The sequence below is a fragment of the Equus asinus genome, chromosome 13, assembly GCF_041296235.1.
Source record: "Equus asinus isolate D_3611 breed Donkey chromosome 13, EquAss-T2T_v2, whole genome shotgun sequence".
In the NCBI taxonomy this organism is placed as follows: Eukaryota; Metazoa; Chordata; class Mammalia; order Perissodactyla; family Equidae; genus Equus; species Equus asinus.
The window spans coordinates 60,727,822-60,849,717 of record NC_091802.1 but is presented as its reverse complement, the minus strand read 5'-3'; the positions used below and the strand labels follow the sequence as shown (position 1 = coordinate 60,849,717).

The following is a 121,896-nucleotide window of genomic DNA, read 5'->3' as shown; positions in this document are numbered from 1 at the left end:
CATATGTCACTAGCACAGTCATCTTTCCAAGCGCTTCTTTCTCGAGAGGCCGGGGGCGGGGCAGGGGGAGGGGGAGGGAGAGGGGGCGTGCGGGGCCACGAGCGAGGCGGGGAGGGGCGCGGAGGCCGGGCTTGGGGCCGCCCTGCGCATGCGCGGGCCGTTGGTGGGGCCGGAACCGGGTTTCGGGGCTGCGCAGCCGGCGGAGCGCGTTTTGCGAGGCACCGGACGTCGCGGCGGTGGCGGCCGGGCGGCGAAGCTGGAGCGGCGGTGGCGGCGGCGGCGGGAGGCCGGGGCTGAGGCCGGGGCCGGGGCTGCGAGGCCCGTGGGGCGGCAGGCGGCGGCGGCCCGGGGCTCGAGCCCGGAGGCGGGAGCGGCCGCCATGGCCGAGAGCATCGTGAGTGGGGCGGCGGGCGGGCGCGAGCGCGGCGCCGGCATGAGGCAGCAGATTTGCCGGCGCGGCCTGCGGGAGGCCGGGCTCCCTCCCTCCGCCGGGCTCGCCCGCGCGCCCTCCCCGGCCCGGGCCTCGCGCGCCCCGCCGGCGTCCGCGGACGGCTGGGCTCCCGGAGCGGGGCCCGGGGCCGGCGGGCGCGGAGGTGCGCGGGGCCGGGAGCCTCGCTCGGCCGGGGCGCCCGCAGGGCTGAGTTAGGGGCGGGCGCGCCCCCTTCCCGTCCGGTGGGAAGTCGCTGCGATCGGAGGGAGCCCCCCCGAGGCGCACGGCTTTCGGTTGCCGCGGAGGATGCTTGGGGTCTTCCGGGGCGCCGAGCTTTCGCCCGGGCGCGGCCGCTGCGGCGTCGGCGGGAAGCCCGGCCCCGCGTCGGGGGCTGTGCTCGGACGGCTCCTGCGCGCCCGGCTCCGCGCACGGGCCCCGGCGGCTCCTCCGCGTTCCCAGCCTGGAGACGAGCGGCGGCAGCGAGTGCCCGAGAGGACCTCGCTCCTCTTAAAATAGGATTTACCTGTCGTTGGTGGCTTCTAGTAATAGGTTCTGATCTGCTTCCAAACTTTGTGTTTACCGGGGTGCCTCTGGCTGAACCGGAGTGGCCACGGGCGAGTGAGTGTTAGGGACAAGGCCATTGCTCCACGGGCGTGCATAAGGCCCCCCTCGACGCCAGGGGTCTCTTGTCGCATTTCTCAGATTGTGAGGGCTTAAAACAGAGCCGCCTTCTGAAGTGGATTCCAAGGTGTTTTTTTGAATTTAGAAAGAGGTCTAAAAATTTCTGTGAGTTAAACTGATTTTTATCTCACCAGTTCTTTGACTTTGCCAGGAAGTAGTCTGGGCTCACCTTCTTTCTTTTTTATTTTTGGTGAGGAAGATTGGCCCTGAGTTAATATGTGTGCCCATCTTCCTCTATTTTGTGTGTGGGACCCCCCGCCACAGCATGGCTTGATGAGCTGTGGGTATGTCCATGCCCGGGATCCGAACCTGCAAACCCCGGGCCACTGAAGCAGAGTGAACATGTAACCACTGTGCCAACTGGGCGGCCCCTGAGCTCATTTCCTTATAAATAGTGAGACCTAAGTTAGGAGAGGCGGTGTGTCCATGTTGCAGGTCTGTCTCTCCTTAGGGACTTAATTCTGTAGCCTGTGTCAGAGGCCGAGCCAGAGCTTCCCTCAGTACGAATTCTGTTTGTCTCTTGGGGTTAATGCTGGGCTTGGCTGGGAGACCTGGACTGCCGTGCCCTGTTGTGGAGGATCAGGTAGAGCGACTTCCTAAGCTTGGAACTCTCCAGAAGCCTGTAAGCCTGACCTTTAGTCCCTCCAGGAGTGCAGTGTCATGCTCTGGTCCTGGGTGAGCAGTGGGAGGAATGGCCAGAATCTTCGACCGGGAAACTGCTCTTCCCGTGTTGACGTGCCCAAGGGTGGAGGCAGACTCGATGCCCATGCCACAGGCTGCGGAGCACGTCTCTGGGTGTAGAATCCGCCATGAAGTGTCCTAGAAATCAGCGGGTGAAAGACTTTGTGCGTGCGCTCCACACGTTAAGCAAGTATAGTTGAGGAGCAAAAACAAGATATTTTATGCTCTTAACAATTGGGACTTCCTAAGGATTATTTGAAACAAAATCTTAAAAATTGAGAACAATGTGGGGGCAAAGCCTGTTCAGTCAACTCAAAGTTACTAGAAAACGAGAAAGACGGAGTCCAGCTATTTTAGGAAAATCTAGATTATCCTTAATTTGTTTGATAAAAGCAGACAGTAGATTGAAAGCCATTGTGGCGTTTTATCTCATATCTATCGGTGAAAACCTCTTTTCAGAAACAACGGCCTGTTACGTTTTCCACTGTGCAGTGCTGTTTTAAATACAGTGCACAGTGCAGTGACTGCTGAGAGGAGAACCTGCAGCCTGGTGCCTCCACCCCTTGCGTGGCCTGTGTGCGGCAGGGCGTGTGGTGTCCTGCCCCTGACTGAAGCGTGGCCCGAGGTCGCCTCTGTGATAGCGCACCTCGGAAGGGCTTTGGTCAGTGTAGAGACCCAGTCTTGGAAAGTGGCGCTCTTTGTCCAGGAGCCTTCCAGGCCTGCCCGTCGTTTCAGGCTCGCCGCAAAAATAGTTTTTTTAAAATTTTGCTGACTTTTATGATGGTGTTAAACACTTTTACTTCTTTTATTTTAATCTTTCTATTAAAAGTAAATAACGGGCCAGCCCCATGGCTGAGTGGTTAAGTTTGTGCGCTCTCCTTTGGCGGCCCAGGGTTTTGCTGGTTCAGATCCCGGGCGTGGGCATGGCACTGCTCATCAGGCCAGGCTGAGGTGGCGTCCCACAGAGCACAACCAGACGCACTCACAACTAGAATGTACAACTGTGTACTGGGGGGCTTTGGGGAGAAGAAGGAGAAGAAGAAGGAAGATTGGCAACAGATGTCAGTCAGGGCCAATCTTTAAAAAAAAGTAAATAAATTAGAAGGTTTCTTACGACTCTTTTAAGTCAGTCTAATGTCTGTGTGTACATCCTGGAACAATGTGAGACGTTTTTTGTGAGGAAGATTAGCCCGGAGCTAACATCTGTGCCCATCGTCCTCTATTTTATGTGGGACGCTGTCACAGCATGGCTTGATGAGTGGTGTGTAGGTCTGCACCCGGGACCTGAACCTGTGAACCCTGGGCTGCCGAACTGGAGCGAGTGAACTTAACCACTATGCCACTGGCCGGCCCCCAGACCTTTTTTAAAGAACCTGGTCATTCATGATGCATGGTGGGGTTTTCTTCTGTTTTTGTTTGTTTGTTTGTTTTTTGTAAATCTGAAGAGAAAAATATTAGTGTTGCAGAGATATTCTTCATAAGTAATGGTTAGGAATTGGGGTTGTGTCTTTCTGAATGAAATAAGCGTGGAGAATCAGGGCAGTCCTCTCAGGAAGTCCTCCCATATGTTGATGAATTTCGTACCTCGGCTTCATCTTGTAGAAACTTTGGTATCGCAAGGGGAAGGGTGGGGTTTGGCTTTAAGTTTCGGTCACCCATATGATGTTGAAAGACTGCAGATGTTAGTGTTAATAATAGATCAGGACCTTACTGGTCTGTGCAGTAACCATCTCGTTTCATTTCAACAGATCATTCGTGTTCAGTCTCCAGATGGGGTGAAGCGGATCACAGCAACCAAGAGAGAAACGGCTGCAACATTTTTGAAAAAGGTACCTGTGGCTCGGGTGTTTGCCTGTCAGGATCTTCTTCGTCCTCCACTGTATTCCCTTCCCATTCTCTACCTTTCCTCTTTTCCTCATTCCGCCCACTCCCAAGTTGAGTCTATTGCATTGCTTTTCTCTATCGAGCTTGGTTGGATTGATACAGCATCACATTGTGTCACGACTGACCACTGCGTACAAGTGTAGGACCAAGGGCCCAGATGTAGGTGTAAAACCATGTCACAGGAGTAGTGTTTATGACAGTGAAAAAGAGGAGAGTGAAAAACTTGAATTGTCTGTCAAAGGGGAATTGTTAAAAACATGTATAGAATGATCCCCTTTGTTCTTAAAAACTAATGCCACATAACACACATCTGTTGTGTGAGCACAGAATGTGACGTGAAAGAGCACCAGCTGACTTGAAGAGGTAGCCTTGGGAGGAGAGGCCTGAAGTCAGGAGAGTGGCTCTCACTTTATACTTCATGCCAGAGGACAGCAAACTATGGCTCCAGGGCTGGCCGCCTGTGTTTTTTTTTGAGGAAGATTAGCCCTGAGCTAATTACTGCCAATCTTCCTCTTTTTGCTGAGGAAGACTGGCCCTGAGCTAGCATCCTTGCCCGTCTTCCTCTACTTTATACGTGGGACGCCTGCCACAGCATGGTTTTTGCCAAGTGGTGCCATGTCCACACCCGGGATCCGAACCGGCAAACCTTGGGCCGCGGAGAAGCAGAACATGCGAACCGGGCTCGCCCTGGCCGCCTGTTTTTGTAAGTAGAGTTTTACTGGAATACAGCCACAGTCATTGATTTGTGTATTGTCTGACTGCTTTGGAGCTCTAACGGCAGGGAGGTGAGCTGGGGCAGAGACTGTGTGGCCTGCAAAGCCAGAAATATTTACTGCCTGGCCCTTTACGGAAAAGTTTGCCAGCCTCTGCTTTATACATTCTGTGTTATTTGAATTTGTTGCAAGCAGGTGTTACCTTTGGTAATGATGAAAAATATCGTTTTTCATTTTTCATAAGCAAAAAATACTGTAGTGTCATGGACTGTTAGAGCCAGAGGGAATCTTAGGTGTCTTATAGTCTGACTTTTTTATTTTCACAAAGGTGGAAACTGAAGGCCAGGGGAGTAAAGAGACTTACTGAGGCTCACACTGGGCCTGTGATCTGTTGGTGAGGCCACAACTCTTACTTGGGAAATTTGGTTTCTAAAACGTAGTTGCTATCATGGTTCCAATAGCACTGCTTACAGGACCATATTTCTAGGAATAAAAGGAAGAAGAATTAGGTGCAATAGGTAACAGAATCTCTGAGTCTTCAGGAAATTTTTAGTATCCTACTCTTGCAGTAGCATCTGACCATTGTCAGCTTGTTCTTAGGGATGGTGCTAGGATATGGTAAGTGCTAGAATTCTTGAGAGGTCATCTGCACAAAGATTAAGCATTAAGTGGCTATTGCTTAGATAATTGTGCGGATAAACACCAGACGTAAGAGAACTACCTATAGTTCTTTACTTTTCTGAGGCTTTGTGATAGGGACATTTTTTAACTTAGGCTATAGTAACCACGGGTAGATAGGATTTTGTGGGGGTTTTTTTGTGGCTTTTTTTGGGAAGATTAGCCCTGAGCTAATTGCTGCCACTCCTCCTCTTTTTGCTGAGGAAGACTGGCCCTGAGCTAACATCCGTGCCCATCTTCCTCTACTTTATATGTGAGACACCTACCACAGCATGGCTTGACAAGTGGTGCCATGTCTGCACCCAGGATTGGAACCGGTGAACCCTGGGCCGCCGAAGCGTAACGTGCGCACATAACCGCTGCACCACCAGGCTGGCCCTGATTTTGTTTTTAACTTGAGGTTTTTGTGCTTGGTATCAAATGTAGAGTGGTCACACAGGTTAAATTCAGAAGATTTCAGAGAAACCTAAAAATATAACATTGTAGTTCTGACTTCTGTTTGCTTCAGAAGTATTCCTGAAATCCTGGTATTTCCCTCTGGGTGGTTCATTGTTGCCTCGCATAGAGAAACACAGACACGACAGCTTGTCATTGGAAGTGGTTGGAGTTGGGGAGATATAGTTTGATTTTGACTGTTTGATCGCTGAAGCCATCATCAACACAGTAGTCATTGCTTGGAAGAAATTTTCTTGGGAATACTAAAAAACAAACACATTTATTACTCTGAAGTATGTTTCCCTCAAATGAAAATCCTTTCCTTTGATTATAAAAATAGTATGGATTAATTATAACAGATTCAGGCAACACAGAAAAGCATAAAGAAACAAGCAAGAATCACTTGCAATTCTGCTGCCCAGAAATAACTGTTAACATAGCACGTCTGTGCGTGCACACGTGAGTGCATGCAGTCACACACCCTACACATACGTGCACAAACTGTTGCCGAAGTGGGATCATACTGTACTGTTGCTGTGCTTGTCAGATCTAGTGTATTGAGTTTAAGGAGAAACATTTATGTATCACTAAGAAAGAAGAAAGTGCTATCACACCTGCTGTCCCTTGTCACTTAGAATTTTATATTTAAATAAAGTGGTATTTTAGACTTATTTGGAAATAATTTATTTTAACCATGTATTATTTTTACCTATACATAAGAATGAAAATCTTGGGGAAATTAATTGGGTAGGATCTCCCTACAACATCACATTCAGAGGGTAGTCCTTCTAAACCATTTTTTGACTCAGCTGTTAGTGTCCATGTCTTACCGCGGAGAGTCATTGTCTGCACTGTCGGCAGGGTCAGTGTGCCACCTGCTGACACCTGTTCTGCGGGTGCTGGTGCTGAAGTTCTCTCCATCCTACCAGGAGGGCTTGACAAACAGGATTCCTCTTCCTTCCTTGACTGATGGTTAAATGGCTTGTTTGATAGAAATGTTGAGGGTGACAGTTGTCCAGCCATGCCACCTGGGTGACAAGTTTACACACGCCCAGGCAGTGTCCTTTGTGTCAGTCCTGCTGCCCTGCAGGCAAAAACTGTAAGACGCTGTTGCTCTTAAGATGTATCCGTTTCAAAGATGTTAAATTCTTATCATATGATCATTTGTAACCTTTTTTTCACTTGACAGTAGGTTATGGACATGGTTCTATGTCAATAAATGTAGATTTACATCCTTTTTTTTTATTGTGATAAAAAAATAACCCGCAACATAAAATTTGCCATCTAAACCATTTTTTTTTAAGATTGGCACCTGAGCTGACAACTGTTGCCAATCTCCTTTTTTTTTTTCTTTTTCTCCCCAAATCCCCCCAGTACATAGTTGTATATTTTAGTTGTGGGTCCTTCTAGTTGTGGCATGTGGGATGCCGCCTTGGCATGGCCTGACAAGCGGTGCCATGTCCGCGCCCAGGATCCATACCGGCGAAACCCTGGGCTGCCGAATCCGAGCGTGTGAACTTAACCTGTCCACCATGGGGCCGGCCCCTAAACCATTTTTACGTGTACGATTCAATAGTGTTAAGTACATTCACATTGTTTTGCAACCATCACTACCATCCATCTCCAGAACTTTTTCATCTTGCAAATCTGAAACTCTGTCCCATTAAACAGCAGCTCCCTTCTCCTCCTGCCCCAGCCCTTGGCAACGACCATCCTACTTTCCGTCTTTGTGTATGTGACTTCTCCAGGTGTCTCATGTAAGTGGGATCATACTGACCTTTAGTAATTAATAGTTTGGCTGTGTACATGTACCCTATAAATGGGCTTTGAAATGGCCTTCCTGTCTAATCACAAAGTTGCCTGAAAAGTGTAGGTTGTCTTCTGTGAACGTTGTTGGCTCTAGCTTGCTGTCCCCACACTTGATAGCCTTGATCCTGATGTAATTTGTGGTATTTATGCCCTCTAAGGAAATTGATGTTTTCAAGTGTGGTGAGATGGTTTATGCGGAAAATCTCTCACAGAATCTTGAGCCTTGGCTTCCTGTGAGACCGTCTAATGCTTCTCACTCAAGAATTCCTTTTCCGTGAATCATCAGCCGTAAACCCCTCTAGGATGAGTCCTTCTGGCTGTCTCACTCACCGGTGCCCCTCCTCACCCTAGTGCTCTTCAGCCTGTTCTGTCAGGCTGCTGTTGTGCTTGCTTCCCTGAAACGACTCTTAGAGAGTCACCTCACGTCCTACCTGCTTGGGCTAGTGGGTGGTTCTCAGTCTTTTCTTAATTGATCTCTCAGCAGCATGTGACATGGTCCCGTCTCCTTATAATACTTCAACTTTTTTTTTTTAAAGATTGGCACCTGAGCTAACATCTGTTACCAGTCTTTTTTCTTCTTCTTATTCTCTCCCAAACCCCCCAGTACATAGTTGCATATTCTAGTTGTAGGTCCTTCTGGTTGTGCCATGTGGGACGCCACCCCAGCATTGCCTAGTGGGCAGTGCCGTGTCCGCGCCCAGGATTCGAACCAACGACACACTGGGCCGCCTGCAGGGGAGCGCAAGAACTTAACCGCTCAGCCATGGGGCTGGCCCCACTTAATTTTAGTAATGCCACTTTTAGCTTGGAGGAAAAAATCAAGTGGTATCACATACTTATTATAGTATATCTGATATAAAATCTTAGCTTTGTCTTAAAGACCATTTCTTATTATTGCTTTCAGAATGACAAGGTGCTTTGAAATTACTTTTAATCCATTTTTTTAAATCAGTAGAATATAAGGTTAATACATAAAGTTAAGTATTAACTCTTTTTTCTTACAGTGAATAAATACTAGCTGTTATCCGTAATTCCATATCAAAGGATAAATCAACCATAGGTAAAAAGCAGCAGGTAGAACAAGGCATCAGCTGTCGGTGAGCCTTCAGTTGACTTAGGGAAATGTCCAGCTCCTCCCTGCTCTCATTCCTGACCCATGCTGTCTCTTTGTAAGGAGTCTCATGGCAGTTCTATTTTTTTTTAACAATCACAAAACATTTAATGTGATAGTTTCATGTTGCATAATTTAGAGTTATTATCTTCATAATTCCTGCCTTCTTTACTTTTCCAGTGTTTTTTCTAGGTCTGAGTTTTTGTCTAGTATTGCTTTTCTTCAGCCTGAAGAACGTCCGGAGGCATTTTCTGTAGTGGAGGCCTGCTGGTAACAGGCTCTGGCGGGTTTTGTTGACCTGAAAATATGTTCCTTTTACCCTGGTATTTGAAGGGTATTTTTGCCGGATACCGAATTCTGAGCTGACAAGTTTTTAGTCCCCCTCAGCACTTTAAAGATGTTGTCCCATTGTTTTGGTCTCAGTTGATCTCTGGTTTTCAGCGGTTTGATGATCATGTGCCTACGGGTAGTTTTCTTTTTATTTATCCTCCTTTGGGTTTGCTGAACTTCCAGATTTGTTACTCTGTGTTTTTCATCAAATTTGAGGGTTTTGCCCATTCTTTCTTCAATTTTTCAGTTGTATCCTCATTGTCTTCTCTTGAGGGTCATTTGATATTGTTCTAGGGGTTGCTAAGGCTCTGTTCATTTTTCTTTTAAATCTCTGTCTTCAGATTATATAGTTTCAGGTTAATTGACTCTTTCTTCTGTCATCTCCCTTCTGCTGATAAACCCATCTTGTGAATTTTCCATTTCAGTTATTTATTATATTTTTCATTTGTAGAATTTCCATTTGATTCTGTTTTATTATTTCTGCTCCTTTGCCGCGAGACCCTGTCTTTTCATTGGTTTAACTCTTCTCTGATGACCCTTTTAAATGTTGAGCACCAGCTTGGATCCCTCTCCTGGCCTCAAACTCAAGTACTAACTGCCAGCCTGATGCCTTCACCAGGGTGTCTGGAAGTCAATTCAAATCTCAGCGTTAAATAGAAGGCTTGATGGGGCCGGCCCAGTGGCGCAGCGGTTAAGTGCACATGTTCGGCTTTGGCAGCCTGGGGTCTGCTGGTTCGGATGCTGGGTGCGGATATAACACAGATCATCAAGCCATGCTGTGGTAGGCGTCCCACATATAAAGTGGAGGAAGATGGGCATGGATGTTAGCTCAGGGCCAGTCTTCCTCAGCAAAAAGAGGATTGGCAGATGTTAGCTCAGGGCTGATCTTCCTCAAAAAAAAAAGAAGGTTTGATTTTCCTTTCAGTCTTCCTCCTTCAGCCTCTTATATGGCTCCCTTACAGGTGTCACCTTCCAACAGTTCTCAACCCGGAATTCTGAACACCACTGTGATGTCCGTCCTCTCCCTCACTCCATTCTGCCCTCTCATCCTGCCCCTTACTGGGGGCTGTTGATTATGATGACTGGAAGGTGTGCTCCTCCCTCCCTCTCCACTGTCCTGGCCTCATCTGAGCCTGTCTCCTCTTGTCCAGACGATTGGCTATCCCATTTCCTCTTCCCACCTGCAGCAGAGTGGCAATAAGAAATAGGATCAGTAGGTCGGCAGCCTCCTGTCCTCAGCCCCTGTGGCTTCCCATGGCTCCTGACCTGGCCTGCAGACTCTTCACGGCCCACATGGTCCTGTGTGTCAGCTCCTGTCTACCTCGCCAGTCTCATCACGTCCTGCTTCCTTCCTGCCCGCTGGACTCTGACCTCACTCTTTCCAACTCCTTCCTGCCTGTTGGCCTTTGTATGTGCTCCTCCTGCCTGCCTTGTTCCTTCCCAGCTTTGTGCGTAGCAGTCTCACTCTCCTCCTCCAGGCCTCTGCTCACATGTGCTCCTCAGAGAGAACTTCTCTGTCCTCCCTTCTGGGACGGCCTCTTCCCTGCTTTGCTCTCTCTCCCTTCCTGCCTTGGTGCTTATCTCAACCTGTGGTGCTCATCTTTGTTGAGTTTGTCTCCCCCACTTGATGGTGAGATCCTCAATGGCAGGAGCATGGTCTGTTTTTACTCCGTCTTGTGTTCTGAGCACCCAGAATGGAACAGCACACAGGACTGCTTACTGTTTGTTGAGTGAATAAATGAATATTCCCAGCACCTGGCATGGTGGACATTTGTTACTGATTTAGTGGCATCTTCTATACTTCATTTTTCTTCTGTTAGGTTTCAAAATTGGAAGTGAATTTTTAGAATTGATTTCAAAAGCAGAAATTAAACTTTCCAGATATGGCCATGACTCCAGCTTGCTTCAAACTCTTAAATGTGTCATAGTCTTATCATTTACAAAAGCTTTGCTTCTTTTTGGCCACTTTTCTCGTTTTACTTGACATCTGCATAAACAGTACAAATTTCCTCACAAGAGAGCAAAATAACCAGAGAAATTTGGCTAACGAGGAGCAGTTTCTAAATTTAGTGAGTGTTCTCCTATTGTCTGATGTATATGTGATCAGAGTAATGATGCTTAAATATTTTATTAACTGTCTGTTGTTTGGGGCTTGTTTTAGGTCGCAAAGGAGTTTGGCTTCCAAAATAATGGCTTCTCAGTTTACATCAATAGAAACAAGACTGGAGAGATAACGGCGTCCTCCAACAAGTCCCTCAACCTGCTGAAGATCAAGTATGTGCCCGGCGGGGAGGGTGGGATGACGGCACCGGTTACCCACCACGCTTGCTCCATTCTGTCCTGTTTCCTCCTCACATCGCCCTGATACTGTAATTATGGTCCCAGTCACTGGCTGAAACACAGGCGACCATATTTCTTGCCAGGTATTCAGCAATCACACTGAATCTGCAGTTACTGTTGAGCCGCTTTGGCTGACTTGCAGAATTCTGAGATGTGTGTCACTGAGGAGAGAGAGTTGCGGTCTAGGGCGGGGGTGCGGTGGGTGAGCTGCACAGTCGGCTGCTTCTCTGCAGAGGAGGACCTTGAACGGAGCTTTGTGCGGGCTTCTGCCTCGGGACCTGCTTGTCGGGCAGAGGGGCCGGCAGTGCAGTGGCTCAGTGCCCAGACCATATTTCTTGCTGGCGAGACCCCATAGAGTTCCCTAGAGTTGACGAGTGATGTCAGTAGGGGTTTATGGGGTACAGAGACCTCTTCCCATAGCTCACTGCTTATTTTTGTAGTTTCAGTGGAGCACAGCCTCAGGCATTCATTTACGGGTTTTCACCCTACAAGGGTGGAGCTGAGTGATTGTGACAGAGATGGCATGGCCTCCAAAGCCACAGATTTTTACTGTTTTGGGCCTTTGCAGAAAAAGTTTGCCAACTTCTGTCTAAACTGTCTGGGCACACCTGCTAACATATCAGTGAGCCGAACGCTTAACATCATTCAGGCCTCAGCTGGTGGGTGGGGAGCTCTCCCACGGGGGCTGCAGGCAGCGTGAGTGGGTGGGCTGGACTTTGCTGGTGGTTGGCTGTGTGTTTACCTGTCAGAATAATAGGCTATTTTGGCAGTTTGTGTGCTCGTTTTTAGGTTCACAAGTTAGTATATCTAGAAGATGAAAAAGCACTTACAGCATTCGTTTATTTGTTCTTCAACAAATATTTATTGGACATCTGCTGTTTGCCTACCCCTGTAATTAGATAAAGCCTGTCGTTGATGTCCATTTCCAGTGCAGATGAGGCTCATCTTTCCTCCCAGCTTGTAAATGGTTTTTGCACCTTAAGAATCACTTCTCATGAGTGTTAGGTGGGTTTGGATTCACACTGCGCCCTCACTGGCTGTGTGCCTGGGGAAGTTACTTAACCTCACTGGGCCTCACCGTCCCTGTCTGCAAGGGGATAGCAGTGCCTCCTTCACACGGCTGCACGGCGCCTGTACATGGTGAGCCCTCAAAAGATAGTGGCTAAGTTTTGAAAAACTCTTCTGAAAGCTGGATCCAAGGAAAGGAGGCTACAGAATGAAATGCCTTTGAGACAAAGCTATCAAACTGGACTGTGGTCGCACCAGGACTGTACCCAAGGTACTGTACCCGAGGCACCAGTACTGTACCCGAGGTACTGTACCCAAGGCACCAGGACTGTACCCGAGGCACCAGTACTGTACCCAAGGCACCAGTACTGTACCTGAGGTACTGTACCCGAGGCACCAGTACTGTACCCGAGGCACCAGTGCTGTACCCGAGGCACCACTACTGTACCCGAGGTACTGTACCCGGGGCACCAGTACTGTACCCGGGGCACCAGTACTGTACCCGAGGCACCAGTACTGTACCCGAGGCATCGGACAGCTCAGCCACCCCGAGGGGCGCTTAGAGTGGATTTCTGTCTGAATTATCCTAGAGTCTGTCTTTCCGAGGATAGTCGTGGTACTTACCAGCGTGGGCCTACACTTGAGAACTACGTTCTGTCACTGCTCTTCTGTCATGCTTGAAGCATGCCTTCATTTCACCCATGTGTTTACGAGTGGTGGTTACTCTCTTTGTGCTCTAATTTGATCTGATTCCACCGCCCCCTGGCTTACCTTGTCACAGCTCAGCAGTCCATTATAATTCTTTTGTTCAGTTGTGGGTGATCTTTTTCCCCCTCTGTCTGCTCTTTTTTTTTGAGGAAGATTAGCCCTGAGCTAACTGCTGCCAGTCCTCCTCTTTTCACTGAGGAAGCCTGGCCCTGAGCTAACATCAGTGCCCATCTTCCTCTACTTTATATGTGGGACGCCTACCACAGCATGGCGTGCCAGGCAGTGCCATGTCCGCACCCGGGATTCGAACCAGTGAACCCCTTTTCAAACCCAGCCATTGGCCTCACTCACTGGCAGGGACCGTGTGGCTCAGGCTCCTTCCGGGTTTCCCTCTGTTCTTGCACTGGCCTGCTAAGCTTCTGGTGAAGACTGCTGGCTTCTGTGGGGGCTCTGTCTTGCCAGGCACACGCATGATGCTTTCCTCTCAGGTCTTGTAGCATCGGGGGTGTCTCCCCCGCCTGTTTTGGGGTTCACAAGGATACCTGTCGCACTGTTGTCAGTGAGTTTGACATGTTGTCTGGTCTCTGTATCAGGGGATTTGTGAAGAGCCACTTCATCTGTGGCCCCAGCTGCCCTGCCTCCCAGAATCCCACCTGGTCGTTTTAGGTAGCTTCTTGTTACTTGGACTCTTTCCATTCCATTTTTGTGCAACATTCCATCTAATCTTATGTTTTGCATCTTGTAATTTCAAATCTGTAGTCCTTGACTGCCTAAATTTGATTATTGTTGTCTTTGCCCACTCTTGCTCATGATGGCTTGTTTCTCTTGTCCATTTGGTGAACTTTTTTTGAGAGCTTATATTTGACCAAACTTGGTCTTGGGGAGTCCTGAAGGACCCCTGGTTAGTGGCTTTTCTACGGAGAAGCCTTGCATTTACTTCTCTTGGCACAAGGGGGCGCTGTGGATCCAGCACTCCTGTGAGTTAATTTCTGTCTTTGGGCTTCCAGAACCAAGTAGCATAGCTAATTCCACCCTGGGCACATGGCAGAGCAGGCTTTTGGTTACAGACTCTCAGAGGTGACTTTTTTCCCTACTATGTAGTGGGTGGAAGCAGACAGGATTCCTCTTCGGTTCCTATTTTCACCTGATGGATTTTTCCCGGCTCTCGAGACATGTGACTTTGTGTGGTGTTTCAGGCTCAGCAGTCTGCCTTGGGCAGAGAATGACTGTGTAAGCCAAGCTCGGGGCTCCTGTAGTGGGGCTGGCCAGAGGGCAGCTATGAGCTCTGTTCCCCCGTTCTTGTTTGAGCTATTGTTGGTTTTTTGGCCCCTGGGGAGTTCCTTACTTTCTTTAGAGCTCGACAGTGCATGAGTATATTTTTTAAAACTGATGTGGCAGCTGAGCCAAGTGTTCTGTAGCTGGAGAATGTTTAGGAATATCTAACCCGCTGCTAGAAACAGAGGTCTTTGATTACAGTTTGGCAATTTCTTTTTTTGTGAGGAAGACTGGCCCTGGGCTAACATCTGTTGCCAATCTTCCTTTTTTTTTTGCTTGAGGAAGGTGGTCCCGGAGCTAACATCTGTGCCAGTCTTCCTCTACTTTGTGTATGGGACGCTGCCACAACATGGCTTGGTGAGTGGTGTGTAGGTCTGTACCCAGGATCCAAACCTGTGAACCCTGGGCCACCAAAGTGGAGTGCACAAACTTAACCACCATGCCACTGGGCCGGCTCCCTGTTTGGCAATTTTATCACCATTGAATTATGAAGGAAAAAGGGGAGAGAACAAGTCTACTGAAGAGCTATGACCAAGCCTCTTCATGTCCTGTGTCCTCACCGTTTTTAATCTGTGGCCTGTGCCCCTCTCCGTTCAGGTTGTTGGTTTAGTGCTGTGGCAGGCTGCTCTTTCAGTCTCATTTTCCTGTGTGTGTGTCTTGTTGACAGCAGTTAAATATTTACCAAATGGTAGTGCTGCAGCTTTTCCTCCAAGATGGTGTTGGTTTTTGGTGTTGCGAACCGTCTGTGGTCCTGCGGGAGCCCACAGTGCTGCTGAGAACCGCTCCCGAGTGGGAATGCTTGTTTAGCTTTGGGTCGCAGTCGTCTGGCTGTGTTAATCGGGTCCTGCAGTAAGTCAGCAGCGTGGTTCTGGTTAAGGAAGAAAATAATTTAAATTTACAGTGAAAATGATAGAAAACCAAGTATTGTCAATGGAAATTGTGGCAGCCTTTTTGGAAAGCAGTGTGTCAGCAGCTTTAAACACAAAAACTCTTCAGTCTAACAGGGCCACTCCCGGAAATCCACTCTGTAGAAGCAAAACCATACGCTGCTGTCTTTGAGCATTTCCTCAAGTGGTGTTCATGGTGGCAGAAGCCCACGGATAGCGCAGGTGCCCTTTGGCATGGGAGTGGCAGAGTAAATTACGAGGCAGCTTCACTGGGGAACGTTATGCAGCCAGTAAAACTAACGACGTGACGCGGACTATATTTGGAGTATTTGAGGGGATTTTGTGAGGTATTGTTGAATGAGAAAAGCAAATGCAAAAAGTATGTCTTTGATAATCTCATTGTTTTCAAGCAGTGATACATATGTCTATGTAGACGTGTGGGTGTGTGAACGTAGAGAAAAAAATGGAAGTATGTACCAGGTAGATAACGTGGGGAAGCCGAATAGAGGCTAAAGGACAGTGGGAGCCAAGTGAAGAGTGAGTATGAGGGAGAAAACTGCCTGCAGAGTCGGTGTGTATATTTTGACGTCTGTCCATCTGTGTGAGAGCATATACAGGCAGGTGGGTGTGTGGCATGAATTTTAGAACACACTTGTAAAAGAAATGAAGTTACAGTTCCAGAGAACCTGCTGCTGGCGTTTAGAATGTTAAGAAGCATGGGAAACATGAAAAGAAAATTCTGGTCTCTTAACATTGGAAAGCCTGTCATTTAGGCCTTTGGGAAGGTTGGTATGTGCTTTCTGCAGATGTCAGAGAGTTTCAGATCCAGGGTGATCTGTGCAGCTCAGGTTGTAGAAGGAAGGAAGGAAGGCCTTGACTTAGGTTTGTCGTTTGAACAGGCATGGCGATTTGTTGTTCCTGTTTCCCTCGAGCCTTGCTGGACCCTCATCTGAAATGGAGACATCCACCCCACCGGGGTTCAAGGCCTTTGGTGCTCCTAATGTGGTGGAAGATGAGATTGACCAGTACCTCAGCAAACAGGACGGGAAGATTTACAGAAGCCGCGACCCACAGCTGTAAGTGCTCCTGGGGTTCAGTCCCGCCTTTGGTGATCCTGATGGATCAGTAAAGTGAAACACTGACAGCGTGTCCTGTTTCAATACATATCTGATGAAGAAATGTAAGTTTTGAGTTTGACTACCTCTTTTCAGATTGTTTCACTTCAAATTATTTTGTAAGCTGTTTCTCGTTGTTTGAATCTCAAAGTATGTTCCATATATGATTTAAGAGTCTCCAAGTATTTGGAACTAAGAGATTTGAAAGAAGGGAAAGGCCTTAAACTGAGTCTTTACCATGATGTACCCCTGGGGATACTTGATTGCCATGGGCAGAGTGGGACTTTAGCAGGTGTGACAGGGCAGGAGGAAGGAGCAGAAGGGGTGGTACTTGGGTACCTGCTAGTGCATGGTCCTCGTTCAGGTCTCTCGTTACATTAGAGTAGTGCAGTTTCAACGTTATCTATGCCGTATACTCTTCATTCATTCACATGAACATTTCATTTGCTAAAGGTGCTGCTGCTGCCTTGAGTATTAGCTTTTCACTTAGGATTATATAAAATGCAACATGCCACAACTAGAAGGACCCACAACTAAAGAAATACACAACTATGTACCGGGGCCTTTGGGGAGAAAAGGGAAAAAATAAAATCTTTAAAAAAAAAAAAAAGCTTATGTTTGTGTACATTTGTTTATTTTAGATTTTTTGCAGTTCTTTTTAAAGCAATCATTTAGAGACCTCTGAGTTTACACTCGGTGATGTGAAGTTATCTGAGCGAAGGTGGTTTGTCTCTGCAGTGGAGTCTTTTGTAACTGCGTCAGTCCATAAACGTGATGGGGTGCTGACATCGAGATACTGGGATTCCAAATGCTGCATTAGCAACTCGTACATCTTAGATTAAAGAGCCCCAAATGGTGCTCAGCTGCAGTTGGCATGGAGCCACTTCATGGCCATAGCCATTAGCCTGCACGCCTCTTCCATTTGCGTTTCCTCCCAGGGACCCAGTGCTAGCTCTCTGCACGATCAGTGTCTTTGAAGCTTCATTAGGAATCTTTTAGAGGGTGCTTGTGTGTGTGTGCACACGTGTGTGCATTCTTTTCTTTTTAAGATTTTATTTTTTTTCTTTTTCTCCCCAAAGCCCCCTGGTACATAGTTGTATATTCTTAGTTGTGGGTCCTTCTAGTTGTGGCATGTGGAACGCTGCCTCAGCGTGGTTTGATGAGCAGTGCAATGTCCGCGCCCAGGATTCGAACTGACGAAACACTGGGCCGCCTGCAGCGGAGTGCACGAACTTAACCACTCAGCCACGGGACCAGCCCCGCGTGTGCATTCATCTATAAGAGCCTGCCTGTTAGGAGACACAGGCCGTCTCTACCCTGACATGTAGAACTCACATGCATCAGAGTTCTGACCCCATTTAGAAAGTGATCTGGTTGAGCCCTGAGGGACCACTGCTTGGCTTTCCCACCAGCCCATCACCACCCTCTTCACCTGAGCTCATCTCCACGGTCATGTTTTACATGTGGAGCTTCTAAGGGTTCTCTGACTGAAATGTCTGAAACCTACAGAGCCAAGTATCCTTTGTGCTTTTTTCCAAAGCGTGCACGACGTGGGTGTTTTCCAGACCTGAGTTATTTATGTACCACTCTGAGGATTTTTGCCATATCCACGTACCAACTTTCTTAGTATCTATTTAACATTTGTATTTAAATTGACTTTAAATCCATTCACTTTTATTTTTAGCTTGTGTCATTTTAAGCAGTTACTATCCATGAAATCACAGGTTTGATGTGCTGGTCAGTTTTTTCCAATACACATCAAAATAAATGCTAAACAATTAAAAAAAACACTCACCACGTACCATCTAAAGTAATTTCACGTAGGTAGGGAAATGCTTTATTAAGTATGATGTACATTTTTAATATCAAAAACGCTGAGGGGCAGCAGCAGAAAAACAGGCATGCTGATGGCTGTGTGTTTCTTTTGCTCTCAGATGCCGACACGGCCCTCTGGGGAAATGTGTGCACTGCGTTCCTCTAGAGGTGAGAGTCCTTGCAGAGTAAGTTCTGGGCTCGAGTGGTGGGCCGCTTCCTGGAGCCGTCTAAATACTTCTCTTAAGTCCCTGCACTTGGTCGTAGTGGCTAAAAGAACTTATCTGTTTATTGCCCTGGGCCTCATATTCCCACTAGTGCAAACTGCACAAAGAGGACGAGCCTTTATTTATGGGACTGACCTTCTGGGTGGATTAGGAATGGCTAAAGCATTTGTATTGCTGTGATAAAGGGGCAGCACTTACAGTAGGCTCCCTGGACAATCCTTTTAAAACCTGACACAAAGCTAGACCTGGCGGTTTTCGTGCTTGACGTTGTTTTGATTTACTTTGCCCTGAATCTCGTGTCTCCTCTGCTGATTTGTCCTGGCGAGATTGAGAGTTACCATAATAATGCTGACTGGTAACTGGGTAACACTGAATTTATGGCGGCAAGGCCAACCTGATTTTCTTCATGAGGCTCCTCTTGCTCCATCCTGTGGCTTTTTTTTTGTTTTTTGCAAAATTTTCCTGATATTTACTTGACTTAGAGCGTTTTATATTTAATGTAGATTCATTTTAATCTTGAAAGAATAACTGGTACACAAAGAAAAATTTGATTCTGACCTAGAATGAATGATAAGTGAGAACCAAGCACCTGTTCTCCCTCATTGCTCTTCACGGGGCCTGGCTTGTAGAGGCCATGGCTGCCTGGGTCTCTCCCTGCACGCAGCCGAAGCTCGGCTGCCTACCTCTCTGTGCCTTGCAACCCCAGCAGGTGCTTGACCATACTGACTGTGTGTGTCTTGGCAGCCGTTCGATGAGGACTACCTAAACCATCTTGAGCCTCCCGTGAAGCACATGTCCTTCCACGCCTACATCCGAAAGTTGACTGGAGGGGCCGACAAGTAAGCAGCTTGAACGCGGTTAGGCTGCACCAGTGTGGCTTTGGTGCGCAGAAGTTCATTTTGTGTATCTGGGAGGTGTTACTTAGAGCCACTGTGTATATGAATGAGAAAAGTAATGATCAGAGGGTGGTCACGAAGCATTTGAATTCATGAATTTTGCCCTGATTCTAGAAAAGAAACAGTTGAGTGGAGACTCTGTGATGTCCTGCTGTAATGCACAGTGCCTACAGTGTTGGACAGATGCCAGGCTGGCAGTGGCCACTGTGGAGGCCCCTGGGCGACCTCACCAACCTTCCCCTGGGTATTCAGTGCCCTGGTGACTTAGTTGTATGTGAAGGTGAGGCCATCTCTTGGCTCCTTGAGAGCAGGTTGTGACAGTGCCCGGAGAGGGGTGAACCTGAGGTATTTCACTTTCTTTTAAACTACGTCAAGTACTTGTCTGTGCATTCCCTTCTGTTGACGGTGTGCTCCCCTTACCAGAGTAACGGACTTCATACCGTGATTTTATTATTCCTGTTCGTGCAGCAGGAGGAGGTGGTGGCTGGATCTGTCAGCAACATTTTGTGAAGAATGTCATGTTGGCCTGATTGTAGCTTTTATCTTTGACAACCCACTGACATCCTGAAATGACTTTTTAAAAAAGTTATACCAGGAGAAAAAAATCCCACCAGAAACTCATTCTTGCCTGTCAGTGGGGTAAGCTATGGAACTTTCTGGACTAGGGAATGAGTAGAGATTCGTTGTGGTGAAATCTGTAAGCCTTTTGTCAGTCTAGGTCAAGTACCATAGTCTCCCGTGGGGGCACATCTGCGGCTGTCATTAACATGCAGACTTAGTGGCAGTCGTTGCTTTCCAGATGCTGTCATACCATCATGCCCTGTTGGCTTGTGAAGACCACTCTGAATTAGTGGGGCCGTCTTTTGAATGGGGAAACTGGCAGAGGGTGAAGTCACTTGTGCAGATTCGCCCCAAGTTCAGAGAGGGGCCCAGGATTTCCTTGATGGTGGTCTTCTAACAGTAGTTTTTATTTTAGCCAAAGCGGAGGGAGCATATCTTTGTTATATGTCCTAGTCAGGTTACAATCAAAATCTTTATGAACAAGAATTTTTTTACAAATGTCTGAATACTAGACTCTTAATGTAAACGTTGCTGATAAATTAATGAAATTTGAAAAGACTTCATTTCCTCTCAGTGGCATAGGTTAGATCAGTAGATTCAACAGTGTTCTTGAAAATCTTCATGGATGTTAGTGATAGTGCAAAGTAAAACGCTTTTTATAGGAAATAGTTATGTATTGCTGTGTAGTCTAAGTCTACAGAACAGAAGCTAGAATTCCATTAGAATCATCTTTAGCACATTTTCTCTGCTGCCGCCTACCACATGCTTAGCTCCTTAGAACTCTGTTCAGGAGGTGTAAGATATTTGACATATTATTTCCAGTCTCCTGCTAAACCTTTCACCATTATAACGTTTAATTAATTAAGTTGCCTCTTCTTATTCAGGGGGAAATTTGTTGCCCTGGAGAACATCAGTTGCAAGATTAAATCAGGGTGTGAGGGACACCTTCCATGGCCTAACGGCATCTGTACTAAGTGCCAGCCAAGCGCCATCACGCTGAACAGACAGGTGAGATGTTCGCCGTGTCCGTCTAGACAGTGGAAAGCAGTAGATTTGTTTTTATGGCTGAGAAATGAAAATTGCTGGAAGAGCCCCTCCCTGGAGAGGAGCTGCCTCTAGCAGAGTGTGTTACGTGTGGCACATTCCCAGGTATTTATTGACAGATCGATTGACCTTTTGTGGAAGTGATACACTGAAGACAATGTTTGTAAGATCTCCAGCTCTTGCAAGTACAGAGGGGAGCCTTCAGTTTTTTGTGCTTGCACGGAGGCAGAATTTCCTTGGTGACTATTTAAAATGCTCAGTGGTTGTGACTCTGTCTTTTAAGAAACCGTGGCTCTGAAAGTTGGTAACAGAACTGGGACCAGCTCAGGATGCCTGTCCAGGCCAGGCTAAGAAGGGGACTGGGCTTAGGAGGGAGGGAGAGAACCAGGGAAAATTGCGTAGGGTTATTGTGGCCTTTTCCGCTCTTATTGTCGTGCCCTCTAAGAGCGGCGCACCTCATCTTTCCCCACCACTGCTGGCCCACGTTTTGCTTCTTAGCGAGAATTCCATGGCCTTCTTGACTGTTTGGAAACTTCTTTTTTCCTTTTCTTTCTCTCCTTCCCTCCATTTCTCTCTTTTTCTTTTTGAAAATTATTCTTTGCACTAGAGATTGTGAAAACCTGCATTTTAGGTGAAATCTCAGTAAGATTAATTTGAATTAGTTTATTGAGGAGCCCGACCCGCCCACCAGAACCGGAAATGGTTTCAGGGACAGAGCACATTCTTTTTTTTTTTTTTTTTAAAGATTTTATTTTTTTCCTTTTTCTCCCCAAAGCCCCCCGGTACATAGTGGCATATTCTTAGTTGTGGGTCCTTCTAGTTGTGGCATGTGGGACGCTGCCTCAGCGTGGTCTGATGAGCAGTGCCATGTCCGCGCCCAGGATTCGAACCAACGAAACACTGGGCCGCCTGCAGCGGAGCGCGCGAACTTAACCACTCGGCCTCGGGGCCAGCCCCTCGGGACAGAGCACATTCTTAAAATTCGTGAGCCTTTGTGTGTGTGTTTAAAGAGCTAGGTAGGAGATATTTGTGAATGGTTTGTACTAGAAAAATTATTTCTTTTTGATGGAGTGTCTTCATTTAGCCCATTGTTGTTAACTCTACAGAAATACAGACATGTGGACAATATCATGTTTGAGAATCACACAGTTGCTGATCGCTTTCTTGACTTCTGGAGGAAGACAGGGAACCAGCATTTCGGGTACTTGTATGGCCGGTATACGGAGCACAAAGACATTCCTCTTGGCATCAGGGCTGAAGTAGCTGCCATTTATGAACCTCCTCAGGTAGACGTGCAGGATTTGTGGGTCTCTGCCTTCTGTGTTTTGAAGGCTGTGTGGGATGCCCTTTCAGATTGCATTTTGCTGCTTTTGCTTTATCATTTGCCCAGTCTGTCTCTGTCTCTCTCCACACCCTCCCCCAACCCCGGTGTTTATTTTTTGAATTATTGGAGAGTAAGATCACTGCCACTAGATATTTCAGTAAGTATTTCCAAAGAATAAGGATAGTCTCTTACATAGCAAGTACGTTTATAAACTTAAGTAAATTGAACATTGATACAGTATTTTTATCTAAGCTGCCATCTGTATTCCACTTTTGTCACTTGCCCCAGAAGTGTCTCACCATCGCTTCATCTCTTGTCTTATATAGGTCTTCCTCAACTTACAGTGGGTTACGTCCTGATAAGCCCATTGTAAATCAGAAGCACATTTAATACACTAGCCTACTGAACAGAACGGCTTAGCCCAGCCTCTTCAAACGTGCTCAGAACACTTAAATTAGCCTATAGTTGGGCAGAATCACCTAAAACAAAGCCTATTGGATCATAAAGTGTTGAATATCTCATGTAATTTGTTGAATACTGTACTGAAAGTGAAAAAAAGAATGATTATATGGTTGTTTACCCTTGTGGTCATGCGGCTGACTGGGAGCTGTGGCTCGCTGCCGCTACCCAGCTTCACAAGAGAGGATAGCAGTGAATATTGCTAGCCTGGGAAAAGATCAAAGATCACAGTATAAGTACAGTTTTTACTGAATGCATATGGCTTTTGCACCTTCATAAAGTCGAAAAATCATGAGTCAAACCATCGTCAGTTGGGTACCAGCTGTAATTCTGTGTCTCCCCCACATATAGTCAGCCCCAGGGATGATGGAGGTAGAGAATCACAGAATTACTCATATTCTTTACCCCGTGCCACACACATTGTCCCAGAATAACAGTACCCAAACCACCACCGGTATAGGACTGAAAACAGTTTCAGAATTCTTTGGTGGGAGGGGGTCTTTAGGGTGTACCCACTGGGACGGGCGCTGGGCCACTGTATTTTAAGTCACTTGGAATGTCCTCTCTGTGTGATTTTGCCACCAACTAATTACATATTTAGTTATACATTTATGTTCATTTGTTTTATTTTCAATCTTTAGGGGTTGGTTTTATACATATATATTTTTAATTTGTTGCATAACTATATAAAATGCATAGTGCTTTTTGTTGTATGTAAATTTACTACAAGAGTGAAAACTGTATCTATGTTGCATTCTCGTTAGTGAAGTGCATGCCGCAGTAGTGAGGGGAGGTAGACTTGTGTCTGTAGTTTACCGTGAAGTGCGACAAAAATAAGATGGACTGAGGGATGGCTAGAGGAATGGATAGAGTGTAGTAAATATTAATGACTGAGTCTAGGTGGTGGGTATACGGGTGTTCACCCTAACATTCTTTAAAGTTTGTTCTATGTTTGACACTTTTTATTTAAAAAAATGTTGGAAAAGAAAAATTTGTACATTTCCAACATCAAATCTACAAACAAGGCATTCCCTTTCATCCTGTTTCCTTCCTTCCCCCACAAGTGGCCCCCACTTTAAAAAATTTTTGGTTCAGACTTCTAAAGTTTGATTTTTTACTATAAGGAGATACGCACACATCCTCTGTTTCTTTGGATGTTTACCATACCGTTCACACCTTTGTCCCCTTGCGCTGTGTTCTGGAGATTGCTCCGGGACCGGCCTGCTTTTTAAATAAACCAGAACCTGAAACTGCAGGCCTTGTGGCCACTGTCTGTTGTGCAGGTTTGTGGCTCCTGCACAAATGCCCTTGTCTTCCATGGCTGTATGTATACAGATTGTGTGTGTAGTCTACTCCCCTCCCTCTCCCCCCTGACATTTTCAGTATTTCCTGAGAGCTGCAGATGAAGAGTTGGACAGGGCCTTTGTGATGGTTCATTTAGAAGGAGACACTAGATGGCAACAGAGACCCTACGAGAGACCCTGATTACCTAACCCTTAGGGCACGAAGTGTGCTCTGCAATCAGGAGGCTGCTTTTTGAAGCACACGACGTCCAAAGTCAGTTTTGTAGAGGGTCTCTTTCATGAAGCGTTTCAACTGTTCTGTTAAGAGTATGACTGAACAAAAAATTGGAACTGAAGCTTCTGGCGACCGGATTACTAACAGCATCGTTGGCGCTCCCAATTTGGGGATCCTGGAGGTTGAAACGGTTGACCTCTAATAACCTCTAGCTCATTAGAAGTTGAACCTCATGCTGCCACATGTTGAAACAAAATCCTCAGATTTGTTCTGAGTTTGTGACTTGACCTATGCTCTGGAGGTATTAATGATCTCCATATGGGTAATACCCAGCAACATAAAGTTCTTTTGTTCTTTTGCCAGAATTTGACTAATTTACAAGGATATACCCAATTAGTATAACTCAATTTGGGATTATCTTCACTTTCCTATTCCTATGGCTGGGGTTTCTGCTCTGTACAATACTTACTATTAATGACCCACGAGCTGCATTTCAATGCAGATTAAAGGTTTCGGCAGGTTTTGCCAACTGCAGGAAGTTGGGGTCCTGTGGCCAGTTTAGGTTGCGTGTGAGTTGGCTGGATCACGAGCCCACCTGCTGTCCCGAGCCTAGCAGTCTGCCCACCAGCCAGCAGGTAACCGGTCACAGAAGCCTTTTCATTTGCTTAGGGTTTGCCTGTCGGTCACTCTCTCAGTGTCTTACCAGGGAAGCTAAGCATTGTCCCTGTAGGACAATGTCTCTGTAGGAGCTGCACACGAATTTTCCAAGGCTGTTTTCTGGGAATGAATGTTACCTTACAGCTCTCATCTTGCCTAAGCTAGCCACAACCTATTTGGAGTGTGACTATCCAACGGGGTTTTGAAACTAACTTCTTTCCCCAATGGAGGAACCTTAGGAAACCGTGTAGAGAGCCTGCCTTAGTCCTGGATAGTCACACACTCGATATGGAGCTGTCTGCCATAAACCGGCCTGAACAGTGCGTCTTCATGTTCTGAGTCTTGATTAAAAGCTCAACGCCACCTGAGAAGGGAAAAACCTGGAGGGGTTTCGGTTGTGTTTTATCTGATGGCCTTAAGCTTTGCTGCTGCTGTCACTCTCTTTTTGGTAAGGGGGAGAGCAGTGCTCCTCTGTGACCCGGAGCCAGAAGGGAATGGAGCAGCTGTGCTGCTTTCCTGAGCCCACTGCTCTGAACCCGTGTTCTCCTTTGATGCCCTGACAGATTGGCACACAGAACAGCTTGGAGCTTCTTGAAGACCCAAAGGCTGACGTGGTTGATGAAATTGCTGCCAAACTCGGCCTGAGGAAGGTACTGAGGCCTTTGAGAGGGGACTTGGGCTCTGTGTTGGGGACATCCAGGTGGGTGGCGTGGCAAGGCCTCATCTGGGACTGAACTCCCAGCTGTACAAGGTCAGGTGCAGGCCCGGCTTGTTTTAAAGCCTCATTTGTGTTTATTGGGTGCCAATAGCTTTTATGTTTCTCTGATTTAAAGTAAAATGAGAACATTTCCCTGAGCATGAAAAATAAATCAATCCCGATGCAGGAGCTGTTATATTTAAGTCTGCCAGCTGCACCTCTGGGGGACTGTTTCAAAGCAGGGAGGGAAGGAGCAGCGGGAGCAAGACCCTTTCTTCCTGCCTGAGAGGGCACCTTGACACCAGGCTGTGTGTCCTGCCCACCCGCTGTGGCACGTCCCCTTAGCTGTAAGCTCTCCCTTCATGTGTCTTTGCTGCCTATGGCAAAGGCCTCGTTCACAGCGTCAGTTTTCTGTCCCGTGCACTGGGAGGTCCTGGTGTTCCTTCGTCACCATCATTGAACTTCCTGTGTATAGTTGTAGGCATCTGCACATTAAGCCTTGCTAGTTTTACTGGGTGGGTTAGAAGACAAGGGAGCCTCTTTGAGGCTGCTGATTTAGTTACCTCACATACTTGATAACATTCCCAGGAACTTTAAAGATGAGTTTTTATAGCTACGTGTTGAACTGTGAATATGAACAAATCTTAGAAAGTAACTATTAATAGCTCTGTAAGTTTTATCTTTTATTTCCTAATCAATTTAGGCAGTGAAAAATAAAGTCCCTGCAGATAAACGGGGGAAAACTGGAAATGTGCTTTATAACCTAGGAATTTTATAGAGCAAAGTGACTATACCATTTTAAGAAAAAAGTTTTATGAGAAAAATGTCCTTTTATTTCTAACAAGGAGTCTATATCTTGATTTAGGTTCATATTTAGGGTTAAATTCTGGAAGTTTCTCATTCAAAAGAGAAATCGGTACAGTTTTTTGACTTCTGTTTGTTATAGACTCATAATTCATTATAATCATAACTATAATAGAAGATCTTGAAGTTACTTAAATACCTTTCTTCTAAACACTAGTTCCTTACCCTTATTTATCTCAGCTCGATCTTGGTTCTGCTGTATTTACTGCTTAATTACATTTATCCTTTAAGTCTTGTTTTCTTCATGTCCATCCTTCTTGGGTTGTTTGTTCATTAGGAATTTTTAGAGAAAATGGAAATCTCTGAATTTCCTGGTCATGTCTGCAGGAGATAGATTTGAAGAGTTCAGTATCAGGGTTGTGCTGGAGTGGGTCATGGGCACCAGATTAGTTCTCCAGAAGACTGAAATGGGGTGTCTGGAGTCTAGCCCCACTCGTAAACCTCCCAGCCAGGCTCTAGTTCAGGATGGGGAACCAGCTGTGAAGTTCGTGGGCAAAGAGCCGAGGGATCACAGAGCATACAGACGGGCAGTGTAGCTGTGACAGGACGCACTAGGGGATGCTGACCCTGCCCTGAGGTCTGGGACTGCTGTTAGGGTGCCCCAGTGATGGGGATTTCAGATCCTTGTACCCTCAGAAGCTTCCTTTGGTCCTACAGTGGGGCTCAAAGGAGCAGCTGGGCGAAGTCTCCATTGTATCATTCCTTCTTATTTTTAGTGCCTTTTCTAGGGAGTCTGTTTTTTTATCTTGCAGAGAAAGTCCTAGCATCTTGATTTGCCAGCTCATTGTCTGTCTTCCTCTTTGGAGTATAAGTTCCCTTTTCCGTCGCATTCTGTTAATCTTGTTCACCCCAGAGTCCACTGCGCCTAGCACAGTGCTAGGCACAGAGTTGGTGCCATGGAAGACTTTGTTTAATGAGTAAATGAGCTCTGGTTGTTTACCCTCATCTCCAAGCCAGCAGTACCAGAAGGAGGGTGGCCAGTTTCAACTGAGTAGAGTTTGAAAGCCCTGGTGTGGCCTAATAGCTTACTTGAGGAACTGAGTCATCTACGAAGAAAGAACGGGCTCACAGGAGTCTCTTGCTGAGAACATTATTGTTAAGCTCTCTGGGCAGAAGCCAGGAAACATTTGTCATCTATTTTAGGGAGAGACTCAGAAGATATTTTCCTCTTTTATGCAGGTTGGTTGGATATTTACAGACCTTGTCTCGGAAGACACCCGAAAGGGTACAGTTCGTTACAGTCGAAATAAGGTGAGGTGGGACAGGAATACTCACTGACTTAGCCTGCAGCTTGGTTACAAACTAGCTCTGGCTCACACTCTCACGGGGGTCTCTGTACAGCTCATCCTGGCTTTTAGACCAAATTATGATGATTATTCTTTTTTGGTGAGGAAGATTGTCCCTGAGCTAACGTCTGTTGCCAGTCTTCCTCTTTTTTTTGCTTGAGGAGGATTGTCCTTGAGCTAACATCTGTGCCAGTCTTCCTCTTTTTTTTTGCTTGAGGAGGATCGTCCCTGAGCTAACATCTGTGCCAGTCTTCCGGGGCCAGCCCGTTGGCACAGCGGTTAAGTTCGCACGTTCCGCTTTGGTGGCCAGGGTTTGCTGGTTTGGATCCTGGTGCGGACCTATGCATCGCTTGTCAGGCCATGCTGTGGCAGGCTTCCCACATACAAAGTAGAAGAAGATGGGAATGGATACAGATGTTAGCTCAGGGCCAATCTTTCTCAAAAGAAAAATAGTATTGTGCCAATCTTCCTCTATTTTGTATGTGGGACACCGCCGCAACATGGCTTGGTGAGCAATGTGTAGGTCCATGCCTGGGATCTGAACCCATGAACCCTGGGCTGCTGAGATGGAATGTGCGAACTTAACCACCACACCACTGCACTGGCCGCTAGACTAAATGATTTTCCAGCACAGTCTTCTTGATAAATTAAGGCTGGGCCTCTTGATTCTGTTTTGTAGAGCAAAACTCACCTGACCCTTACAAACCAGTGCTTTTTGGAAGTCAGCCTGTGGGGGAGGATTGCCCAGTGCTTCTGGCCTTAACTAGTTATGCATGGCTTTATGTGAGGAGTCTATAATGGCTAAGAGTTGTAGGTATTTGTTTCAGTGTCATTTTTGACATGTTATAGTTCTTAATATTTTCTAAAGAAGAAATAGAAGAATATTTGACATGATGCTGTAAAACTTGATATACTGGTTCTCTTATCTTAGGACACATATTTCCTGAGTTCAGAAGAATGTATCACTGCAGGAGACTTCCAAAATAAGCATCCCAACATATGTCGACTCTCTCCAGACGGACATTTTGGCTCCAAGTTTGTTACTGCAGTGGCTACAGGTATAAGCAGGGACAGAGGCATGTTGTAAATATTACTACCTTGTTAATATATTTTGTTCCTCTTTCATCCTTAACTCAGTTACAATGGATTTTCTTAATGGGGCTGTGAGATACAGATTCCTCTCTTCGGTTTGTGGTAACCAGAACTTAGGCTGAGCTGACAGCATCACCCACAAAATTACTAGAATTAGAATGGGGGCCTCGATGCAGCTCTGCTCTAGTTCACTCTTTCATCCCAAGTCCACGTGAACTTGGTTCTGGACCTGAGCTTGGGGCTGTCTTTGCCGCTTTCCAGTAACCAAAGATGACTCTTTGTCTGGCTATGCAGGAGAAAAGGGATTTGCTGTTTCTGTTACTTGTTTATTTTTGACATCATGAGTGGGAGTATTATTTTAAGAAACCATTTCCATAAAGCTGTGTTGGGAGTGACATGCATATTGTGATGTTACATGTATTATATTATGTGTTGGTGTTCATCATAAATACATAATAGTAAAAGATTGCAGCCTATAAAAAAGTGCCACCAAATCTTTTTTTTTTTTTGAGGAAGATTAGCCCTAAGGTAACATCTGCTGCTAATCCTCCTCTTTTTTTTTTTTTTTTCTTGCTGAGGAAGACTGGCCCTGAGCTAACATCCATGCCCATCTTCCTCCACTTTATATGTGGGACGCCTACCACAGCATAGCTTGCCAAGCGGTGCCATATCTGCACCCAGGATCTGAACCCGCGAACCCCTGGCTGCTGAAGCGAAACATGCAACTTACCAATCCGCTGCACCACCAATCTGGCCCCAAACCAAATCTTTTATAATATACTTGAGATCCTATCCTAAAAAATAGCCAGACATAGGACCATACAATTTAAAAGGAATAGGATGGGCCAGCCTCAGTGGCCTAGTGGTTAAGTTTGGCACACTATGCTTCCACGGTCTGGGTTCAGTTCCCAGATGTGGACTTACACCACTTGTCAGTGGCCATGCTGTGGCAGCGGCTCACATATGAAAAGAGGACGATTGGCAGTGGATAGCTCAGGGCGAATCTTCCTCAGCAAAAAAATAAAAAATTAAAAAGAATAGGAATTTGAAACTTGGAGAACCAACTCATGAAAACAATCTATTTGATCAGGTTTTTGTTTGTTTGTTTGTCTTTCTGGGAAAGATTTGTCCTGAGCTAACATCTGTTGCCAGTCTTCCTCTCGTTTTTATCCCCCTCTTGAAAGCCCTGGTACGTAGTTGTATCTTCTAGTTGTAAGTCCCTCTAGTTCTTCTCTGTGAGCTGCCGCCACAGCATGGCTACTGACAGATGAGTGGTGTGGTTCCATGCCCAGGACCTGAACCCAGGCTGCCAAAACAGAGCATGCCAGACTTTAGCCACTAGGCCATCAGGGCTGGCTCTGGTCAGTTGCTTTTTTTGTTGTTGTTTTTTTTGAGGAAGATTAGCCCTGAGCTAACTACTGCCAGTCCTCCTCTTTTTGCTGAGGAAGCCTGGCCCTGAGGTAACACTGGTGCCCATCTTCCTCTACTTTATATGTGGGATGCCTGCCGCAGCATGGCATGCCAAGCGGTGCCATGTCCACACCCAGGATCCGAACCGGTGAAACCCGGGCCGCCGAGAAGCTGAACGTGCCAACTTAACCACGGTGCCACTGGGCCGGCCCCTGGTCAGTTTTGTTTTTTTTTTTTAAAGATTTTATTTTTTTCCTTTTTCTCCCCAAAGCCCCACGGTACGTAGTTGTATGTTCTTAGTTGTGGGTCCTTCTCGTTGTGGCATGTGGGACGCTGCCTCACCGTGGCTCGATGAGCGGTGCCATGTCTGTGCCCAGGATTCGAACTGATGAAACACTGGGCCGCCTGCAGCGGAGCGGGCGAACTTAATCACTCGGCCACCGTGCCAGCCCTGGTCAGTTTTTAAAAGTCAACAATAACCTTAATCCTGTGAAGACCTGGTTTCTACCCTCGCAGAGGTGATAATCCACTTCTTAACCGTTCTTCTCCTAGTTCTATAGAAAGAAACACCCCTCAGTTTAACAAACACCAGTTTACAAACAGCCCAAGCATGTGAGTAAGTGGAGCCTCTATTAATCCCAATTGAGCTTGTTACCACTGCTGTGGGAACCACGAAGAAAAGTGTCTTTCACACTGAATTTTTAAGATCCATTGCTTTAAGATCCACTTAGTTTCAGAGACACCTTTTTGAAGTGAATGCACTTTGAGTGAGGGGCGATGGCAGTGTCTTGCACGTGTGAGTGTGAGTGAGGGGCGATGGCAGTATCTTGCACATGTGAGTGTGGGTTAGTTAAGTCAGATTTACTTTCCTAGATTGTCGTTGGGTCAGGTGCTGAGGAGAGTGGCTGGGAGTCTTGACTGGGATTGAAGGATTCAGCAGCTCTGCAGCATGGAGACTTCTGCGTGGGGCTTGGCCAGGGCCCTGCTGTGAGGGAGCACTTAGGGCAGCAGCAGCAGAGCAGAGACTGGGTGCCAGGGAGGGGAGCGGGGGGCAGACAGCCTCTACAGAATCTGGGGTTTTGCCAGGCCAGCTCTGTATTTGACGAAGGGGACAAAAGGATTATGTTTCTACTCCTTGCATCACGTAACCCCTTTGTCTTCGTTTAGGCTCATATTCTGGGTACAGTAATTCAGACTGGTAGTTTTCAAACCTATCAGACTGGACACCCCCTTTTTAGAACATCTTGTGTTGCCCCTTTACTATGTAGAAAACAAAATTCATGGATAACATACCTGCCTACACATATAATTCTGAAAAAGAAAGCAGAGTAGTAGCCTAACCATAACGTAAAGGGGAAATAGTAACGAAATGTGTAATAAAGCAGTGTGTTTCAGCATGTCACTGCTTGGGGACTGACGCTTGTGTGGGGTGGGCCCTGCACTGGCTGGATGGCAGGTCCCGTCCACTGGCCTCGCCATCGGTGACCTGGTTTCCTGAGACATTCAGCAACTGTCTGTGAAGCTGTGGGCTGAAGTGTCCCTTCCCTCAGCTTACACAGTATCGCACTCCTGGAGAGTTCACCACGTTAAAACGGCCTGTTTTTTTGTGTGGTTATATATAAAATATAAATGATTCTAATCTCAGATCATCATAAATAGGGGTTTTTGCCTACATTGAGTGTGCAGGGAACTTTCAAGGTCCTGTGGGATGTGGAACACCACTTTGTTGTGTGGGACTCCCCAGAACACAGCAAGACATCTGACATCTTTGGCTCCAGCCCACTAAAGCTGGCAGTCCCCCCGCCATCGTTGAGATGACCAAAAATCACCTTCACAGATTTCCAGAACTGCTCCTCATGAGGACTACTGTTTTAGGCTTCCATGGGCTCACATGGTAACCTAACCCTTTTAATTACTGTTTCTATGGGGAATTATTTGATGGGCCAAAAGAACTGGCACATTTTTAGAATTATAAATAGTTTCTAACTTGGGGCTGCCTGTACCTTCAATTATTGAGTCATACCTCTTGTTGGGAGTTTGGAAATTATGGATCGTCCATGGAATTTTTGCTTCTGAAATCGGCATTTTACTGAAAGGTTTTAGAGCTGTGAGACAGTAACTAATTTATGATAAGGTCTGCAGTTAGAGTCCTTTTCATGTGTCTGCCGAGTCCTCCCTCTTGGTAACGTTGTGAGGTGCTCAGACTTAAAATTCTCTCCATTTTTCAGGGGGGTAGCGAACAGAAGGGTGGTTATCCAAAGCATCATAGATCTTCTAACTCCAAATAAAGTGTGCTCTTCCCTGCATCAGTGATTCTTGACCAGGGACATGTCGGTACTCTGGGGACCTGTTTGAAATGCACTTGCCGCAGTCCCATCCCTGAGATCCTGATGGGACGCGAAGAAGCAGGTGTGCGTGTGCGTGTGTGTGTGGCTGTCTCCCAGGAGACTGACCATTGCACCACTGGGTTCATGGTGCTTCTGCAGGCACAGTGCCCTCTGTTCTGCCCAAAGCTGCTGCCGAAGCTGCAAGGCCAGGTGCTGGCCTGGATGCGGAGACCTCACCCCCTTGTCTCGTGTCTGTCTACCCCTTCCCTCAAGAGCTTCTCTAGTGTGACACTTTCAGAGAGAAAGAGTACTGATTATGTGTGATGTTTGCTCACGTGAACCTCAAGGATCTGGTGGGGGCAGATGCATCACAGAGCCCGTTCACACTCCCTGCCACAACACTATGTCTGTGTCTTGGTCATTTGGCGCATCCATTTCTCTGGGTTGTGAAAGTTACTTTCTGAGGCTGCATCTCAGACTCAGTCGCAGCTGAATTCTTCCTGTCACGGCCCCTTTCCGTCCCACGTGTGAGTTTCCTGACACGCTGATTTGGGAGGGGAATGGTACTTAACTTATCTGGCCTCCTTTGTATCTCGGCAAGTATTAGGTTTCTGGCAAGGGTGAGTAAACCCGTCAGGACCGGATTTCTTGCTCCTCCACATGGAAAAGTAGAGCTTGTGCTTCTCAGTGAATCTGTCTTTGGAGGCTATCCATGTGGACTAATTTTGCTTTTTTTTTTTTTTTAGCAGCTTTCAGTTTTACGTGTACTGCTTTCCACTTTTCTCTGGTTCTCAAAGGCCAGGTTTCCTCTTTCTCTAATGACCTATCACACTTCAATGATCAATCTAAAAACCAGTGCAGGTTTACAGTGCCCAAAGTAGAACAGTGGCCAGACACACATCCCGTGGGCAGCTCCTCCCCGCTCCTCCATGACCTTCACCTCTGCTCCTTCTAAACCAGTGCTCACTTGAGGTCGACGTTCATATCCCCGAACTCGCCAGAGGCTGAAGCGCCCTGTGTTTGGCTCCTCAATGTTAATCAGTGGTCGTTGCCCAGGCTTGGCCACCTCTCTCGAGTTTGGGAGTGAGGGCCGGGGAGAAGATACTAGACTTGGTTGCCGAGTGGGCCTTTGGAGCCCAGTTTGACTCAGCATTTGGAAGCCAGCTGCTTTTGGCCTCTGGTGTGCAGAGTGGAGCAGACAGCAGGCCCCTGGCTGGTCCCCACTGGAGGCTGGCTCTGCCCCCGTCCTTCACATTTTCTGATTGCTTGGCCATCAGGTCTGGTTTCTAGTAAATGTTTGAAAGCCAGACAGTCAAAATTTCTGTTGCCTCGTCAATAACTTAATTCTATTTTTGTCAAAGAAACTAAAGCAGAGATCTTGGGCGGCGAGGGGTTTAGGTCTCCAAAGCCTGGATTCTGGAAACACATTTGTCTGCGGTCGGAGTTGGCCGTCTGCACGGTCTGGTCTTGTCTCTTGCAAGGACTGAGGACCTGCCTTTCACAGCATGGCCCATCCTTCTCACTTCAGGTTCTTGTCTCACGCAGCTTCCTGCTCGGCTTAACTTGATCAGCTCGCTCCCTCTCAGCAGCTTTTTGCACTGCCCTTGCCCCTGATTTGAGTCACATTGGAGATTTTTATGGAGTGGGTCCGAGAGAGGTAAAGAGTGAAAGGTGTGGAAGGTGATGCATGGTGCAGCGAAAGCGGCGCATGTGGGATTGTCAGGAGACTGGGGCGGGGGGGTCCCTGTGCTGCCTATGACCCTGTGGTGGCATCTCTACCCGCTACACGTGGTGACTAAATGATGCTGTGGCTCTGCAGGTCTCCATGAGGTGGAGACCGCTGCGCGTGCAGTACAAGTACTGGCGTTGTTTGTGCTGAAAATGGTTTCGGCCTTGTTCTTCCGCCCTCCGCTTCTGTGCCTCCACATCCCTCCGTCACTCAAGAATGGGAGTTTGCTGGAATGTGGGGCTCTGTTTGTTGTTCATGCCGCTGGTGTAATTAAAAACCAAAAGCCCAATTACTTGATGACGCGAAGCTTAGTTCTGCACAGATATTGGAGAATGTTTAACAGTCTTGTTTCTCAGTTCTGAGAGAACATGTCATTGTTGGAACCTGTTTGAGGAGCTGCAGTGGCATCTCTGTGCCCTGCATTCAAGGCCGTATGCTCAAGCTACTCATAAAATTGCCATCAAACATTTTTGAATTCTTACCCAAGCCAAACTTGGGAATTTGTTTGTTCTGTTGGACTGAAGTGAAGAGTAACAGATATGGACTTGTGTTGAATATCTGTTGATATCCTTTGAATATCTCATCGAAGGTCTCTCTCTTGCAGGTGGTCCCGACAACCAGGTCCATTTTGAAGGGTACCAGGTGTCCAATCAGTGCATGGCGCTGGTCCGTGATGAGTGCCTGCTGCCGTGCAAGGACGCCCCTGAGCTCGGCTATGCCAAGGAGTCCAGCAGCGAGCAGTATGTGCCTGATGTGTTCTATAAGGTAACACTGTGATGGTACGAAAAGAATTAAGTGGATGGAGAGCAGTGTGAACACTGACCGGGCTTGGGCTTTACTAATTTTGGTACATTGTGCCATATTAGCTGTTTGTCAGCTGTGGTTGGTTAAAGCCCAGCTTGTGAGTAAAGGCATTCCATCACATTCCTGGGGCTTGTTATTAGCTACTGAGGCTTTTATGATGTTAGGGCTTATAGCCGGAAGTGGAAAGAACATGTGCTGGGTTTGGGATATGTAACACAGTTCAAACCATTCCGACGTGGAATTACAGGTTCTAGAAGTGAGAAGATGGTGTGTGTCGGGGCCTCCCAGGAGTGAGACAGGGCTGTGTGGCTGCAGTCAGGCTGAGCTACAACATAGATAATTGTCCGTTTCTTTTTTTTTTTTTTAAAGATTTAAAATTTTTTTCCTAAGCCCCCCCAGTACATAGTTGTGTATTTTTAGTTGTGGGTCCTTCTATTTGTGGCATGTGGGATGCCGCCTCAGTGTGGCCTGATGAGTGGTGCCATGTCCGCGCCCAGGAGTTGAACTGGTGAAACCCTGGGCCGCTGCAGCAGAGTGCTCGAACTTAACCACTTGGTCCGGGGGCCAGCCCTGGTACTTGTCCATTTCTCAATCTTTGTTTCTTGTGAAAGCTATGAAACTATTTTTATTGAAAAATGTTGTCTAGTTTGAACATGTAGGAGTTAGGTGCTTCCCTGTAGGACTGGAGACACGCTTCTCATCCTCAGCTCGGGAGTTGGTCCTGGTCGTGATCAAGGCTCCTTCTGGTTCCCAATCCAGGCAGACCTGGGTTTCCATCTGGCAGTGCTCTGCTGCCTGGAGAACTCCAATATTTCTTACAGTGCAGGGCAGCTTTTGTATGTCTGAGTGTTTTCTCTTCATTTTGAAGGATATTTTCGCCATGTAAAGAATTCTAGATTGACGGTTTTGCTCCACTGTTTCCTCACTCACAGTGTTTCCAACAGGAAGTCGGCTGTCCTCATATGTTCCTCTGTCCGTAGTGTGACTTTTCCTGCTGGCTGCTGTTTAGATTCTTTCTTTATCCCTGGTTTTTAGCAATTTGATGATGATGTGCCTGCGTGGCTCTCCTCCTGTGTCCTCTGTCTGGGGTTTGTTGAGCATCTGGGGTCTCTGAGCTGGTAGTGTTCTTTTTGGCTGTAGTGCTTGTTTTCTGTTGCTGCCTTGACCAGTTGCTGTAGACTTGGTGGCTGTCAGCAGCACCCGTTTGTCCCTCGCGGCTCTGTGGCCAGGAGTAGGGGCACAGCTCAGCTGCCTGCTCTGCTCAGGGCTGTCCAGGTCACAGCGCGTCAGCGGGGGCTTTGGTTTGATCTGAGGTCCAATGTGCTGTCAGCTCTTGGTCACGTGGTGCCTGGCCCTGGGCAGTTCAGGATGGCCGTTTGCTGCTTCTCTCTTAAGGCCCAGGAGCGCCTGTCTCTGACTTCTGCCACCAACACGAGCTGTGCGGGCCCCTGTCCTTTGATTGGGCCCATCTGGGTGATCAAGGTCCTCTCCAGATCCCGAGGTCAGTTGATCAGTAACCTTTATTACACCTGCTGAATCCCTTTGCCACGCAAGGGACCTCATTCACGGGCATGATTTCTCATCATGTTCACAGCCCTCGGGAGGAGGGTGGGAAACATTTCAGGACCGTTTTTAGAATTCTGCCTTTGACAGCCATTCAGGTTTTTTTGATTGTTTCCTCTCCTCTGGGGACTTTAATCACCTGTGTGCATTTGGCTGCTTGAAGTTGTCCCACAGCTCATTGACGCTCCATTCGTTTTATTTCGTCTGGGTTTTTTCTGTTTCATGTTGGATAGTTTCTATTCCTACGTCTTTCAGTTTATTCATCATTACTCCTGTGATGTCTATCTGCTGTTAATCCCATCTAGTGTATTGTTCATCTCAGATGTTCAGATGTTGTAGTTTTCATTGGTAGAAGTTTAATTTGACCTTTTTTTTTTTTTTTTTTTTGGTGAGGAAGATTGTCCCTGAACTAACATCTGTGCTAATCTTCCTCTATTTTGTGTGGGATGCTGCCACAGTGTGGCTTGATGAGTGGTGCTAGGTCTGCACCCGGGATCTGAACCTGTGAATCCTGGGCTGCTGAAGCGGAGTGCACAGACTTAATCATTAGGCCACTGTGCCAACTCCTAATTTGACATTTTTATGTTTCAACTTAACTTTTTGAACATGTGGGATACATTTATAATGACTCTTTTGGTGTATTTTTAAATTTGGTTTGTCATTTCTGGATCAGATTTGATTGGTTGATTTTTTTTTTTTTCTCCTAATTATGAGTTGTAATCATGTTATTTTAAGGTCCTTGTGTCGAACATTTTTATCATCTGTGGGTTTGCAGCTATTGTCTGTTTCTTCTTTGGATTGTCTGTCTTTCCTCTTCATGTGTTTAGTAAGTTTTTGTTGTGTGCTGGTCATGGTGTATTAAAAAACTCATAGATGCCAGGGCCAGCTCGGTGATGTAGTGGTTAAGTTTCCATTCTCTGCTTTGGTGTCCCGGGGTTCATGGGTTTGGATCCTGGGCACGGACTTACACACCACTTGTCAAACCATGCTGTGGCTGCATCCCACATACAAAATAGAAGACTGGCACAGATGTTAGCTCAGGGCAATCTTCCTTAAACAGAAAAAGAGGAAGATCGGCACAGATGTTAGCCCAGGGCCAATCTTCCTCACCAAAAAAACCCAAAAAACCCCACTGTGGATCTCAGAGGGTCCTTCCACCAGAGAGGGCTTTCCTGTCCTCCAGTGGGGGAACGGGTGGTGGGCTGTCTGCCTACATTGAAGTAGTACTTAGCTGGGTCAGATCTGACTTGTGTTTGGGTAAGACTGAGTCTACTGCTGATTCTTGCCTTTTCATATGGTGTCGTCCTCCAGAGTTTCCACATGAGAGCCCTTTGTAAGAGGACGGTGGGACTGAGATCTTTGTCTCTTCAGCCCTGAAAGACTGGGAGATTTAGTCCCATTCATGTTTCCAGCTTGGCTGCTGCCTCATGCGGTTTAAACATGTGGACCCCCCACCCCGTATACCTCACAAGTTGTGCATTGTCTTGAGGCAGGGAGTGGCACTGTGTGTGAAGCCGCAGTCTCTGCTGGGCACGTTTCCCTGAACTCAGGCTCTTAGCACCCAGGAGTGGTGAGAGTCTCAGTGTCACTGATCGCTTTCTCAAGTCTTCATTGCTGGCCTGTTTGGTTTCCAGGCCCCTTCTGTCAGCAGGTCTTCGTGGCCTAACCACGGTGAGGTGACAGGGGCTGTCACCTGCCCTTCAGGTGCTCAGCCTCCCACACGTCTCAGAGCTGAACAGTATTTTGTGGGGGAACCGGGCTTATACTTAAGGTCCCTGACCTCCGGTTTTGTAGGTCCAGCCCACCCCACCACCTACTAAAAGCGTTGCTGCTCTCTCTTCTCCCGCCACTGGCTCTGTGTGACCCAGCCAAACGCAGGTCTTCAGTCCAGCATCAGTATATCGCCCGGGGAACACTGTCTGCTACCCTCTGAACAGTTTCCCCCTTGGGGGGGTTTGGTCAGTTTAATCCTCAGTAATCTTTGTTGGTTCCACAGTTAACTGCTTTAAAAATGCAGTTTTTATAATGTATTTTTCTCTTGTAAGTGGGAGCCTTACCTGCCATGACCTCTTGTATCCTATTAGGAAGGGGGAGTCCGGATATCTTTTTAACATTCTTGCCCACTTTTGAAATATTTTATTGTTCCTGATCATGTTTCTGTTCTTGAATTTTCCTTGCAGTTCTTTGATAACTAAGAAGGAGCTTGCTTTCATTCTAGTAATGTGGCCCTCATTTGCCTGTAAGTCCACAGTGGGACCCGCAGGAATTATAGTTGCTGGCTTCCGACGTGCTCCCTGCTTTCTAAGAACTTTACAGGTCTCTCTCTAGCCCTCGGCAGCCGTGGAGTTCAGTGGCGCTGTGGTTGTTGTTATTATTATCTTCATTGCCATCCTCCCTATTTTCCACTTGAGGAGATGGAGGCTCAGAGAAGTTAGCGCAGCCGGCAGACGGGAGAGGCGCGGGTGGAAGCTGCTCTGACGACAGAGTCGGGGCTGCCAGTACTCTGTGAGGGCCTCGAGGCCCTGTAAACAGTTTAAAAGTGGAATACTTCAAGTACTCAGTTGAATGTTTTAGTGGCCTAACAAATGGAGAATTCTAGAATGGATAAAAAGTCCTGTTTGTTGAGCCAAATACCCCACATGAAACTTGGCCCAAAGCTTTCCCTCTTTCTGCTATCTCTGCTGACTCTTTCTAGTTAAGCACAAAGCTTTGGAATTGATTCCCTTTCCAGATGTTTTCATTCCCAGGAATGTGTGTTCTAAAATAACCTGCTGAGAGAGGCTTGAAGGCAGCACTTGCAGAATAGAGCTCCTCCTGGTACCGTTGTTAGTGTCTCTGACATTCTTTCCATAAATGAACGAGTGTCCACACTGATGAGAGTTTCTCTTGCCCCAAGTATATTTAGACACTGTGTTTATGAAGAAAATAATTTTAAACAATTGATACCAATATTGATGACTTTTGTCAAGACAGTTCTCTAGAGTGAATGACATTTAAATCAATTTAATTCCTTGATGATTTTTCAGTATGGTGTAATGTTTTTCTTGTTCCTTTTTGTTGTATTGATGTTTATTTTCATTAGAATGAATTTCTTACCAGGCATATTTTGTAAAGGTTTAATTCATCATGATCTGTTTTTAAATTGTTTCTGTTGTGAAACAGCCTACATATAAAAGAGTCAATAAAATATGTAAATAACAATAATAAAACACACGTGACTTCGTCCTTGAGAAAGGGCGTATCACCAGCACCAGAAAAGCCTTTGGGAGCCCCTCCCCAACGTGTTCATCCTTCCTTTGCTTTTCTTGTTATTTTTACCAGGTATATGTATCCTTGTACGCCTTTTTGGACTGTATTTAAATGGGACCACATATGATATTATTTCTTCTGTGACCTTCCCTCGTGTTCTTTGTATTGATTCTGAGCTGCATCCGTGTGGATCTGTGCTGCTGGAAGAGCTTCATCTTCACCATGTGTGGGACATATCACAGTCTGGCTTGTTCTGCTTGTGCTGGGTGCGCCCCTGGCGTGTAGGTTTCTGCTTCTGTGAGTAGCTCTGCTGTTGAACTCTGGTCTCTCAATCCTGGCACACATTGTGCGAGTTTCTCTGAGTCCTGGAGGCTGGCATGGAATTGCTAGGAGGTGGCATTTGTGGTGTTGTGTTTGACCAGGTACCAGCAGGTGATGAGAGTTCCCGTTTCTCCACATCCTCGCCAACACTTGATGTTGTCAAGTAGTGTCTTGACATGTAAACATGTACTTCTTCAATCACTAATGAGGCTAAACTTTTTTTTCTTTCTACTGAGGAAGATTTGCCCTGAGCTAACATCTGTTGCCAATCTTCCTCTTTTTGTCTGTGACTCACTACCACAGCATGGCCACTGACAGATGAGTGGTGTAGGTACATGCCTGGGAACCGAACCTGGGCCACCAAAGTGGAGAGCGCCGAACTTAACCACTAGGCCACTGGAGCTGGCCCTGAACATTTTTAATTATACCAAGTTTTCCTGATTGTAGTATCTATTGTTGAGGATTATCTCCTGTGGCCATTATACCGTGTCCAAGATATCCAGGTCAAAATTTGATTGTCTAGTTTCTTTAAAATGATTTGAATCTTTCAGCAGTTTTTTAATTGATGCATGCACTTGTAGCCATTGTTTTATTTATTTTTATTTATTTATTTTTTTATTGAGTTATTGATAGGTTACAATCTTGTGAAATTTCAATTGTACATTAATGTTTGTCAGTCATGTTGTAGGTGCAACCACTTCACCCTTTGTGCCCACCCCCCACCCACCTTTCCCATGGTATCCACTAAACTGTTCTTAGTCCATAATTTTAAATTCCTCATATGAGTGGAGTCATACACAGATTATCTTTCTCTCGCTCGCTTATTTCATTTAACATAATTCTCTCAAGGTCCATCCATGTTATTGCAAATGGAATGATTTTGTTCTGTTTTGCAGCTGAGTAGTATTCCATTGTATATATGTACCACATCTTCTTTATCCATTCGTCTGTTGCTGGACACTTAGGTTGCTTCCACGTCTTGGCTATTGTAAACAGTGCTGCAATAAACATTGGGGTGCACAGGACTTTTGGGATTGCTGACTTCAGGCTCTTTGGATAAATACCCAGTAGTGGGATGGCTGGATCGTATGGTAGTTCTATTTTTAGTTTTTTGAGGAATCTCCATACTGTTTTCCATAGTGGCTGCACCAGTTTGCATTCCCACCAGCAGTGTATGAGGGTTCCTTTTTCTCCGCAACCTCTCCAACATTTGTTGCTATTAGTTTTAGATATTTTTGTCATTCTAACGGGTGTAAGGTGATATCTTAGTGTAGTTTTGATTTGCATTTCCCTGATGATCAGCGATGATGAGCATCTTTTCATGTGCCTATTGGCCATCAGTATATCTTCTTTGGAGAAATGTCTGTTCATGTCTCCAGCCCATTTTTTGATTGGGTTGTTTGATGTTTTGTTGTTGAGTTGCGAGAGTTCTTTATATATTATGGATATTAAGCCTTTGTCAGATATATGACTTGCAAATATTTTTTCCCAGTTAGTGGGTTGTTTTTTTGTTTCAATCCTGTTTTCATTTGCCTTGAAGGAGCTCTTTAGTCTGATGAAGTCACATTTGTTTATTATTTCTGTTGTTTCCCTTCTCTGAGAAGGCATGGTGTCCGAAAAGATCCTTTTAATACTGATGTCAAAGAGTGTACTGCCTACGTTTTCTTCCAGAAGCCTTATGGTTTCAGGTCTCACCTTTAGGTCTTTAATCCATTTTGAGTTTATTTTGGTGAATGGTGAAAAAGAATGGTCAATTTTAATTCTTTTACATGTGGCTTTCCAGTTTTCCCAGCACCATTTGTTGAAAAGACTTTCTTTTCTCCATTGTATGCCCTCAGCTCCTTTGTCAAAGATAAGCTGTCCATAGATGTGTGGTTTTATTTCTGGGCTTTCAATTCTGTTCCATTGATCTGTGCGCCTGTTTTTATACCAGTACCATGCTGTTTTGATTACTGTAGCTTTGTAGTATGTTTTGAAGTCAGGGATTGTGATGCCTCCCGTTTTGTTCTTTTTTCTCAGGATTGCTTTAGAAATTCGGGGTCTTTTGTTGCCCCCTTGAATTTTAGGATTCTTTGTTCTAATTCTGTAAAGAATGTCATTGGGATTCTGATTGGGATGGCGTTGAATCTGTAGATTGCTTTAGGTAGAACGGACATTTTAACTATGTTTATTCTTCGAATCCATGTACATGGAATGTCTTTCCATCTTTCCATCTCCTTATGTCGTCATCCAATTCTCTCAGAAAGGCCTTGTAATTTTCATTATATAGGTCCTTCATTTCCTTAGTTAAATTTACCCCAAGGTATTTTATTCTTTTTGTTGCGATTGTGAATGGTATTGTATTCTTGAGTTCTTTTTCTGTTGGTTCATTACTGGAGTATAGAAATGCTACTGATTTATGCAAATTGATTTTATACCCTGCAACTTTGCTGTAGTTGTTGATTACTTCTAACAGTTTTCCAATGGATTCTTTGGGGTTTTCTATATATAAGATCATGTCGTCTGCAAACAGCGAGAGTTTCACTTCTTCCCTCCCTATTTGGATTCCTTTTATTCCTTTTTCTTGCCTGATTTCTCTGGCCAGGACCTCCAGTACTATGTTAAATAAGAGTGGTGATAGAGGGCATCCTTATCTCGTTCCTGTTTTCAGGGGGATGGGGTTCAGTTTTTGCCCATTGAGTATGATGTTGGCTATGGGTTTGTCGTACATGGCCTTTATTATGTTGAGGTAGTTTCCTTCTATGTGTAGCCATTGTTTTATTGTTGTTTATATTATTCCTACCAAATCTAAAGTTTTAAACAGCTTTGTCGAGATGTAATTCGCATACCATACAATTCACCCATGTAAAGGGCACAGTTCAGTGGTGTGTGGTGTATTCACAGGGTTGTGTGGCCATTACCACAATCTAATTTTGGAACATCTTTGTTTCCCAAAGAAGAAACCCTGCATCCCTTAGCTGTCCTGCCCTAATCCTCCCATCCTTCTCTGCTCCTGGCAGCCACCAGTCTGCTTTCTATCTGTAGGTTTGCCTGATGGAATCCTACAATATGTGGTCTTTTGTGACTGGCTTCTTTCACCACTTAGCATAATATCTTCAAGGTTTATCATGTTTGTAGCGTGTAGTACTTTATTCTTTTTGTTGCCGATAACATTCAGTTGTGTGCGAGTAGCATATCACCTGTGGGGCACAGTGGACCACTGCGAGAACACCCAGAAGCTGAGGAGCTCTGAGGCCTCGTCCTGAGAAGTGACTTATGAAGCTGGAGACGGCCTAACTTGTAACCAAGAATTCACTTCCTCACAGATAGGAGTAAGGGCCGAATTACTATCTGGAATTAGGTCATTCATGTTGTTGTGTGTGTGTTAATAGGGTGATGGGGAGAGAAGCCCTGGCAAGTGAAAGGAACGGAGTGGGCGTCTGTTTGCACGGCAGTGGTTTTGTCCTTGCTCTTGGTCTCCTCCTCAACTCTTTGGAATGAAGGCTTTATTTCTGCTTATGAATTAGCACTGCTCTCAGTTTGAGGGGCCGTGGGGTCTCCAGGAGCTGGGGCGGGAGACTCGGAAGCCTCATTGGAAAAGCTAGGCCAGCAAGTAGAGGTCTGTGTCCTAAGGCTTCAGCGTGCTTTTCCTGTCAACTGTGTATCCGGAAGTGCTAGCGGAACAAAGGATGGCAGCTCTGCTGTGTCTGCTCCTTTCCGACTACATATTGTGGTTGAGGGACGAAGTCAGACTTTCCTGACAGGTCGGATGACCTCTCCGACTTGGCGCGGTAAAGGAGCTAATAGGAAGGGGTGCTCCATATCAGTCTTGTAAGGAAATGTTTCCTAAGCCCTCATTTAGGAACTGTTGTTCTCTCCCCTACCACCCCCTGGGCGATTTAATAAAAAATTATCTGATTTGATAGCGCAGACCTCACCCTCAGACAGATCCTCTTTGTACATCAGGTACTTAAAAGATAAATCGTGGGCCAGCCCCATGGCTGAGTGGTTAAGTTTGCGTGCTCTGCTTCAGTGGCTCAGGGTTTTGCTGGTTCGGATCCTGGGTACGAATATGGCACTGCTCATCAGGCCATGCTGAGGTGGCATCCCACATAGTACAACTAGAAGGACCTACAACTAGAATATTACAACTACGTACTGGGGGCTTTGGGAAGCCCCTTTGAGAAGAAGAAGAAAAAACAAGAAGACTAGCAATAAATGTTAGCTCAGGTGCCAAAAAAAAAAGACAAATCATTAGGGTTTTAAAAAAAATTTTTTTTATTGAGCTAACATTATATAAATTTCAGATGTATATCATTATATTTTGATTTCTGTCTAGATTACATCCTGTTCGCCCTACTCCCTTCCCTTCTGGTAACCACCAGTCCAGTCTCTGTATCTGTGTGTGTGTTGTTGTTGTTGTCTTTATCTTCTATTTATGAGTGAGATCATATAGTATTTGACTTTCTCCCTCTGACTTATTTTTCTTAGCATAATACCCTCAAGGTCCATCCATGTTGTGGCAAATGGCAAGATTTTATCTTTTTTATGGCTGAGTAGTATTCCATTGTGCACATATACTGCATCTTCTTTATCCATTCCTCCCTTGATGGACACCTAGGTTGTTTCCGAGTCTTCGCTATTGTGAATAATGCCTCAGTGAACATACGGGTGCATGTATCTTTGCGCATTTGTGTTTTCATGCTTTTTGGATAAATACCCAGCAGTGGGATAGCTGAATCATATGGTAGTTCTATTCTTAACTTTTTGAGAAATTTCCCTACTGTTTTCCATAGTGGCTGCACCAGTTTGCACACCCATCAGCAGTGTATGAGGGTTCCCTTTTCTCCACATCCTCTCCAACACTTGTTATTTCTTGTCTTGTTAATTATAGCCATTCTGATAGCTGTGAGGTGGTATCTCATTGTAGTTTTGATTTGTATTTCCCTAATAATTAGCGTTGGTGAACATCTTTTCTTGTGCCTGTTTGCCTCTGTATATCTTTTTTGGAAAAATGTCTGCTCAGAGCTTTTGCCCATTTTTTAATCGGGTTGTTAGTTTTTTTGTTGTTGAGATGTGTGAGTACTTTGTATATTTTGGATATTAGCCTCATATTATATTTGTGATTTGCAAATATCTTCTCCTAATTGTTAGATTGTCTTTTCATTTTGTTGATGGTTTACTTTGCTGTGCAGAAGCTTTTTAATTTGATGTAGTCCCATTTGTTTATTTTTCCTGTTGTTTCCCTTGTGTGGTCAGACATGGTATTTGAAAATATGCTGCTAAGACTGATGTCAAAGAGCATACTGCCTATGTTTTCTTCTAGAAGTTTCATGGTTTCAGGTCTTCATTCAGGTCTTTAATCCATTTTGAGTTAATTTTTGTATATCGTGTAAGATAATGATCTACTTTCATTCTTTTGCATGTGGCTGTCCAGTTTTCCCAGCACCGTTTATTGATGAGACTTTCCTTTCTCCATTGTATGTTCTTGGCTCCCTTGTCAAAAATTAGCTGTTCGTAGACTCATGTCTTTATTTCTGGGCTCTTGATTCTGTTCCAAAAGAATAAGCATTCGGTTTAAATCATTATTAAACTTTCAGACATCAAATCTCACCATGCTACGAATAGATATGAGGATTAGCTATTTCTCCCCAAAGTTCCTATCTTATAAGATGTATTTATAATGTTATGTTTTGTAATAGAAAATCAGTGTTTTGACTAATTTTTAGAACCTGAGACCTGGTGGTTCTGATGGCCCTATCCTGAACATTTGGACAATGGTTTCATTTAACCCTTTTATTTATTTATTTATTTTTATTTATTATTATTTTTAAGAGTTTATTTTTTTCCTTTTTCTCCCCAAAGCACTCCTGGTACATAGTTGTATATTTTTAGTTGTAGATCCTTCTAGTTGTGGCATGTGGGATGCCGCCTCAGCGTGGCTTGAGGAGCGGTGCCATGTTCACACCCAGGACCTGAACCGGCGAAACCCTGGGCTGCCGCAGTGGAGCACACAAACTTAACCACTCGGCCACCGGGCTGGCCGCTCGTTTAACCCTTTTAGAAAAGCCTGCTGGTCTGTGGGCAATGACAGAACCTGGTGTCCTCATTGAAAAGCTCAACGTGTGTTTTACATCTCAGGTTCTTCACGCAGACTCTCTGGCACTGGTAGCAGGGGACTTAGCAGTAATGTGGGCCTGGTTCAACCCCAGCACATGCTCAGGAAACCCTTTCATGCACAATATGAATGAACACATCACTTCACATTAATCAAACTGCCGTCTGTTTCTCTGTTTTCAAAGTTTTTAAAATAAAATACATTTAAGGAATAAAAATCACATAATACTAAATGCCGGAGTTTAATGACCAGAACATTCCTGTGGGCTGTGAAGTTCCCTGGACTCACCTCTCTGCTTCCGTCTCCTTTTCTACCCCCTCAAGAGATGACTGCTATCTTTAGTGTCAAGCACAATTTCCTTGCTTTCCTTCCTAGTTTTCCCTCATATGTTTGTTTTCCTAACCCAGGTCCTGTTAGTTTTGCGTGCTGTTGCACTTGATGGAGGAGAAATTGTGCTCTTCCTGATCCTCAGAGACTTGTGTGTTCACTTACCGTTCTGTTGCCTAAGACCCGTGTGTGGTGGTCATTCACGTCAGCTGTTGCACAGCGCCCCACCACGAGCAGGGCAGTTGTACAGAATTAAACTCCACCCGTGTACGAGTGCCACATTCACCATTCAGAGTTTCCGATGGTATTTCGTCGAGTGTGACTTGCACTGGCCTGATTAGAAGTGAGCTTGAGCTCCTTTCTCCTGTGAAGTGCATGTTCAAGTCTGTTTCCTGTTTTTTTCCTTGGGTGGTTTTGTCTTTCTTTAATTGATTTCTGGGAGTTCTCTATATATTCTGCATCCTAACCCTTTGTCAGTTAGCTGTGTCCCAGCTCTCAGCACAGCTTCTCTTTTCACGGTCATAGTGTCTTTTGATGTAGAAGGCTTACGTTTCAGTGTAGTCAGCTTTGAGACTCGTCTTTATGGTTTGGCATTTTGAATCATGAAGATAGTCTGTTATCTTGTCTTCTACAAGGTTTGTAATTTTGTCTTACATGTTTGGGTTCTTAGTCCACCTGGAATTGTTTTAAATGTGTGGTGTGAGGTAGAGGCCCAGCTTCTTTGGTAGTTTTTTAACCATATGGATAATGAACTGTCTGAACACCGTGTGTGGAAAAGAACCCTCCTCTTTCCCTGCTTGTCTGCGGTGCTTCTGTGTCATCAGTTGTGTCTGTGGTCCTGGGTGTTTCTGTACTCCGTGCTGTCCCTTTGGTCAGTTTCCTCAGCAGCACCATGCCGTGCTCTCAGTCACTGCAGCTTTATGATTGTTCTGCGTATCTGGTGAATTACAGCCTGACTGTTCTTGGCCCTTTTCTCTTCCATGTAAATTTTAGAATTGGCTTCCAAGTTACACGAAAACAAGCAGGTCTCATTAGGGTTTCATCAGTCTCTTTTCCATGCTGAGCCCCCTCCGAGCATGGGGAGGGGCTGCACTTGTTTCATGTTCTTTGATGTCTCAGGCTAGGATTTTCTCCACGACGGTCTTGCCCATCATTTGTTAGATTGTTCTTAGGTGCTTTGTAGTTTCTACATATTATAAACGGCTTCCGTTTTGTGTGTGAGGAAGATTTGCCCTGAGCTAACACCGTTGCCAGTCCTCCTCTTTTTTTGCTTGAGGAAGGTTAGCCCTGAGCTAACATCTGTGCCAGTCTTCCTCTACTTCGTATGTGGGACACCTCCACAGCATGGCTGATGAGTGGAGTGGGTCTACACCCGGGATCCGAACATGTGAACCCCAGGCTGCCAAAGTGGAGCGTGCAGAACTTTAACCACTCAGCCACGGGGCGGGCCCCCCACAGCATCTTTTTAAAATTATGTTTTCAAACTGTTGCTGTTTGAAACTGGTAAATTTTTACGTTCAGCAACTTTGCCATCTGTTATTCATTCCTCTAATTTATATGTTTATTCTTTTGGGTTTTCTACACAGATGAGCATATTATCCAGGAATGACACTTCTGTTTCTCCCTTCCCATTCCTTTTGGCTCTTCCTGCTGGCTAGGGCTTCTGAACAATGTCCAGTGACCAGCACTTTTGTCTTGTTTTTAATCGTAGATTAAAAGATTTCATCATTAACTATGAGTGTGTAGTTGGGTTTTTTTTTGTAATACCCTTTATCAGGTTGAAATTTGCTTTTTATTTCCATGTCTTGTTGTAAGTCTCCTGCACTTAAGAAATGAGCTCCCGTTTGTCATGGAACATGTGTTATTTCCTTAATCATGCCTCTCCTTTCTCAGATTGCTTACTTGCCTGTCAGTGAGAGCAGGCTAGAAATGCTTCCCAGGATTGGTTTATAGCCCTGTAGGATTTGAGAGACTCATTTCTCATATGTTTCAGGAAATATCAGCTTGAGGAAAGAGACCCATGAAAGCAAACATTTAAGTAATCCTTTTAGTCCTCCTGTGGGCTCTGGGATTGGCTTTAAAATATGCCTTGTAAACAGGACATGTACCAATATTTGTCTAAAGCTGTTCATCATGGTATTATCTGTGATAACAAAAATTGGAAGCAATCTAAATGTCCAATAACAGGGGGCATTAAATTGTTATACATCTGTATGGTGGATTTTTTTTTTTTTTTTTTTTTTTGAGGAAGCTCAGCCCTGAGCTAACATCTGCCAGTCCTCCTCCTTTTGCTGAGGAACACTGGCCCTGAGCTAATATCCGTGCCCAGCTTCCTCTACTTTGTATGTTGGACGCCTACCACAGCATGGCTTGATGGGTGGTGCCATGTCTGCACCCCGGATCCAAACCGGTAGACCCTGGGCAGCCAAAGCAGAACGTGCACACTTAACCGCTGTGCCACCGGGCCGGCCCCTGTATGGTGGAATATTATGTGGTCACTAAAGGCCTGTGTTTGAAAATTATTTAAAGATATGGGATAAAACTCATGATGTAAATTTAAAAATGTACCTGTGTATAGAGTCTCCCAATTAATTTTTTGTTTTTTAAAGACACACATGCAGGTGTTTATGCTTGTATGTAGACACATTTATATGTGCATTCACACCGAGGACAGGAGTGGAAAGCTTGAAGGTCTACCAGGAGGGCAGCACTTGTCTACAGCTCAGGTCTGTCTGTCCTGGGAAACTCCGTGCAGCCGGTGAAAGTGCCTGCTGGGAAGATGGGGAGAGAGGTACATAAAGATACCAGGATGCTGAAGAAGGAATTGAAGACCTATGTGTGTAATATCTAGTGTGTGTTTTTTAAAAAGCCAGATCCTTTTCCTAAGAGATTCAGTGCTTGCTGTGGGTCATCTCCTAGGCATTTGGGGTGGAGGGATGATCTTTTCCCTCCATCTTTCTGGGCTGCTTTTATACCACCCGTGTGTCCTTTAGAATTTAAAGCAGAAGTTATACATGTTCGTGGTAGCACACTTGATCCCTGCAGAAAGACATGAAAAGACTTATTTAATGACAGCACTGTTTGCATCTGGTATAGTTCCTCCTCATTTCTTTTTCTGTTCTTTTTTTCTCCTGCTTTTCTCTCCCCAAAGCACCCCAGTACATAGTGGTATATTTTAGTTGTGGGTCCTTGTAGTTGTGGCATGTGGGATGCCACCTCAGTGTGGCCTCACGAGTGGCGCCATGTCTGCGCCCGGGATCCGAACCTGCAAAATCCCAGGCCGCCGAAGTGGGGCACATGAACTTAACCACTCGGCCATGGGGCCGGCCCCTGTTCTCTTAATAAATTAAAAAATTGTAATTATACAGAATAAATGAGTACATTTATTCAGTATGTGGCCAAATCTTATGTATTTAATTAATCTTCTGCTGATGGCTACTTTAGTTGTGTCTGGTTGTTGTTAGGGCTGGTAGTGGTGCCTTGGTTCAGCTTTAGATGTGGTGCCAGTGTCTCCCTTGTCACCCTGGCTGGGGGTGGGTGAGGTACAGCTCAGGAGAGTGATTGGACCCTGGATGTGGGTTTAGAATTGTAGTGTTTTGGTGGTGTTCAGGGCCATTATCCTGGAAGAGATCATCAGGGAGTCTGGACAGATATGAGAACTAAGGTCCAGCTGAGCCCTGCGCCTCCAACATGGACAGGTGGGCCACAGCAGAGGCCTGGAATGCAGACTGAGCATGCACCCCAGGGAGCGCGGGAGGAGCCTCAGCCAGACGGAGAAAGGGTTTCCTGTCAAAAGGTACTGGTAAGTCCACAATGGGGGTGCTGTTAACAGGTACCACACGGCCATCAGTACATTGAAGAGCAGCTTGCATAGAGGGCGAGAGGCTGTTTAGCATGGGTTTAAGGAAGAGACAAGGGAAGAATTGAGACAGCAGGCAGACAACTCTAAAGGAATTTTGCTGTGAAGGGAGGTAGGGCAGTGGACAGTGCTGGTGTGGGAAATAGGATTAAAGTGTTTTCTTGTTTGAATTATTTTAATCACGAGAGTGATGACTCTCACCAACAGCCTGTGTGTGCTGCTAGTGTTGGTCTGGTGGAGAGGGGTTTTTGGTGATGTAAAAGGAAGGAGAAAGTTGCTGAGTGATGTCCTTAAGAAGACAGGAGGAGGGAGAATCTGTCGCCTGGGTAGTGGGGTTCTAGAGCATTTAGAGACATGTAGTACCAGGCAGGAGGCAGACGTAGCTGCTGAACTGGCGGGTGGGTGCAGGAGGGCTGCGATGTGGGAGCCTTGGATGTTCAGTTTGCTTACGGGAAGCCAAGTTATCAGCTGAGAGTGAGGCAGGAGGCAGAGGTGCTGGAGGTCTGTGATGTGAGCTTCTCAGGCAGTGGGCGAGGGGCTGACTGGAGGCAGACAGGTGCTTGATCACGGCTCACGATTTCATGTGCATCAGGAGTGCGAGTCTTCTAAAAATTAACATGCAGAACATTGTATTAACATGAAATCCAGTGTAGGTGTATTATGGAAAGTCAGAAATTGTAGATTAATATGAAGAAAATAGACACCTCAACACCAGCCTTCACCTGTCCTTCCAGCATGCTGCTGTGCATGCATGGATTTGTGTAAGTTGATAATGGCATCACCATGAAGCCTGTGTTTAGTTGAGACTTAGATATTGTGCCAGATGTTAATGCCCAGGTCCTGGGACTGCAGTGGTGAGCAAGTCACACTTGGTCCCCTCCTCCTCCTCGAGTTCCTGCTGAGGTGTTCTGGTGTGGTGTGGCAGGGTGCTCCAGGACCTGAAGAGTGTGAGAGTTAGCCAGGTGGGGAGGGAGCCCATCCAGGGGCCACACGTCCAGAGGGCCAAGGCTCAGTCCAGCTGGAGTGTGCTTATGAAGGGTGTAGTAGGCGGTGGGGAGCCACAGAAAGAGAGGTGGAAGGTGGTTCTGGAGCATTCTTGCTGGATGTGGCATGAAGAGTGGTCTGGAGACAGGAGGCTTTTGCAGCAGTGCAAGCATCAAATATTGGTGGCTGAGCCAGGAGAGGGCAGCAGGAGAGAAATGTGAGGTGGGCCTGAAATTCAATATGAGATGCACTATGAAGGAGCTGGAAACCAGGTTGATGGGGAGGGGAGGTCACTGTTATGGAAGATTCATTTTGGGTACAGAGTTGGGGGGCCCAGTGAGAAGGTAATCCAGGTGACATGTATCGACCTCCTTTGGCCTTTGGGGATGGAGGAGGTGTGCTGGAGCCGACAGCCCCATAGGCCTGTCAGGATCGCAGGGAGATCCCAGGAGGGAACCAGATCTGTGGTTTGGGTGAGTGGGTGGGTATTGGAGCCGTAAACTGTGATGAATAACAGGGTGGAGGCGGTTGTCGGGGGTGGAGGTTTTCAGATGCCCCATGTTTAAAATTTGATGTGGTAGGACAGCAAGGGAGAGGTATGGACCGAGAATGCCATTTTCAAGGCTATCTGCATAGAAGCCCTGGAAGTGGATGCGAGGAGCTGAGGTTGTTCAGAAGACAGAGAGGGTGTAGGATAGAGTCCTCAGAAGACTGCTCTTAGTGGGCTGACCCAGGAGGGTGGATTCCTGGCATGAAGGGTGGGTGTGGGGTCAGCGCTGAGAGGCTAGGAAGAGCTGACAAGTGCCTGCAGCATAGAGGAGTGACCTGGGGGCAGTCAGGGGCATCCTTCCTTCAAGGAGCTGGCCGTGGAGGGCATGGGGCTCTCTGAGGGCCATCGTTTACTGACACGTTGTTCCTCATCCAGACATGGGTTTGTCCCAGCATCTGTTGCTTACCAACAGTGCTTTGTGGGCCATCTATAGCTCTCTCTGTACTCTCAATCACTTGGGACAGATTCTCAGAACTGACCTTATTTTGTTGAAGGATGACATATTTCAAGAGTTTCCTGTATCCTCCCAAATTTACACCTAGAAGGTCTCACAGTTTACACTCGCAGGCTATGCCACAGACTAGCCCCACCCTCATTCTGCCCACCCGCCAGACCAGGCGCCTTGCTCTCAGGACCCTGCTCCCTGTACTCCCTTTGCCCTACCCAGGAGTCTCTTATGGGTATTGCCTCTGTGTGAGCTTAGGTATTTGTAAGGTGATTCATCACTTTTGCTTTCGTTTGTGAGGTCTTTGTATGTGTTAACCCTTGTCACGTGTTGCAAACACCTATCAGGCTATCGTTTTCTTTATATGTTTCATACAAAGAAGCTGAAATATTTTCTGATTTCAAAGATACCTTAATCCTTTTTCGTTATAATTTCTGCCTTTGTTATCATACTTAGAAAGTAATTTTTTACCCCAAAGCTATGTATTTACCTATGTTTTCTTTTAGTGCTTTTATGATTTAATTTTACATTGAGATCCATAATCCATTATTTATTTATCTATTTATTGTAGCTCCATAATACATTTTTGTATTTGTTAGGGCAAGGCCCTGCACTATTCAACTTTTTTTTTTTTTTTTGAGGAAGATTAGCCCTGAGCTAACATCTGCCACCAATCCCCCTCTTTTTGCTGAGGAAGACTAGCCCTGAGCTAACATCCGTGCCCATCTTCCTCTACTTTATGTGTGGGACGCCTACCACAGCATAACTTGCCAAGCGGTGCCGTGTCTGCACCCGGGATCCGAACCAGTGAACCCCAGGCCACGAAAGTGGAACATGTGCACTTAACCACTGTGCCACCGGGTCAGCCCCATATTCAACTTTTTTAAATAAATGTGTTTGGGTTTTTTTTTCTGCTTTTTCTTCCCAAATCTCCCCAGTACATAGTTGCATATTTCAGTTGTGGGTCTTTCTAGTTGTGGCATGTGGGACGCCGCCTCAACATGGCCTGATGAGTGGTGCCTTGTCTGCACCCAGGATTCAAACTGGTGAAAGCCTGGGCTGCCGAAGCGGAGTGCTCGAACTTAACCACTCAGGCACAGGGCTGGCCCCTAAACAAATATTTTAATCACAGGAGATCATATTTGCTTCTAGCGCTATTCAGGAAAGTTTGTCAGTTAATCAGGCAATTGCTAACAAGGGAAGAGATTCTGAACAACATATTAGCATAGTATTCCAGTCTAGGGAAAACCTCCAAGCTTGGTTTTCATTCTTTGCCTTGAGTTGGAGATGGCGAGTCTTGCTCGGTATAAGTCTGCTGTCAGGGCAGGGGCCTGCGCCTGCAAGATCCCCGAGAGCAGGAGTGGAGTTGGAATGTGCCGACCCCACGGTGCCAGCACTGTGCTGAGGAGCAGGAGGGGCAAGTTCTCTTGCTCAGTCCTGAGTTGTGATGTGGATGGACCTGGTCTCTAACCCCTCTTCTGTCCCTGCCAGCTGTTAGATCTCAGGCAGGTTAACTCATTTTTGTGGCCCTTCATATTTTCATCATGCGTTGGGGACCCAGTGGTTCTGTGCACGCAGTGTTGAGCCTGGACCAGGCACTGTGAGCACCTAAAAAGTGGTCAGCTGCTGGTTCTGTTTGCATCTGACAGGTGCTCTGTAGGTTCTTCTCAACCAGACTGTTTTCCTAAACTGTGATTCTTTAAGGACATTTGTTCTGACAGCCTTGTTTTTTCTTTATCCTGTGAAGTCTCTGATCAAGCTACTAGTGTCACTAGTTACCCTTCTTGTGAGTTCTTTAAAGAGAAAAGCAAGACATTAAGGATTTGGTTCACCTTTTCTGAAGCAAGATGGAGCCACCCAATCAGTGGGGTTTGCTGTTGTCCTGGCACAAAGCCCATGTGCTTTCAAGCTAACAAAGACAGAGATCCTTGGATTTCTCTTTGATGTCACCACAGTGGTGCGCTATTTCCAGATGTGCCTGATAGCAGCTAGTGAAATGGCATTGGGGACCTGGATTTCTCACTCTCCCAGTGTCTTGCCCCAGGTGGAGATAAAACTGCTGACACTTTGGCAGCTGCCAAACTTAGAATTAAGATGTCTTCCTCTTAGTGTATTCCGCCTGACATTTGCTAACGCCCATAAAAAGTAATTGCCTTTTAAAATGGTGTATGGGGCTAGGGATTGGCTGGCAAAAACATTTGAGTGAAGGCATGGGGGAGAGATTGATGCTACCTGATTTTCCCCCCAGGGAAGAGAGGGGGATACAACACCTTTATTTTCTTGGGGAGCAGAAAGGTACAGTTGGGTAGTTAAATTTGAAATAGAATAGCAGGACACAAAAAAAAGAGAGAGGGGCATTTAACAAGAAAATCCCTGGAGGGGAAGATTAAAGCGAACAGGTGCTGGAAAATGTTTCTGCATATTAGAGCTTAATTAGATTTGAAGATGAATTCCAGATGGGCTAATTATGTGTGAGTTGTTGCAGGTCCTTTCTTGTAGGGGCAAGCGTGTATTTTTGGAAATGGTGATTTAGTTTGATTGGATTTGATTCCCGCCTCCTACCGTATCTCCTCCATCGAGAAACTGCCTCTTCTGGGGCCCCAGGACCCATTCAGCAGGGTCCTATCTTGGGCTGCCCCTGACAAAGCCAGTAGAGCCATGGAAAGCTGGGCCAACCTGACTGCCGTGGAAACACAGGGCAGCCACCTGTCCTGGGGAAGGACAAATGGCTCTTACCCAGATGGAATGGAAAGTACTTCTGACTTCAGAGGAAGGCAAGCACACAAGCTGTGTGTTGTTTCGAGGAATGTGTCCTTTGATGGGGTGCTAATGCTCCTTGTATAGCCAGCTGGTTAGATACATTTGGACCATTTTCTGGGAGGGCAAAGGGGCAAGTTCTTGTTGGCAGCTCTGTAGGTTGTGGCTAGAGAGAAGGTAGAGAAGGTATGGATAACCTGAGAGGTTTGCAGACCAGAAATGTTAATTTCTACACAAAGGGAGCAGGGCCAAATGGGGCCTCTGGGTGTCCATTAAGATAATGGACGTGGTTTAACTTAGCAGCAGCCTGTAAAGGTTGGCTCTGACACTGGGGAAGGTGTGAATGTGGGGGGGCGGCGGGCCTTGCTTCACCCCGCAGCCTCAGGGAGATCTGCTTGGCATCCATTCAGGTCTGAGAGCTTTAATAAACGTAAACTTTTATGTAGGGCCCCATAATTGGAAATTATGGATGTATAATTTATATATGACTCAATGAATGATTTATATAATGTGAAGTGATGACTTAGATAGAAAATATGACCCCCTCTTGCAGAATCTTTAATGAAAAGCGTCGGTTCTTATGAATTTATTTCTAGAGCTCTGTTTGAACTCAGCATGTTTGACATAAATCAGATCTAATTGTCATTTTATGATTAATGAACATATGCTGGCCATTTTTCCCCATAATTAAACTTTATGTTCCGTGCATCTGACAAAGCAAAACAAGTGTAGACTTGGACAGATTGGTGGTGGAGGTTTCCATGTCTGCGTATTTATGTGTGTGTGTACTCATTTATGTGTGTACTTATTTTATTGCTGTTCGAGTATTAAGTTTCCATAAAGTTGGGTTTTCAGAGGTGTAAGATTGTTAAGAATTAGTATTTAGACTTGAGACTGAGGGAGCTTGTGGAAGAGGAGAGGGCACAGGTGCAGCCTGAGGGGCAAGCGGGAGCCCTGGGCCCATGGCTCAGGCAGCTTTAGGACCAGGCTGGAGTGCCGAGCGGTGTGGGGGGTGGGGAGTCGGGGGTGGGGGCGGCATGAGGTTCAAACACGTTCTCTCAGTGGAGACTCCTGTTCGGCTAGAGTATAGCTGCTTTCTCATCTTATGGCCATCATAAAGAGCTCCAAACAATGAGGGAAGGTGGATTCATTGCAAAACTTTGCACATTCCCTTTCTGCTTTTCGTACACTTCAGCAAGAGTTGTAATGATGGGGGCCGGCCCGGTGGTGCAGCAGTTAAGTTCACACATTCCCATTTGGTGGCCCAGGGTTCGCCGCTTTGGATCCTGGGTGTGGACCGCTTGGCAAGCCATGCTGTGGCAGGCGTCCCACATATAAAGTAGAGGAAGATGGGCACGGATGTTAGCTCAGGGCCAGTCTTCCTCAGCAAAAAGAGGAGGATTGGCAGCAGATGTTAACTCAGGGCTAATCTTCCACAAAACAGAATTGTAATAATGTGAAAGGTGAGACGAGCATGTGAAAGGAAAAACATGTCACTGGTCACCACACCTTCACTCATGCCATCCACCTTTGTTTCCTGTTTCAGGACATAGACAAGTTTGGCAACGAGATCACGCAATTGGCCCGTCCCCTGCCTGTGGAGTATCTGATCATAGACGTAAGTGTGTGTTGTCCCCACTGCCCCACGCTCCCAGTGGGTGCACTGGAGGTCAGGTCTGCCAGGTGGTGGCCGTGCAAGGGCAGCAGCGGCTTGGACAGTTGCACATCGGCCTGGCGTAGGACAGGCACCTAGGAGGTGTTTGGATCACTCAGCTCCTGACCTCCCCGAAAAGCTCACAGTTTTAAGGGCTTTTTCTTTTACTTTCAGTTTTTTTATTTCCTTAAAAACAATGTAGATGTTAACCTCTGCCAAACTAAAGTGGAACAAAGAACCAGCAGCTGGACTGAGCAGCCCTGAGGTCAGTGAGCCCCAGTGGCTCCTTGTGTGAGTGTGTACATGCCGCTCCGGTCACAGCTTACCTGCCACAGCCAGGCTCATGGAGGCCACTCTGTCTGAGTCGGTCCTTAGGGGACACAGCGGTTATCTGTTCTTGAGTGAGGGCCAGTGTGGTTTCAGGGGAGTCCAGGAGCCAAGAGGGTTACTGCCTCCAGTGCATGTTCCCAAAGTCTCAGCTCTTTCTGGGGGTGTGCTCTGGCCACAGAGATGTGGCCCCAGGCCAGAGGGCAGCGGAGTGCTGCAGCATGAAGGCCTGACACTGAGAGTTCTGTCCAAAGGGGAGGGTGGGAGGTGGCTCATTTCCTCACTGCTGCCTGCCAGGATCTGTCTGGGTTGCATTTGGACTTGGGATGGGCATGTGATTCAGGCTGTAAACTCGCATCGCATTTGGAGCAGCAGGTCCCCATGAGCTGAGCCCATCGATGCTCCATTCCAGTTGACAGCTCCAGAGAACATATTTATTACCTAGGCCGTAAGGCATCTGTTTTTTAGACTACCTAGGGTGTAATTAAGATGAAAGCAGATTGATGGAATATACACTTAGGAGGAGTCGGCATGATTTAAAGCCAGCTTTCTAAGGTCTTCCCTCCCAGTGGCCTCGCCTCCCCTTTCTTCCCTAAAGGAGCTAAGTTTTGCCTTAGTGCGTTGTTTCAGTGGTATGTGGTTGTTGAGGGAACGTTCTGCCCTGTGATACCCAAGCTCTCCTTTCCTGTGGAAGGAGGTTGAAGCATTCCTTTGAGAGCAGGTGCCCAGCCAAGTGTGCTCAGCTCCTCTGCTGGCTCCAGATCCATAGCCTAACTGGGGCCGTCTAATGTCCTCGAATCTCCTGACCTGCAGCTGTTTCAGGAGGGAGAGGGATGAGCTGCGTTCCTCTGGGCTTCCGTGCCCATGCTCTGGAGGTGTCTGGGCTAGTCAACCCTGAGGCAGGCTGGGTAGGGAGAGGATCTAAGCATCAGACCAGGTGCTCAACACCCTGCCTCCTCTCCCCTCTGCCATCTGAAATAGTCACACACTGCCAGGTGAACTGTGGTTCGGTTGTTCTCCAAGTGGCAACTGCAAGTCTAACAAATACTTCTCTTAATTCCACGTTTACTTACTAGTAGGTATTCTCTGTCGCCTGTCTACTTACCATCTCTGCCTTCCCAAAGGGAGGGACCCGAGCAGTCCACAGACCTTTGTCTCTGCAGCACGGACAGACACTCCACTGTCTTTGGAACTATGACAGCAGCCGAGACTGAGCCCTTTGTGTGCTGGGCCCGGTTCTGAGGACTTTGCACGTCTGAGCGCATTTAATCCTCACAGCAGCCTTAGGAGGCGTAGGCACTAGGATCATCTTTATCTTGCAGATGAGCAAAGTGAGGCCTCGGATTCCTAGCTGACAGAGGCCAAGCAGCTAGTACACAGCACTGCAGCTTAAGTCCATACCCTTCGCCATGTGGCTACGGGTCTCAATAAGACCAGTAAGGCTTGGGTGGGGGCTGCTGCTGACAGCTCAGCTCATCCTTCAGAGTGCTGGCACAGGCACAGCGAATCCTCGGCCAGCCAGCCTGAAACAGCTCGCTGCCTTTGCTGATGTGGAAAACAGACCAGGACAACATTTTTATTCTTTAGAAATAGTCCCAAAGGAACCAGAATAGCTGCCCTAAATCTGGATGAGGTGTAATCTGCTGCCTCTAGTGTCATTTTGCAGAGGAAAAGCTGCGTTGACCAAAAGGTGGCTGATAGCTCACACTCTGGTGTTTTTGTGGGGAGGGGCATCTGCCAGGAGGAATGAGGAACTGTATTTGTATTGATTCTTGCACGTTTACCACTGTCCGTAGCTTCTGTGGATTATATGTTAGATTCAAAATGCCCTCTGTTGTTTCTAAAGCGTGTCTGAACCAAATGAAGGGCTCAGACAACCCTTTGAACACAGCTCTTGGCTCCAGCATCTTCAGGGAGAGCAGGAGAGCTGGGCCCTGCATCTCAGAGGTCTCCACTCTCCTCCCCTCTGGAGCGAGGCCCTCCAGAATTTAGAAGGGCCTTTAGCAAGCTCGCTAGAGGTCATTGCATCTCTCAAAACCCTCACAGGCTGATTCTGCAGTGCCCTCCAGAGTTGGGAGCAGAGGCAGCTCCTGACATGCCTCCTCGCCTCCTCCGTTGTTCCCGTAGTTCACTCTCCAGTTCCTCCATGGTGCAGGAAAGCACCTGGGTGAGAGGCTCATCACAGGGGAGCTGCACCTGGGGTAGTCCCAGGGGGCCAGAGTCAGGTACTATAGGGGCCAGTGTACAGAAACTGCCCACAGGTGTGCAGTCTCAAAAATTATTAAAAATAGTTCTTGAGTTTGACTCCCAGAGTCAAAGTTTCAGAATTTTCATCTAGAGGTGGTACTAAGAGTTCCCTCTTCCTTCAGTGTAGGGCAGTTCGGGCTCTTTGCCGCTGAAACTTGGGATCTGGGGGTGGTGTATGTGTGCAAGGCTCTTTGGGGCACTTGACAATTGTCTACACCCCTGTTTACAGCACAGTTTATCACGGGTTTGTGTTTTGTTCATTAGATCACAACAACTTTCCCCAAGGATCCAGTTTATACTTTTTCTATTTCGCAAAATCCATTTCCTATTGAAAACCGGGATGTATTGGGTGAGACACAGGTAAGCTCTTTGTCTTTAGAAACATAATTTAAAGTAACTACTGCTTGTTTATTTAGTGTCAGTATTGTTTTTCCAGAAAGTACCAAGCTTTCAAACTCTCCTGGTTCATTCTTTTGACAAATCCTGGCTAGGCCTTTTTCTAAGACACTGTTGATCTTCGTGAGGCCCTCTCTGGGGCTGGGGTGATGGATGACACAAAGGCAAATCCCCGTAAGTCCTTGGGCCTGTGGATTTGCCAGAATGGCCATTCTTGGTTGGCTTCCTTTTTTTCCCAAAATTTATTTCTCACTTTGTGTCCTTTTGCAAGAACTTTTTCATTTGTTTGTTAATCAGTGTTATCTCTTTATGGAGATGTCTTGCTTCACTGTTTGCCCTGGCCTGCCTTGTCACCTGCTGTTTCTTGGGCACCGTCTGAGCCCTGTGGGCCTTGTATGGCCTGGCCCCTCAGGCTTTCCAGCACATGGTGCTGATGTCATTCAACATGTCCCACGTTGTGGCCTTCCCCTCTCACCAGCAGATCAGCCAGATCGGAAATGCTCTGACTGCGCGTGTGCCACATGGACGGTCTGTGTACACACGTTTGTTCTTAGATCCTAATTTGTTAACAGGCATTGCAGAAAATGGCTTGGTTACAGAATATCTATGAGGTTTTCTTCTGAAGCAGTGGTTTGTTTACAAAACCTCTCTGACTTGTGGGTCTCTTTACTGCCCGTCTGTCCAGGGACTCGGGGTGCTTTAGAGGTGCAGAGCCACTTAGTGGGGTAGCCCTCTTTTTTTTTTTTTTTAAGATTTTATTTTTCCTTTCTCTCCCAAAGCCCCCCACTACATAGTTGTGTATTTTTAGTTGCGGGTCCTTCTAGTTGTGGCATGTGGCACGCCGCCTCAGCATGGCTTGATGAGCAGTGCCATGTCTGCACCCAGGATTCGAACTGGCAAAACCCTGGGCCTCCGAAGCAGAGCGCACAAACTTAACCACTCGGCCATGGGGCCGGCCCCGGGCTAGCACTTTTGAATCTCCTTTTTTCCATCCTGCTGAAGGTATTAGTGTTGCAAAAGCCCACCTCCACCTCCTCACACACAGTTCCTCATCCTCATTATCAAGCTGCCCTAGATCAACAATGCAACTAGACAGAAAAGCAGACGGGTCTCCTAGCCCCAAAGTGGGCCCTTCCCACAGCCTTCACCTAGAGGGAAGGGGTTGTTTTTTGTCTGTTTGAACGTGTCTCACACCTGGGTCAGCTTTATAAACATGCCTTCTTATACCTCTGTCTAAGTCAGATGTCGTGAGAGTGTCCTCCTGGGAGAAGAGGCCACAGCTTGTTCTGCACCTGTGTGCTCCTCTGTCCCTGGGTCCTCATCACTGGTTGTAGGAAGAGAGGGAGAGAGGCGTCCATCAGCATCAGACATCTTCACTTACAGCTTAGGAGGAAATGGCTCTCTTCTGGGTCTGCCATGGGGAGTTGTAATGGAACGTCCGTGTTTGTTTCCTTCCTTCTCTCACCCCCATCACTCTAGGACTTCCATAGTTTGGCTACCTATTTGTCCCAGAATACTTCATCTGTGTTCTTGGACACAATCTCGGATTTCCACCTCCTGCTGTTTCTGGTCACCAATGAAGTCATGCCTCTGCAGGTACGTCTTTAGTGTGTGTGCCTGCTGAGCACCTGGCTTTGGTGCACCCCGGGAGGGTTGGCTGGAAAGAGATGCTTCCTTTCCTCACAAACCAGAGCATGGCTGGGCCTTGGGTTGCAGTGGCCCCTTGCGTCCTGTGGGCAGCGGCTTTCACAAGGGGCTTGTTGATAGAAAGATGAATTGTTTCACGTTAAGCGTTTGCATAGAAACAACTTCTTAAGTGTCCGTCCTCCGTGGTGGAGGACAGTTTGGTTTGTGCTGTAATCACTTGGGAGGTAGAGCTCATTGAGCTCTGTGTCCTCTAGCATGGAGCACCAGAGATCCAACAATTTAAAAATTCCTGTCCTAATGGTTTCAGAATCACAGCTTCTGCTGCTTATTGATATCTCCCCACCGCCCAAATCAACTTTGGTTTTATCTCCTTGGCCCAGAAGGTTGGCAAGCGTCCAGGCCCCAAGTGCACAGCTGCACAGTTGGCATTTTTAAGGCACACTGTTGGAGAGAAGAGGGAGAGCATTACAGATGGCAGTTATGATCTGAGCAATGTGGGGGCAGGGGCCAGTGGATCCAGCCAGGAGGCCCCTTTCATGTGCCATGTCATGGATGTCTTTCTGTTTTGGCCTTTTTTCTGCCTAAGACCCCAAGCAAATGCTAGAGAAAGAACTTGTTCATTTCTGAGCCACCGATACACTGACTCAGCACCTTTTCCTGGAGGTGACAGCATAGACTGGAGAGACCCCTCCCTCCTCACTGCTTTTCTACATCAGGTGGCCTCTAGCTCTTATTATATCCTGCTGGGTTTATCTAGTATCTGTATCTTTTCCCCAAATCACCTGCTTCTTATATTTGACACCAGGCACCCTGGGACTTCCCACTGGTTCTGCCTTCCTTGTTAAGCCTAGAGAGTTGCACCTCTGGCCCCAGGTTCAGCTGCTGCCCGTCCATTTGGACAGCTGGTGAAAAGTTAGGCTCTCAATATCAGGGCCTCCTTGCTAGTAATTGTGTACTGTTTTGCAGTCACCTATTGGAAAACATTTTCTGTAGGTACTGTCTGAGAGCCCCGAAGGCTTTATAAATCTCTCTTTATATAAACTGTTTTAATTCTCTGCACTTTGACACTAGAGGCCTAGGATATAAAGTGCATTTTTAAAGACACAAGTGAGAAGATAAAGAGCCCAAGGAGAGAGTGTGAGGGAGGATAGACTTCACAACCACGAGCCTCCTGTCCACCCATCTGAGCCCCCAGCAGAAGGGACGTGAGCTTTATTATGTAGGTGATTGAGCACTCTGTCAGCCCATGACAGAGAGCGGCACAGCAGCCAACTTGGGGTGATTTGGGAAGAATTTGAATTTTAGCTCAATTTAGCAGTTGTATTTATAGACCTAAGTGTGTGGCATTTTACGTTTCATAGTGACAGCCTGGGAGGTTTTTTAAATTCCCCTGAAGTATGTCTTGATGTTGGGGAAGAAGAAACCTATTAACAAGAATCTGTCCACCACAGGCAAAGCAAGTTGGAACCTTCTTTTTGGCTTCTTGCAGGACAGCATCAGCTTGCTGCTGGAGGCCGTGAGGACCAGAAATGAGGAGCTTGCTCAGACATGGAAGAAGTCCGAGCAGTGGGCCACCATCGAGCAGCTGTGCAGTAAGTGTCCTTCCCTTCCTTGGTCCCAAGGGTCGCGCCTTCATGGTCCCTTTGCCAGACAGAGCCCAGGGGGCCGGACGCCTGCTCTTCAGAGCTTCAGTGCTTCTTATGCCCTAGAAGCCTGACGCCAGCTGTGTTCTGCTGGGCATCGCTCATGGGCAGCTGAACAAGCACAGACTGGCCTCTGCCAGGGCACTCAGACTTCTTCATTGCCGTAACATACATTCTATAAAGGGCACAGATCTTTGGTGTACAGATCAGTGAATTTTTTTTTTTTCTCCCCAAAGCCCTCCAGTACATAGTTGTATATTTTAGTTGTGGGTCCTTCTAGTTGTGGCATGTGGGACACCGCCTCAGCATGGCCTGATGAGCAGTGCCATGTCCACGCCCAGGATCCGAACCAGCAAAACCCTGGGCCACCAAAGCGGAGCGCACGAACTTAACCACTCGGCCATGGAGCCAGCCCCAAGATCAGTGAATTTTTAAACATGTGTTCACTGGAGAAGCTATTCTTCAAGCATCTTAGGGACAATTTTAAAGTCATTGTTTTAGATAAACAGAAACTTTACATTCATATGAGTGCTGAGAGTACAGAAACCTCTTGGTCTCCTCAGGCTTTTCTTTTTCCCACTAGTCCTCAGAGCTTTCTTGACTGGTAAGAAGGAAAAAAGTTACAGAATAGAACGTGGGGATGTCGTGTCTCCAGGAGCCTGAGACCACGCCACCCTGATGAGAGTCCTCTGTCTGTCTCGGTCAGGCGCCCCGCTGCAGCCGTGTTGTGCTCGCGCACTGCTTGCACCAGTGCGGCTGATCCTGTCCAGCCGAGTACTCAAAGTGGCAGGCAGCCTTGACAGCCCTTTTCCCTGTGGTTTTGAGAAATATTGGAGTGCCCTCTTAAGACAACCTTGAAAATACATATAAAAACATGTTCTCAATCTAGTAGATAGATACTAGAATCAAAATTAGCCAAGAAAAACCTCAGTGGAATCCGAGCCGTGAGGAAGCCTAGTGGAGAGTTATTCTCTCTTGAACTAAAACACCCAGGAGCTCAGTGGTCTGAAGAACCTTAGTATCTGTTGTGTTAAGCTTTGTGTGAAGTTTTCTTTTTTTATACAGTTCTGACAGCCAAACCATAATATGGCTGGCTAGATGTGCTATGGATTCTTCTTGCCCTCATGTTCTGAACCATTGCTCAGATGTTCTAAGTTGTTCTCACCAAACTCCCTAAAATGAAACCCCACAGCCTCATGTCCTCGGGTAGACAGTGGGGTGGCACCAGCCAGTGATGCTCAACACCTGGTGTAACTCCCACATGGGCTTCCCCCCAGGGTTATTTTCAGGTCCTTCACACAAACATTGATTACAGCAGCTTTAACATTGGAGCCCTTTCTTCCAGCCCAGAGAGTGTGCACAGGGCAGCCAAGAGTGTGCAGAGATGCTCCATGGGGACCCAGAGGGAAGACAGGTTGCCAGGAGGTTACTCTGGATACACATTGGTCTGGTTGGGGGAAAGGAAAACTAGATCTGAAAAGGTTTCAGTCTGAGCATTTAGCATGTTTTTGCCATCTCCATTAGCCACTAACCTGAAGCAAGTGACCCCACAGGGGCTGGAGCCTGCTGGCCCCACCCCTCGTGCTTAGACAGGATAAGAAGAACCCAAGCCCCTGTCAGGGTCAGTCCTACAGCAGCAGGGGGACAGCCGCCTGCAGCCTCTGCCTGGAGAACTCCTGGTGTTGATGACCCTTGCTTTGCTAAAAAGTGTATTATGTGACTGTCACATCCTCTCAACATATAATCTGCTCATGGAACTCAACGTGTTATGCACAGGACTGGTGACAGAAATTGCTAGTAGAGTACCACTTAGCCAGGCACCACAAAACGTGAGGCACCTGGGGGCGCGTTTGATGGGAGCCGGGCAAAGCTCTGCTGAAAGCTGACGCTTTGCCAAATGAACGAAGTAAACAGAACTACCATCTTTCTAGATTGGAAGACTCAATATATTTTTAGGGTGTCAGTTTTCCCAAAATCAATCAGTGCAATCCCATTGAAAATCCCCATAGACATTTTTTGGCAGGGGAGGGGAGTGAAAAATAAGTTATAAAATTTATCTGGGAATGTCGCGGGCCTAGAAGGGCAGTCTTGAAAGAGAAAAACAAAGTTGGAGGCCAGACACCACCTGATTTCAGGACCACAAGACTACAGTGGCTAAGACAGCATGGTGTCAGCGTGAGAGTAAACAGACCAATGGGCCAGATGGAAACTTGAGAACTGGTTGATAACACGGGCACCAGAACAGCTAAGTGAGGAGAAGATGGCCTTTTCAGGAAAGCGACGGAACAACTGGATATGTGTGCATAAAATGAACCTTGACCTCTACAATACACAAAAATCAACTCAAGATGGGTCATAGGCCTAATGGTGAAAGCTAAAACTGTAAAGCAATGTATTTAATTAATTAATTAATTTTATTTTATTTTTGTGAGGAAGATTGGCCCTAAGCTAACATCTGTTGCCAATCTTCCTATTTTTGCTTGAGGAAGATTGTCCCTGAACTAACATCTGTGCCAGTCCTCCTCTGTTTTAAGTGGGATGCCGCCACAGTGTGGCTTGATGAGCAGTGCTAGGTCCACACCTTGCATCCGAACCCGCCAACCCCGGGACACTGAAGTGGAGCGTGTGAACTTAACCAGCTGGCCCCTAAAGCATTTATTTAAAAAAAACAAGTTGAGTATCTTCAGGGCCTTGGGGCAGGCAAAGATTGTTTTAGGCGGCAGCAGGACTTTGAGGCAGGACAGAGAAAACACTGACTGTGAAGACTGGTCAGCTGGACTTTATCAAAATGAAGCATTTGTGCTCATCAAAGACACTATTAAAAACATGAAAAGGCAAGACACAGACCGGGGGAGAATATCTGTAATCTACAGGAACGGCACAGGGCTCACAGGCAAAGCGGAGAACTCTGCACACGGACAATTAACAACATACATGTGAATGACGCAGGGCTCACAGCTGAAATCGAGCTCTGCGTATGGATAGTTGATAACCAAAACACAAAGAGCACGGGTAAAAACCGGGTGAAAGACGTCAGCATTTCACAAGAGATACAGTAGTGGTCAGCATCCTTAGTCATCAGGGAAATGCAGATTAAAACAAATGAGATACCATTACACATTCCTAGATTGGCTAAGATGGAAAACTGACAGGATCCAGTGCTGGTGAGCTTGCAGAGCAGCTGGAACCCTCTCACACCCCACTGAGAATGTGGAAACAGTCTGGCAGTTTCTTATAAATTCTCACTTGCCCTAGGACCCAGGAAGCCCACTGCTAGATTTTTACCCAAGAGACATGAAAACACAGGTTTCACACAAAGATTTGTGCAACAATATTTGTGGCAGCTTTGTTTGTAAGAGCTCAAAACTGGAAACGACCCAAATGTCCGTCAAGAGGGGAATGGGTACCCTGTGATGCTGTTCACACAGAGAAGTACCACTCAGCAATAAAAAAGGAGCCACTGACACGGCAAGCCAGGAGGGCGGGCCAGGTGGATTGAGTCGGTCATAGGCGACAGATTTGAGCTCTGCACACGACAGCTTTATTTAGCAGGGTTCTGTGCAATCAGAGAACCCACAGTGGGGGTCCTGCAGCCGCATCTGCCCATGCCCGTAGCAGTTGCTTTGAGTCCACTTTTACTCTGATAAGCAGTAGCGCAGAGCTCTCAGACGGGGTGGAACGTCTTCCTGTGCAGAAATGATGAACACACACTTCTTCCCACCCTACAGGCACAGTCGGAGTGCAGCTTCCGGGCCTCCATGAGTACGGAGCCATCGGGGGCTCCACACATGCCACCACGGCTGCTATGTGGGCCTGTCAGCACTGCACCTTCATGAACCAGCCAGGCACTGGCCACTGCGAGATGTGCAGCCTCCCCAGGACCTAGGGCTCCCGGCCCCTGCTGGCAGGACTGGACCCACCCCAGCCCTTTCTGAAGCCAGGATTGTTGTAACCATGCCCAAAAGTGGGCAGCCCTGAAGGGCAGGGCGGGGCTGACTGCCCTGGGGTCTGTGATCCACAAAGCTTCTTAGCACCCAGCTTCCCTGGAGGGAGGGAGCCAGGCTGGTGCTCTGCAGGCTGAAACCAGACTTCTAGGCCCGGATGCCTGGCACGCCTGCTCGGTTCCCAGCCCCTACTGTGGTGGAAGGACTGGGCACCTCTAAATCACCACCTGGGATTGGAGGGGTGGGGAAGCCTTGCTGCTGCCACCCAGCTTTCTCTTTCCTTCCTCTTGGATGCTTTTTGTTCTTGCCTCCCGTGTTTCTGGCTGGGAGCTCTTGAGGGCCTCTTTACCCTGTTGCTCTGGGGCAGACCCTGCCTGTGAGGGCCAACTTCTTCCCCTTCCAGTAGCCGTTGTCTGGTGGAAACTCGAGTGGCCATGGGCTCACCAGCCTCCTGACTGCTTGATCTGCAGGTTAATTGCTGCCCACCCTTTTTCTTGCTCTCACCTAATGTCCAGGTGGGATTTTAAAGTCTGCATTGGTTGTAATAACAGTTATCAGTAATTCCTGCCCAGAAGACTTTTTATTTATTTTTTTTAAGATAAAAACTGCATAAAAGGGGAGTGAGAGAGACTAGTTTCCACTTCCTTTCCTCCTTTAGTGAGTCCTTGTGGGTGTGTGCTGGGTGGGTGAGTGTGGACGGGGGACCCACAGTCATTTCTCTTTGGAAGTAAACCTCAGTGCCTGAGACTTTTCTGCCAAGCCGCACAGCTGCGACACCTGCAGACACGGGCGGTCCGAGCAGGAGGGCAGTGGTGGTTCCCACCAAGTAAGCGGCCCCTCCAGATGGCCAATGCTGCTGACCAGGCCTGCATCGGGTGAGCTGGTTTCCGGGGACTGGAAGCTCTGGTCTCTTTCGCCATCCCTTCCCATTGCCCCGCCCAGCCCCTGGCCTTTGGCACAGTGACAAGGCCATTGAGACGGGCCTGGGTGAGGGAGTAGGGGCTTGGCCTGTCATAAGGGTCATGTGGCATTGCTGTGGGGGCATCGGAAAGTTGATACTATGCTGACAGTGTGAGGTCTGGGCTAGCCCAGGACAGAGGTCGTGATTTGACCATACCCATGTGCTCTGGGTTCCCCACATTTCCTCTGTGGCCAGGCTATGGTCTGGCCCTTCCCCAGGGAGTTGTGGGCATCCTGATGCCTCTTTGCCTTAATGAGAGCCGTATCTCTGAGCTGCACTGCACCCCCCAGGGAGGCCGGCCCAGACACATTCTGTGCTTGGGGACTTCAAGTCTCTGGTGTGGGGGTTGGGGGCAGGCCTATGTGACCCTCCCTTACCCTTGGCACTGTGGACAGAGAACACGTGCATGTTGGCTTCTCCTGTCGTGAGTGCTGTGCCTGGCATCTTCAGGTCCACCTGGCGGGGGACACCAAATGAGAGACACAGACTTGTCTGCTCTTGGGGCCAGTGGCCCATTGGGTTGGGTCTGGCTGCGGCAGAGCTGTCTGTACTGGAGGGGCAGGAGAGGCACAGAGCTGCCAGTCTCTCTCTCCCCAGCTCGTCTGTCGGCTGCCTGGTCTTGCTCCTAACAGCTGCGCCGCTGGAGCTCCAGCCTCTGTGTCACCTGGGCTCTGCGATCAGATGTCAGCCTGCAGATGGCCTGGTGTCCCCAGGCCCCGTGCTTAGTCTCTGTGTCTCCCAGTGCCGGGGTAGGGATGGAGGGTGCAGATTTCTGAGAGCCCAATGCCCCCGCCCTCCAGTTCCTCCTCTGCTTGATCCACCAAGCTGGTTTCCTTTTCTCTTCAACCAGTTTTCTCCTCACTCTGAAGTTCCAGCATCTGCATAATTCCATTTGTTTCCTTTTGTCTTTCAGTTAAAGAAAAAGCATTGTGATTTCTCTGCTTCTGAGTCACTCTTTGTTCAGTAATGCACTTTATTTTATTGTCCAAAGAGAGTCTGAGCTCAGTGAAAGGGCGTGCGGGGGTGTCCTGCTGGAGGGCTTGGGCCCAGGCAGCCCAGCCACCACCTCTTGCACAGGGGAGGGGCTCCCCAGCCCTACCTGCGTCCTACCTGCCCTCACGTGGACACACCCTCTCATGCCACCAGGCACCATAACCCAGCGAGAGGTGACTGACTGCACACTTGCCCGGGTGAACACAGCCGGCCGCCTCGGCCTCCTCCCACCAGTCTGCCCTGGTGCTCCCGCCTTGGCTCTGCTTGGGGCTCGAAGTGTGCATCGGTTGGGTTTGCGTTAGCGTTACCTGGACTCCAGCCCTGCAGTGGAACTAATAAAAGCACCTGAAGTGACTGCCGAGCTCCCCGTCTGTCTTTCCTGGGCCCTGAGGCCTCTCCCTGCGCGCTGAGCCTTTGTCTGCAGGTCAAGTGGTGTCTGCTGTATGTCGGCTGACTGACAACTTTCCTCCACATGTCACTGTCCTCCCCTGATGTATTTGGACAATTGATTTGAAGGGTAGGGCCCCACTCCCCTGCCTGGGCTCCTTGGCAGTGTGCTTCCAGCACAACGTCTGGGTGGAAGAGAAGAGCCTGGGCTCCCTTTCTGCGCCTTCCCCGCCTGTCAGCCATGTGGCTGCTCCTGGGCCTCTGCATGGTGAAGCAGGTGCAACTGACAGGCAGCAGATGAAGCATGAAGTCCGGAAGCCCCCAGACTCCACAGGTGTCGGGTGCGAGGCCTGGAGGTGACATGCTGCCTCACCTGAATGACCTTGTCTGGTGACAGCCAGAAGGCACCCCTCTGATGTTTGGGTGCCAGCCTCCACACACACCTTTCAGCACCACTCTGTCCTCCAGCTGGGTGATTCATTGCTCCCTGAATCAGTACATAGGAACACCTCACGTGGATGTCTGAGGGGCCCTGGGGTGAGGCAGGCCCCAGCCTTGCTTCTGGACTGTAGGGTGGGCGGGCCATCAGCACCTGCCTCCAGTCTCAGTCCTGTCCCTGAGACTTTCTGCTTTCAACAGCAGTGCAGTTCACACTATCAACCACAGCTCCCAAGTTCAGGTTTTATTGTCATGCTGGGCCCTTGGTGCATCTTAGGCTGCTGAACTTGGTTCCATGAAGTGATAAGGTTCTGGGACCCCCCCCCACCACACCCCAAGAAATCAAGCAAATGGAGTGTACTGCTTGGAAATAGAATTCTGGGGTCCTACCCCCTCTTTGCTGGCACATTCGACCTGTTGGCAGGCTACGCCACCTGTGAGAAGTACATGGCACAGCCTGTAACTTCCTTGCACGCCCCGTGCTTTCTCCCCCGAGTCCGGTGGCGCAGTTTGTCCTTAGGGTGATTACGCTGCCTCCAAACTTGGCATTACTGGCTGTCAGCAATGTGCTCTGCTGTCTCAGGTTTCCCACTAGGAGTGTGCACCTTGCACACCCATGTGAGAGGCCCCCTCACTCTGCATCATCCGTTAGCCATCTCAGTGGGCCTTCAGCCCTTTATTCATGTCTGTAACCTCCAGGGATCGGCACTCAAGGCCCCCCTGTGTTGAGATAGGCTGTTGATGATCATAAATCCTTGTATCGCAGAGTGGGGCTTGCCTGGCCTTGGGGCCAGGAGCCTGCTAGCCCCCCTGAACAGAAGGAAGTGGGACAGAGGAGTGACCCAACTTAACAGTGCCTGCAGGGTCGTCCTGGCCAGTCAGGGCTGAACCTGCTCAGCCCATCCTCTCCCAGGTGGTCCTCCCCACATGATCATTTTCTCTAGGATGATCCTGGTGTATTTCCCTCAGTGTTGGAAAACAGCCTCGGAGGAGTGGGATGGGAATTAGTGTGAGCATGTGGCTCCCAAGGATTGGTGGTCAGAAAACCAGCCAAGAACACTTGTGCACTGGGCGGGGGGAAATTCAGAGTGATACGTTGCTTGAAAGGAGCATGTCCTCTTCCTAATTCCAAAGGCCAAGTAGGAGTGGGTCCTCCTCATTCCTCCATGGCCCTCTCCTCCTGTCCCAGCAGCCAGGACAGTGTTTCCAGCCTAAACATCTGGGAGCAGGAGGGACAGACAACAGACTGCAGATGCCCACTCAAGTTGTATCCAACTAGCATCCAGGAGCAGTGGGACCGTGGCTGTCCACTGCCCTAGAGATGAGGGCCCACCTCAACCTCAAGGAGAGGGGTTGGAACTTGTGCTACTGGTTCTTTGTGTTTCGGTAGGCACACCAGCCTCTGTGATGTCAGGGTGACTTCCAAACGCAGAAGACATTTGGCAGCTGGATGCCTGGCCATGCCCCCCAGAGGCCTCTTTCACTCACGGGCGTCGGGTGTTCGAGATTCCCGGATTGGCTTCTCAAAGGAGAGGGGGCGGGTCTTTCACTTTGTAAGCAGGGACGCTCTGGATCTCCCAGTCTCTCCTCCAGAGCTCTTGTTCCCTCTCTGGTTAGCGCCTGTCTCCAAAATGCTAGAGGATGTGGAGAAGGAGCAGCCCCAGTGGGAAGGAGAGGTGTCTTGCCCTGGCTTCACCCTCACCCCCAGCTGATTGCTGGTGAGCCGCCCCGTCCCGAGGCCCAGTCTGTCAGTTTTTTACGGTCCTCTGCCCCCAGCCCAGAATTCTTCCAGCTTACCATTTGTCCCCATTGTCCAATCGAGCCAACACACCCATGGACAGCTAATATTCAGGCACGGAGAAAGGTGACACTTCTGTTCATGTTTCTCTCACCCCCGCAGTGTCCTGAGGAAGGGGCAGCTCAGCAGCTCAGAGCAAGGAGACCCGTCCCTAGGGCGAGAGTGCCGTGCGCCCCCTTCTTGGACTCCGCCGCAGAATTCAACAGTTCCCCGAAACCCTAGAAAATCGGCTGCTCCGAGAAGACGCGTTCTGCTGGGCGCAGGGGCCCCGCCCCCGCCCTGGGGGAGCCCGCGGACTGGCCGGGTCCCGGAGCTTGCCGTGCTTTAGGACGCACGAGCGAAGCGCACGCCCCGCACGGGCGTGGGAGGTGCTGCAGACCCGCAGGGTCTTCCAACAAGGCGCCTCGGGACGCTCGGAGGACGGACTGGGTGGACCAGGGCAGGCCCGTGGTTTCCCGCGTTGCCTTTAAACACGTCGGCTCTTTCCTAGCCGTTCTGCGTCCACTAGCATGATCGCAGGGGCGTGGCCTTCCAGCCCGCCGGCTAGGGATCCAGCGGGGACCCGCCTCCCGGAGAACAGCCGCGGAGTCCGGGCCCCGCCCCCGCCTCGGCCACGCCCCCGCCTCGGCCCGCCGCCCAGCTTTACGGCGGAGGACGCGCCGCGACGTGGGCGGCCGTGAAGCGCCCCCGCCCCACCCCCGGCATCAGCGTCCCGGAGCGGAGCGGCCTCCCGGCGCCTCCCGCGCTCCCCGAGCCGCAGGCCCGCACGATGGCCGGCCTCGCGCCGCAGGTTGACTACCTGGCGGGCTTCTGCTGCCCGCTCGGGGGCCTGGCGGCGGGCAAGCCCCGCGTGCTGTGCCTCGGGGCGGAGATCTTCCTGTCCACCGGGAGCGAGCTGGTCTACGTCTACGACCAGGAGGCGGGGCTGCTGACCGTGAGCGCTCGGCCGGGGAGGGAGCGGCGGGGGTCCCGGGCGCGGGGAGGGAGGGGGTCGCGGGCCTGGGCCAGGGAGGCGCGGGGTTCCCCGGGCGGGGCTGAGGGGCGGAGCTCCCGCTTCCTTCCGAGGAGCTGGCGCGTTTGAGGAGTTCGTTTAAAACTAAGGGCTCCGTGCTGTCGTCTGCCCCCACGCTGTCCAGGCGGTGTACAGGTTTCCGGGTCAGGTGTGGCACCTGGAGCTTCTGGCCCTTCGCAGGGCGCTTTACGTCCTGTGCGCCCACAGGGGCATCTACTGCTTGTCGTTGGACCAGGCGATCAGGTGAGGATGGTCGCTGGGCGGCACCACTTTGGGCGAGTCCAAATGGTCTCTCTTTGGTGGAGGCCGACCTGGCCTCAGATGAGCTCGCTGTCTCTGATCCGTGGCCGCCCTGCTCTGCTCCGACGCTACCCCTGCGATCTGTACGTTTTGCTTGCTGCTGGATTGGGTTCAGAATGAGCACTCCCCAGCATGGGGCTCAGGTTCGGTTCTGAAGCCTTCGGTGTCCCGGCCAGCCCACAGCACTTGCTTTCTCTAACAGGTTCCTGCTTGCGGAGAATCCTTAGTAAATGGGGTTCAGGCAGCCAAGTCTGCAGCTCGGAGCAGGACCCTGCTCCTTTGGTCCTGTCCCTTGTGTCATGACACACCTTCCAGTGGGTCTCTGGTTGGTAGTCATGGCAAAAGCACCATGAACCCCAAGTCAGTGTTAGAGAAGCCCAATGTGGAGGAGCCAGACCCCTCCCAGGCACCAGTGCAGCGCCTTCACACGGCGCCTGCTCACTACTGGCTTAGGACAGAAAGAGGTAGCCAGTGTGAATCACAGATGAGGCCTCAGGGGTCAAACAGTTTTGCACTGATGAGAATTTTTTGTCCAAACTCCATTTCTGGAAGCCTTGGTACATCCTGTTATGTGTGTCCCTGGGTGACTGGTGCCAAGTGGAACAGTCCTTGGGGCAGGTGGGAGGCAGTGTGGCAGGCAGGCTGCTCCCTGGGGAGCCTTCCTCACAGTGCTGAGGGGCTGTGACGGTCCCTGAGATCACTCTCTCTGAAGACCCCAGACCCAGCGTGCTTGGTAGTGGGTTGTCTTGAAGAGTGCGTGAAGGTCGTGACGGGTAGTTCCCTGTGTTCTCACAGGTCTGTGAGCCAGGATGACGGGGACGATGGGGACAGTGAGGACAGTCAGGACGGTGAGTCCCCTTCCCGTGTGATCCCTGTGGATCCAGACGCCTGTGTCCTCCATGATGCCACGCTGTGCACTTTCACCGTGCTCGACAATTTGCTCATCACCTTAGCACAGGGCCCCGCCCGGTGGAAGGTGCAGCTGTTCGAGTGTCCCTGTCCAGGAGAGGACCCTCGGCTCAAAGGCCAGATCGGTGAGGTGGAGTTGTCCACCCCCCCAGCTGGGAGTCCGAGAGAGCCTGCAGCCCCCTACTTCCTCCCAGTGCTGTGCTGCATGTCACCGCCAGGCTCCAGAGTCGCACACAGCCACCTGCACGGCTCCAGGGGCTTCACGCTGGAGGAGACCCTCTTTGGGCTACTCTTTGGAACTGATGCCTCCCTCCTGGAGTCACCCGTGATCCTCTGTGGTCTCCCCGATGGCCAGCTTTGCTGTGTGGTCCTGCAGACCCTGGTCACCTCTGGGTTGGCCCCTGGTGACTCGAAGGCTCTTGTCAAGATCCTCCATCACCTGGAGGAGCCCATCGTCTTCATTGGGGCCTTGAGGACAGAGCCACTGGCTGAGGACGTGGAAGACTCACACTCCGACTGCCTGGTGGCACTTGGTCATCATGGCCGGACACTGGCTGTCAAGGCCAGCTGGGATGAGGCTGGGAATCTGGTGCCAGAGCTGCGGGAGTACTGCCTCCCGGGGCCTGTGCTCTGTGCAGCCTGCGGCGGGGGCGGCCGCATGTACCACAGCACCCCCTCGGACCTCTGTGTGGTAGACCTGGCTCGGGGAGGCACTCCCTGGGACCCCATGCAGCCGGACAGGGGCCCAGGAGGCTTGCCCTCTCTGCTGTGTCCAGCGAGCTTGAGTGTCTGCAGCGTCGTTACCCTGTCTGTGTCGTCTAGGGCACCTGAAGGTACGAGCCACTGTTGAAACTTGGAAAACCAACGTCTCAGAGTGGCATTCTTCCTCTGGCATCCTTCTCCCCTGTGAACTTGCTCGTCCTCCCCTCCACGTCTCGTTCCTGTCTTCCCTAAACCTGACAGAGGCGGCTTCCTCTCACCTGGGTAGCCTCGTGGTTGATACGTCCTGTCTTGGCATCAGGGGGTGCCTGGTTGTATGTGTCCTGTGTGGGTTTAGGAGCAGGAGGTGTGCTGCTCTGCCTAGATGGGGTCTGCACCTGGGTGACCCTGGGGTAAGGGCGTCTCTCTGTGACAAGTCTTACGTCGGGGGTAGTGCAGGGGAAATTCGAATTGGTTCAGGTCAAGCCTTACATTCTTCCAAAGGTCAGAACACACCTGCTCCACTTACACGTGGCTGTGAAGGAACCACCCTGCCTGGAGGGAAGGTGGGCAGGCTGCACCCAGAGCTCCCGGCGTATGCTGTCCCCAGACAGAGCCACGGAGCATTTTAGCTGTGCTTACCCAGTGCCGGGGAGAGGGTAGAGCCGCCCTCCCCGCCCGTGAGTGTGCCGTGGGCCTGCCCTGCACCACAGTCCACATACAAGAAATGCTTAAAGGGGAAAGGCCACTGTCCGTCCCATGGCGGAAGAAGACCGCAGGGACAGCAAGGAATGGAAGAGCATAGAGAGCCCACCTGGGCATGTGCCTGTCAGCTGAGGGAGGGGCCTGCCTGTCGGGCTGTTCCTCCTGGGGCGGGGTCAGGGCCTCCACGCTATTGGGCCTGGGGGACAAGCGAGGTTGCAGGAGATAAAGCCTGTTTCCTGGAGAGCTCCCTGGTAACCCAGGAGCGGGAGAGGAGGCAGAATGACGCTAGAGAGGCGTGGGCTTCCAGAAAGGCCCCAGTGGGAGCAGAGTGAGTGCAAGGCGCCTGCCCAGCACTCACTTCTCTTTGGAAACTTCGGGGCAGCTTTGCTCCAGGTGGCCTGTTGGAGGTCAAGCACGCCCAGCTGACATGGTGGCCTTTTAGTCCCATCCGTGTGAGATGTGCCCAGATACCACCGAGGGCCGCCTCTGTGGCGCTGGCACCCCCAACGGGCCCTTGGGAGCGTGTGTTGGGTGAGCGTGGGCAGCGGCTCCACCCAGCCTCTGGCGCCTGTCTGGGCTCTTCGGGGCATCTCTTCAGGGACGGCTCCAAGGACCCTCTCTTTCTCACTCGGGCACTGACCTTCTGCCAGCACTGGTCTTGCATCCCAGGGGCACTGCTGGGTGCTCCCAGCAGCATGCCGCTCCCGCCTGCCGACCAGGCCCTGCATGTGTCCATTTTCAGGTGGCACTGAGCTCTTGGCCCTGTCTGCCAAAGGCCGCCTGATGACCTGCAGGCTGGACCTGAACTCTGAGACGCCTTCCCCTACCAGAGTGACCGCAGCAAACACTGGCCGAAAAATCAAGGAATTGCTCTCTGGAATTGGCACCGTCTCTGAGAGGTGAGCAGCTGCTCTGCGGCTCGGGCTGAGGCTGGTGCTATGTCCTCAGATGACTGTGTCCGAGGTGGTGGCATCCTGGGTGATGGTGTTGGTCCTGGCCAGGCCTTTTCCTTTGCGTCTGGTCCCCAGCAAGAACCCAGACATCGCATCGCCTGGTGAAAGGCTGCGCTAAAGGCCGGCTGCCTCGTGAGTCGAAAGGGACCTCCATCTTCTCCGACTGCTCCATCTTTTCCCTGTAGGGGCATAGGGGGCTGCCCGTGCCGATTCTTCAGCCCTCCCCCGGACCTCCTCTCCTCCCTGCTCTCAATGAGGGCACCAGCAGCCCTTTTCTCTGACCTGTTCAGAGAGAAAGCAGCTCCTCTCACTGCCCTCACCTGCCCTCCATGGGCCCGAGGGAGCTTCTGGAGGCTCCAGGCGCCTGTGGCTGAGAGCTGTTTCTGTAGCGCCTGCCATCCTCCAGGCTATCGTGGTGGTGCTGCTGGGGAGCAAAGGGGCCAACTTAGCAGCTAGCCCCCCCTACCCCTGACCCCAGGCCTCACCTGGCTCGCGTTGTCCTGACTGGGGTGGCAGGCTCCATGAGCTTCCTAGGCTAGGCCAGGCCCGCGAGCACAGGCTGCACCAGCTTTGTCCTCTGTCTTCTGTCCTCCAGCTGCCCAAGAGGAGCGGTTGGGTCAGATAGCTGGGGACAGCTTCAAAACGGTTTGGCATGAGCAGGACAAGGAGAGCTGCTCTCTGGGGCGGGGACTTATTCCTCACTTGGTGCTTTTCAGGGAGCCAAGTTCTGGTTCCTTCTGACCCTGGGGGTAGGGGACATTGCACCCACCACAGTGGCTTCTTGCCCTTCCCTTGGGTGGCACATCTGCTCTTTTCAGAGTGTCTTTTCTGAAGAAGGCAGTTGACCAGCGGAACAAGGCTCTGACGTGCCTCAATGAAGCCATGAACGTGAGCTGTGCCCTGCTGTCAAGCCGGGAGGGCCCCAGGCCCATCTCATGTACCACCACCACCACCTGGAGCCGCCTGCAGCTGCAGGACATGCTTACGGCCACCTGCCTGCTGGAGAACAGCAGCGACTTCAGCCTGGACCGGGGCTGGGCCTTGTGCATCCAGGTGCTCACCAGCTCCCAGGCCTTGGAGCTGGACTCGGCCAGCTCAGCGGTCACCTACACCATCCCCGTGGACCGGCTCGGCCCTGGCAGTCGGCGGGAGGTGACGCTGCCCCTGGGCCCTGGCGAGGACGGCATGCTCGATCTGCCTGTGACCGTGTCCTGCGCACTCTTCTACAGCCTCCGGGAGGTCGTGGGCGGGGCCCTCACCCCCTCAGACTGTTCCAAGGACCCCTCCTTGGATATGTGCCCCCTTGATGTCCTGCCTGAGCAGGAGGGCATCTGCCTGCCCCTGAGTGAGCACACGGTGGACATGTTGCAGTGTCTGCGCTTCCCCAGCCTGGCCACACCCCACATGCAGGCCCCCAGCCTGCTCAGCCCAGTCAGTGACCCTGTGGACACCTTCCTGGGAGCTTGCCTTGGGCCAGGCAGCAAGCTGGCTGGACCTGCGTCTCTGCGGGCCACCTACCTGCCTCCATCAGTGGCCGCCATCAAGGTGTCAGCGGAGCTGCTGAGGGCCACCGTGGGGGACAGTTACTCAGGTTGGTGGCGCTGACTGGCTTCCCTCTGGTGTTGAGGCCTGCAGATATGGGGTCGTTCCTTCCAGGATCCACCCAAGCTCATGGCTGGCGCCTCTCCCCTCCAGGCGTGTCCTTATGCTGTGCCACCCTGCAGTGGCTCCTGGCCGAGAATGCTGCTGTGGACATCGTGAGGGCCCGAGCACTGTCCTCTGTGCAGGGAGTGGCCCCAGATGGCACCGATGTCCACCTCATCATCCGCGAGGTAAGCAGAGGGTCGGCTCTCCCGTCTGCGGGGAAACCGGCCTCTACAGCAGCGCTTCTCAGAGCAGGGTCCCTGGGCCCGTAGCATCTCTGGGCCGCTTGAGAGGACTCAGATTCTCGAGGATTCCAAGGCACGCCTCAGTTGGAGGCACAGCTGTATGGGGCAGCCTTGGCAGGGCCGGAGGCATTCTTGGCCTCAGTCTTAGGTCCCAGTGAGGAATGGCCTGTCCGACACTCCCCACACGTGGGCTCCCACCTCATGCACTGCTGGAATTCATAGCCGGGTCCCCAGTGCTGCTCCTTGACGGTTTGTACCCCAGGAGCAGCACAGACCGTTGTCAGCATCTGAGCCACTAAACTCCTAGAGCACCAGGGGGCTCTAGGCCTGTCCTAGAAGCCGCTTACAGGGCCCCCAGCCCCGCCCCCAGCCACTGGGGTCATGTCCAGCAGACCCTGGCTTTGTAATGTTGCAGGCTCTCGCAGAGCATCCCAGGAGGCCAAGACACACATCCCTGAGGGCTGGGTGGGGGCTGCCCCTGCACAGCCCTTTCGGGCCAGGCCGAGACCAGGCCAGCGTGTCTAGGTTGGGGGGTCCCTGGGCCCTGATTCTGGGGCCTGGCCGGGGGGGGGGGCAGTCATTTCCTCCTGGAGAGAGTGCCGTGGTCGGCATGGTGTTCTTCCTGGGCACACACTTCCAAATGAGCAGATTTACTGCTGGTTGGCTGGCTGTTCTTCAGGGGGGAATTAACATTGAGGGGGAGGAGCAGGTCCGGGAGCCGTTTTGTGCCCAGCTTTGCCCACGCACAGGGTGCAGAGGGGCCGCCCAGGCCAGGGCGTTGCGCAGGGTGCAGAGGGGCCGCCCAGGCCAGGGCGTTGGGGCCCTAGGGCTTCACCTGCTCCTTTTGGCTCAGAGGCTCCTGTCGTTCCAGCCACTCTTGGGCTGGGCAGGGCTTTGGACAGGCAGCGAGGTTCCTCATGTGTTGCAGGTGGCGGTGACCGACCTGTGTCCGGCAGGGCCTCTCCAGGCCGTGGAAATCCAGGTGGAGAGCTCCTCTCTGGCCAACATGTGCCAGGCTCACCACGCTATCATCGGGCGTATGCAGGTGTGTCAGTCCGTTCTGGGCTCCGTGGGGAAGTCTGCTGGGTGGTGGGAACATGGAACCATGGTGGTCTGTGGCTACCTGCCACAGGGGTCGCAGGACAACCCCTCCACCTCCTCTCTTGGCTCCCACATGCACGTGTCGTGCAGGTGAGCTGCGGGAGCTAGGAGGCGTGTGGCAGAACTTTGCTGCTTATCCCCCAGTGATAAGACACTGCCCTCTGTGTGTTCCATCAGCTCCTAATGCAGCTGTGAAGCCACATGGCCAGTAGATTAAAGGGAGGTGTTTCCAGCTACTACCTCCTATGTTCAGCTGGAGGTTTCTGCACTTGCCTGGCCGAGCAGAGGCCCCACGGAGAGGCTATGCCCTCGGGTCAGACACCCTGGGCGCAGATCCCTGGACAAAGTATGTGCTTGTGTGAGCCTCCATGTCTTTGCCAAGAAAGCAGGAGTTGGTGGCCATCCCCTGCAGCCCTGGGGCCCTTCCGCCACCTGGCTCAGGAGCAGACTGCTGCACTGCCCTCCCGGGGCCGCCTGGGCCATGACTGCCAGATCTGAGAGGGTCCTTGTCTTCCAAATGAAAGTCTGTCAGTTGGTGACCTGGGCAGGACACAGCCCTGCCTTCAGGATCGGGCCGCCTGTCCTCTGCCACCTGTTCTGACCGTGTGGCCTTGGCCTCACAGAGGGGCTGCAGTGGCCGCTGTCAGCCCATTACGATGATTTGTCCCGAGTGTGGTCTGTGCATTGGTCTCTCCTGCACCTTGCTATCAGTGCTCGTTCCCAGGCCCCACCCCAGACCCTGAGAATCAGAGGACCTGAGAGCTGAGCTTTAACAAGGATCTGAGGGCTGTTGTTCGAGACCCACTGGAACTGAGCTGCAATGGGACGCCCTGCACCAGCCTGGGTGGGTGCCACTCAACAGCTGAGATGGGTGACCCTGATGATCATGTCACGTGGCACTGTGACCCCACTGAGACCCTGATGACCATGTCACACAGTGCCATGACCCTGCTGTGACTCTTTTGCTCTGGTTACCCAGCACTGTGACTGTGACCCTGCTGAGATCACAGTGCCATGGTGAGCCTGCTCAGGAATTTAGGCCTGAGCACTTTGAGTCGTCAAGGTGGTCTCTGGGGCAGTGGTACCACTTGTCAGGGCTCTGCCCACTAGGGACACCCATTCCCCAGAATGGGTCCCTCTCCCTGCCGAGAGCAGAGCTCCAGCACCTGCATTTCTCTGCCCCAGAGAGGAGCCACGTGCATCATTGGCATGCTCTCCCTGGGCCTGGAGTGTTGGGCCATCTGCAGACTGTGCCAAGTGTGGCGGCCACGAGGTGGACAGTAGCGTGAAGCCGGGGGAAGGAGCGTGCTGAGCAGACTTCCAGCAAGAAGTGGGGGGTGGTTAGTGTCCTGGGGCAGCCGTGACAAAGCAGCACAGATGGGGCACGAACAACAGGAAAGCGGGGCTGGAGGCTGGCAGTCCGCGATCTGGGTGCCGGCAGGGTTGGTTCCTCTGAGGCCTCTCCGTGGCGTGCAGACGGCCGTCACCTCCCTGTGTCCCTATGTGGTCATCCTTCTGTGCATGTCTGTCTCCTAATCTCTTGTCATGAGGACACCAGTCAGATTGGCTTAGGGCCCAGCCACGACCTCACCAGCCTCATCACCGGCAGAGACCTTGTCTGTGAACACAGTAGTGTGCTGAGGTACTGGACTTGGGGCTTGTGTGTGTGAATGCCGGCGGGCACAGCTCAGCCCCTGATAGTGCTGTAGACGCTCCCCGGATGGGGGTCCACGCGGGCCTCACACCTGTCCGTCCTCCATCAGCCAACGCCGAGCTCTGTGTTGTGGGGGTTCCTGTAACAGCATTCGTCACCTGGCCACATGGAACAGTCAGGACCCTGCCAGGTGTGCAGCGTCCACCATGGGCCGGCCCCTCCTGCTGCCCATCAGGGTGTCGGGATCTCTTCTCAGCACTTTGTTCCCAAGGCCAGTGGGGGCCTCGCTGTCTAGAGCTGCCTGGGAGCTTGGGTCTGAGCTCCAGGAGCCGCCGGGCTTCCTCCAGAAAGCGGGATGTGGAGCAGCCTCTGCGTGGGCTGTGCTGAGTGGATCCGCCGGGGGACAGCTCCAGGGGCCGCCTGAGACGGGGCAGGAGGAGCGGGCACTGAGGCCTGAAGCTAAAGATGGGAGAAGGGGTGGCTCTGTGGGGCCGAGGCGGTGGGGAGCAGAGGGGAAAGGCCTGAAACTTTCTTCCAAGTAAGTCACCATCGGGTTAGGCCCTGCCGTTGGAGTGGGGACACAGCAGAGGTGACACAGCGGGGTGAGGTGGGGGGCTGAGATGGAGGCTGCAGGGGAGTGGCAGGGCCATCTGGCTCTGAGGCATGGAGGGTAGGCGGCAGGAAGCGCTTTCTCTCCAGTGACCTGCCCCTTGTGTCCCCCCAGCGGATGGTCGTCGAGCAGGCCGCCCGGGGATCCAGCCCGCCTGACCTCCGTATGCAGTATCTCCACCAGATCCAGGCCAACCACGAGGTGAGGCCCCCATGGGTCCCGTCCCCTGAACCTCCCACCACTGCCTGGGCTCCTCTGGGGACACACGCAAACACTCAGGTGTCGCCCAGTCCAGCAGGGCCTGCGCTGTCCTCACAGCCAAGTCAGGGGTGTGGGCTCGGCTCCCCTTGTGGGGCCGGTGGGGCAGGGTAGGTGCAGTCACTTCTGTCTGGCCTGCTCCTCCTCCCTGCGCCGCCTTGGCTGGGACCCTTGTCTCACCTGGGGAGGGTGTCTCCCTTCAGCCCAGCAGCTCTCCTGTCTTGAGGGGCCTTCGGGGCCAGGCTGCATGTCCCATGCTGTAGGGTCACAGATAAGTGTTCTTCCTGTACCACCGACCCCTTCCAAGTAGGATTTGTGCATGGTTGGCATCCCCCAGAGGAACCCAGTGACATGCCCAGTGGGAAGGTGGCCTGAGCCATTGCCACCTGCCCCCCTGCAGATGCTGCTGCGGGAGGTGCAGACCCTGCGTGACCGGCTGTGCACGGAGGACGAAGGCCACTCCTGCGCCACCGCCGAGAAGCTCCTGCAGCTGTACAGGCAGCTTCGCAGCCCCAGCCTCCTCCTGTTGTGATTCAGGTCGGCCCTGCCCCTTCCAGCCACTCACAGTGCCTTCGTGGTTTTACAGAGAAAAACCTGGAATGTGAGAGACTACTTCTTGCTTATGACCCAGGAGGCACATGTTGGCCTGGTCACAGCCAGGGAAAGTTAGGGGGCAGGATGGGGTTGGCCAGTGCACAGCGTAATGCAGGGTACCTGGTCCCCTGCATGGCCACTTGGCTGCCCTCATGCATGTGTGTGCTCGGCGGAAGTGAAGTGTGAAGTGAGTTGTCCCAGGGCAGCCTGGGTGGCATCTGAGCCCCCTGGGCACCAGGCTCTGCCCTCACTCATCCTTGTTCCCCCTTCCCCAGTTCCTGTCTTCTGTTCACATCACTCCTTTCCTTTCCTCCAACAGCTGCCCACAGCCTCCTCACACAACCTGGTGGTCACTGCTGGGCAGTCTCCCGCCCGGAGTGCTGGGCTGGATCAGCGACATCCCCTCTGCTCAGAAGTCAGGCCCAGGACACAGACCCTGGACCCCAAAGCAGGAGCGTTGTTGCCTGAGCGGCCTGCAGAGGCCATGGAGGAACAGGGTTTCTGGAGTTGGGACTTGGGGCGGGTTTGTATCCATTCCCACCCCTCTGCCCCGAGTGCGGGGCTGCCCCTTCTAGCGACACGCCCCTCCCCCGCGAACCTCCCATCCAGCTCAGGGCACCTTGCCCTGCCACTCTGCAGCAGCTGGGGCCACCAGGTGTGAGGGCGCCTCCTGTGACTGAAGCACAAAAATGGCCGGGGGGCGGGTGGGGGGCAGCTCACGGAAGTGCCCAGTGGCCTCCGGTGGCCTGTGGCCAGAACACTCAACAACTAGGTGCCTCCAGCTATGGCTGCACCCAGCACCAAGCACTGCATTGTTGCCAGGGCCCCTCAGGGTGGGCGCAGCCCCACAGCCCTCCCTCAGCCTGGGCAGCAGCCTGGCTCAGCTCTGGTGCTGGCGTTCTCGGCATCTGGGGAGGTGACAGTGCTCTCCTGTGGTGCGTGCGGGATCCCCCTGTGAGGCCCCCCCACCCACATTGACCCTTTGTGCTGAACTGCTTCGTCTTCTGGTTTTTTACTCCTCCCTCAGTCCGGTGGCACCTTTGACCTGGATTCCTGGGTGCCCCCAGCTCTTTAGCGCCTGAATGAGCCCTGCACTGGCCTCTCCGTGGCCTTGGGGCCAGTAGGGAGTCCCCAGCACTGGGGCCAAGCCCACAAATGAAGTGGTCGCTGCAGCAGCCATCCTGCCGATCAGGGCACGAGAGTCCCTCCCAGGGAGGACCAAGGTCACCTCCTTGTCACCCTCCACAGAGGGAGGGGGGCTGGCAGGTGCTTCAAATCAGTCTGGGAGAGTGGGTGGTCGCCACACAGACCCCACGATGGAGGGTTCTCCAGGGCGGGAGCGAGGGTGGGAGGGAGGCCCCCTAGTATTGCCCCCTGTGTGCTAGGAGCAGCCGTGGCAGCTTCCTTCAAGCAAGGGGGCTCACCTCCAGCCTCTGCTGGCTCACGGTGGTCCTTCTGCAGCCTAGAGCACTGCTGTGGCCCGGCCTGGCCCAGGGAGGGCCTGTACCCCCTTAGCAGCCCTGTCTCCAGCTGTTTTCCAAGGGTCGTCTTCCTGTCGCCTGAGTGCCACGGGGAGAATGGAGTGGCCAGGCCAGCCCACAGAGGCCCCAGAATAGACCGTTCTTTGTGAGTGGACAGAGGACAGCACTCTCAGGGCCTGTGTCTGCCCACCTTGGAGAAAGAGCCTTGCCCCACAGCCCCCGACTCGCCACACAGGCTGCAGGGAGCCCAGAGCTGACAGATCTGGGTCTTGGTCACCTGCAGGGCTTACCTACCCAGAGGCCAGCCAGCCGCCCCAGGTCATGGAAGCTGCAGGAGACTGATGGGGATGCCACCTGCCCCCTGCGATGCTCCCCAACCAGGTCTCGGCCCAGAGCAGTGACCCTGTCCAACTCGGTGAGCCTCAGCTGTGTAGGGGGCGGTGGGCACCAATGTGGTGTGTGAAAGAGCAGCATTGGGACCATCTCCCCAGGCACTGGGTGCTCGATTGGTTGCCCTTGGTCCCCACCGTGCAGCTCCTGACACAGGCTCACGTGGTGGCCCCACAGCTAAGACAGCGTCCCTGGCCCACCTGCGCCTCTGCTGGCTCATTCAGGGATAACCCTCTCGAGGCGTTGGTGCTGGTCTGTCTGAAAAAAACGAGGCCTTTGAGGTACGGAGCAGGGGCAGTGGTGGGAGGGCCGCTCCTCCTGCCTGCTGGCCAGAGGCCCCTGCGTGGTGTGGGCACGGTGGCAGCAATTCAAGGCAGACCACCACGTTAAGGGTGCAGTGCACGTCGTAATCTCCAGAAAAGGAGAAAAACTACATGAACACCTAAAAAGCCAAGAGGAGGTAAAATGGCGTAACGAGAAAAAGGTGATAAATCAGAGAGGAGGCAGAAAGGAAGGACAGGACAAACAGCAAAGAAGCTGCAGGGTGACAGGTTCAACCCGGCCGTGACACTTCACTCTGCCGCCTGCGCGAACCTGCCCGAAGCCCACAGACCAAGGGGCAGGGTGGAGGCCTGGGGCCACATAGAGGGCGGCAGGCAGCAGATCCACAGGGAGCTGCTTGGGGAGCCACCTGGACCACAACCAAGACCTAGGAGCCCTCACCTGCTTGGATGTCCTTCTGAGTGCCCCCCCAGCCACTCAGTGTGCGGTCTTCCCGCAGAGCAGGATGAGCACCACGCCGGACACGGGGCGTCCCTTTGCTGATCCCTGCTGTGGGAGGCCCCAGGCTGGCCCTCATGGGCCATCTACACTGAGTTCTGTGTCCCCTGCATGCAGCTCCCACCCGCCTCAGCCTCAGTGTGTCCCTCTCCTCTGTCCAGTCCTGGCCTTTATTCCCCACCCCAGCTGGCCTCTCCTGGGGACCCCTAGATGCTCTCCCGTGCCTCCCCTCTGCAGCCGCTGCCCCAGCCTGTGCAAGCTCCACTCAGCAAGTGTCTGAGGCCACACGCACTGTCTGGCTGAGGTCAGCAAGAGGGAGACCCCTTCTCAATACCCTGCAGCGTCAGGGGAGCTCCAAAGGGCACGGGTGGGAGCGACTTGTGTGATTCCAGGCCTGGTGCCCAGCAGGTGGGCCACCAGCCCTCCTGCCCCAGACGCCACCAGGGGGCAGTGCAGGCCGAGGCTGAGGCAGCCACCTGTCTTCCAGGGGCCGGTTGGACTTTGGCATCTGGTTCTTGCAGGTTTAACATGCTGGCCTTGGACCAGCCAGCCCCCTCAGTCTCAGCCCTTCTTTGTCCCTAAGGGGAGAGGAGAGCAGCGAGGCCAGGAGCAGGCTGGGGGGGACCCAGTTGGTCCTCCCTGCCCCCAGGATGCCTCTCAGCCCCCTCCTCTCCTCCCTGGCCTTGCACGTCTGCTCTCCCCTGGGATCGCTGTGCCCCTCTCCCTGCCTCCCTCCTTTCTCAAAGCACCCCAGCCCCAGCTGACCCTCTCCTCCACCCACGCTGGCCACACTCAGGCAGGCCTGCTTCAAGCAGGTGCTGCCTGGGGTCGGGAGGGGTGGGTGTGGGGAAGGGTGGCAAGGGCGTCTGCATTCATGGTCGCACTCTCCCTCCAGGCTCTAGGCCTTCCTCAGGCTGTCTCCCACCTCTGGTGGCCCAGGTCACCTAGCATGTCCAAGAGGCATTGGCCTGGGTGGGGGTCCTTGGGGGCTGAGGAATTCTAGGTGCTGGGTGGTTTGGGGAGACGTGGGTGAACCATAGGTTTGTCTCATCTTCCACCCAGGCCATAGGGCCACCAGCCTGCTTTGGGCAAGGCGAGTGAGGACTCTCCTCATCTGTTGGGGGTTGGGGGGGCAGGCAGGGGAGTGCCTTGGCCTGAGAGCCACATGTGGGTTGAGGCTGGGGGTGGGAGGCCTGGAGCCCCCTTCCTGGGCTAAGAGGGGTTCTATTTGGGAGGGGTGGGGGGGTCACTTCTCCATCAGGTGTTTCCCAGATCCTCTAGGACTCTGTTCCTGGGAAAGAGAGCAGTGAGATGCTCCACGGAGACGTGCTCCCCCCAAAGACCCTCTAACAGGCCTGACTTGCCAGGGCCACAGACCAGGCTTCTAGCTGTCCCACCTAACTCCTGGTCCCGCTGAGTGGAGCAGGGGTCTTCTCCCTCGGTTTTGGGGAGGAGGTGTATGGCAAGGCATGGGGGGGGGCGGAAAGGGGAGTGCAGGGCAGAACAAGAGGCGGCTCAGGGCTGTGGCTGTCCAGGATTGGGGGAGGGGAGCACTCAATTGGCTCAACCCTTCCCCCGGACAAGCCCCCCTCCTTGATTTCCCGGGCATGAGGATGGAGAGGTTGACCACCACAGGAACTCTAGGGCAGAAGAGGCCCGGCCTGTGGCCGGAGATGCAGACCCTCCGCACACACCCTGCCCCGCTCCGATCGGTGCCATCGAGCCGCTGCGTCACTGACACGGTTTAATGGGGGACAGGCGGGCCCGGTGCTCAGTACTCCCAGAGCGCGACTCCCGCCGGCGCGTCCGCGTCCGCGCGCAGCAGCCCCGAGGCGCCGCCGCGCAGATACTTGCCGCTCCGGGTGCGGATGGCCAGGCGGCCGCGCTCGCGGAACTCGAAGAGGAAGTCCTCGGCGCGCTGGCCGTCGCTGCACACGCTGCCGTGGCTGCCGGTGTGCCAGAACCCGCCGCCGCGGCCTGGGGGTGGGGAGGGGTCGGCGGGGCCCGCTCGCTCCCCCGCCCTGCCCGCCGTGCCTCCATCCCGCCCTGTGCAGCCACCCGCCCCGCCGCTCACTCACCGGTCCCGCGCCTCCATCCCGCCCCGCAGACCTCCCATCCGGCTCTGCGCCCCGCACCCTACCGCCTGTCCCGCCCCGCCCCACTCATTCCACGGCCCCACGCCCCCTGCGGTCCGCCCCATCCGCACCTCGGATCTGGTAGGCGCCATCGCTGAAGCTCAGGTGGAAGACGTCGTAGACAGAGCGGTTGGTGTCCAGCTGGTTGGAGCCGCGGCGCTGGCAGACGAAGCCGTCCAGGCCGCGCAGCACGAGGATGGGCCGGTTGATCAGCTTGAGGATGAACTCCTCGTCCTCGCCTGGTGGGAGAGCGGGCTGAGGGGCGGTAGGGCGTGGGGGCATACCCGGGGCTCCCCTGGAAGAGTTGCAGGCTCGGACGCCCAGCTTGTGGGCCAGATCTACCATTGTCACTGCCTTAGGTCACCTTGACAAGTGGCCTGCTGCCACTGAACCCCGGGTTCCCCAAGTGTGCAGCGGAGGTCTGGGCACTCTGGGATTTAATGGCTCCCCCCACGTCCAGAACGATTATCTTGACCAGCAAGTATGACTATTGCCAGGGGCAGCAGCAGGTCTGTGGGGAGCCGGAAGGATCAGCTCTTGGTGGAGACAGGATCTCTGAGCAGGTGCTGTCCCTGGGCAGGGAGCCCAGCCCCAGTTCCCCCAGGGCAGGTGGGGAGTGCTCACCCACAAAATCACTGATGGCCGCCAGCTGCCCATTCTTCTTCATGCACACATAGCGTCCGTTACTGGCCTTGAGGGCCACCCGCCGGCCACGCCACTCCATCTCAAACATGGTGTTGGCAGAACTGGAGGGGGCGGGGCAAGGTACTCTCAGAGCAGCAGGACATGGAGGCTCAGGGTCAGGCCTCCCCATCCCCTTCTGGTCCAGTACCACCCCCACGGGGAGGGACAGACCCTTGCCTTCCACTGACACACCCACCACTATTAAGAACTGCCCCTCACCCCTGTGGGCATTCTTCCCTGGCTGGGCTGCAACCACGGTCTTCGTGGTTGAGGTGGAGGTGGGGTGGTGGTAGAGGTGGTGGTGGTTATAGAGGTGATGGTGATGGTAGTGGAGGTGGAGATGGAGGTGGTAGTGATGATGGTAATGGTGGTGATGGTGCTGCTGGAGATGGAAGTGGTAGTGGAGGTGGGGGTGGTGCACTCACACTTGTGTGGCTGTGGCCTGGATGCCCCCGTGGGTGACCAGGGTCCAGTAGCCCCCAGTGCTAGAATAGAAGGTGCACTTCTTTGTCTCTTGGTCAATTTGCATCAGGAAGGTCTCATGATCCAGTTCTTCATCTTGGTTGGCTGAGACGTTGACCCCTGGAGGAGGAGATGGGAAGCCCCTCACGCCTCTCCCTGAGTGGGATGGGGAGCAGAGGGGTGGGGAAGCATGCTCTTGGGGCAACCCTGAAACCAGAGGGGGTCTCATCTAGAACCCTCTGGACTTTGGAAGGCACCTCTCAGAGGGTCTGGGAGCCCTGCCCCTAGGGCCATGTAGCCACATTGGGGACCCTCCACACTGCTCCCTAAAGGTCCTTGACCCAGCTGCTACCATAACCCCAGGAGCCAGTCCGTTCCGTGCTGGCAAATCCCCCGCATCTGCTAATCGTCAGGTAATCTGCTTGCTCCCGCTCTCTCGACCCAGGACTTAGACCAGCCTCTCTTTATACCCGCCCCTAAGCCACTGGGCGGGCACAGTAAGATCTCTGTTCTTCCCCATGACATGGCCCAGGACACAGCCGGGGCCTGGGGCCCACTCCCGGGCACTGGGCAGGAGCTGGCCCCCTATCACCTCCCCAGCCCCTCATGCACATATGTGTGGTCTCCCAGAAGCCCTGGGGAGGGCAAGGATACCCGGGGCTCAGCCTGGGGTTCTTGGGAGGGCAATGGAAGGGACATCCATGCCCAGGGTGGGGGGCAGCCGACAGGCACTAGAGCCTCCCCCAGTTTCTTCCCGTAAACCCTGTCCCTGTTTCCATGGCAACTGGCCACTCCAACTGATGTGGCAGATCACAGACCTCTCCACAAGGCCACTCTGTGTCCAGCTAGGGGAGCAGGAGGGATGGGGGCAGAGCCCCATCAGGGGCTGAGGGTCGGGGCCAGATCCTGTCCAACCTTCGAGAAGGAAGGACGGGCACCAGGCAGGGCCTGTAATGGACAGGGCGTGACCTCTCACCCTTCACCAGCTCCCGAAGGCTGCTGCTCACAAAACCGCCCCAGGCTGGGCTCTGTCTCCCCCTCACATGGGCCACTGCTCAGAGGGAAGGCGGCAGCCTGGCATTTTCACCGCCATCCTCACCATCTGTCAGCAGTACTGAGCTAAGTGAGCTGCTGCTGCTGTGGGACCACCATGAGCAGTCACAAAACAGTCCTTGGCTCGCTGGCACTTATAGTCTGTGGGGAGCGATGGACAACAAGAACCGTGTCCAGCACCCAGGGATGCTGTGGGCCTTGGCCAAGGACAGCCTCACAGACAAGGTGACGTTGAAGCAGACCTGAGGAGGTGAGGGAGCCATCCCTAAAGGTACTGAGGGAGGAGCGAGGCCAGGGGCTGTGCGCCTCGACTGCCATCTCTGAGGCCAACCTTGTTGGTGTCCCCAGCGTTGCCCCCGTGCACCTCCTCCAGACAGGATGTGGCCCAGGGGCTCCATCTCACACAGTCATCTGCTTCTAGGGCCCTGACCTCAAGGTGGGAGAGGCACAGGGAGTCCTGGTTAGGGCAAGCAAAGAGCACACATCCACTTCCCTGGGAGGCATTGGTTGATCGGTGGAGGTGTGAAGAAGAAAGGGTGTCTGTGGCATTTACGCGAGAAATTTTCTTACTCCTGAAAAGACACAAGAAGAGGCAGTGCTCCTCTTTCCTCTGGACTTTGTGCTGTGTAGATGTGAGGGCTGGAACAGCAGCAGCCATCTTGTGACCACAAGACGCCAGCCTGAACTCAGAGCTGTCCCAGGAGAGTGGTTCCACGAGAAGGAAAGAGTGGAGGACTTTAGTGACACTGCTGAGCTGGTGATGGTGCCCTGCCTGGGACCCCACCACCCCGTGCCTCCAGATTCCTCTTTATACGAGGTAATCAATGTCTTCATGGCTTGAGCCAGTTTGCAGCCATTTTTCTGTTACTTGCAGCAACAGACGGTGACTGCTGTGCTGCTGTCAGCACCACCGCGTCAGCAAGGCTGGCAACAGGTGTGGCAGAAACAAGCAGCACAAAGAAAGACATTGGGAGGAGAAAACAGGTAAGCTTCAGTGCTCGCAGACATCCCAGGGCAAGAAGACAAGTTTGGGTTTGGAGGCTGCTTGGCCAGGAAGATGACCTGGATCAAGGTACCACCACTCGGGCTGCCTTGGGATCTAGGGGCACCACTCCCTCCTCCCCGAGGAACGAGAGGCAGCATCCTGCTTCTTCGCATCACTGGTTGTCAAGCCAACATCTGAACATCTGTGGCGCTGGGTCATACACCGTCAGCCTTATTGCAGGGGAAGTGGGGAGGCGAACGGGGGTACCTCCAGCTTCTACCGTGGGAGGCGGATTTGGTCCTTAGTGGGAGATTCCCCATCAAAGAGATGGGGTCAGTTGCAGGGTGATCCAGAGAATGAAAATGGTCCATATAGCCACTGTCCCTCACCACCACAGCCATCTCCATCACCAAAACCATCACCATCGTCGACACCACCACTGTCACCAGCAGAACCACTAGCACCATCTCTGTGGTTACCATCTGCTCCACCACCACCCTTACAGCCACAGACCACACTGCCACCACAAGTCTCGCTCGCTAGCTGCACACGTACAGAGACCTCTGTGTGCAGCATCTCCTTTGACTCTCACAGAGGAAGCTCTTCCACACCGTTGCCCACATTTTACTGACACACCAACCATATGGGCCTGGGCCCATGGTCCACCCACCTGCACTGTGTACCGCCACAGGTGTCCCCACCCCCAAGGACAGAATGCCTATTCCCCGTGTGACCTGCACACTGAGGTCAGCGTGGCCGGCCCCGCGGCGGCCCGTTACCTTGCCTCACAGACACATAGCGGTGGTTGGCAGCCACTAGCACCACCTGCGGGGGACTCTCCTCCAAGTCGAAAAGCTCGTCCTTGCCGGGCCGTGTGTTGCGTCCGGCCCTGAGCGTGCCAGCGGGCCCCACAGGCGCCAGGTATCGGCCATCGCAGTCCTTGAAGGCCAGCTTGCCTGCCTTGAACTCGAGCGTGTAGCGTGCGCGGGCCTCAGGCTCCCAGACGAGGCGGCCGTCGCTGCGCAGGTAGCGGCTGTCGCAGGACTTGAGGCAGTACTGCCGGTTCTGGAAGATGAGGGTGATGAGCGCGTCCACGCCCCACGGCGTGTTGCTGTCTGCCGTGATCTCGTCCTCCTGTGGGCACAGGTGCGCGTAGCGCCGCCGGCTCACGCTCAGCAGGTGAGCTTGCGGGTGGATGGCCAGGTGCACGGTCCACAGCTCGGCCGGGGAGATGGCCGTGGCAAAGCACGACAGCTGGTCTTCGGTGCCCCCGAAGAAGCGGCCGTGCGGCTCCGACTGCAGTACCCAGCGCCCGTCCGGCTGCGGCAGGACCAGGAAGCGGCAGTCTCGGCTCGGTTGCTCCGCCTCGCAGGCCACGCGCCCGTCCTCCTCGGCCGACAGGTAGCGGCCCAGGTGGCTGCTGCGGAACAGCACGGCAGTGCCCTGCCCCGGGTCAGGCTCCAGCACCCACATCTGCTTCCTCTTGAGGCTGGGTGCCGAGGCGTTGACCTTGAAGCCAAAGCTCTCCGCTGTCAGGTAGCGGTCAGCGTCGTTGACAAGGCCAAACTGGATCTTCAACACCTGGTGCAGGCCATTGGTGGGCATCTTCAGGACTGGCCCAGGTCCCCAAAGGGGCCTGGGAAGCTCTCTCTGAGTGCTCACGGCCCCCGAGGTCCCCCGGAGGCCCAGTGTGACTGGGCTGGCCCTCGGCCCCCAAGCCTGGCTGGCGTCATGGACCCGCTGCGTGCTCGGACGCCACCTCTGACCAGTGGCCGTGGGCCCAGGCAGCTCTTACATGGCTAGCGGGCAGCAGAGGGCGGGTGGGAGGGCGGATCAGAGCTGTGTCGGCTTAAGAACGGCGGCTGCCTTTCATTACCCCAGCTTGGATTTCAGCCACTCCCGAACTGCACCAGGGGCCGGAGCCCAGGGCCTGCAGGGCTGGAGAGCACCACGCGCGGCGGGGCTGACCACGTCCTTGCCCTTGCCCTTGCCCGCGGCTGCCTGGGCCCACAGCTCGGGCCCTGTGGCCTGCTTTGTGGCTCCTGCACCTCTTAGCTTCTGTCCTTTCCGCCCCCGACCTCAGGGCCCCCAAACCCACCGCATGGACTCGCCAGCCCAACCCAGCTCTTTCCCAAGGCAGAAAAAGCTGCTGGTGGAAAACTCGCAGTGTGGCCGCAACCCGATCACAGCCCTCCGCCCTGGAGGCCGCCCGATCCTCAGCCAGATCCAGTTACTGCTTCTCTGATTCCTGCTGCCAGGAGCACAGCAAGGCCCCCCACTCTTCCGCCCAAGTCGTGTGCCGTCCCCTTGGCCGCCGCCTCTCGCCCTGGGCCTGATTCTTCCCCGAGAGTGGTCTGAGTGGGGAAAGCGGCAGGAGGGGGCGTTGGTGCCAGCGAGTGGGCCAAGTGCCCAGGGGCCCCCATCCTGGCACCCGTGGCACCCGGCTGCACGGCAGGGCGCAGGAGGTGTGGAGAGGCTGCTGCCCAGCCATATCCACACTGGGCCCGGCAGCCTGGCTGTGCTGGCCCCAGGGAAAGGGCCCCTGGTTTGGGCCGAGATGGCAGCTGTACGATGGAGACAGTAACACCCGCCTCAAGGGTTGCTCTGTGGGAGGGTGACATGAGAGCAGGAGTGTGAAGCAGATGTCATCCGGGTGGCACCTAATGGGGCCCCTCTTCTGTCCCTTCTTCTATGGGTGGGCACTGCTGGCTGGCCGTGTGGACCCCTGAACTGCTGTTCACATCACTGGAGTGACTGGCCTGACTTGGGGTCTTTGTGGGGTTGGCTCCAGGGGGCCGTGTAGGGCAAAGCCCTCTGTCAGAGGGATGAGACCAGCAGGCTAGAAGAGGCCGGAAGCAGGTGACCCCTGACCCCTGGCACCTCCCAGCCCCAGCTGCTCTGGCTGCCTGGCTGCACCCCTTCCCCACTGAGCCTGAGGGGCCGTCTTTGGGGACCTGCAGTGGGCCCGCTCAGCTGCACCCTGCCTGTCTGTCTCCTGCACCTGCCTCAGGGGCTGGGAGCCAACTAGTGAAACCACAGCTGCCCATCCTGGGCCGGGGCCAGCCTCGGTGTCCTCTTCCTCGTCGCAGCGTGTGGCCCTCAGGCATCCTTGGGACCCAGGGCCAGGAGCCATGGAGCACTTCCAGCCGTGGCCTCCAGAGTCATGCCCCCTCCTCATGGGCCCTCGGGGCTCCGGGCAGCACCCTCCATCCTTCTCGAGGTCGTGATGGGGGCCCCACGCTGTGGGGGTCCAGCAGAGTAAAGGGCCTTGGACTGGGCATGTGTGGGCCCCAGGGGCAGGCAGGGCAGGCGGGCACAGGGGTCCATGGTCAGGGGATGCGCTTGGGGTCAGAAGTCCTTCCTCCAGTCTTCAAGTCCTGGGTGGTGACCTCGCCAAGCACGTGCAGACACTGAGAACGGGGACCTGTTCCCTCACTTGGGGCATGAGCAGGGTGCGGGAGAGACCCGAGCACAATCCCGGGGACAGCGCGCTGTGTGCCGCAGCTCAGCTGGGCCAGGTGTCGGCAGGCTCTCTGGGGGCCAGCGCCATCCATCTCCGTGACCCATGTGCATTCACGGGACGCCGACCGTGTGCCCACCGGGCTTCCTGACCCACGGGAGGAAGACGCTATCTGGGGTTGCACCCTGCCTCAGGGTTGATGCCCACACAGCATCCCCCAAGTTCCCAGGGCACCGGGGACCCAGGTCTAGCCTCAATGCTGGGGAGATGGCCCTGGTTTGGGGGTACAAGCCGTGGTGCTGCCTGTACCTCAGTTCACCCATGCGTGGGGGCCCGAGGGCAGCTGTGCACGTGCTCCCCCCAGGTGTGGGCACTGGCCTCTCCACACCCCGTCCTCCCAGCCAGGCTTCAGAGGAGCCCAAGACGTCCCAATTAGCATGACTGCCTCATTAGCACAGCCGCACTGGCAGGCGCTCATGGGCATCACGTGCCCGGCGGGAGGAGGCCCGGCCGCCAGGCGCTAAGTGGGCCTGTCTCCAGGCAGCCACTTGGCAGCAGAGCCAGCAGCGGCTGTGGCCTCTCAATTCTGGGGGCCCACAGCCCCAGGTGGGGGTGGGGTGGGGCTGCCTGGCAGTGACTCAGGGGTGTGAGCCACGGGGTGGCCTTTTGGGCCTCTGGGGGACTCTAAGAGGTGGGCCTCCCAGCCTAGATGTTCTTGGAGCAGGTCGTTTGCACGGATTCCCCGCTCAGGGACCAAGGACCCGAGGCCCTTGCCCACCTGCCTGCTGGGGTCATGGTTCTTTTCTGGATACTCCACATGTTCTGGCACACAGTAGGTACTTAATAAGTGGCTGTGACTGTTTGATGTGGAGGTTCCTGTGTGATGGGCTGAGCCTGTGCAGATAGATGCAGCAGTATGTACACAGCCTGGGCATGTGTGTGAAAATACACATGGATGGGGACTGGGCAGAGGGATCTATAGCCACCTGCTGGGCCAGCCCTGGCCCTAGAGATGCTGCCCTGGATCCCAGCCTCAGAGCTCACTCATGGCTGTCAGGCAGGGTGATCAGGCTATGCACTGCACAAGAGAATCTGTTTCACGGGCACCACTCATATCCCAGATGTACACTACTCATAAGACCCTGTGGTAGGCTGGATGCTCCAGCCCCACAGCAGCATCCTCAGGCAATGGGGACCACCCCTCTCATGGAACCCCGTAGAACCCTGTGGCCATGTCCCCTGCCAGAAGGTGCCCACGCAGCCATACACTTAGGACACACAAACATGCCCATCACTGTGTCCTGTGCATCCAGAGCCTGCACTCTGGGGTGTCCAAAGTCACTGCCACTCTGGGAGCCCCATTCGCCTGACCACACTCACCTCTGAACCTGAAGCCATCCCCTCCCTGGGCAGTGGGTATCTGGTGTGTGCCCACTGCCCAGGGGTGCCGTCTGCGACCACTGGACCAGGCCTGGGCACAGATGTCAGGCTGCCCAATTGCACCACCTTGAACATGTTTGATTTGGGGAGGGGCACCTTTTCCTGATGGGCACCAAGAGGCCATTTAGGTGAGCGGCACCCCTGGCCCCTACTTTAGGGAGTGGCCTTCTGCAGCCGGACACGGCGGGATGGACCCTGCTGGCTGCACCTGGGCCTGGAAGGCAGGTTGGGCGATGTTGAAAGCCCTCAGCAGACAAGGCAGGGGCCAGCCCCTCTTGGTGAGTGTCCAGCTGGGGCCAGGAGCACAGGTCCTTGAAGCCCCCCAGGACCCTGGCATCCACCCTGGAGCCCTCAGGAAACTGTTCCTTTCCAGAGAAGCTGGGGGATGGGCGAGCCTGGCCACTTGGAGGGTCCCCACCCTCCCCGCTTCACCCAGTCAGGCCCCTCTGGGGCTACCAGGGAAACAACCCTCGCCCCCGTATGTCTAGACTGCTGGCCCTGGATGCGAGGGTCCCGCCTGGGCTCCTGCCAGCACGCTGCCTGCTGCCATGGTGACCAGCACGTGCGCCAGGCTGGGCGCCTGGGCAACACCGATGCTGGTGGCGTGAGCTGGCACAGGCTGCGTGTGTGCAGGCTGGGGGAGAGATGGCTCCCCCCCTCAGCTGGCCTGGAGCCCGGAAGCGGGAAATGGCCCAGGACAGGCCAGGGCAGCTCCCCTGGCTGAGGGACCTCCACAGGCCACACCTTTCGAGACCCAGGTCTTGGTCCCCTGCTCTGAGCAGTGCCTGGCGCACCCTCCCTGCAGGGCAGCAAGGCTCCAGGAGTCGCTTCACGCAGAGGGGATCCCCAACGCCTCACCCCACTTTCCAGAGCCCCCGCCTCAGCCCCAGCCCTGGCCTGCTGCTGCTCTTGCTGGCATTCCTGTCCCCCACCGCCCTGGGTACTCTGCCCCTCGCATGCCCAGGCCAGGCTGGCCAGCCCCTACCAGGGCCTCTGCTGTCCCCCTTCGGCCCTCTGCCCCCGGGGGGTCCTCGTCCCATGAGGTGAGGGCCACTCTGCCAGCCTGGACACTGCTGGGCATGGCCCAAGGCCCTGATTTCCTCATTCCTGGGCCTGTCACCTGCTCCAGGGGGCCAGCTTGGCAGGTGCCCAGAGCCCAGCCTCCCACATTGTTCCTGAAAACAGGCCCATGGCTTGGTTGCCTCATGATTTTTTCATGGCGAGCTCTCTGCTGCTCTGCAGTTCCACTTACACGGGCAGGCGGGGCCCACGCTTCTCTTACTCCGGCCTGGGTTGGTTTACTGGAGGCCTGCAGGTTTAGGGTGACAGCTCCCTGCTCAGGGCAGGAGGGAGCAGGCGGTGCTGGGATGAAGAGTGAGGAGGGGGCTGGCGCATGGCCAACTGTGTTATGTGGCCACACACTGGGGCTGCCCAGCCTGTGCCTCCCACCTGCTCCGTGGAAAACGCACCCCACCCCCATCTCCTGAGACCCCTGCCCTCCCCACCCCACCCCCCACCTTTACCTTCCCCCCACCCTCCTCCACCCCCACCCCATCCCTCGTGACCCGCCTATCCCCCATCAGGGCACGGCAGCTCCTTGCGATCCTCTCCTGCTGCTGCCCACTTCAAGCCGAGAGCTGCTGGCTGGGCTGGGGAAGCCCCTGCTTGGGGCTGTCAGGGTCGAAAGCTGGTGTGTCTCCTGGCTTTTGCCTCTTGTAAAACCATAAGGTTTGGGGGGGGGCGGGTATGTCTGGCAGGGGTGAGGAGAGACAGCACTTTGCAGAGAGGAGCGACAGGCCAGAAACCTCTGGGCGCCAGGAAGGCCGAGAGTCCCTGAAGGGACCACAAGGACAGGACCAAGGGCACCTCAGCAAGCCCAGATGCTCTATGACCACTAGGCAGTCTTCGAACACCCAAACCCCAGGACCTTTGCGCATTCCTGGGACAACATGGGAGCGTTCACAAGAATATCTGAGAGTGAGCTCCTGGCCACATGGGGCTGAGTGAGAATCAGATCAACTCCAAGGAAATAGATGGCTATTTACCGCCCACTGGGCTTCCAGGCACACAGGTGCATGGCTCAGATGTGCCACACCTGGCATGGCCAGTCTTGAGCTCACAACTCTGCAGGTGACCATGGTAGCCTCTGTCCAGCCCCCGTCTGTGTGCACCTTCACACAAAACACACACATGGGGATGGCCTGGGGTTCGTCAGTTCGGATCCCGGGTGCAGACATGGCACCGCTTGTCAAGCCATGCTGTGGTAGGCGTCCCACATATAAAGTGGAGGAAGATGGACGCGGATGTTAGCTCAAGGCCAGTCTTCCTCAGCAAAAAGAGGAGGGTTGGCAGCAGATGTTAGCTTAGGGCTAATCTTCCTCAAAAACAAAAAAACAAAAAACCACCACACACGCACATGCCCAGAGATACACACACACACAGAGACATGAATGCACAATACCGCATCCATCTGCAGAGGCTCAGCCCATCCCGGAAGAACCAGATCCCTCACATGAAACAATCACAGGCACTCATTAGGTACCTACTGTGCGCCAGGAACCTTTCTGGGGGTCCAAACAGGGAGTGACTCCATCTCTGACTTCTGGGACAAAACAGAAATGGACCATTGCCTCATCCTTCAGTGAGACAGCCTCTGCACGTGGTCACCTTCCTTTGTCAAGTGGCTCCCATGGGGACAGTGCCACACCTCTCAGCTTGAGGCACTAGTGCTGGTCTGTTTCTAATAAAAATCTTCTCACCTCTAGGTGATACTATAAGTGGTGCAGAGAACGGAGAGAGGCCCCAGGAGTAAACAGGCGATAGGTTATGACAGCTAACTGCGACCCGGGATCCTGGACCAGGGCAGGAAAGGTGCTGTGGGGGACATTATTGGGACAACAGTCATCACTGAAATATAGACTGTAGATGGGTGAATAGTGTCACATCGATGTGAAATTGCCTGATTTTGGTCACTGTACTGTGGTTATATAAGACAATGTCTCTGTTCTTAGGAAAACCACACTGAAATGTTAAGCGGTGGGGCAGAGCGTCTGAGGCTGACCGCATGGCTCAGAATTGAAAAGTGAGATAAAAAGAACAACAAGGCAAATGTGGCAAATGTTTAAAATTTAGTGTAAGATTATCTCAAAACAAAAAGGTTAAAAACTATATCAGGGGCCAGTCTGGTGGCGTAGTGGTTAAGTTCGTGCGCTCCACTCCAGCAGCCCAGGGTTCACGGGTTTGGATCCTGGGTGTGGACCTATGCTGTGGCAGTGTCCCACATACAAAATAGAGGAAGACTGGCACAGATGTTAGCTCAGGGGCAATTTTCCTCACCAAAACAAAACACAAACACACAAAAAACTATATTAAATAGAATAAAAAATTCCACTGCAGTCTCAGAAAAGGTCATCAAAAAATATCTCAGAAAGTAAACAAAAAACAAAAAACAAAAAACACACAAAGAGATGGAAGAAAAAACAAGAATATTAAAGGATTCATCTAGGAGGTATGGCACGCAATTAATAAAAACCTCCAAAACGAAAGAACAGAAAAAATAAAACAGGAATTAAATTATGAAAGAAATAATGCCATGGGGCCAGTCCGGTGGCACAGCGGTTAAGTTTGCATGTTCTGGTTCCATGGCCTGGGGTTCGCTGGTTTGGATCTCGGGTGTGGACATGGCACCACTTGTCAAGCCATGCTGTGGCAGTCATCCCACGTATAAAGTAGAGGAAGATGGGCACGGATGTTAGCTCAGGGCCAGCCTTCCTCAGCAAAAAGAGGAGGATTGGCAGCAGATGTTAGCTCAGGGCTACTCTTCCTAAAAAAAAAAAGGCACGAAAGAATGCCAGAAAATTCCCCAGAACTGAAGGATCCCGAGTGGCAGGACCTGGACAAGCATGAGGAGGCTCCTGGGCACAGCAGGAATTGTAGATCAGTGGGATAAGGGGAACACCTAACTATTATGGACACGGGATCCGGGCTCAGGTGACACATTGCCTGAGAGTGACAGTGCAGCAAGAGGCAGGAAGCCAAGCCTTCAGGTCCGAGGGGACATCTCATCTTGAAGCTCCTCCCTCGCCAAACTACCATCCCCACGAGGGTAAGATACAGGTGTGTGCACACGTGCGATCTCGCTCTCCCACTTACAGGCCCCCTCCCACCCCTGCCCGGCCACGTGACCATGGCAGCCCCTGCCCAGCTGCTTGGCCCACCAAGTGCAGTCGGCCCCGTATAAAGTGGGGATGAGAATGCCACGGGGACTGGGAGGAGGGGTCGTGGAAGGGCCCAGCATGGCTGAGATCCAGGCTCACTCAGGGCGCCTGTGGGTGGGGGCTGCTCCTGGAGATGGGCTCCCTGTGACAATTCATTCCTACAGTCCCTGGTGGACACACAATTGGGGCTGATCCACCTGTTACCCAGGGAGGTGGAGGTGCCACCCCGGCCACCTGCCCATGGACATTGCCTGTCCTTCCCCAGAATATCCTGACCCCAGCCTGGCTTGGTGCCCCCTCCACCTTCAGGGCCACGTCCCAAGTCTGCCCTCTGGCCCCCACTCCACCCCAGGGCATTCTTTGGCTCCCCACTGCCCTGGGGTGCTACTCCAGGTACCCTGAGGCTGTCCCCCTACCAGTGTCCCCTCCCACTTCATGGGGCTAACCTAGCCCCAAACAACCAAGCTCCACATCTCACAGCCCTGGGGAGGCTGCTGGAAAAGCAGAATAAACGCACCCTCGCTGTTCCCCAACCTCGGCATCCCACAGCCAGCAGGGGGTGTGGGGGGGGCAGGGCTCAGAGTCCCACCCCTCCAATCCTAGCTCCACCTTTCCTGCTGTGTGTGACCTCGAACCAGCCACAGCCTCTCTGAGCCTCCCTTTCCTTCTCTCTGAATTGGTTATCAATAACCATCTCCCAGGGTGGCTTAGCTGCTGAAATAAGCCAGTGTACCCAGTAAGCAGACAGGGCATGGCAGCTGGCATCCAGCCCCCTAGGCACCAGCCCTGTACTCAGCAGACACGCATCAGGTCCAGGGTAGGCCCTGGCTTTAGGGTCTCTCTGTGGGTGCTGTCTGCCCCTGGACAGAAGGTGCCATGGACACTGGGGTGAGCTGACTCTGCCTGGCTGACTCGAAGCCCTGGCCCTCCCTTCTTTAGTTGCCCTGGGTACAGGCTGACCCCGATCCCACCTTCTCTCCCTGCGTCAGCACTGGCTGAGGTCACCAGCCGCTCCCTTGTCACCCTGGGGCGGCAGTGACTCAGCGACTGCCCGTCAGTTCCAGGCCCCTCCCCAGCCCTAGTCAGTGGCTGCGGGGGTCCCTCCCAGCGCTGGGGAGAGCCAGCCCAGCATGATGGGGAGTGGGGGCCCAACAGAAAGGGGCTACCCAGACTCCTTGTTCTGCCAGGGTGTCCAACCGCGACAACGGGACCCACCTGGCGGCACACCTGGGAATAACACCGCGCCTACCTCAGAGCTGGGCGCTCAGGGCTGGGGTGCCGCGGCCAGCCAGGGCGCCATCTCCTGGCCCAGGCCTCCAAGCTCGCTGGCCCTGGGGAGTGTCCTTGCTCCCAGCCCGTGCCCTGCAGGAGTGGTGCATGCTGAGTGAGGGGCCTGTGCCTGCCTACCCCATTCCCACCGTGCGGTGCCCTTACCCCACCACCCTGGGCAGAGGTGATGGGGTGTGCGGTAGAGAGGAGGGTTTCTGGTGCCAGGTCTGAAACCAGATGACAGCCAGGACGCAGAAGGGCCGAGGGTAGCATGGCCGCCCCATGGCCCCCCGCTCGCATCCCCAGAGCCGGTGAGGATCCGGACAGGTCAGGGCGCCCCAGGTCTCCCGCCCTAGTTTGCGCTGCTTTGGCGGCAGCATGTTCCACATTCTCCCGGTTGCCCCCTGTCTTTCCCTCCCAGGCCCACCAGTCTCTCCCGGGGACACCGGCGCTGACGCCAAGGGGCGCAGGGAAAGCTGGTGCGGGGACCGGGCTCCCGGAGGCGGGGCAGGGCCGGGGCGAGCGAGGACGCGTGGCCAGGGCACCGCCCCCGGACCAAGTTAGGACGCGCGGCCCCAGGCCAGGCCAGTGAGTGAGCTCCGGGGCCCACCCAGCAGGGGTCCCTCTGTGCCCCACAGGATCGGACCCGCTCTCCTGGGAGATGCTCCCCGAATCGTCGGCTGGGGGCGGGGCCGAGCGCAGCAATGCCCGCCCCCCCACCCGCACCCACAACGCCCGCCCCTTGCACCGGGGAAGGAGGGCGCGGGGAAGGCCAGGGTGACCGGTCCGGAGGCCAGACTTGACCTCAGCCTGGACCCCCCCAGCCTGCCCACCCCAGCTGCAGCCCTTGGGACAGTGGCGGGGAGGACACAGGGCTCAGAGCATGGCCTCCCGCCCGTGTCTCACCCTGATGTGCCCCCTGGTCCTCGGCGTCGCACCAGGTGTCCCTGGGGTGGCTGACCACGGTGTAGCACAAAAGAACTCACCCGGCGGGGCGCGCTCCCCGCAGCCTGGGGCCAGAGTGGGAGGTGCGGGAAGGTTAGCCTGAACCTTCGCTAGGCGTCTCCCCACCGGCCCTCTCTGTCCCCTGAAGCCCCGCGAGCCTACCAGCTGGGGGGCAGGGAGAGAGTCCCAGAGGAGAGTCAGGCTCCGGGACCCCCTTCCCTCTCAGCCCTAGAGCTCTGACCCCCATTTGCATATTGGAATCAGGGTTGGGGGCACAGATCGGCCAGCCTTTCCCTGTCCCATTTCTCTTCTCAGTGAATTCTCCTCCCTCCTCCAGGGCTGGGAGCCCCTCCTTCTCCATTCCTTTTCCCTCGAGTCATGCCTTCTGCCGGACCCGTAGGTACCAGGTGCCATGCCAGGCATAGGGGAAACCAGCATCACCCTGTAACCCCAGAACCTAAGCTCCAGGGAGGGTGGAGGACCAGGACAGACAGTGAATAACAAACGAGTATTTGGGTGGGAGGCGAGGACCTGACTGCAGGCCCGGGGATGGCTTGGAGGCCTGCAGGGAGAAGGCTGCCAATGGGAAGAAATTTCCTGGCAGAGGAACAGCCCGCCGCTGGTCTGGGTCTGGAGGGCCGTGTGTGAGAGGTGCAGTAGGTGGAGGGGGTGCAGGCCGAGGCACCCAGATCGCCTCCAGCTCCAGGGAAGGGGCTCAGCTTCCATCTCGAGGCGGTGGGTGGCCTGGGGAGCAGAGTGACCTGATTTGCAGCATTGTGGGGAAGCAGGGGGTGGGTGGCTGGGCTGGACAGACACCACAGCGGGTCAGGGATGTGTGGGGCGTCCTGTGGCCTGGCAGGCACCCCGGTTTCTGGCTTTCACGACGTGCAGAGGTAGGACCGTGTTGTTCAGCAGCTGGAGGCCCAGACTCCTGGGTTTAATCCTTGGTTCCCCATTGCAGTCTGTGGACACGGCTCACACAGAGTAAGAACTATGCAGAGGTGGAAGGGGGTGATCTCTGGGGGAGGGGCCCACCGCGGTGTCCGTGACATAATTATTCTTGGTGGTGTGTGCAGCACAGGTGGGGAGCACTGTGCCAGGTCCCCGCTCCATGGGGTAGGGAGCATGGTCATTCTGTCCATGGAGGCCCGGGGAAGGAGGCCTGAGGGTGTGCCCTGGGAAGCAGAGTGGGGAGCCGCTGCTCCCAGGAATCTCAGGGCTGACACACAGAGGCGCTGAGTGCTTCTCAATCATCACCAAAAACCGAACCGCAAGGCCAGAGGCCTGGAAAACCTCAGCAGTGAGGCCTGGGGCGTTTGCTGGGCCGCCTAATGGCCTTCTGTCCCCAGACCTGTTGTCCAGTGCAAGAGGGCCACCGCCAGCCTCAGAGCCTCTCATGGGCCACACACCCCTCACGTCACTGGCCCATCTTCTTTACCGAAACCGAGGCCCAGGGAGGCCACAGCTGGCACAGGGCCGAGCCTGGACCAGAACCCAGCTCCTGACTCCCAGCCCAGTGTTCTTCCAGGGGACTCCTTGGTTCCTGCTGCAGCACAGTGGGGAGACGGGGACTTCTCATAAACTCCAGTGGGATCTGTCTTTCAAAGGCCTGGAGCCCTCCACCACTGGAGCAGTGGGGGGAGGGGAGGTGGGTGGGGACCTTTGGCCTAGGGTTTCTGTGCACCCGACCCCCCAAACTTCATGTGGGAGGTGCGCACTGTGAGCCTCAGCTTCCCCACCTGGAAAATGGCACAGCAGTGGCGTGTCCTCAGGCATGCAGAGGCCTGGCCTGGTGCATCCTGGCACAGGACAAATGGCAGCTTTGAGCACGCAGCCCCCGACCCAACTCACAGCAGCCCAGGTGACTGTACAGCTGGCTCCAGACAGCTGGTCCTTCCATGCCTCGGTCCATACAGCGCTGGCAGAACAAGCCCCCACTGGGCGCCAGGCCAGAGAGAGAAGCGTGTGGCCCTGACATTGTCCTTTGACGTGAAACTCAGAGGCAGGCAGGCCAGGCCAGCAGGAACCTGGCCTTGCCTACCAGGGCAGCCCTCAGGACCACTGTTCCCAATAAGGCCACTCCAGGGGCTGACCCCGCCCCACGGGAACACACAGGCCTGGGACAAGAGGACAGTGAGCTGAGGGTAGAGAAACTTTGGTTTTCCTTGGGCTTTTTAAAATAAAAGTCTTCACTATGAAATAAGTTTATTTATTTTTATTTTTTGTGAGGAAGATTGTCAGTAAGCTAACATCTGTGCCAGTCTTCCTCTATTTTGTGTGGGATGCCACCACAGCGTGGGCTTGACAAGCGGTACTAAGTCTGTGCCTGGAATTCAAACCTGCGAGCCCAAGGTCGTGGAAACAGAGCGTGAGAACTTAACCATTACGCCACCGGGCCCTGCCCGAGGAATAGTTTTAGATTTACAGAAAAGTTGCAAAGACAGGATGAATGTTCCGGTAGACCGCACCCAGTTTCCCCTAATGCTAACATCTTACACAGTCCTGACACAGTTGTCACACTGAGAGACCGACATTGGTACTTTGTATTAATAAACTTCACTTTACTCAAATGTTACCAGTTCTTCCACTACCATCCTTTTTTCTGTTCCAGGATCCAACCCAGGATCCCACAGTGCATTTGCAGAGAGGAAAAGGAAAGGCATTCCTGGCAGGTGGAATGGTAGAGGCAAAGGCCAGGAGCTGGGACTCATTACCACATACTCTATCTTGTCTGCCTGACAAGTAACCTGCTAGTTGGGAGATAGCTGGAGGTGGGAGGGTGCAGGGTGGGCTGGGGGCCATGCTACCAGGTGCAGAGGTGAGCCCGATCCTGGGAGCACCCTGGAGGCCGGAACAGGAAGATGCCAGGCTGGCTTGAGTGTCAGGAAGAAGACCCTTGGGAAAGGACGCAGGACCAGGGAGGTGGCCGCAGGCTGAGTCTCAGCCAGGCTGCACTTCCTTGCAAGGCGAGGCCACCTCCTGCCCTGCTGTTTTCTCAGCTATTCAATGGATGAAAGATAAAATGAGACGCAGCAAGCTCACAATAATCCAGCAAAACCAGCACAGAACTAGAAAAAAATCAGCGTTTCTGAGTCCCAAGTCTCCATCCTCAAGATGGGAAGGACACGCCCGCTCCGGGCAGAAGCGCAGCTGCTGACTCTCACCGCCCCCATGGCCTCCCTGCTCACACATCCGCGCCGCCCCCTCCCCAGGGATGCCCGGCCCTCTCCAGCTCCAGGCTCCAGGAGGGGTGGGGGTGGCCCTGCGCTCCAAGAGCAGAGCCCTGAGGTGACCTTGGGCGAGGCCTCTCACTGTTCAGTTGCAAAACAGAAAAATCACAGCGCAGAACACGGGGCTCCCCATCCCCCGAGCCCGGCTTGGAGGCCTCGCTCCACCTGGGGCCTGGCCGCACCGCGCCCACTGACTCCTGGCTTTCGGCGGTGCTCCCCAGGCGGGCGGACGCCCCTCTCCTCCCATGCCAGACATCCAGCTCCGCATCCCACTCCTGGCGGCCACCTGGCCTCGCGGCCACAGGCACCACCCCGCCCTCGCGGCCAGCCTGACGCGGAGCAGTGGGGTCTCGGGAGGCGCGGAGGGCCGGGGTAGGGGTGCGGAGCAGCCGAAGGACCCCTCCCCTCCCGCCCCGCCCCCTCGGAGGCGCCGGGGGCCGCCCCGCCCCCGCCCCGGCCGCCCGCTACCGCCCCTTTGTTCTGCCGGCCAATCGGCGGCCTCCTTGACTAAATAAGGCGAGGAGCGCGCCCGGCGCCCCCCGTCCGTTACTTCCGCCCCCCGCCCGGCCGGTGACTCAGGGCCGGCGGCGGGCGGGGACGGTGCTGCCCGGGCCGCGGCTTCCCGGGCGGCGCCGAAATCGCCAAATATGGCCGCGCCGCGCGCCGCCGCCCCCCGCCCGCACACCTGCGGCCGCACCTTGGCCCCCCCCCCCCCCGCCGGGTGACACATCCGCGGAAGAGGACGCAGCCCCCCCTGCCTCGCGCCGGGCCGGCAGGGAGCGCCCCCTGCCTTCCCCCGCAGCTGCAGCCCTGCGGGTGGGGGAGCTGGCGGGAATCTTGGGGCTCCCAGGCCCCGCCTCACTTTCCCCCGCGACCCTTAGGCCGTGCACTAGCATCCTGCAGACTGCAAGATGGGGAAGAAGGAGGGGGGCGGGAACAGAGGTCCATGGGCCTCGGCCCTCTCCCCATGTGCCCCCAGAAGCAGCCCGGGCAGCTGGGTGCAGCCCCCCGCCCGGCACACAGGAGACAGGAGGCCGGAGGGCATGGCGTGGGGAGGGGCAGGGGTGGAATGCAGCTGGGCGGACACAGGGCCAGGAGATCTTAGCTACTTCCCACCTCCCCCATGTCCTGTGTGGCATCTTGGGGCCCCCAAGCGAAGCAGTCGTCCTCACATCGTTGACGCCCCCACCTGGGAGATGAGCAGGCAGTGGTTGTGCCCACCGGCGCCAGTAACAGTGGGTTTTCTGGAGGCCCAGCCCCGAGTTCTCCCATGAGTGGGGTACACACCTGACGGACAGCAACCTTGCCCTGCGCCCCTGGAAAGTCTGGGGAGTCGGGACCCAGCTGGGCCCAGTGGCACAGGTGGCCATAGGCAAGGCCTTGGCGTCTGAGGGACTGCAGTCTGTAGGTGATCTGGGTGGCTGCCTTATCTTCTGGGCCCGGCGTCTTCATCCCTAGATGTGGTCACCAGCTGGCCTTGCAGGACTCGGGGCGCCAGGCCCGGCCTTTCACCATCAGACACCTGCGTGCGTCAAGATGAGCCCCCTGCCCCATTGCCCCACTGCCACTGCTCTCAGCCAGGGCTCTTCCTCACGCTCCTCTCATATGTAATTCTGCACTGAACGATTCCAAAAGCTTAGAAAAAGTCCAAGGAAACTATAGTACTTGGTTCGCCTCTGGGCATGAGCAAAGCATGGGCGCCAGCAGGTGCACCCGGACCCTGCCGCTAGGACAGGTCCTCCATGCAGGCCGCAGGGAGGAAAGGGCAGGCGCCCAGGGGCAGGGGAGCAGCGCAAGCAGCCTGTTCCTAGGGATCAGCAAACCCACTCCAGCCCCGACTCCTAGTCTCATAGACAGAATAAAGGGTGCCCCCCAAGTCTTGGGGGGAGTCGACCGTTGGGCAGCCAGGACACTCCTCTCCTGCCTCAGTTTCCCTATGCTGTCTCTAGGTGACTAGAATGAAGCAAGGCCCCACCCCTTCCAGCTGGATGGGGGGTGGGGCGGCCCCAACCCCGAGTGGGGCCCGCGCCTGAGGACTATCGGGCCTGCACTTTGAGGAGCAAAATGTGGAGTGTGGGTAGAAGGAGGCTTCCGCTTCTGCGCTGTCAGGGACCCCGAGGCACCCCTCGCGGGCGCAGGGGCACGGGCGACCCATTCCCCGTGCAGGGGTGAGGTCAGTTCCCCGGGCCGCGGGGCCCAGAGCGCAGCACCGGCGGCCGCCGAGACCCCCCGCCCCTCCCCCGCCCGGCCCCCGCCTTCGCGGCCCAGGCTCTCCACGGAGCCTGGGGGGGGGGCTCGCAGGGGGCGCGGGGAGCAAAGCCGCCCAGCGGGGCGGGGGCGCGGCCCAGCGTCGGGCCGGTGAGTTTCGGGGCGCAGGCGGGCCCTCCCCCACGGCGCGCGGCAGTCCCGGGGCGGGGCTGGCCGGCCGGCCGCGCGGTCCTCCCCGCAGCCCCCGGGGGCGCCCACCCGCCCGGCCCGCGCCGGGTCTCGGGCGGGGGTCCCGGGCGCCGAGTCTGGGACGCCAGATCTCGGGCGCGGGGTCTCGGGTGCGGGGGCGCCGCGGGGGGGGGGGTGCCGTTGGGGGCGGTGCGGGCTGGGGGCGGGGCCGTGAGCGGGGCCCCACGTGCCCCGGCCGGGCCGGCCAATGGGCGCCCGTCGTTCGGAAAGATCGCCATATATGGACATGTTCTGGGGCCGCGCGCGCCACCGGCCCGCGCGCGCGCCCCGCTCCGCTTAAAAAGCGGCGGGGGAGGCTGCGGTCGGTCTCACTCGCCGCAGCCGGTTCGTGCTCTGTGTCGTCTCGCTGCTCGTTCGCCCGTTGCTCCGCACCTCGCGTCCGCTGCCTCCGCCGGTAAGCGGCCGGGCCTGCGCGCCCTGTCTGCTGCCGAGCCCCCGCGTCCTTTTTCGGTGGCCCGAGAAGCCGGGCCGCGCCGCCCGGGAAACAAAGGGTGGCCGGGGCGGGGTGGGCAGGGATGCGGCTCAGCTCGTCCGCGGCGGCCGCAGTGGGGATGTCGCCGGGGGGAGGGGACCAGGGCGGGGCCGGGCCGCAGTGCGGAGAGCTCGGGCCGCGCGACGAACGGGGGGCGGCGCTGCGTGGGGGGCCTGGGCTGGGCGGTTGCCGCGCTGCCGGGGGCGGCGGGGCGGGGGCGGGCCGGCGCGGAGGCGGAGGGGAGCCGCAGGGGTCTGGCCGGGGCGCGCCTGAGTGGGTCGCATATCTGAACAGATCGCCATGGAAGAAGAGATCGCTGCGCTCGTCATCGACAACGGCTCCGGGATGTGCAAAGCTGGCTTTGCTGGGGACGACGCCCCCCGGGCTGTGTTCCCGTCCATCGTGGGGCGCCCCCGACACCAGGGCGTGATGGTGGGCATGGGGCAGAAGGATAGCTACGTGGGCGACGAGGCCCAGAGCAAGCGCGGCATCCTGACCCTCAAGTACCCCATCGAGCACGGCATCGTCACCAACTGGGACGACATGGAGAAGATCTGGCACCACACCTTCTACAACGAGCTGCGCGTGGCCCCCGAGGAGCACCCCGTGCTGCTGACCGAGGCCCCCCTGAACCCCAAGGCCAACCGCGAGAAGATGACTCAGGTAAGCGCCGCCCTGCGCTCCCGCTTTCCGCTCTGCTTCACAAGTCATTTTTGCTCAGTTTTGTTTTCTGAAATTCAAGTATTTCTTTCGATATTTCCAGGGTTCTGTTCCTCTCCTGGCATTTCCTCCCTGAAGTCTCAAGGTTTCTTATTTGTGTTTCTGCCTGCTCCTTTTCTTTTCTCCACACATCACATTTGTGGCATGCTGGCATGCAGTGTGTGTGCATGGGGTGGCCCCGGGTCCCTGCCTCCCACTAAGGAGCCCATTGCCTCCTCCAGATCATGTTCGAGACTTTCAACACTCCGGCTATGTACGTGGCCATCCAGGCCGTGCTGTCCCTGTACGCCTCTGGCCGCACAACTGGTATTGTCATGGACTCTGGGGACGGGGTCACCCACACTGTGCCCATCTATGAGGGGTACGCTCTGCCCCACGCCATCTTGCGTCTGGACCTGGCTGGCCGGGACCTGACAGACTACCTCATGAAGATCCTCACGGAGCGTGGCTACAGCTTCACCACCACGGCCGAGCGGGAAATCGTGCGTGACATCAAGGAGAAGCTCTGTTATGTCGCCCTGGACTTCGAGCAGGAGATGGCCACCGCTGCGTCGTCCTCCTCCCTGGAGAAGAGCTACGAGCTGCCCGACGGCCAGGTGATCACCATCGGCAACGAGCGGTTCCGGTGTCCAGAGGCGCTGTTCCAGCCGTCCTTCCTGGGTAGGTGATGGGCTGTGTGGGTTCTGTTGGAGATTGTGAGGGGTGAGATGCTTCTCTCCTTAGGAGGAGTAGGTGATGCTAAGGGTATTTTGTTTTTTAGGTATGGAGTCTTGTGGTATCCACGAGACCACCTTCAACTCCATCATGAAATGTGACGTCGACATTCGCAAGGACCTGTATGCTAACACAGTGCTGTCTGGTGGGACCACCATGTACCCCGGCATTGCCGACAGGATGCAGAAGGAGATCACGGCCCTGGCCCCCAGCACGATGAAGATCAAGGTGAGTCAAGTGCAGCTCTGGGCTTGGGCTCGTGGAAGGCCTTGCTGGGAAGACAGTGCCATGAGCTAAAGCCACGTCCTTGTCTTTCCAGATCATTGCTCCTCCTGAACGCAAGTACTCAGTGTGGATCGGGGGCTCCATCCTGGCCTCGCTGTCCACCTTCCAGCAGATGTGGATCAGCAAGCAGGAGTACGACGAGTCGGGCCCTTCCATCGTCCACCGCAAATGCTTCTAAATGGACTGCGAGCAGATGCGTAGCATTTGCTGCATGAGTGAATTCAGAAGTATAAATTTGCCCTGGCAAATGTGTACACCTCTTGCTAGCCTCATGAAACTGGAATAAGCCTTTGAAAAGAAATTTGTCCTTGAAGCTTGTATCTGATATCAGCACTGGATTGTAGAACTTGTTGCTGATTTGACCTTGTATTCGAGTTAACTGTTACATTGGTGTATGTTTAATACCCTGTGCATATCTTTGATTTAAGCCCCCAGCACACGCGGCTCGGCCACTTGGTGGTTGAGGTGAGAACATATCCGTGGAAGAGAAGTCCATTGGCTTGAGGAGAATCTGAGAGACCAAGAGTTTCTTGATCTGTGCAGGGTATTAACGTGTGAGAGCTGTCTGTTCCAGGATTTCTCTGGAGGCTGGCAAGAGTCTTGAGCAGTTGTCATTTCTGTCTTGCCGGTCTGACGGGGTTGGGAAGGGCCGAGCCTTAGGACCCACTTTCCTTTCTCCCCCGATGTTTTCCCGCCAGAACACCGTGGGTGGTTACTTGCCTTGAGTTGGGAAACAGTTTGCATTTATACCTGTAAATTTATTCATCCTTTTAATTTATGTAAGGTTTTTGTACGCAATTCTCAATTCCTTAAGAGATGACAACAAATTTTGGTTTTCTACTGTTACGTGAGAACATTAGGCCCCAGCAACGCGTCATTGTGTGAGGAAATAAAGTGCTGCAGTCAACTGAGCCCTGGCTCCTGTTGGGGGCTGTGTGGGGGGCTGCCTGCAAGATGGTGTGGGTGGGGCAGCCTCGGCTGCCAAGGGCCAAGGTTTGGTTTCTGCGTTGGAAGAGATGCCTTGGGTACTTGGAGTTTGGTTGTTAAGTGGTGTTGCCACAAGCACTTGGAGCCACACAGAGCCCAGGCCTTCCCTACGTTCGGGTGGGGGTGGGGTGGGGATTGCTTTTCTTGGAGAGCATAGCAAAGGGTAGCAACCATGGGATGGAGGAGTAGAGAGTAGTTACTGAGCCGTGGGTCTCCGGTGTGAGTGTCACTAAACCGGCTCTGGGCTCATTGGCAAGTCTGTCCTGAGACTCCTCCCCTGGGCCTCCCAGGGAATGCAGGAGGTTAAGTACTTCTGAGGGCAGCCCGAGTCTTCCATGGCTGTCTCAAATTTTCAAGCTTAGTTCTTTGTAGGTTGGATCAAAGAGGTAAAGTTTCACTAGATTGGGAAAGCTTGAGGATTTGGCAACGTTTATTTTTGAAACGTGGCAGAGAGATTTTCGAAGAAAGGGTGAGGGGCCCTTCACTGCTGGGAAGCAGCTTGCACCCACCGAGATGGTTGTATTTTCTAGCCCCGCTTTCAACTGGTTGGGAAGGTGTCTTAAGACCTCCCACCGTGGGGAGGGATCTCTGTTAGGCAAGGGGCCCCAACAATGTGTGTCAGGATATGGAGAGCCTCTCCTTTTTGAGTAGAAAGTGGACCCTGTCCAGCTCAGGCCATCATCCTGCTTCGCTGCTGGTACCTCACTCACAGTGACCCAGTGACTCCCCGTGAAACATACAGAGCCACAAGTAGAAGTTACCTTTTTGCCCTGGGCAGCATTCCACTTTCAGGACTAAAAATCTCATTTGCAGCATGAGTGGGTTCGGGAAAGAGGAAGCAGCTCCAGGCTGAGTAGGACAGCAGGGGAGGAGAGCACACCTTTACTAAGGAACCAGAAAGAGAAAGGTGGCTGGCTGGCGTCATGGCCGCACTGCCTGGCCCCATCTGGCTCCACTTTTGCTGGTGTTGGGACCAGAGGGCAAGTCCCTCTACTCCATGTGTCCATCCTTTCTGCAAACAGGAGAGCAGTGTGTCCTCCACACAGGTGTGAGGACTCGAGGGCCCCAGATGCCTTGCCTGCACACGGTAGGGACACACGTTCCTCCCTCCCACCTCTGTGGGGTGGCAAAATTTCTGCAGGACAGAAGACGGGGTTTTTTGTGGTGCTTTTGGGACGTTAACCAGATGTCAAACCCCATCACTGTATCCACTCAAGGAAGGTAGTGCGGAAGTCTTGTGGTGGGTGCCACTGCCTGGCCGGGCGTGTTGTAGGGCACCGCATACTGCCTTGGCCTAAGGGTCCCATCTATCCTCATCTGTCAAAAAGAGACTCCCCTGCCCAAGGGAGGCCTGTCACAGCGACCCCTTCCCTCAGAGCCCTCTCAAGGACGTGTGACGGCACCTCGGGCCCCTGTGGAAAGTCTCACTTCTGTCAGCATGCTTTCTTCAGGTATCTGAGTCCTGAGTGCCCCGAAATGCTAAGCTTGGAGAGAAGGGACAGAGCTGGAGAAAAGAGTGAGAACTCAGCCCCTGTGACTTCCAAAACCACGAGTCTGCTCCAACCAAAGAAAGACGTGAATGGTTTTTGCCAACTTGTGCAAAAGGAAAAAGGAGCTCTCTTCAAGAAGGAACATCAATAAAGTCAACAGACAGGTACCTGGAGGCAACATCTTCAAAGTCGAAGACAAGGGATTTATCTCCACACTGTGCACGGAACTGCAAATCAACAAGAACAAGTCAGGAAAACCTGTGGACCAGCAAGAGAAAAGCATATGAATAGGCACCTTAGGGAAGAGGAAACCTCAAAGGCTGACAGTGTCTTAAATGCTCTTCAGCTTAATGAATGGAAGCTTCTGGAAGGGATGAAAGACTTGCACAATGAAAACTATGAAATATTGCTAAAAGAAATTAAGACACAAGTAAATGGAAACATATCCCATGTTCATGGATTGGAAGACTTACTGTTGTTAAAATATCAATATTACCCAAAGCAATCTACAGATTCAATGTAATTCCATCAAAATCCCAATGATGTTTTTGGCAGAAATAGAAAAATCCATCCTAAAATTCATATGGACTCTCCAGGGCCCCACAAAGCCAAAACAATCTTGAAAAGAAGAAGAAAGCTGGAGGACTCACATTTCCTGATTTCAAAACTTACTACAAAGCTACAGTAATCAAAACAGTGTGGTAGTGGCATAACGACAGACGTATAGACCAATGGAATAGAGCAGAGAGTCTGGAAATGCACTCTCCCATAGAGGGTCAAATGGTTGACAAAGGTGCCAAGACCAATCAGTGGGGAAAGGACAGTCTTTTCAACAAATGGTGCTGGGAAAACTGGGTATCCACATATAAAAGATGCAAGGTGGACCCTTACCTCACACCATATACAAGATTAACTCAAAATGCATCACGGACCTAAATGTAAGACCTAAAACTGTAAAACTCCCAGAAGAAAACAAAGGACAAAAGCTTCATGACATTGGATTTGACAATCATTTCTGGGATGTGACACCAAAGTTACAGGTAACAAAAGAAAAAATAGACAATTGGACCTCATGAAAATTTAAAAATTTTACACATCAAAAGACACTGTCTCTATAAATTTGACTCATCTAGGAATCTCATATAAGTGGAATCATACAATATTTGGCCTCTTGTGTCTGACTTATTTCACTCAGTACAATGTCTTCAAGGTTCATCCACGTTGTAGCAGGTGTCAGAATTTCCTCCCTGGAACCGGCCTGGTGGCCGAGTGGTTGAGTTCTCGCGCTCTGCTTTGGTGGCCCAGGGTTTCGTTGGTTCAACTCCTGGGCGTGGACGTGGCACTGCTCATCAAGCCACGCTGAGGCCGCGTCCCACATGCCACAACTAGAAGGACCCACAACTAAAAATGCACAACTATGTACTGGGGGGCTTTCGGGAGAGAAAGGAAAAATAGAATCTTTTTTTTTAAAAAAAGCAAGAATTTCCTTCCTTTTTAAGACTAAATGGTATTCCATTGTTTGGATGGGCCATATTGTGCTTACCCATCATCCGACGAGGGACCCTTGGGTCGTTTCCACCTTTTGCCCGTTGTGAGTAATGCTGCTGTGAACCTGGGTGCACAAGTGTCTCTTTGTGTCCCTGCTTTCAGTTCATTTGAGTTGATGCCAAGGAGTGGAATGCCGAATCACAGGCTAGTTTTGTGTGATGTTTTGAGGAACCGCCAGACTGTCTTCCACAGTGGCTGTGCCATTTTACGTTCCCACCAGCAGTGCACCGGGTTCCAGTTCCTCCACATCCTCGCCTACACGTGTCATTTTCTGTTTTGTGGTGGTAGCCGTCCTGGTGGGCGTGCGGCAAGCTCTTGGAGGGTAGGGGCTGGTCTCTCAGCCCCTCCCCAGGGCCTGGCCGGCACGGAGTCGGTGCCCAGGGCATGTCTGAGATTGGTCTGCACAGACTCAGTCCCTGCCTTCAGGGCAATAGGACAAAGCTCCTGGGAGAGACACTCAGGATTAGCGAGCAGAGCCGAAACAGGGAGGGGACCCATGCCTGTCCCAGGACAGGGTGGCGAGGGAGTCTGGGCCTTTCCGGACGTGCAGGGGTATTCGGGACGAACTTACCAGAGCTTGGCCCACTTGGAGGACTTCAGCCCAGAGGGGATGCAGTGTCCAGAACTTTCCGGTCAGTTGCTATGCAGGTCAGGCTATGCGGCAGTCCTGTCTTTTCTGACCCCAGCCCAGGGGCCTGGCTCGCTCCCTCCCCAAGGCCCTTGGCAGGGAGAGCCACAGTAGAGGCCCCAGAGGAAAGCCAAGGCCCCACCGTCCGTCCCTGGGCTGGGGTCTCGTCGGAGGGACCGAAGAGAAAGGCCTTCCCTGTCCTCTTGTTGTGGGCTCCTTACTGCCTGCTGACTGCCCCAGGCTCAGCCCCACTCAGGGTCACCTGGGGTCTGTCCCAGCTCAGCTCCTGCCCCGGTCCCAGCCTGCCTGCCCTACTGTGCATCACCTCTGGGCCTGCAGGGTCAGAGTCTGCCTGCCTGGGATCCCCCGCCATGGCCAGTTCCCCTCTGACAGCCCCTGGTCCAGCGTCTGAACGCTGCTCTGCAGCCCTCCCCCACGGGAGATGGTGCATGGGGAAAGCCTTGAGAGCGCCCTGGGGGGAGCCCAGGCCAGGCCCCCTGTGCCCTACTCTGGGCTGTGTCTCCTCACCCTGAGCCGACACACCCTTTGCTTCAGCTCAGCGAAGTCTTAACAAGCCCCTTGGGGCTGGGCTGCTGCAGGGCAGGCCATGGGCCCAGGGTGGCAGGCGGTGGGCCTGTCACAGCAGCACGGACAAGCCGGCAGAAACAGGACTCACCAGACCACCAGCATCTCTCCTTCACTGAGCCCGCAGGGCTGCAGGAGAGCGAAACGGGACGGTCATGAAAATGTTTTGCAAATCATAAAGTGCCATAAACACATGGTGTGCTGGTCACAGAAACGGGATCCTGGCAAAGAGCCCTTCTCAGGGAGCAGGCCCACTCCTGAGGAATGGGGTTTGACGGGGAGGAAACCCACCAGGGCTGGCAGGGCCGGCCATGGGGAGGGAGGGCCTTGGGGGTGAGGCCCCGCAGAGGCTGTGGATGGAGGGAGGGCGTGTCCACAGTCCCCTGGGAGGCCTCAGCAGGAAGTGGCCCCTGGCTGGGGGCGGCATGTAGACCCTGGCCCCCAGCACCCACCCCTCCTTCCCTCCTGAGGGAGCCTGCATCCACCTTCTTCCCTCAGCCCAGATCTCTGGGTGGCCCTGTCCCCTCACCAGGGAGCACCCCATTGGCTGTTCCCTGCTCCCAGGAAGTTCTGCAAGGAGTCAGTGCCCCGGGGAGGGGGCCGAGCAGAGAGCCGGGAGGGCTGCCAGACTCAGCAAATAAGAGTAGAGGCCGGTGACATCCCTGCCTGCAGGAGGTTCTTCTTCTGAAACAGTCGCTTTCTTGTCCAGCAGATGTGGACCAGTGGCTCTTCGCACTCTCCTCACCCATAAATTGGGTGGTTGTGAGGGTTAGTCCCGCTCCATAAACTGCAAAGGGCGGGGCCCCAGCAGCATGAGGGCGAGACTCAATCCTGCCTCCCAGAATCTCCTGGGAAACCGGAGAGTTCCCCACACACGTCCTCAGGAATGGGCCCTGGGAGGGGCGTGAGGCCAGGCGGTCAGCCCAGAAACGCCCCAGGGACTTTCTTGGTAAAGGGAAGGTTCAGTGTGTACTTTTCCGGGTGTCATTTACACTTCAACAAAAAGGCTGGGTGGCCCCCTCCTTTGGTCACGGCCCCTGGGCACCTTTGGAGAAGAGGAGGCACAGAGGTGAACTGAGCCTGAGCAGAAGTAAGGATTCTGGTGCCATGCCCCTCCCCTCCTGTGACCTGGTTTCCCCAGAGCACAGGCTGATGCTGAGCTGTAAGCTGGTGGGGACCACAGGAGAGAGCCCCAAGTCCCTGGGACCCTCACTCAGGGACCCCTGCTCCCAGGGAAGGGAGTGACTCAGCTGTCCCACTGGAGAGGGGCTTCCTGGGGGCTGGGGGCTGGACCATCCAAGGTGGAGCCTCAGCAATAGCGAGTGCCCCACGACTAGCCCAGCCCCTGTCCAGTCTGCCTGCCCCTCCCTCGGCCGGCCACCTGCCAGCTCCAGCATCACACCCACCTTTTGCCCTGTCCCCTGTCCTTTCTAGAAACACAGCTTGTGCTTCTGGAAGAGGCTCCAGGATCCCAAGACCCTGGAGGACTCGAGGGCTCCTGCCCAGCACTGTGGTCAGGGGTGCAACGTGGGGATTGGGGCCCAGGACACAGCTCCGAGTCAGCCTGTCTACCGTCCGACGGCCGCCTGTCCTGCAGCCTGGCAGCCAGTCCATGGTCGCTCCTGCTTTGCTGTCCTCTCGCCCCAGGCCGGGCTTGCCGCTGCTGACTGGTGAGGACAGGGGCCTGGTCCTTGCAGAACAGCTGGCTCTTGCAGAGGAGGGCAGAGCCCAGGGGAGCAGAACTTGGACTTGCTGGTCTCAGGAGGGGTGGCTCCGAGGGCCGCCCTGCTGCAGCAGGACGAGGGGCCGCTGGAGGTGGGCCAGGTTTCAGACTGCCCTCCGGCTGAGTGGGGCTGGTGTGAGGGCCCCACAACTACTGGTTACTCATTATGACCACAACGCTTTGGCCTGGCCTCGTCAGAGCCCTGTCCCCATAAGGAAGGGACCCTGCAACATGGAAGGCCCGAACGGGCTGAGACATGAGGAAATTCTGCCCCTGGGAAGCAGACATGTGTTTCTTTATTATTACGTCTGATTGCAAAAGTAGAACATCTGGAAAATACAGACAAATGTAAAGGGAAAAAAATCACCATAACCACCAAGGTAAAGCTTGTGAGTATTGCAGTCACATCCTTTATTTTTTCCCCTGTGCTTTAAAAAAGAAAAGACAATTATATTGAATATTCTATGCTAGCCCTTGAGTTAAACATATCTTTCTATATTTTTCTTTCTTTCTTTTTCCTCCCTCCCTCTCTCCCTTCCTTCTTTTCCTTTTAATCAGCTTTTAATGCTAGAACAGTTTTAGATGCACAGCAAAGTTGCAAAGACAGTACAGACAGCTCCCATGCACCCCTCACGGAGTTTCCCCTGTTGTTAGCATGTTCCTTCATGTGGCTATTTGTTACAATTAATGAGCCAATATTGATACATTATTATGAGGAAGGATTCTTTTTTTAAAAAAACTTTTTTTTTTTTTGAGGAAGATTAGCCCTGAGCTAACTACTGCCAATCCTCCTCTTTTTGCTGAGGAAGACTGGCCCTGAGCTAACATCCATGCCCATCTTCCTCTACTTTATACGTGGGACGCCAGCACAGCATAGCTTGCCAAGCGGTGCCATGTCTGCACCCGGGATCTGAACCAGTGAACCCTGGGCCTCCAAAGGGGAACGTGCGAACTTAACCACTGCACCACCCGGCCAGCCCCTGATACATTATTATGAACTAAAGTCCACACTTCCGTTTCCTTAGTTTTTACCTAGCATCTCTTTACACCTCCAGGACCCCATCCAGGAGCCCACCTCACATCTGGTCGACCCCTCTCCTCAGGCTCCTCTTGGCTGGGGTGGTCTCACACTTTCCTGGTCCCAATGACCATGACAGCTTTGCAGGGCGCTGCTCAGGGACTTTGCAGACTGTCCCTCTGCTGGGATCTGTCTGATGCTTTCTCATGACGAGTGCAGGCTTGTGGGTTTGGGGGAGGAAGAGCACAGGGTCAAGTGCCTCCTCCTCATGTCCCGTCCCGTACTGTGCTCTTTGGGAGGGCGTCGCTATGCACAGCCCACACTTGGATGGGGAGCAATTCTTCATCTCCTTGAGAGGAGAGAATCTACATACAGTTATACGTCGCTTAATGATGAGGACGTATTCTGAGAAATGCACTGTTAGGTGATTTCATCCTTGTGCAAACATCATGGCACGTACTTGCACAAACCTAGATGGTATAGCCTACTACACACTTAGTAGGCCGTGTGTGTACTAATCTTATGGGACCACCAGCGTATATGTGGTCCCTTGTTGACTGAAATGTCATTATTCGGTGCATGACTATAAATTGTTCAGAATTCTGCATGGGAGATTAGTCTGTTCTCCATTCACTTCTTTATTCATTGTGCATTTAGATTGGTATGGACTTGTGGATGTTTACTTCACACTCTGGGTTATAATCCAGTCCTGCTTTATTGTGTTCCTCGGCTTGCTCCATCTCTGGCCATGGGGAGCTCTTTCAGTCAGCCCCTGTGCTGCTTTGACACAGCCCCGTCATTGTGGGGGTTTTGGAACACCTCCTTACTTTCTGGCACTACAGGATGCTCCAGGCTCATCTTGTTCATTTCCTGCCTCAGTCCTAGATTCAGCCATTTCTCCAAGGAGCCCTGGTTCCTTTAGTTGGAGAATGGTGTTAGAGACCAAGATCTGGGCAAAGGGTGTGCTCATTGCTATCGGGGTGTCCTCGCTTTTAGGCCGTTTCAGGTGACAGAGGAAGGAGATATCAGTGTGCATATTAATCCATGTACATACACAAATGTATATTTCTATATGCAACCATCTGTATATCTATATTAAGCTAAACATGAGTTCCTACTGATGTCTCCAGCTCTAACTCATCACCTTCTGGATCAATCCACCTTCCCTCTTGTTTATCTGTAAACTCACTCCATCAGTGAGAACCCTGGCTCCCAGTATCCCCCACCCCTGCACTCAGGGCTCAGCTCCAGTGCACATGGACAGTGGTTTCAGAATTGACCAGTAGGCCGTGGGAAACAACTCTCCCAAGTACAGCACAGTCTGTGTGCAGTCCCCGCGCCTTTAGTCTCACAGACCCCACTCATCTCCAGGTGACTGAGGTCAGCACCTTCCCCAGCCCCTCAGTGAGGAGGTTTCAATGCAGCTAGAGTCTTTGTCCCAGTCTGCATTCCTTCTGGGATCCCGTGATCTCCTAAATGTTTTAAAAGTTTGCATATATTATGCCTCGCTTTTCCTGCTGTAGAGTTCTATGGGTTTTGACAAATACATAGTGTCATGTATCCACCATTACAATACCACAAACAAGCTTCCCCACCCTAAAAATGCCCTGCGCTTCATCATTATATCCTCTCCTCACCCCAAACCCCGGGAATCATTGTCTCTATAGTTTTGCCTTATCTAGAAGGTCATGTAAATGGGATCATACAGTATGGAGCCTTTTCAGACTGGCCTCCTTCACTTGGCAACATACATTTAAGATTCTTCCGTGTTTTTTGTGTCAGCTCAGTCTATTTCTGGCTTCTCCCTTTGTGTCACCAAATAGTATTCATTATGTGCATATTCCACAGTTTGTGTGTCCATCCACCTACTGAAGGACATCTTGTTTGCTTCCACTTTTTGGCAACTAAAAATAAAGCTGCTATGAACATTTTTGTGCGGATGCAAGTTTTCAAATTGGTTAGGTAAAACATCTAAGAGCATAACTGCTGGGCTGTATGGTAAGATTATGTTTATCTTTGTAAGAAACTGCCAAATTGTTTTCCAAAGTGGCTGAACTGTTTTGCTTTCCTGCCAGCCATGTATGAGCGTTCCCACGGCTCCACATCCTTGCCAGCATTTGGTGTTGTCAGTGTTTTAGAATTGTAGTCATTTCCTAGACGTTAGTAGTATCTCAATGTGGCTTAATTTGCATTTTCCTGATGGTTAAAGATGTTGAACATCTTTTTAGGTCTTTTTTTGGCATATTCTAGATCTTCTTTTGTGAGGTACTTGTTCTAATCATTTGCCTGTTTTTAGCTGAGTTGTTGGACTTTTCTGTTTTGAGTGGGAGGAGTTCTTCATATAATCTGGATATTAATAATGTATCAGATACATATACATTGCAAACACTTTCACTCCATCACTTGCTTTTTGGTTTTGCATGGTACAGTTTGAAGAACAGAAGGTTACAATTTTGTCGAGGTCTAATTACCCATGTTTTCTATCATCATTAGTGCTCCTTGCGTCCTCCCACAGGTGAAGATTTTCTCCTCTGATTTCTTCCCAAGAAGTTCTATAGTTCTAGATTCACATTTAGATCTATGATTCATTTAAAGTTAATTTTTGTGAATGGTGTGAGGTAAGAGTTCATTTTTTTCCACAAAAATATCCAGTTGTTTCAGCACCTTTGGTTGAAAAGACTTTCCTTTCCTCATTGAATTATCTGGACACTGTTGTCAAAAAACAACCGACTAGGGGCCGACCCAGTGGCGCAGCAGTTAAGTTCGCACGTTCCGATTCTTGGTGGCCCGGGTTGGCTGGTTCGGATCCTGGGTGCGGACATGGCACGGCTTGTCAAGCCATGCTGTGGCAGGCGTCCCACATGTAAAGTAGAGGAAGATGGGCACGGATGTTAGCTCAGGGCCAGTCTTCCTCAGCAAAAAGAGGAGGATTGGCAGTAGTTAACTCAGGGCTAATCTACCTCAAAAAAAAAATAAAATCGAGCGACTGTATGTGTGGGTCTATTTCTGGCCTCTCTGTTCCGTCCCGCTGATCTCTGTGTAATCCTTGTACCAACACCACGCTGTCTTGGTTACTTCAGCTTTATATTAACTCTTTTATATTAACTCTTGAAACCAAGCAGCTAAGTCCTCCAACTCTGTTCTTCTTTCTTACAATTGTTTTGGCCATTCTAAGTCCTGTGCCTTCCATATACATTTTAGAGTTAGTTTGTCATTTTCTACAAACAAAAGTCTCCTAGGATTTTGATTAGGACTGCATTAAATCTACAGTTCAATTTGAAAAGAACTGACATCTTAATAGTTAATCCTGACTCTTCCAAATAATGAACATTTTATGTCCCTCCATCTATTTAGGGCTTTAATTTTTCTCAGTAAGATTTTATAGTTTTCAGTTGAGGGGTGATAATATCTTTTACTCAATTTATTCTTAGGTATTTGATGTTTTTGATACACTTGTAAATAGCATCCTTTTCACTTTCCAATTGCTCGTTACTAGTATGTAGAAATAGTAACAACTGGTTTTTGCATAATGACCTGGTGGCCTGTGGTCTTGCTAATTCAATTGTTAATTCTAGAAGCAGACGTTCTATATACAGGGTCATAGCCTGGAAATAATGAATGTTTCACTTTTTTTCTTTCATATATATTTGCCTTTAATTTAACTTTAGTATTATTTCTTTTGTCTTGTGCTGGCTGGCACCTCCAGCAGGATCTTGAACAAACTGAATAGGCGTGATGAGAGCACTCCCCATCTTGGAGGAACGCTGTCCGTCTTTGATCATTGAGTATGCACAGCGGTGGGTTTTCACAGATCTGCTTTATCAGGTTCAGGAAGTTCCCTTCTATTTTTATTTCAGTGAGTGTTTTTTTTTTTTTTAAATCATAAATAGGCATTGAATTTTGTTAAATCATTTTTCTGCATCATTAAGAAGATCGTGTGTTTTTTCCCCTTTATTCTATTATTATGGTGAATTACAGTGATGGATTTTTGAATGTTAAACCAACCTTGTATTCCTGGGATAAACCCCACTTAGTTATAATGTGTTATTCTTTTATTTATTGCTGATTTGGTTTGCTAGTATGCTAAGTGTTTCTGAATCTGTGTTCTTGAGTGATATTTGTTCATATGTAGTATTATTTTCTTGTATCTTTGCCAACTTTTGGTGTCAGGATAACGTTGGCCTGATAAAATGAGCTGAGGGGTGTTTCCTGCTCTATTTTTGGAAAGAGTTTGTATAATTTTGGTATTAGCTCATCCTTAAATGTTTGATAGAATTTACCAGGGAGCCATTTGGGCCTTGAGAATGTATATATGTGTGTATGTATGTGCGTATGTGTGTGTATATACACACATAATTTTTCTTCTATTGATTATGATCATTTGTATCTTTCATCTGATTTGTCAAATTTATTGGCATAAAGTTGTCCATAATGCTCTCTTACTATGCTTTTTTTTTGCTGAGGAAGATTGGCTCTGAGCTTACATCTGTTGCCAATCTTCCTCTTTTTACTTGAGGGAGATTCACTCTGAGCTAACATCTGTGCTAGTCTTCCTCTATTTTGTATGTGAGCCACTGCCACAGCGTGGCCAGCAACGAGTGGTGTAAGTCCATGCCCGGGAGCCAAATCCAGGCTGCCAAAGTGGACAGTGCCAAACTTAACCACTAGGCCATGG

General features: G+C 52.2%; 4 protein-coding genes across 7 annotated transcripts; 3 read left to right on the top strand and 1 right to left on the bottom strand.

Moving 5' to 3' along the window:
* Positions 1–200: 200 nt before the first annotated feature.
* NPLOC4 (NPL4 homolog, ubiquitin recognition factor) lies at positions 201–69,111 on the top strand. Of its 2 annotated transcripts, XM_044745975.2 has the most exons (17): positions 201–394; positions 3,541–3,621; positions 10,914–11,026; positions 15,870–16,046; positions 18,020–18,068; positions 18,869–18,963; positions 20,466–20,589; positions 21,732–21,911; positions 25,147–25,233; positions 27,324–27,395; positions 28,362–28,488; positions 34,593–34,753; positions 56,491–56,562; positions 59,437–59,532; positions 61,048–61,164; positions 62,705–62,807; positions 66,587–69,111. In XM_044745975.2, the coding sequence occupies exons 1-17, from the start codon at positions 380–382 to the stop codon at positions 66,742–66,744; spliced, it is 1,827 nt and encodes a 608-aa protein (XP_044601910.2). In that variant the 5' UTR covers positions 201–379; the 3' UTR covers positions 66,745–69,111. The 2 variants fall into 2 exon arrangements, with proteins under 2 accessions (XP_044601910.2, XP_070339930.1); XM_070483829.1 differs by lacking the exon at positions 21,732–21,911.
* A 2,899-nt stretch (positions 69,112–72,010) lies between these two features.
* FAAP100 (FA core complex associated protein 100) lies at positions 72,011–83,059 on the top strand. 2 transcript variants are annotated; one of them, XM_044746229.2, is made up of 10 exons: positions 72,011–72,313; positions 72,516–72,634; positions 73,487–74,433; positions 75,747–75,903; positions 76,776–77,548; positions 77,653–77,789; positions 78,775–78,891; positions 81,326–81,412; positions 81,870–82,006; positions 82,383–83,059. In XM_044746229.2, the coding sequence occupies exons 1-9, from the start codon at positions 72,149–72,151 to the stop codon at positions 81,999–82,001; spliced, it is 2,634 nt and encodes an 877-aa protein (XP_044602164.1). In that variant the 5' UTR covers positions 72,011–72,148; the 3' UTR covers positions 82,002–82,006; positions 82,383–83,059. The 2 variants fall into 2 exon arrangements, 1 of the variants encoding a protein (XP_044602164.1); XR_006512994.2 differs by having other exon boundaries at positions 72,034–72,313; positions 81,870–82,070; positions 82,383–83,053.
* A 3,340-nt stretch (positions 83,060–86,399) lies between these two features.
* Positions 86,400–91,995, bottom strand: FSCN2 (fascin actin-bundling protein 2, retinal). 2 transcript variants are annotated; one of them, XM_070483825.1, is made up of 5 exons: positions 90,813–91,816; positions 87,959–88,151; positions 87,474–87,595; positions 86,921–87,088; positions 86,400–86,691 (listed from the first exon to the last, which is right to left on the bottom strand). In XM_070483825.1, exons 1-5 carry the CDS (start codon positions 91,636–91,638, stop codon positions 86,486–86,488), a joined length of 1,515 nt encoding a protein of 504 aa, XP_070339926.1. In that variant the 5' UTR covers positions 91,639–91,816; the 3' UTR covers positions 86,400–86,485. The 2 variants fall into 2 exon arrangements, with proteins under 2 accessions (XP_070339926.1, XP_014719654.2); XM_014864168.3 differs by having other exon boundaries at positions 86,403–86,691; positions 87,959–88,115; positions 90,813–91,995.
* Positions 91,996–107,186: 15,191 nt separating this feature from the next.
* ACTG1 (actin gamma 1) lies at positions 107,187–110,153 on the top strand. Its single transcript, XM_044745216.2, has 5 exons — positions 107,187–107,445; positions 107,818–108,186; positions 108,465–108,903; positions 109,004–109,185; positions 109,277–110,153. Exons 2-5 carry the CDS (start codon positions 107,824–107,826, stop codon positions 109,418–109,420), a joined length of 1,128 nt encoding a protein of 375 aa, XP_044601151.1. The 5' UTR covers positions 107,187–107,445; positions 107,818–107,823; the 3' UTR covers positions 109,421–110,153.
* The last annotated feature ends 11,743 nt before the right edge of the window (positions 110,154–121,896 follow it).

What these genes read in the sequence shown, in the direction of transcription:
- NPLOC4 (XM_044745975.2), top strand. An exon ending in AGAAGCCGCGACCCACAGCT is followed by an intron (nt 16,047 to 18,019) that starts GTAAGTGCTCCT and finishes TTTTGCTCTCAG; the next exon opens with ATGCCGACACGGCCCTCTGG. An exon ending in ATGAAGTCATGCCTCTGCAG is followed by an intron (nt 61,165 to 62,704) that starts GTACGTCTTTAG and finishes GGCTTCTTGCAG; the next exon opens with GACAGCATCAGCTTGCTGCT.
- FAAP100 (XM_044746229.2), top strand. Translation starts at nt 72,149, where the DNA reads ATGGCCGGCCTCGCGCCGCAGGTTGACTACCTGGCGGGCTTCTGCTGC. An exon ending in ATTGGCACCGTCTCTGAGAG is followed by an intron (nt 75,904 to 76,775) that starts GTGAGCAGCTGC and finishes TGCTCTTTTCAG; the next exon opens with AGTGTCTTTTCTGAAGAAGG. An exon ending in CTATCATCGGGCGTATGCAG is followed by an intron (nt 78,892 to 81,325) that starts GTGTGTCAGTCC and finishes GTGTCCCCCCAG; the next exon opens with CGGATGGTCGTCGAGCAGGC.
- FSCN2 (XM_070483825.1), bottom strand. Translation starts at nt 91,638, where the DNA reads ATGCCCACCAATGGCCTGCACCAGGTGTTGAAGATCCAGTTTGGCCTT. An exon ending in CTATGTGTCTGTGAGGCAAG is followed by an intron (nt 88,152 to 90,812) that starts GTAACGGGCCGC and finishes CATCCCACTCAG; the next exon opens with GGAGAGGCGTGAGGGGCTTC. An exon ending in CAGGCCACAGCCACACAAGT is followed by an intron (nt 87,596 to 87,958) that starts GTGAGTGCACCA and finishes CGCCCCCTCCAG; the next exon opens with TTCTGCCAACACCATGTTTG.
- ACTG1 (XM_044745216.2), top strand. Translation starts at nt 107,824, where the DNA reads ATGGAAGAAGAGATCGCTGCGCTCGTCATCGACAACGGCTCCGGGATG. An exon ending in ACCGCGAGAAGATGACTCAG is followed by an intron (nt 108,187 to 108,464) that starts GTAAGCGCCGCC and finishes TGCCTCCTCCAG; the next exon opens with ATCATGTTCGAGACTTTCAA. An exon ending in GTTCCAGCCGTCCTTCCTGG is followed by an intron (nt 108,904 to 109,003) that starts GTAGGTGATGGG and finishes TTTGTTTTTTAG; the next exon opens with GTATGGAGTCTTGTGGTATC.